Genomic DNA, 137,500 nt, shown 5'->3' on the forward strand with positions numbered 1-137,500 from the left:
TATATATTTATGTTGTGCATATATTGGAACATAAAAATAGATTAATCTTAATAACATAATACGCAACATATTAGAAAATAAATTAAAGAATAAAGGAAATAGTAATATTATATTTCACATTTTCATATATAATTGTAAATATAAATTTATATAATTATTAAATATAATTTAATATATAATTTATATTATATATTAATATTAATATTATATATTATATAATATTATATCTATATATATATATATATATATATATATATATATATATATATATATACATACATATATATATATATATATATATATATGATATTATATATATAATAACGTGCGCGCGTGCGTGCTAGCGTGCGTGCGTGTATGCGTGTGAGTGTGCGTGTGTGTGTGTGTGTGTGTGTGTAATTAGCAAGTTAATTCTTGTTCCATTTCAGGTTTTCCGTACATTACGATGTTGCATTATAGGTATATGCATAATAATGATTTAACGAATTTTTATAATTTCAATAATCTCAAAGCAATAAGTGACAAGAATAAGACAAAAAAGTAATATAACTCAACAATAAATACATACATGTTCACGAAAACACAATATTCAATACACTTTTTTACATTGCTAACTATGAACTGAAAAGATAGCTTTCCGTTATTAGATATTTGTATTTAAATTTAAATGATTATATGAATATATATGTATATATATTTGCATATTTTGCACAACGACACGAATGAATAAATTTATCATGTAAAAATTATATATTCATATAATCAATCTATTTTTCTTTGCACTATTTTTAACACTGATTGAGTTGACTTCTGCAAATGTCATCTCGGATGGTATGACTTTGTAGTTTTATTGCTTAAAAACAGTATATACACGGTTATGCCTGCAGAGGTAAAATAATCTCTATTTTTATTTTATGCATCACAGCACTATTTTAATTCTTGCAATATGTAAACATACTTACATATGTTACTTTTGTTATATGTACATTAATGCAATAAAGACTAAAGACTCTGCAATTAAAGATTAAAAATAAAATGAAAGGGCTTTAGGAACCGAGCGGTATAGGTGCGCAAAAAAAAGAAAACAAAAATTTCAAATTATGAAATTTTTATTATACAAACGTTTCGGTCTTTATTTAGACCTTAGAAAAATAGATTAGTTATATGAATATATTATTTTTACCTGATTTTATTCGTTTGTGTCGTGTGCAAAATATGCAAATATATATATATATATATATATATATATATATATATATATATATACATATATATATACATCTGTGCTTTATTTTGTTATAGCCCGAGACTATAACTAATTATACAAATAAATATTATATACCGCGATTAGGCGCATTGACCGCGCGTGCCGCTGACATAGCGAACCACGCGCGAAACCGGAGACGAAGCCGGAACACCGCGGCGAGCATTGCGAAAAAGTGCAAACCATGAAGTCCGACCTTTGGACCCGCTGCGCTTGCACTCAGCGCGAGTTGAGCAACCGACCAAAATTTAGAACGCTCGCTCCACAGTATAAAAAACCCACCCGCGCTCGGATGCGCGGGCAGTCAAAAGTAAGTTGGCAATCGCCATAACTGCAACGGGCAGTCGCAAAGTGAACGAGTGATAATCATAGATCGAGATCACTAACGCACGCGGACACTCGCCTATCGACCGCGCTGGACGCCGCCACGCTCCTCGAACTATCTCCTGGCCGAACGAGCTCGGCCTACTCGACCACCGCTAACCGTAAGAGAAGGAACCTCTGTACAACAACTACTGTGTATGGGTAAAAATATATATTCTCTAACTACTACAAAGAATCTACGATTATTGAAATCAACGAAACCTCCCTGCGCCTTAAATCCTGCTATCCTCCGCGGATCCCGAACTCAGTGTCGTCCCGCGGCACAACAATTTTGTGTAATACGTTGCGTATTATGTCATTAAGATTAATCTATTTTTATGTTCCAATATATGCACAACATAAATATATACACAAGAGGCTTTTATTGAACGTGTCGCAACTAAAGAAATAATGCAACACAACTTATAGCGCAGCGCCTATAGCACGAAGTTATCATCTTGTTTTCTCAAAATTGATTCGTGGAACCCACATATTATTATACATGGATGAATTTGACTTTTGATGCTCTTTAATTTTTGTTCTTAAAAAATTTTTTAAATTTTGCAAAATAAGGGGTGGGGGTGGGGTAAATTAAAAAATTTGACATTTTTGAAAAATACAATTATACTATTGTAAAGAGTACAAAATACTATAAAACTTTCGTATAAAACATTTTTTCATATCTCCTATAATTTCAAAGATATTTGCTAAAAACGAAAAATTCGTTATTTTTCGAGGCATTGTTTCAACCTCTAAACGTTGAGATACGCCGCTAAAAAAATATAGGTCTAATATTTTTTTATGTTCTACAACATATCCAAAGCTCATTAAAATCGGTGAGGGACACTTCCGACAGTTCCTTTGTTAGTGTCGCTGAGTTGGATATTCCAATACAATCTGGCGCTAAATCAATCATTACATTTCCTTTTAATTTCGGTCGCCTTGTTTTATTATCTGTACATATTATTATATTAATTTGTTCTTCTTTAGGAATAATGCCTATCCACTTGTTTCCCGTGTCAGATTGTATCCAATACGATTCTTTAATAATAGCATATTTACTTTCACATTCTTCACTTGAACGCTTAATAAGTATATTTAATAGACAATCGTTATCTTGTCTTATTGAATAATCTGGTTTATTTCTTTTTATTAATTTTATGTCTCTTAATTTTCTTCCTTTTTCTAACTCTAGTTCTGTTACGGAAGTAAAGTACATTTGCATTTCGTCTAACAATATAAATCTATTCTTGGTATCAATTATTGAGTGAAATTGCCATCCATGAACAGGTAAAGTTATTACTCGTTTTACGTTAAATTTTGCTTCTTCTAACAATGGAATTTTCATTTCTATTATTATTTTTTTTCCATTTAGGATTGCATTTATTTCGCAAATATCAATTAATGTTAAATAATTTTTTTCTTCTAGTTTTACCGAAAAATTCCTTACATGTTCGTGTGTTCTGAGTATTTCAAACAATCTTTCAGGTGTTAAAATATAAGGTTTAATAGTGCCATGTTTGGCATCGTAAGCAAGTTCTTCTATATGCTTTATTTTATCTTTTAATTCCATTATATCTAATTCTATGTCAAATATTAATTCGTTTATTTGAATATTTATTTCATTACTTCTACTTAAATCGCGTACTTTATTAAACTTATTGTTTATATCATTTATCTGTTCTTGGGATTTATTTAGGTTGGTTATACTGGAACCTATCGAGTTTAATATAATACTTGTTTGGTTTCTTATATAGTGTAATATTTCTTTTTGATCATTATACAATTTGTTTATTTCGTTATTATAGTACGTCGCATCTGATACATCTAGCGTACCAAACAGGATTTTGCTAACTTCTCCCATAAAATCGAATAGACCTCTTTTGCGAGGAGTTGCTGTCTAATCCCGTAAGATGGAAGGTATTTTTTAGTTTTCCCCGAACTTTATTAAAAGTATTAATTCGTTTTGAGATTCGTTGAAAGGAGGAACATATAAATTTTTCTCCATTTCTAGTGTTTTTTATGCATAGATTATTTAGTACGTATCTATACATTATATCGATCGCGTTTAAGTCGATTTCTATACGTGAAAAATCAAAGCCTATTATGAGTTTCCATTCTTCATGGTAGAGTCGAGCTTGACCTAATCCTTCTAGGACTATATTTTCATTATTATCAAGTCTTGTTACACGATATTTATTGTCGCCTTCTTGTTCAAATCCGTTAACGTATGCCGTGGTCGTCAAAATGAGTAGTATAATAATAATGAGTTTAATTTTCTTCATCATCGCTGCTTTCTGTAATAATTAGATCTTTATGTTTAAATACCTTTACGTTTGTCCGATGATGAGTCATTTGTCTTCCATTTTCATTTACTATCACTGAGTTATTTGGTAGAGTTTTAATGACCTCGTAATGTCGTCCTTTCCAACGAGGTTGTAAACCTGTGGCTATGTAATTTTTTGTTAGGACTTTCATTTTTGGAAGGATTGGTTCTAGGTTATCATAGGAAGTAGAGGGTTGGTTGTGTTCTAATTTTTCTCTTACTTCTTTTAATTTGTTTTCTTGTTCAAACTTTCTTCTCTCCTGCAAATGTTGTATTTCTTCTTCTTCTTCTTTATTTATTTCTTCTAAAATGGAGTTAGCTTCGTATTCCATTTGCAATTCAAAAGGTGTACCGGTCATTCCGTTTTGTATGCTAGCATTGCTTTTGATAGTAGTAGATCTCAAGGATTTTCAGGAGTGGAGTAATGTCTAAGATATTCTTTTAATATTGTGTGATTAACTTCTTTCGTTTTTTCCATTTGATTGAGGGTGATATATGGAGGTAAGGGTTTGTTTGTCTTCATTCTTCTACAAAATTCATTGAACTCTTGACTCATAAACTCCTTTGCATTGTCTGTTAGGATTTCTTTCGGTTTTCCAAATATTCTAAACCATGAACTCCAAAATGCTTTTATTATTGCAGCTGTTGATTTGTCAATTAATGCTTCGCAAATCATGTATTGAGTTAAATAATCTTGAATAACAAGGATGTATTGATTTCCTTGTTCTGTTTGCTGCAGAAGTCCTACAATGTCAAGCGACACCTTTTCACTAGGTTTTGTTGGGATATCCACTCTTTGCAGTTTATATGGTTGTTTTTCTGTGTTTTTATTTCTTTGACAAGATTCGCAGTTTTCGATGAATTTTTTGACGTCTTGATAAATTCCTTTCCAAGTGTAGTCCTTTTGTATTTTTAATACTGTTTTTTCTATGCCAAAGTGTCCCCCAAGCTCTAAACTATGTGCTTCCTGAATTATTCTTTCTTTATTTGATGGTTCTGGTCTTGAAAAATATATTGTTAGTTCCATTTCCGCTGCTATATCAGCAAATTCGATTTCATGTTTCTTTTCTGTAATTACATTTATAATTTTGTCGTCTCCTATCAAAGAATTTATAATTTTCTGTTTGTAATTTCTTGTCTCGCCCGGATCTAGAAATATTATATCTTTCTTTATCAGTTCTGGTGGTCTCCATAAATACATGATAGTAGGAGAACCTTTATTAGTTCCATGTTTAATTATTACTTGATTTTTTTTTGTTTTAGGAATGCTTGACGTGTTTGTTCATCTCTCGAGTTTTTCGAAGGTATTGATTCTACTTGTTCTTTTAGATAGGTAGTAAACTCATCTTGTATATCGTCTTCCGAAACATCTCCATAAAATTTCAAGTATTTATCTAATTCTCTGTGAAAGTCTTCAATAGTGTTTACATTCATTCTGGAAAGAGCATCAGCGTTAGTGTTGATTTTTCCGGGTTTGTAGATAATTTCATAGTCATACTCTAAAAGTTTTAGTCTCCATCACATCAGTCGAGAGTTCGGATCTTTTACATTCATTAGCCATATTAATGGTCGATGATCTGTCACGATTGTAAATTTTCGTCTATAAAGATATTAGTGAAAGTGTCGTGTCGCCCATACAAATGCTAGTAGTTCCTTTTCTGTTGTCGTCTACCGGGCTTCCGCCTTGTTTAATGTTCTGGATGCATATGCTAATGGTCGATTATTACCAATTCTTCCTTGAGAAAGCACGGCTCCTAGTGCAGAATTGCTGGCGTCTGTAGTGAGTATAAATGGCTCTTTCCAGTTAGGATTGTAATACAGGGTCTTCAATTAGCATTTGTTTAAGTTTTAAAAAAGCGTCGTCTTGTTCGTTTATCCATTTAAATGTTTGATAGCTTTCTTTAATAGCTTATTTATTAGTTTTGCCATTTCAATAAATTTTGGTATGAATTTTCTATAATAAGAGCAACGTCCTAAAAATTGTTTAATTTCTTTTTTGTTCTTTGGTTTAGGATAATTTTTAATTTTATTGACTTGTTCTGGATTCGGTTTTATACCTTCAGCAGATATTATGTGTCCGAGATAGGCTAATTCAAGTTTTAAATACTCGCATTTGTCAGGTTGAAGTTTTAGGCCGCATTGTCTTAAACGTTCAAATAGTATTTTTAAGTTTTTATTATGTTCTTCAATTGTATGTCCGTATACTATTATATCGTCGATGTAGACGAAACAGTTATTTCCGATCAAACCTTTTAATCCTTTATTCATCATCCTTTGAAAGGTAGGTGGCGCGTTTCTTAACCCGAATGGCATACGCGTATATTCGTATAGCCATCCTGAGCAGAAAACACAGTCTTTTTAATATCCTCTTGTCATCATACCGATCTGGTGAAACCCGGATGTTAAGTCAAATGCGCTAAAATAACGAGCGTTCCTGAGTTTATCAATTATTTCATCAATATTAGGTAGTGGGTAATTATCTTGAATGGTTTTATCATTTAGTTTCCGATAATCTATTACTAATCTCCACTTTCTTTTTCTTGAAGCATCTTGTTTTTTGGAACTATCCAGCGGTGAGTTATAAAGTCGCTATCACGAATTATTTCTTTAGCAAGCATCTCTTTTATTTGTCGTTTAATCTCTTCTTGATGAATCGGTGGATATCTGTACTGTTTGGTTTATATTGGTATTTCATCGGTTGTTTTTATTTCATGCTCAAGTACAGGGGATAAAGGAAGTAAATCGTTAGGAAGAGTGAATATGTCGTAATACGATAAAATTATATCTTCAATTTCTTTATGTGATTCATTTATGTGATTAAGCCTAATATTATTCTTTAATAATTTTAACCTCTGTAAATCAATCTCGCATTTGTTTAATGTAAAAACAAGTGATTCATCGTACGGTATTATTTCGGATATTTTATTTGTTAAATGATATGGAAGAATTGGATTGTTTTCTTGGTTAAGCCTAGTGATAGCCCCAATATCACTGCCAAATATAACTAATACAGATTTTTTATCTTTACTTAATTCATATTTTACTTTCTTTAATATATTGCCTAATTTAAAGCAATTATTTGTTAGTTCAAATTTATGCGCGTATAATAAATCTGTTCCTAAAATGCCATCGACATCTCGTATAAAATTGTCTTCTACTACTTGTATTTTATGTAGTTTATTTTGAAATGTTGTGTTTACTGAATAAAGGCTATTACATACAGTTTGATTTATGCCTACTATTTCTATTCCTTTATCTCGCGTTACATTTTTATTCTTAAGTTTACTTTCAGATATCATTGTTATTTCACTACCTGTATCTATCAGAAATTTTGCCTCGTCGAATGGATTAATTTTTAGTCGACAGGTCTCGTTCTGATCAATTTTCTTCCAGGAGGGGCTTCGGTAACGTTGTTGATCCTTCCCCTTTCTCTTGAATCACCGTAGTTGTTCCAGGTGGGTTGGCTGTTTTGTGGTCTCGGTGAAAATCCTTCTTCTCCTGATGATACTTCTTAGTGCGGCAGTCTTCCTCAACGTGTCCGTTCCGTTTACAGTAATTGCAGAACCTTACTTTTGGTTTTACATCTTGTTTATCCTTTTGAAGTCCTTATTATCATTCCTGTCAAACATTCTGGCTGCTTTGAAAGTGCTCTGTAAATCGGTCGTTCTTTGTCCAAGTAAGAATATTGATATATCCCTTTTGGCGTTACGTTTAAATCACAGATTCTTCAGTAGCTAGTATTTCTCTTGTTTCGATCATCGAGGGATCATTGTTAGTATTAATAGCAGTTATCACTTCATCATGAATTTTTGAAAATCGTTCTATAAATTCATCCACACTTTCGTTTGGCTTCTGTTTGCATAGGTTTCTTTTTGTAGCTAAAGCAGAGACATTTATTGTTTTACCATATAGAAATCGTACCTTTTCAATTAGTTCGTCCAACGAAGGAATAGTGTCCGCTCTGATGGCTGTTGCTGCTTTGCCTTTTAATTTTTGCGATAGTATAGCCAGCAGTAAATATTGATGCTGATGTTCAACTAGTATCGTTCGAACACGCATGATCATGTTAATAAATTGTTCCGCATTTTGTCTGTCAAACTCTGGTATCATGGAGATGCACTTTTCATATTTCTTAATTCGGTCAATTGATACTGTTTCTGTTAAATCTTCTTCTGGGAATCTTGGATACAGATTTTGAAGTGTATGATAAGCTGGTCTTCTTTCTATTCGCGCTTCAAGTTGTTCGATTTTCTCTCCTAATTTTATCATTTTATCCATCATAACATTCACTGCTGTTGTTATTTTATTAGGAGCGCTTGGTTGACGTATTGGTGATTGAGTTCGCGACATGTTATTGGGTGCTGTCACGTAGTTTTGTACCAAAATTGAGTTTAATAAAGATTCTGTTAGACTTACGTTGGTTCGAGTTTCTCTCCAATGCCACTGTGGATCCAAGTTGTCTGATTGGTCTTTCACCTGCGTCAGTTTTGCCTAAGCTTCACGGTTACGCGGATCCCAGACTAACTGTCATCAAAAACTGTGAACTGTGTATAGGGTGCTTTGGAATTCAGTTAAGATTTTGTAGAATGCACTGCACTTCACAATTCACTTTTCTTATGTGAGTTCAATACGAGACACAGTTTAGTATCCCGCATCGCTGCTACCAATTTATATTGTGGATATTAGAATAAGAATCTCTTTTAAAAATCATTTATTTTATCAGAATTATTCACTACAATAAAAATTATTTACTATGATAAAAATTACTAGTTACGATTAATGCTACTTGGCCTGTTGCCTGAGCGAGAATGAATGCTCGCCCTGCTTTGTCCGTTCATCGCAAGAATTGTCTTATCGCTTTTGCTTTGTCTGTCGATCGAAAGAATTTCCTTATCGCTATAGTGTGTCACTCGCTGTGAACCACCTTATGCCTATACGACATGCACGACAATAATACCAATTTAACTCGTAGATATAAACTTCAGTAGATAAAATAACAGTTATTAATATTTATCTACAATAGGTAAATAATTGATGAGTAAACCTAACAAGAAATTGGAGCATTTTATAATTGCGGTCATAGTATCTGACAATATTATTAAAATCCGGTAATCTAAAGTACTCTAAATTAGATGAGCTAATAATTGATTCTACATATTCTGCTTTGTTATTTGCTGCTCGAGGCCTCTGTATATTTCTTGATTTCTTGATTAAATTTTATCTACACGTGAAAGTATCGAAAGATGAGCTCGAGGGAAAGATAAATACATTATATTTTATTTATCTACAATATTATTTAGAACTTTCAAGAAAATTTCAAATTTATGTGTCATGCAGCATTTAAAACAGAATTTTAAAAAAATTTTAATTCTAAAGTAATTAAAAAAAGCGAGCAAAGTTCTGTTTTTATCAAAAAATCTGTAATATTTATTTCATGTCTCACAGCATCTTCTTTTTTCTAAAGTTCTGAATTTATTCTGTGCTTATTTTCGTTAATTACATAAACCTATAATATCAGATTTCACACTTAAAATACATTTATTTAGAAAAACATTTTGCGTTATAAATAGACATGCTAATTTTACGTTTAAATGTATAATAGCAAGCTCAAACGATTTCCAATATTGCAAAAATATATATGTTGCTAAATGTACATAATATTTAAATCCGCTTTCCTTTCTGCAAAAATAATGTTATAATTTTTGAAAATTACGTTTAATAAAAATAAAGAGACACGAGCACTATACAATTTTAACATGTTTCTGAAATGTTAAAAATTTTATATAATGAAAATATTAAAATTCAAAGATACGAAGATGTGAAGGAGATATAAGAAGAAAAATATCAAAAAGTAATAAAAAATTAATTAAAAGTAAAATATGTTGTGCCGCGGGACGGCACTGGGTTCGGGATCCGCGGAGGAGAGCAGGATTCAGGGCGCGGGGAGGCTGAGTTCCTTTCAATAACGTAGAATCCTTGTAATAGTTATCGAAATATAATATATTTACTCTAGTACAGCGTGTATCGCAGTTTTATTGCCTATGAAGGCGAGGTCGGTTTCCTTCCTGGCGTTGCGTCGTAGGCGGAGATGGGCCCTTCGCGTCGGTCGTCGTGAGGGTTGGCGGTTCGCACTTGGTCTCACTCGCGCACCTCGATTATTCTTTTGACTGCTCGTCGTTTTCTGACTGCCCGTTGCAGTTATGACTATTACTAGTTTACTTTCGCGACTGCCTGCTGCAGTTCTTGATTCACTTGACGACTGCCCGCTCGTCTGAGCGCGGGTGCGTTTTTTATATTGTTGCGTAACCGTCCTAAATTCGGGGGTTGCTTAACTCGCGCTGAATGCAAGCGCAGCGGGTCCAAAGGTCGGACTTCCTTGCTTGCACTCTTTCGCAAACCTCGCCGCGGTGTTCCGGCTTCGTCTCAGGTTTCGCGCGTGGCTCGCTAGGTCAGCGGTACGCGCAGTCAACGCTCCGATCGCGGTATGCGGATATCGTTTATTTTGCAATGCTTATTTCGTTAGTATTCCGCAATTGTTCTCCTTATTATATTTTATTAATTAATATATAATATTAATGTATATCTATAATATTGATTAGTCTCGGGCTATAACAAATATATTTAAAATATATTTAAATATATTAACATAGAATATACACATTCATTTATTTGATCACTTTATTGGAAATAATATTTTCAATATCTTGAAACATGCTAATAGAAGAATATTTGTATAATATGTATATTTTTTCTATTTCTAATCAAAAAAATTTTTTGATGTATATTTATTCAAACTATCGATTAAATATACATATTAATTAAATCTATTATAAATCTAATCAGTTCTGGAGTTATTAAAATTTAATAATCAAAAATATTTTGAACTAAATGCTGGTTGGGTATAAATTCTTCAGAATCATATTCTGCTTTTATATTCGTTGTTTGAGACTCACCTTTGTCTCTTAATTTTAATAAAATTTTATACGTACATGCAAAGTATGGAGAGATGAGATCATTGAAAGATAAATATTTTATATTTTATATTTTTATATTTTATCTACTCACGATGTTATTTAAAACTTTCAAAAAATACTGTTTATGTATCGTTGTAATAATTAACATAAAAACGAACGATCAACTTCTGTTTATAAACTTCTGTTTCAATAATGGTTATATTTCTCACAAAATCCGACTCTCTTTTAGAAATATTTTTTCTTTCTTTTCCTTTTTCTAGTAATTCTTTTTACTCTCTGTTACTAACTGTTACCAACTGTACATTGACAAAAAAATGGAGACATAATGCGTTTAAATTTTTCAAAATTGAATTATTCATCTTAATTATCGATAACTATAGTATAGTCTGTTATCATTTGCTCATAAGTTTCTTATTAACCAAGGCAGATTGAAGGCATGTAATTATCATTTTAATTATTTATTTTCTTATCATTTTTTCAGTACTTTATTTTTGAAATATCACCGTCCAATTGATCGCTCAAGGTAATAAAAGATGAGAGGAATATATTTGTGTGTTCCGAGACAAAAAATCGCGCAACATGTTTACATACAAAATGTATATTTTCTTGATAATATTGAATGTATAATACGTGAGGCGAAGCGTGGCACAGTAAATAGCGTATCGGTTTACTGTAACAAAGGTCCCGGGTTCGATCCCCGGTAAGAGCAGAAAAATTATATACGCTCACTCTCCTCTCGGAAGGACGCTGGCAACCCACCGAGAGTAATCTTGCTAGGAGAACTTCTCTACAAAAATTAGCCGTTCAGAACCGACGTTAAAAACTGTAGGTCCCATATACATGTACACACATATATACGTGTACTATCCGCGTACGCAATCATGTATGTGAACAAAGAGAAGTCACCATGCCTCTGTCAAGAGGCGACGGACTGAGGATAATATGCGTAATCATTTTTATCATTTTTGCAATTTATCAACTTTTTATACTCTTGCATGATATCCGTGCTAATTTTAAACGGCTATTTGTGATTAATTGGAATGAATTTTATATAAATCGGACGCGAAGGACAAAGAAGTAAATTGACCTTTAACTGCATATTTTTTTAAATAACCTACGGTTCCAAGTAAAAATTGTGCACCAAAGATGCTATTGTAGCCTTCAACTCCAACAGAGCGAATCATTGACCTATTATACAATTCAAAGTCCATTATTGACTATCTAAAATTGTCGACACGAACAGAAACGAAAATAACAATTCACCTATACAATTCCTCGGTCCTGCGCTGAACGGTATATAAGAATATGGATGATGATTCTGTATTCTCTCGAGCAAAAATCTGTCCGGATCGAATTCTTCTGGATTTGGCCAAAAATTGGGATCTCTGTGAACTCCGTAGATATGAAGATGTATGACTGTTCCAGCAGGTATGACATATGATTCTGAAAAGCGTATTATAAAATTACAGAATATTGAAATTTATCTAAATGAAGGTTTCTTTTAAGAAAATGTACATAATATTATATTTTTAAAAAGTTAAAGCATTTAAATTTATTTTACATTCGACAATATATACTTTGTGTATGTAACAATATACAACAAAAAATGGATTACATAATTTTATATAAATTTTGTATGAATCTGAATCATATAATAAAATTACAAAATATTGAAATTTACAAAAATACGAAATAAAAGAAATGAAAGATACAAAATATTGATATTCTTAAAATCAAGCAATTTAATTTATTTTACATTGTAATTAATTATTCGCTTGCAAACTTCTGATGTGCAACTAATTAATTCATAGAAAGGTACAAATATAAACAAAACTAAAGCAGCATGTTAGAATAAAGAGCGGCAAACCAATTATATTCAATATTCTTCTTTAAGGTCAACTGTGATTGGTTAATTCCTTGTGGCCCACGACTTACAACATCTTTTGTAGACGGCCCAACTCTCTGGTATCGCGTATTTATTAAAAATTTTTTAACTTTATTTTAGCAAGATTTTAATTCACTCTTTTTTTTTAATTTTTATAATCCATAACTTTTATTTCATGGTACTTTTTGATAAATATAATAATTATAGTATCGTTTAATATTTTTGATAAAATCTTTTCTGTTTGTTTTTTTTTAATTTTGTTCAAACAAAGCAAAACCGAGCGATATTTTGTAGTTTTTTTTCGTAGTTTATCGATCTTCCATATGCACCCGAACTGTTGACATTTAATTTCAAGGCATTTGGTATATAAAATATATATGTATTGCAACAAAAACTTGATATCAGTACTATAGATCTGCACTATAATTATCCATACAAAACTTTGAGTTAAAATTGTAATTTAAATAATACATTAAAATAATATTGAAAAAAAGTACCTGAATATTTTTGTGTTCAGCTAATAGTAATAAAGCAAACATCATATCGCTGTAGTATCGTAACCCTGTAATCATCATCATTAATTATTGTATTATTGTATTATGTATAACGTAATACAATTATACATGCTTAAATACACTAAACGAAAAAAAAGATTACTGATACGTACTTCAAACATAAAAGTATCGACTTCTTCTCTAATGTCCAAATCAGTTAATAAACCTTCTCGAGATGTCGTTATTAAACGGTCCAACATAGCCAGCCGCTTTTTTTAACTTTTTAGAAATAAAAACAACATATTAGCTCAATCTCATTTTTGCCTTCTTTAATTAAAATTATTCTTGTATAAAATTCAAACTCTATTAGAAATAATAATGATTTAATTTTAAGAATGACATATGTTATATCATTACGCGGTGGTTACGTATGTTTACTACAAATACTACAATAATTTAAATTACGCAAACAAACTTAAATTAGCAGCTGGTCTCTTACGTACTTCCAAATACTTCAACATCATCTATCTCTTTGTCACTTTCAAAGTTTTTTAAGTACCGACCATTGGTGCGTTCGTGATAAAGTTTTCTTTCCGCTATGATCTACAAATACAAATACAATATTAATTTTTAAAAATGATTTTTTGTACTTAATAACAGTATCATATTGTGCTATAGCATAATATTAACGGCATAATGTATTATTAATATTTTGAATTAATCATGTAATTTTACGGTACAAAGATTATGAGATTTATTGTAATATTACACAAAAAAAGAGAGTTTAAAGGATTAAAATAACATAATTTAGGACGTACTTTTTCCGTAAATCCATGCAATATTTTCAAGATTTTTTTTTTGCTTTCTCCCATGTGGCGATAACGAGAACAAATTGTTATAGACCCAAGGCCTAAACGTTCTAAAACATAATTCAATAAAACTATATAATTCTAAAAATAATATAATTTCGTAACAGCTTTATTTAAAGTCAGCGTAAATATTTAAAGTAAACTATAATTGATTATAGCGAATATAAATAAAATTTATCTATGTTACGAAAATATGTAGAATCTCCTAAAACATTAGCCATTTGTTTTAACTAAATTAGATTAAAATAGATTCTTTGATATAAATGTAATTTCCCTATACATTTTATTGCTCAATTTATTTTTCCTAACTATTTAATATTTTAATATTTTCAATATTTTTAACGTTTTTAAAGATTATAAACAATATTTTGATATTAAACATTTAGCACGTACAATATTTTGACTTTAATTGTTTATACTAATTGTAGCTTCACATGACTATTAAATAATTAATATATTTTTCAAATTATATTTATATAATTGTATACATTATCATAACATAAAGAAAAGATCATAGAAATCATACAATTATTTACTAAATTTAAATTACCTATAAATTATCAGTTCGCTAATGTTGTGAATCGCATTTTGATACTGTTGCTGGGCCTTGCCAAGGTTTTGCAGAGAGATGCCCATGGCAGTTTCTATGAATGCATTGATTATAAAAATGTTATACAATTAAAGATTTATTGTAATATTATATTTCATAGATAGCTTTGAGTATTAAAAATCAAATTCTATATATATCTATCTTCATTGCAACATTGATATTTTATATAGGATTAAACTATCTTCTTATCTAAAACTATGGTTATTATGGAGATTATTATGAAGAATAAAATCTCTAAATAAAACAAAGCAATAAGAATTTTACAGCCATCTTATCGCATATCGCATTTAATGTATACTCGCTAACAAATGATGATAAATCTTTTACAACTACTTCTCCAGCATCCTTCAACGACTTTGTGCAATGGCTCTCTTCGATCAAGATATCCATAAACTGATTTAATATATTGAAATGAAATGTAGGTGTTAATATCTTTCGCCGTGTTTGCCACTTAGTGCCTAAAACTGAAACAATATAACGTAAAATTATACGATAAAAAGTTTTAATAATATTATATAAAATTACATTTTCATTCTTACTTTAATGTTTAATTGATCAATTTTTAAATAATATATTAATTATCTTAAATTAATTTTTTTATCACAACATTCATTTTTATAATCCTTTAAACTGTTTTTTATAAAACTTTTACTTAAAGAATTGTTAAAACAAATATTAACGTAAATTTAATTATTAATTTGTAATTAAAGCTTTAAGGATTAAGAAATAAAATTAAAAGTATATTATGTGCGCACGTGTAATAATGTTTATAATTTAATTTAAAATTGTTAATTAAAATATCTGCTGTCGTTATTATTACTGCTATTTGCTTGAGAATACATGTATCACAGCGAAATTATCCATCATTATAATCTTTACTTGTAAATTTCTTTTAAATTTATTAGTTTTTATAACAAAGAAGTTGTTTATTTAATTGTATAAGATAATATTTAAGTCTAATTGTAACATTTTATTGGATTTTTTGTTAAGAGACAGATCGATAACAGACTGTAATATAGTAAAGAATATGTACGCTTTTATGTTAATTTCATTACGTTACCTGTGCTGGTAAGAAGACCCGTGCCCAACCAAGGAAGTAACGAATCATATATACGACTTTTCTCAATGTGCTTGGTGCTACTTAGTATCGTCTGAAATTATCGAAAACATCTTAAGAAAGAACATCAATTTATTGGACCACTTTATCTTAGGTACACAAATAATTTATTAATTATATCTCCAATTTTTATTTAATTTTGGTCGAGTCAATGTTTGCTTCTTTTCATTTTTTAAAAATATTTTTTTTTACAAGCAAAAATCTACTTATAAAGCGCAAGATCTTTAAATCTAGCTAAATCGTAATTTTATGTCTTCAAAAAAAATAACCCACAAAAAAATTAATTTTTTTTATTACCTCCAAATCATCTGGATGACGAATAGACACAACAGGTATGAATAAACCCCAGAGTTTAAAAATGGGATAATAGTTATCAGCCCAATTCAACAACAGTTTCATTAGTCCTTCTAAAAAATATGTTGTCAATATATAAAATTGTTGAGGAATTAATTTTGTCATTATTTTCATTGTTACTTCTACTCAGATATTAAAAACAGACTATAATGATAACTAGGAAAATGAATTGCAAATTGATATTGCAAAAAGAAATGCTAAGATGAATAATCTGTATGCAATAAATGTTAATAAGTACTTCAAAATAGAAGATTTGTGAATTTAACTTTTACTTGCGTATACACGAATTACAGACCGTTTGTAAGTTAGTGTAAATAAGTTAGAAATTTTATACTTGCCTGTTGAAATTTGGACTTGCAATACATTGCCAAGAATCGGAAGGCCCGGTGGTTCCGATACGAGATTAATAAGTCGTCCATTTTTTCCATGATGCACATAATAATTACACACCAATAAAATAAACATAAATAATAACATGGTGATAAACATTGCTTCCTGACGTGATATTCTCGACCAGTTAAGCTTTATCTTTTTAACTTCCTGTTTCTATGGTCCTTGGATTGCATGTGTGAAAAAATAAATGATATTTGTTTTACAACAAAATTGAGAGTGAGAGAGAGAGAGGGGGGGGGGAGAGAGAGAGAGTGAGAGGGGGGAGAGAGAGAGAGAAATATAATATCAGGTAATAGAGGACAGTATTTAAAAAGTCTGGCATTTTAAACATAAAGTTTAATATATTAAATATATTATATAATTTAATATATTTATTATAAATTAATATATATATATATATATATATATATAATATATATAATTATAAACTATATATATTATAAATTATATATTATATAATTTAATATATTAAACTTTATGTTTAAAATGCCATATATTTATATACATTTATACATATATATACATATATATATGTATATATATATATATATACATATATATATATATATATATTCAATATATATATTTCATATATATACATATGTGTTTCTTTTAAAGTTGAAGCAGAAAAGACGAAGAAAGCGAAATAGAAGGAGAAGGACATTTGAATAGTTATCTCGATGTGCGTTGTCGAGAAGCAATCAATTTGCGCTGTTAAATTGATTGTATATTTGACAGTTCTTGGTTAAGAAGACTCGTGAACGTATAGGTAAGTTAAATAAATGTACACTTATATTAATTTCTGAAGAATTTCCAAGAATCCCAACGAAAAGAATCCACTAGGATTATTATGAAATTTAATAATTTTTTCGAATAAAGCCGAGACAGGTTATAAATTAATTTGAAGGCGAAAATGATATGTCTTGTCAGCTATATTCGAAAAAATTATTAGATTTTATAATAATCCTGGTGAACACTTTTCGTTGGGACATTTTGTATATACATACATATATATATATATATATATATATATATATATATATAGAAGTAGAATCATTTTCCTTCTAATTAAATACTCATCAATTACAGTAAAGACAAGAGGGGGGAGTGAGATAAAAGGGTAGAAGAAAAGAAAGAAGAAGAAAATGCCGATACCTCAGTACTCATATCCTGGAATACAAGACAAAAATTATGATTTATTTGACGGAGTGGATCCGAAACATCCTGAGACGTACGGATACATGGTAGAGCTACGATGTGTTACAACATACGAAGGACTCTTTTATCAACACATGATAGAGTGTCTTAAAATCTGCCGAACTTGCTGCAGTAATCTTTCTGAGGAACAAAAACTCGAATATGCACTTGTACCACCGCATAATCTGGTTCACAAAAATTCAGCGGAAAATCAAAGGAGCTGTACTACCAGCGAAAAGCCCATAGTACAGATAAAACCTGCAATTGAATGCAGATGATGTATAGAAAAATTTTTAGAGACAGACAAAAAGTATCTGGACGAAGGATGGGAAGCTTCTGTCTACAACCAACAAATAGAGGGATGAATTTCTTTTTACCTCTTTCTCTTTCTTTCTCTCTCTTTGTGCAACAACTAGATGACAAATATATCCTACTTATTCAAGAAGGAAATGAGTTCTAAGTGAAAATAAAAGAAAATAAAAATATATACAGTACCGGCCAAAAATATATCACCTTTAGGATTTTTGAGCATAAATTTAATTTAATTTACTTACTTACAAAATTAATTTTTTATATTATTAAAATTAAGTTTTTATATTATTTTATGAAAAATATTTTATTTGGTAAGTTGTATTTACTATCAAAACATATGTTATGATATTATAAATATTCATGCACTTTGAATAAAATTATACTCAAAAATACTAATAAAGGTGATATATTTTTGGCCGGTATATATATATATATATATATATATATATATATATATATATATATATATAAGAATAAATAATTCTAATATTTTATACATATAAACTTGCATTAAGATAAAATAGATGATAGAATAATCTAGAGACTAAACACAACGTTCCCACCAAGATCACAAGCGAGGAAACATAAAAATTTTAAGAATAACCAGATCACCAAACAATAAGCGCAGCAATAAAAAGAGCAACTTATACCTTCATAAAAATCCGAAACCAACAGAAATATCCTATGACTATTAAAAAAAAAGGGAGGCCGACCTTCCTCGTCTCATCTTACTTGCTCGAACTTAGTCCATAATACAGTCATTGCGTAAAATAAAGTATACATATATATATAGATATAAATGATAATAATTGTGTTCTATGCATGTAATAACTTCAATAAAGCTTTTGTAAAAGGAGAACGAAAAAATGAAGGAAGAGGTTTTGGAGGTCGCCTTCTCTTTCCTCCTCCTAAAAAAAAAAATTTTTCTCTCACATATTAGAGCTGTTCTCGAAAAGAAAGAATCAATAAGTTTGCAAATGTTGTGCATCCCCAACATTTGTCTAAGGTGGGGGGGTGTTACGTCCTGTAGACTTCACGATTCTTTCTTTTCGAAAGGAATGCATAAACATTTAGAGATAGTGATTCTGAGAACACTCTACGGCGAAATATCAAACCGTGAGAACTGTCACTTTAGTCATACTCCACGAATCTTACGTTACGTGGACAATAAAATTTTAACAAACCTCCGTAAGGCGAGACCAACTAAATAAGATAACTAAAGAAATCTTAGAAATTTATTCGAGCATAAACACTAGAACGGCTCTCTAAACTCTAAAAGAATTTTAAATAAAACAGAGTCACCATAACTCGAAGCAGTTGTTTAGAACTCGCAATCGTAAATTTAAAACGGCGACGAAAACTTAAGAAGCATTTGATAAGAGATCTCGCCTGACGGACCACCTAAAGTGACAGCTGTTTATACAAAATTTCTAAATAGCGGTAAGCGACTCTGACGGTATCAACTCCTCATTGGCCAAATGGAAAAATCTCTTGAACCAATAGAGAAAAAGTTTTTGAGACTCGAAGTCGAAAGAAACACCCCCCTAAGCATATGAGGGCGTTAATTAAAATTCTAATTCGTCCAATTGTCCAATGGAGAGGAAGTATAAATTCTAGTATTTAATGCGAAGAATAATGTGCCGCGACATCACTATTGCGGTTCGATCTCTCGTGCACCGTACTAATATTTTTTCTTTTCTTCGACCTCGGCTTCGAGACGTGGAATTGATTATTCCATCTCCATTATTAATTCTTCGGGTGTTAACACTTTCGGGTATTAATACTTTCAATTCCGCGACGTGTGCTTCGGCTCATATTTAACACAGACTGTGAAGTGGTTGCGTGCGAATTAAAAATTCAAGACAATATCGAGTGTCAGACATTCTAAGTGATCGTGTTATCCAACGCACAGGATTAGACCGTTAACCAGGATTGCTGTCTAATTCGTACCGACGCCACGAAATCCGCTGTCGAGTTCCTTCCAAAAACAAAAACCATCGACGTACGCTATTGCGTACTTATTAGTAGTGAGTACCGAGCAAATAATTTTATCTGTTTGTTTCACCTCCCCCAGTTAAAATTTTGTTATTATAATTATAGTGAGACAATTCTTGATTTTTTATATTATCACTGTTTGATCGGTTTACTTCCCATTTTACCCTTGTCATTATAATTAGCTCTCCTTTTCTTGTTATTTATGTCTATTTCCCATCCTCTTTATTTTCACTTTCTATTTTTCTCTGCGGGCACCTGTGTATTTTGTAGAACCGGTATCTCGTATACTGGCACAAAATACAATTTGATAGAACCTGCAAATTCTTTCTATTTTTCTCTCTCTCTCTCTCTCTCTTTCTCTCTCTCTCTCTCTCTCTCTCTCTCTCTCTCTCTCTCTCTCTTTGCGGACACCTGTGTATTTTACAGAACCGGTATCTCGTATACTGGCACAAAATACAAGTAGGTAGAACCTGCAAATTCTTTCTATTTTCTCAATGGGCACCTGTGTATTTTGGTGGAAACGGTACCTCTCATATTGGCACTAAAATACGCGATTAAGCAAAATTCTCCGGAACTCCATTTTTCCTCTGGTCCTTTAAACGTTCATTATAATTTATTTATTACTTCCTTCCTTTTTATTTCATTCCCTTTTTATTTCTTCTCTCTCCTCTCTTCTTCCTATATTTATGTGTTTCAAATAATATAATTTCATGACAAAAAAAACTATATTAAGAATATTATAATTTTTGCTAATTAAAACTGTCTCATCAAACATTAAATTTAAGTTTTATTAACATTTTCGTGAGTTCTTAGTGAAGCCTGTTTACCCTAAACGCCTAAAGGCTAAATCAAAACGTCGCCGCAATCTTAAAAATCAACGTACCCGAAGAGTGTTGGCTTAGGCGACAGCAGGTCATACTTTTAAAGGCGATATCTAATCTTAATATAGAATTAGTAAATCAATTTTTCCGCGAACAATCATTACACACGCACGCAGAGTCCCATCCTCCCCTTTTCCTTCAAGAGAGCCGGAACCACCCCTCTCACCTGACCCTTCTCTTCGCACCCCCATAAATCCTCCTCCTCCTTCACATCCCCTAGTATCATTTTCTCTCGTACACCCCTCCCCTTCTCCTCTTGATTTACCGGGCCCTTCTGGAGAAACCCCCTCTACCTCTGAACCCCCTCCGCGTCCACCTTCCTCAGCCTCTACCATCATCTTGGGCGATTCACCCCCATCTTCCCCTCAAAATTTACCTGATTCTCAAGAAGAATCAGATAAAATTTGAGAGACCCTTCGTGAGGTTGCCGAGGTCGTCATCGACCTCGAGAAAGAAAACGCAAGTTCCACCGAAAGGGAACAACTCGATAATTCCGAACATCGAAAAGCTCCTCGTCCCCCTCCTTTAGATCTTCTCCAATATCTACTCAATAACTAACCTAACCTCCCAAAGATCCGACATCCCCTTCCAGACGACTCGTATACAATCGGACTTGGCCCCGTTGACTTAGAAACTCTTTACTTCGTCTTTATATCCAACCTTGGTGGATCCGTTGTCCGTGGTTCCTCCCTGGTTATATAGATATATATATATATATATATCTTGGCCGTTCCAATAGAGGCTCTCTGGAGGAAATGTCCCCCTTCCACGATTAGTTTTCAGAAATTGTAATTCCTTCCTTGCCCTTTCCTTTAAAATTTTAAGAATTATTGTATAAATATTAGTCAGGTAATAAGTACCTCTTAGCCCACCTCCAAATTATCTGACTGACGACCTTCCGAATTTATATAACACCCGTGAACTCCCACACACTCACAACACACACACACCCCACGCACGCACGCACGCACACTATCAGCCCACTAATAAGTTAGATTAACCGCCTAATTATAATGTTAATAATTTTTTAAATTTTATATATATATTTTCATTTTCTATTAATAAATGTATAAAATTAAAATTTTAATTAATTAAATTTATTAACCCTTACAAAAATATTTTCCTGACTCCCAGATCGCACAAGGTCCCGTCCCGCGTAACAGGGATTAAATTCCCTTACCGAAAAGGGATCACCGAACGAACGGCCTACTGACCCTCGAAATCTTTGACCGGCGCAGGCCTTGCACAATTTGTTCGAGTCGAAAGCGTTTAAGATTTTAATGCGTTTCGGCAAGGGAAATTTCCGTCCTTCCATTACCTCATCCTTTTTCCGAGTCTGGACGTAACACATCCTTATGCATATTTTTATTTGAAAAGATAAAAATTGTGGTACCATTTCAAATAGTAATTGTGGAACTATTAATTTAAAACAGTAATTGTTATTGTTTAAAATCTTTTTTAAAATGAAAATATTAACATCGATATTAACAATATACAAACGCAACAATTTTATTTTTTTTTTACTAATTTTTATTTTCATAGAAAAGTGTATATTGTCGAATGCTTCAGTAATTCGAAGATTTAGTATATAAAAATCAGTCCAGAACATGTATTGAGCAGTTTAGTATCTCACTTCGAATAACACTTAGAAAAATCCACGAACAATACTCGTTTGTGTTGTTATTTTTGAATATTCTTTTTTAATAGAAATAACATTTCTTATTCTTATTTAGATAACATATTTAAAATTTATTAAAATAAGAGGGATACACTTGTGTCACTTTCCTTGTCAAAAACCTTATCTCTCCTTTCTTTAACAAATTATAGACTTTTACTTAATAAACGTTTACGAGTTTGATACAATAAGTAGTACGAGAAGAATAAAATTTTGATTCCTATAAATTTTCTTCTTTTGTCTTAATCAACAGTCTTAATTTATTAACATTGTTCTGTGCATACTTAAACCAGAACAAAGTTTACTGGTTATATCGACAATCATTATCTTACAATCGCAATGAAATTATAGCATAATATCGTATAAGAGTACGAGGATCTTATCTAATGTTTATTAAACTAAGTTTGCATTTGCTCTTATATATGATTAATCTAATAAGTCAAGTTGGTGTCATTAAGAAAGACTGACATTGAAAACGATGCGATACCAAAACAAAATGTCAAGTGAACATAAAAATAATTGTTGTGCAAAAAGTATATTGATAAAATGTATATAATATTGTTTAAATCTGCTTTTTTGTGCAAAAATAATGTTATAACTTTTAAAATTATGTTTATTAAAAATAAAGAAATACACAAGCACTATAAAATTTTATATTTCTTATTTAACATTATTATCCCACATTGTTTTTAAAATATTAAAAATTTTACATAATGAGGATATAAAATTTATATACATTTATAAAGAACATATAAAAAAAAGATATCACAAAAGTAAGCTTATTTAAAGTAGTTGTAGATCACCTTATTGGAATATCTTGAATCTATTGAAATATGCTAATAAAAGAATAAATTTCTACAATATGTATAACTTTTATTATTTCTAATCAACGAAATTTGTTGATGTATTTATTTGAACTATTAAGAAAAAGTCGGTTGTTTCAACTTTTAGATAGATTTATTCGTCAGTCACTTATTAGGTAAATTTCATATCTACATGTTAAATTTTTTACCGAAAGGTAATTTTACTCATTATTTCAATCACCAAATAAAAATATCTCTAGATAACAATTTAATTCATAGAGATAAATTTTATCAATAAATAGAACCACAGATACTAATATTTATCTGCAATAAATAATTGACGGGTAAATCTATCAGAAGTTGGAATATTCTATATAATTGGTTAGTATCTGGCAATATTACTAAAATTTGGTAATTTAAAAAACTCTGAATTAGATAGGCTAATAGATTCTACATATTCTCCACATTCTCTTTTGTTATTTGTCGCTGGGGCTTTGTATGTTTCTTGATTTTGATTAAATTTTATACTTATGTATTTATACATGAAAATATCAAGAGATCAATGGTTTATCGAAAGATAAATAGCTTATATTTTATATATCCATGATATTATTTAGAATTCTCAAGAAAATACCAAGTTTATAATATATCGTTGTAACAAATAAAACAGAATTATAAAAAAGAATTAAAAAATTTTAAATTATTTAAAATTAATTAAAAAAGAACGAGCAAAGTTCGGTTTTTATCAGAAAATCTGTAATATTTATTTTATTTTTCACAAAAGTATCTGGTCCGTGTTTATTTTCGTTAATCGCATAAATGTGTAATATCAGGTTCTAGACTTAAAATACATTTATTTGGAAAAACATTTTGTTTAATAAATAGACATGCTAATTACGTTTAAACGTATAATAGCGAGTTCTTGTTTTTTTCCTACAATTTTTCAGTTCTCTCTCTTTGAAATATCATCATTCGCGATCAATCAAAGAATGAAGGTGAGGAGACACGAGACATAAAACACACTTGTGTGTCTTGAGATAAGAAATCACGCGACATGTTTACAATGTATATTTTATTTATAATGTTGAACATATACAAAACCAATAAAAAAGTCGTTGTGAACTCCGCATATATTAAGATGTAAATTAGTTCCGGCAGGTACTACGTGTCTCTGAAAAGCGTAATATAAAGTTTTCGAAATATTAAAATTTACAAAAATAAGAAATCTTTTAAAAAACAAAATGTAAATAATATTGTATTCTTAAAATGTTAAGGCAAATTAAAATTTTATATTTAACAATATATACTTTGTCTAGTATGACATCTTTAAAAAGAAAACATTATATTCATCGCTGTACCATCACGATCCTGTAATTGTCGTCATATATATATATATATATATATATACAATATATATATATATATATATATATATATATATATATATATATATATATATATATATAATAATAATAAATAATGATATATATAAATTTAAAAATTTTTTTGATACGTACCTCAAACATAAAAGTATCGATTTCCTTTCTGATGTCCAAATCAGTTAAAAATCCTTCTCGAGATGCCGCTATTAACAAAATAATATAAATTTTATTTTTGTAAGTCGCGCTTTAATTATACAATATAATACTGTTCCTGTTTAAAATTCAAACTTCATTAAAAATAATGATTTACTTTTAAGCCAGACAAGTTTTGCATTATTACGTGAAATAATGTGCATAATTACATTAGCATTAATATTACTAGAGTAATTTATAATATTAGATTGTGTAATCAAGCTTGAATTGAATAAATTTACTTAGAAACTTTGATCTCTTACATCCAAACACTTCAACATCATTTTTAAATAATTTTTTGTATTAAATAATCGTACATAGTACTACGTTATAGATATTAATAGCATAATATGTTATTAATATTTATAAATAATCACGCAATCTTACAATACAAAGATTACAAGAGTTATTGTAATTTTTATAAAAGAAAAAAGAGAATTTAAATTTACACATAATTTATAACATACTTTTTCCGTAAATTTATACAATATTTTTAAGATTTTTCCTTGCTTTCTTCTTGATACAATTTGAATAACAACTCGATGTAAAACCAAGGCCTGATCATTTTAAACCGTAATTCAATAAGTTATATATAATTCCAAAACTAATAATTTTGTAATGTAATATTGTTATATAGCTTTATTTAAAGCCATCATAAAATTTTATAATAGCTTTTATCATGTTTGTCATTCATTCAAATCAATTGCAGAGGATATAGATAAAATTTATAAATTCGTTTTATACGAATAAAATTTCTAAAATCTTGTAAAAACATTGTACTTTTGTTTTAGTTATAGATTCTTTGATCAAAGATAGTTTATCTACAAATTTTATTGTACACAATTAATTTTTTAATATTCTAATATTTTCAATATTTGCAACATTTCAGAAATTACAAATTTTTATTTTGAAATAAAACCTTTTCGCGGAGAACAATGCATTTTAATTGATAATTCACAGCTTAAACAAATTGTCTTACTAAAATATAAATAAATGAGTGTAAGGTATGGAGAGCTGTAGTTTTTACGTTAAAAATTAAAATTAAGAATATAAAAAGTACATAAAGTTTATTACAAATATAATATCATAAAAATATATTAAAGGTGTATTGAATTGAGACAAAGAAAATTATGAAATAATATAAGAAAGCAAACGTTATGACAAAAAATAAAACCGAATATAAAAAATAAACAAGTTATTCGCAAACATTAATAAACCATCCGACAAGGTCAAAACGCTTTAATCATCTCATTATAATCAGGCTAATTTTTATTAATATATCGGTAATCGTATCAAACATGTAATTCGCGAACCGTGCTGTGAGTAAGATAGAAAAAATTCACCTCGTACAAGCTTGCGGAGGACATTCTCAAAGTCAGGTGACTGTCGCCAACTTGTAGATTAGGAGATGTGTGAAACTGATGTTGTAGTTCACGATTGTCCTGGAAGTCGTCATATTTACATGAGTAAAAATATATGCAAATTATTAAACAAAACGCATCATCCATTTCAATGATCAAGTCAATAGTTCAATATAATTTATTTATATGTCAAACTTCTATAAAACTACTTTATTTTGAAATAAACAAAACTGAGATGCGATAAGAAGAGAGAAAAAATTAAGATTAAAATAATGGTGTGGTCAGTTTATCTAATTAAATTAATGAACAAATACATGATAGGTGTACTTTCATTGTTGTATAAAATTCACAGATATTATACAATTAAGATTAAATTAATTAAAACTCTCTTCCTTCCGTGACAGTGTTCTACTACACAGTTTAACGGTTATGATACGAATAGATATTTTTACTTATCGACTATTCTGAATCTTTCCATGTACAACCTTCAAACGCTTGGGAGATTGTTGATAATATTACAGTATATTTCAGGTGAACAATCAGTGTCAGTCTGTAAATTAAGACTATTTTTTTGTCGCTATATATACATTTCAGAAATTAGTCTTTTATTATAATGATGTTCATTATCTAATATCGTTACGTCATCTTACTAGAAATCATGATTATTATTGATTCTATGCTCCGTTATAACTGACTTATTAGATGTATTTCTATTAGTGACTTTCACTCATTTCGATTCCGACGGGCGGAACGATGGTACGTGCTTTGACTCTGAACTGTCACAGACTCTTAAAGTCGAGTACGCCGTACACAATAACACGCGTGCATATTTTCTCGTATACGTGTGTATAATACATACGCATTATGCTACGCGATAAAACTAAACGCGTTATAAAATACAAAACGATTCCGACCGATATTTAAAGCAGCAAATAAATCGCGGTTATAAGTACATACCAGTGATGTAACGAATGTGCGATTGTGGATATTCGCGAATGCGAATGTGGATGCAAATATTTGTTGCCGACATTCGCGAATGCGAATGCGAATGCAAATATTGACTTGCACGAACCTGTCAGTGACGGTTGGCCCTCGTGTAAGATTCGTGGGACGCGCGGGCGACACGGGGGGCGTGATTTTGTTTACCGGTGTCATTTCGCGTTTATTCTTATTTAGTTTATTTAGAGTGCTTGCGAGTGCACATGTTTTTAGTTTTTACGAGTAGTGTGTGTATGTGTAGTGTGTACTGTGTACTGTGTACTACTATGTACACTGTGTACTATTATTTATTTACATAATACGTATTACGTATACGTATAACCTAAAGTGCTAATAGGTAAGTTCTAAGTTCTTATAATTGTTTACCCGCTAACGAGCGTTCGTTTAATACTGGACACCCTGTGCCCTGTATATAAGTATTAAGTATATATTGTATGTTATAATAATATATATTTTATATTTATTTCAAAGTAATTTATTTCATGTATTTATTTATTTAACTTTCAGGATATATCATCGAAAATGAGCAAATGTAATTCGAGTCCAATTTGGACTTATTTTTTACTCTCTGATACTGATCACGCGAAATGTAAAATTTGCAACAAATTAATCTCGCGCAAAGGACGTACAACTAGCGCAATGCGAAACCATATAAAATCAATACACAAAGAAGAGTTTAGGAATCTAGAAAACATCGAAAATCAAAAACGAGAAGAACTTACTACTTTGTCTAATTTATCACCCCATCAGACGTCGGGAAAGAATGAACTTAAACAAAGTTTTATTGTCGAGTGCATAGAAAGGACCAAAAAATGGGATAACAAGAACTCGAAGTCTCTTCAAATTGATCAATTGGTCAGCGAAATGATCGCATTGGAAGATTTACCTTTCAATTTCGTCGAAAGTTTAGGATTTGGCAGATTGATACAGCATCTTTGTCTTCCGTATAACCTCAAGACACATCAATATTTTACATTTTTGTGTGATAAAATATATTCGAGAGTAGAAGAGAAAGTGAAAGAACTACTAACACAATTCGAGATATATAGTCGGATTATATCCGACCATATATAGATATATGGTCGGATTCTTCTTCTGGAGTGTCCTTATTAAGTTTGACCTGTCACGGAATTACACGCTATTATGAAAGAAAATTGATAATTTTAAAAGCAGAGATATTCAATGATGGTCGCCACACGGGCGAAAATATAGCCGCAAAAATTGAGAAAATGTTATCTTTCTGGGGTATACCTATGGAGAAAGTTCTTTGCATAATTAGAGATTCGGGTTCGAATATGAAAAAGAGTATGTCTTTATTACATGTAAAAGATATAGATTGCACAGCCCACCAAATACAACTTATAGTTAAAGATGGAATAAACGCACAAGAGATGATAGTCGACTTAATAAAAAAACGTAAAAAGATAGCGATGCATTTTCATCATTCAAATACCGCTCAGGATGAGTTAAAAGCATTGCATGAAAAACTTGACCAGCCAAAGCTCCATGTATTACAGGATTGTTCTACAAGATGGAATAGCACGTTCTATATGATACAGAGAATTTTGCAAACTAAAGATTCATTATGTCTTTATGCATCTTCTAACCATAAGATCCCTCAGCTTACATCTCATGATTGGGTTGTTCTAGAAAAACTGATTTATTTATTAAAACCATTCGAGGAGATAACAAGGGAGCTCAGTAGTGCTAATGTTTCGATTTCGTCTGTGATTCCACTAATATCCTCTTTGAAAAAAATAATTGACAGTCTAGATGAAACAGATCGAGAAATTGGCAAAAATATATGTGTTTTAAAACATGAATTAGTACGTAGATTTTCTCATTTGGAAAATGATGTTTTATTCACAACAGCAACTTTATTGGATCCGCGATATAAATCAAAATTTTTTGGAAATCACACTTACGTTAAAGAACATGTTATAAAAAATATTCTTGACATGTACAAAGAAAGAGAGTTTTACATGAATTCAGAAGCCTATCATTAAACGTAAGAAAGTAAGTAACGAAGAATCCCAACCATCTATAAGTACGGAAAATCTAAGAAAATGCACATCTTTAAAAGAGTCAATGGCTTTACTAATGTATTCAAGTTCAAGCGATAGCGAAGACGAACAAATTACCAACGAAAGCAATCATTCTGAAGAAGTTTTCCTAAAAAAATATATCGCGGATTACTTATCAGAAAAACGCATAGACAGTGATGTATGTAGATCCATTAGTGTGGTGGAAGACTAATAAAAAAAAATATGAAATTTTATCCGATATAGCAAGACAATTGTTATGTGTTCCACCCACTAGCGTCCCTAGTGAGCGATTTTTTAGTGAAGCTGATCTACTTTACACGCCCTACCGTAACAGATTGGATGAAGAAAAAGCGTCAAAACTTCTTTTTTTTAAATTTAATATGCCTTTACTTGAATTTAATTATTAATTTTTTTATTACAGTTTATTAGAATGTCAGTAAAAATCAATTCCAAAAATTAACCTATATAAACGTGCTTGTGATTTGAGTATCAGTATAAAAATTATTATTTTTGTGTGTTAATTTTATTATAAAGTTCTGCAAAATGATCAAAGACTTTATCTTTTAGTTATTCATCAAGAGCTAAATATTTAAACAGTTATTCATAAACAGTCAGTTTTCTTCTGACTTAAATATTAGTAGAAAAATATAAATATCTCATTTATTTCATTATTTTAATCAGAAAGTAGGAGAAATAAGAATATTTTGTTTTTGTTTATTTTATTAGTTTCATGAAATTGTTTAAAGACTTTGTTTATTTATTATTCAGAGATAAATATGCAATACTGTGAGTATAAAAAACAATATTGAATAATTTAAACTCAAGAAGACTGCTGAATTGTTTAGTTCCTATCTTAGCCAAATAAGATCTAGTCAATTTGTGTAGTTGTAAGTAAAATACTAATGTTTTTGGTTTTTGATCAACAAAATTATTAATACATTGTAAAATTTACAATGTAAATTTTTAAGGCTCTCCAACTTAATAAAGAAAAATTATTGTGTAGTTTTTTACATTTTATATATCTCTTCCTCTAATAAAACCAACTTTTACTAAAGTAATATTCGCAAAACATTCGTATATTTTTTGCGAATACGAATGCGAATGCGAATATTTTGAAATCAGCGAATATTCGCGAATGCAAATGCGAATGCAAATATTCGTTACATCACTAGTACATACATAGTATAAAGAAGCGCGTAAAATATATTAATCGACACACTCTCTCTCTTTTCGTCATGATATTACATACGCATTTTATTACACGATAAATCTTACGCATTAAAATATGTCTAAAGCGATTCCAAAATACGTAAATAAAATAACAATATGTCATTCGACCTTAGCGACGTATAACAGGTTATTGTTTACATTCCCGGTTTCGTTTCGTAATCGCGATCACGATCGGGTTTTTGTTCATATAATATCCTGATTTTGATCACGAAATTGTTGTCGAGAGTCGTATTTGATGTCAACTAAATGGGATTCTCTCAGAATTACTTTTCAGTGAGAAATGATTGATTGAAAAGAAGACATTGAATCGATGTCAACGTTTGTCGGCGTTTATTTGGCATTTTTTTAATCCTTATTGTTTATTGAGCAACATTTATACGTCTCAGTATCACGGCTGATGTATGTTCGTGTATAGAAAGATACATGTTCGCGCGATTGATATTGAATAACCTGGAATATTATTTAAGAATACTGACGACACTAATGAGTCAGGAAACTTTGTTCTTATTCAATTATATTCGTCTTACAACACTAGTAAAAATGCTTGCGTTACACTATACTATATGATCGTGACCGTTCTGGCGAGGTCATAGCACAGACAAAGAAAGAGAACGCACTACAACGCCACGTTTAGGCATCTTTCGGTCGATAAAACAGTAATTTCTAATGATTACTATACGATCAAATAAAATAAAACAAAAAATGTTAATAAACTCAAACATAACCGGTTGTTGGGAGCACAATCTGCTTCAACAAGTGTGGGTCCCGATTAATCAGAGCTCGATTATTCCGAAATTTGGGAATTTACCGTCAAAATATCGTACGTTTTTACTTTTGTACGGTTTAAAATATTGCGCGATTTTACTTTTGTGCGGTTTAAACAAATTAAAAAAAGTATGTCACTCGTATAAAACATTAGATCTTGACGATCCTAACAATCTGAGAGGAGGAGAAGGCCTAGGAGAGGCTTATTTGTGTATTAATTATTGTAAATCGCATATACGTATCAATTCAGTTTATTATTTGAATAATTTTAACAAAAGAAATTTAAAGAAAAACTGTTACATACCTAAGTCCTATAACAGTTTTTATTTAAAAAAAGATTTTTTTTTAGAATTTATAAAAGTATTCATATTTATATTTGTTTATTACTGTTCGCATCGAATATAAAATTTGGTGAGAATAATAATAATAATTTCTTGAATATTAAACGCTGTTGAAATTTGAATTTCATATTTGTATGATATAGACAACTTTAATGTCGCATATTCTAATTTCGTTGAATATGTCAACATAGCTGTTTATGATTTTCTTCAAAACGGAGCAAAAACGAGCAAGTTGTTTAAGAACTTATTTTCTTAATTTATCGATCTTTCCTTCTGCTACCAAAGTTTTGACATTTAATTTCGAGACACACTGTACATTAGTTTCTACATATATACCGAGAAAAAAAAATGTTTTCAAAATGAATATACAAAATTTATTTTCATTTTATCAAGAGTTATTGATTTTAATAAAAATATATTTGTATGCATGTACATAAAAATCAGAATAATAAACAATATACTTTAAATATTATCAACACAGGATCGTTTAAGCGTTGAAATCGATACTGTGATGCAAGAGAACGGAGGGAAACTAACGATGAAGGCGTTGCAAAATTTATCATATTTAGAGATGTTTAAAGGAAACACCACATTTGTATCCCAGCGTGTTTTTCATAGTACGAAACCCTACGGAGGATGTAAATTTACGTAATTAACTGTCGTTTTGTATGAGTTGCCCTCCGCTACTGCGCATCAGCGTCGATGAGTGACGAAAAGCTTTTATTTTAAAGCAACGAATTTGTAGATATTTGTAGATGGAAATGTAGATTGTAGATAAATCCCTTGCTTTAAATCCGTTACTTATCATTTAATGCAACTTTAATGTATCTTAAAAATGGAAAGAAAATGCGTTTTAATTTAAGGCATATAATTATCAATTTAATTATTTATTTTCCTATAATGTTTCCACTGCTCTATCTTTGAAATATCATCGTCCGAGTGATCGCTCGAAAAAGAAGAGGAGATGCGAAAAATATATTTGTATGTTCCGGGACAAAAAATCACATAACATGTTTACATATGCAATGTATATTTTCTTGATAATATTGAACGTATAATATGCGTAATAATTTTCATTTTTGCAATTCATCAAGTTCTTATACTTACATAATATCCGTATCAATTATACGGCTATTTGCGTTCAATTGGAATGAATTTCATATAAACTGTACGAGAAGGACAAAGTAGTAAATCCGTCTTTAATTGCATATTTTTCATATCATCTACGGGTTCCAAGTAAAAATTGTGCAACAGAGATGCTATTATAGCCTTCAACTCCAGCAGAGCGAATTTTTGACCTATCATACAATTTAAAGTCTATTATCGACACTATCAAAAATTGTCGAGACGAGCAGAAACGAAAATAACAGTTCACCTATGCAATTCCTCGGTCCTGCGCTGAACGGTATATAAGAATATGGATGACGATTCTGTATCTTCTCTGGCAAAAATCTATCCGGATCGAATACTTCTGGATTTGGCCAAAAATTAGGGTCTCTATGAACTGCCATGATATTAAGAAATAAAGTTGTTCCAGTAGGTACTACATATGACTCTGAAAATCGTATTATAAAATTATGAATTATTTTTACAAAAATAAAAATTTTTTTGATAAATAAAATGTACATAATATTGTACACAATGTTCTTAAAAAAATGTTAAAGCATTTAAACTGATTTTACATTCATTAATATATATTGTACATTGTATAATATGTAACATGTAAAATATGCAATAAAAAAAGGATTACGATATTTTATATGAATTTTATATGAATCTAAAATATAATATAAAATTACAAAATATATTAATTTACAAAAGTACGAGTATTTTAAAGAAATAAAATGTACATAATATTGTATTTTTTTAAATGTTAAAGCAATTGAACTTATTTTACTCGATTAGATGTACTTTATGAAATATGACATGTTCAATATATACAAAAAGATAGTTAATTACGTAATTTAACATCCTCCGTAGGGTTTCGTACTATGAAAAACACGCTGGGATACAAACGTAGTGTTTCCTTTAAACATCTCTCTAAATATGATAAATTTTGCAACGCCTTCATCGTAAGTTTCTCTCTGTTCTCTTGCATCACAGTATCGATTTCAACCCTTACACGCTCCTGTGTTGATAATATTTAAATTGTACTGTTTAATATTCTGATTTTTATGTTTATGAATATAAATACATTTTTAATAGAGGACACGAAAAAGATGATGGATGGAGAAGATGAGTGAAATGTGAAATTAGAGGAGTTTGTGAGATTTTGAGAGGATAGGGAAAGTTGAGGGGAGAGGAAGGGTAGGCGAGAAAGTGATGGGTCAGTGTTGTCTGGGAAAGTGGAGTGGAGAAGAAGAGTCTAGAAGAGTGATATAAGGCCGAGAAATGTGGAGTGAGAAGATGAGAGTGATGACGTGGAAAATCGGTGAGATGAAGAAAAGAGAGACAGAGTGGAGCAAGGAGGAAAGGGATGGACACTGGAAGATGGAAAGCTGACAGTGAGGGTGCCAGGAAAGATGAGATAGAAGAGGAGAGAAAAAGAAAATGGGAAGATGGACAAGAAGGATAAGTTGCGGAAAAGAGGGTAAGAAGGTGAAAGGAGAGGAAGACGGAGACCGGTCGGTATAGAAAGAGCGGTGTGACGGAGCGTTGAGGAGTGCGGAGTACTGATACAGCAGATGGCGGTAGGCGGTGGTCTAAACGGTGCAGCGTAAATAAGACAGTAGATAGATCGATGTTGGAAGGAGGTTGGTCGATATATCCATCAGATAGTAGTGGACAGATAAGATAAGGTGCAAGTGGAAAGAGGTTATGAGAGGAAGTTTGGCATATAAGGAAAAGGAAAGGCAAAAGTGTAAGAAAAGAGAAAAGAAAGAGGAAATGGAAAGGAGGAAGAAGGAGCTAGGAGAGATGGAGGAGCTAAGAGGGATAAGGAGGGAGATGGGAAAAATGTATGAGAAGTTGTTGGTGGTGGTGAGGAAGATTTGCGGAGAGCTGAAGAGTAGGAAGGCGAGTAAGGAGGGAAAGGCGGAGTGCGAGAGGAGTGAAAGGGCGTTGGAAGAGGAAGAGGAGAAAGAAACAGTGGAGTGGCGAGAAGAAGAGAGAAGAGGTAGGAAGGAGAAGGAGAGAGGGGTAGAAGAGAGTGTTGAAGCAGGTGATAGAGGAGAGAAAGGAGGCGAGGGAATGGAAAAGGAGAGGAAGAGGGAGGAGGAAGAAGAAAAAAGAGAGGAAGGGAAGGAAGGAGGGGGAGGCTTAAAGAGGAGACTGGACCGGGCAAGAGGAAGTGCAAGAGGAAGAGAAAGACGAGGGGGGAACAACGAAGAGGAGGGAGAGATAAGAAGTGGGGCGGAAGACGATGGGATAGAGAAGGAGAGGGGAGAGAGACAAGAGGAGGAGAGAAGAAAAGAAAGAGGATAGAAAGGAAGAAGCATGGTGAAGAATGACAGAAGAGGATGAAGAGGACGAATGGCTGGAAAAAAAGGAAAAGGAGGAGAGAGAGAAGTAGAAAAAGGGGAAGAGTGTTTGAAAGAGGTTGGAGGAAAGAGCGAAGAGGATAAGAAAGAAGAGGAAAAGAAGAGAGAGAGAGGGAAGAGAGGAAGAGGAGAAAAGAAAGAAGAGAGAGAGAGGAATGTGATATGGAGAGAAATAGAGGGTGCGGATCAGGAGGAAAGGAGGGGTATTGTGGAAGGCATTGTAAAGAGGAAAGTAGGTAGGGCGTTAAGGATGAAGTGGACAGAAGAGGAAAGAAGAAGGGAGGACGGAACAAGGATGATATTAACGGAGATGATGAAGAAGGAAGACGTGCTAGAGAAGAAAGGAGAGATTAGAGGGAACTGGGGAGTGGGAGTGGACGAGGACCTGACGCTGGAGGTGAGGAAGACGAGATGGAGGATCAAGGAGGCAGCGAGAAGAGAGAGTAAGAGGCAGGAGAGTGGTGGCGACGTGTAGGGAACTGAGAGTGGATGGGAGGAGGTGGATATGGGTAGAAGAGGAAAGGAGATGGGAGATAGAGGATGGAGAAGAGTGAGAGGAGAAAGGAAAAGGAGAGAAGGAGAGGAGAGGAAAGGAGGCGGAAAGGAAGGAAGAAAGGATAAGGGGCAAGAGATGAAAGGATGGAGGGAGCAGAAGGAAAGAAGGGAGAAAGAGGGGAGAAGAGAGAAGAAGAGGATGATTGAGAGGAAGAGAGAAAGGATAAAGGTCCAGAGGTGAAGGGAGAGGAGAGAGAGAGAGAGAGGAGAGAAAGATAGAAGGAAAGAGGGAGAAGAGAGGAAAGAAGAGAAAAGAAGAAGATGGTTGAGAGGAAGGGAGAAGGGATAAAGGGCCAGAGGAGAAGAACAGGAGAGAGCAGAAGGAGAGTCAGAGGAAAGAAGAATGACGGAAGGAAAAGGGAAGAGAGAAGTAAAAGGGGGGAGGAGAGGAGGGATGGAGAAATGAGAGGAGGAGGGTGGGCTGTAAGGGAGGGAGTGGGGAACAGTCTGTAAGGTGACACAGTGGCCAGGTTCGCGGGGGAAAGGGAAGGAGGGTATGCAGTAGGAGGGGGAGAGGAGCGAAGGGGATATATGAGAAAAGGACAAGGGGTGTAATGTTGATTACTGTTAAGTGTATATAGGAAAATATGTATGGAACGGAGAGTATGAAGGAGATTGTAAGGGGTTTGGTGATCCCCAGAAAACACATGTAAGAGTTGGTAACCCCAAGGGGATCCAAATAAACACATCTATCTATCTATCTATGTATCTATCTACATTTTTAATAATATTAATAATTCCTAATAAAATCAAAATAAATTTCTTATGTTTTGCTGCAAAAATATAAAAATAAACAAACTAAAATAAGCAAATTTCAATAACTCTGCGTTATCACATATTTATTTACAATCCTCTAATTTTACTTTAAAATGCTTTTAATTCACTCTTTTTTAAATTTCATGCTCCATAATTATCATTGTACTTTTAATTTATAACAATTATAGTATTGCTTTAAATTTTTGGCGAAAACATTTTTGTTAGTTTTTTTCAATTTTCTTTAAAGCGAAACAAAGAAAAATCGAGCGATTCTGTGAAAAAGTTTTTTTCTTAATTTATCGATCTTTTATATGTTCCCGAAGTTTTGACATTTAATTTCAGGAATCCGATATGAAAAAATACATTGCAACAAAAACTTACTATTTGTACTATTAGTGCGCTATGATAGTACAATGATATTTCATTTTGGGTTACCAGCATCAAACTTGGTACATGTATTAAAAAATATGTAGGAAGTAAAAATTCGACGAGGTACAAGCAGTGTCTAATATATTTTTGCCGCTATCTTTAAAAATGACGACAAAAAAAGTTTTTTCTAAAAAACTCAAAAACAGTAAAAAATATCAAAAATATTGTTTATATAAAAAAATACCTGGATATCTTTGTGTTCAGCTAATAATAATAAAGTAAACATTATAGCCCTCGTTACAGTATCGTGACCCTGTAATCATCATTACTTATTATTGTATTATTGTATTATGTATATCGTAATACAATTAAACAAGCTTAAACATACTAAATTAAAAAGAAAAGATTACTGATATGTACTTCAAACATAAAAGTATCGACTTCCTCTCTAATGTCCAAATCAGTTAATAAACCTTCTCGAGATGCCGCTATTAAAAGATCCAACATGGCCAGCCGCTTTTTTTTAACTTTTTAGAAATAAAAACAGCATATTAACTCAATCTCATTTTTGCATCCTTTAATTAACATTGTTCTTGTTTAAATTTAAACTCTATTAGAAATAATAATAATTTAATTTTACATTAGATATATGTTTCATGCTATGTTAACGCTATATCATTACGCGTGATTATGTATGCTTAGTACAAATACTACAATAATAATTTTAGATTATTGCGGAAGCAAACTTAAATTAGAAGATGATATCTTACATACTTTCAAACACTTCGACATCATTTATCTCCTTGTCACTTTCAAGGTTTTTCAAGTACCGACCATTGGTGCGTTCGTGATAAAGTTTTCTTTCCTCAATGATCTATAAATACAAGTACAATATTAAATTTTAAAAAATGACTTTCGTATTTAACAACAATAGCACATTATACTGTATCATAAATATTAATAATAATGTATTATTAATATTTTTGATTAATCATGTAATCTTGCGGTACGAAGATTATGAGATTTATTGTAATATTATACAAAAAAGAGAATTTTATGAATCAAAATAACATAATTGAAAAACGTACTTTTTCCGTAAATCCATGCAGTATTTTCAAGAGCTTTTTTTGCTTTCTTCCTTGTGGCGACAATGAGAATAACAAATCATTATGATACCAAGGCTTCAGTACTCTATATAATACGACAAATTCAATCAAATTATATAATTTTAATAATAACATAACTTTGTAACAAATAATGTTATTAATAAAATAAAAATCTTACTTTATTTAAAATCATTATATAATCTTGGAGAAATCTTTATGTAATTATTAAGTAATTATAGATGATAGAAAACACAGATAAAATTTAAAATCTAAAATCTTATAAAGAAGATATACATAAATTTTCTGAAAAGATTGTTATTTTTTTAAGTATAGATTTTTTTGTTTAATTTTTGATCATTTATCTATTGATTTTATTACATATATCATTCTTCTTATTCTTTTTACTTTAAGTATTTGTTTAATAAATAGCAATATTTATTTTGAAATGAAATGTTCAGCAGAGCGCGTACAAAATATTTTAATTGATATTGCAAATATTTTAATTGCCGGCTTAAACAACACGGCGGCGACGTCTTACATTAATTGTTTACCTTTATATGACTATTAAACAATTAATCTATTTTTCAAAATGTATAGATATATTATAATCATAAATATAAATGTACACATATATTATAATCATAAAAGATTAAGATATATTACACAATTATTTATTATATTTATAAATTACTATAAATTCATAAATGTATCCATAAATTACCTATAAACTAGCAGTTCACCTATATCGTGTACTGCATTTCGATACTGTTGCTGGAACTCGCCGAATTTTTGCAAAGAGATGCCCATAGAAGTTTCTACAAGTGCGTTTATTATATAAGATCGCAAATAGGTTGAAGATTAATAAAGCTAAAAATTTCATGTATAAAAAACTTGAATATTATCTTCTTTCATTGCAGTATCGGTGCTTGTGTAAGAATAAATTATCTTCTTATCTCAAGTTATGATAATTTTGAATAAAATTCTAATACATACACAAAACAATAGAAATTTTACAGAAGCCTCACCGCATATCGCGTTTAGCGCATGTTCACTAATAAATGGTATTAAATCTTTTACAACCGTCCCTCCGACATCCTTCAAAGATTTTGTCATGCAATCGCTCTCCTTAATCAAGATATGAACAAACTGATTCAATATATTGAAATGAAATGTAGGTGTTAATATCTTTCGGCGTCTTTGCCACTTAGCGCCTAAAACAAAAACAATATAACGTAAAATTATGAAATAAAAAATTATAAGTGAAATTATATCTCGTAAAATTCTTTTATAATTCTTTACATTTTTTCTTATAAAACTTTTATGATAAAAAAAATTATAAGTATTAACGTGAATTTAATTATTATTTTTGTAATTAAAATTTCATGGATTGGCAGATAAACTATTATTTATTAAAATGTTTATTACGCGCGATGGCTTTTGATTATATTGAGAATCTTCTTTCATTAAAATATCTATTGCTGCTATTTATTTGAAAATATATAAATCATTGCGAAATTATCTTTTAGTATGATCTCACGTGCAAAAATTTCTTTCATTAATTTTAACAACAAAAAGGTTGTATAAGTTTATTGTTTAATTGTAAAATAATAATCTAGTAATATCTATTGTAATCTATTGTATCTATATATATCTATTGTAATATTTTATTTGTATTTCTGTGATGGAGACAGATCAATAAAAGATTATAATAATAAAATATGTACGCTTATATGGTTATGTCATTACGTTACCTGTGCTTGTGAGAAGACCTGTTCCCAACCAAGGATGTAACAAATCATATCCACGACTTTTTTCGATGTGCTTCATATTGCTTAGTATCGTCTGAAATCATCGAAAATATGATAAGAGAGAAATATCAGTTTATTATATTATTCAATCTTAGATACCTAAATAATTTATTAATCGTACATCAAATTTTCGTTTAATCTCGATCAAATATCGATCTTCTGCTCTTTCATCTTTTAGGAAACTTTTTGTATGAACAAAAATCTTCTTGTGAAACATAAAATTTCTAAATCTAATTAATTTATAATATAAGAATTGAATTTCTTTTTTACCTCTAGATCATCTGGATGACGGATACCCACAACAGGTATGAAGACACCCCAAATTTTACCAATGGGATAATAGTCATTGGATAATTTAATAAACAATTTCATTTGTTCTTCTGAAAAATACATTATAAATACAAAATTAGTGAGGAATTAATTTTAATTTCGTTTGAGGAATTATTTTCATTGTTACTTTACTTTTACTCAATACGTTGAAAGCAGACTAATGATAATTAAGAAAATAGATTGCAAATGGTTATTGCAAAGAAAAGTGCTAAGATATACATTTCAAGAGAGTTTATGAATTTAACTTTTACTTTCATGCATGAGTGACGTGCAGGAGTGTTTCTATTAATGTAGATAGATTAAAAATTTTCTACTTGCCTCGTGAAATAATGGCTTGCAATACATTGCCAAGAATCGGAAGGCCCGGTGGTCCTGGTATAAGATTAATAAGTCGTCCGTCTTTTCCATGATGCACATAATAATTATACACCAATAAAATAAACATAAATAATAATAATATAGTGATAAACATCGTTTCTTGAAGTAATATTATTCTTGACCGTTTATTTTAGCTTTATCTTTTTTTACAATTTTTTAATCACACCTGTAATAAAGTAATATTTGTTTCACAGCAAAACTGTCACAATTACATTGATATTCGAAATATGCTAACAATAAGAGAGAAAGGAGAAAGAAGAAGAGAAAGAGACAGAGAAAGAGAAAAAGAAAGTGAAAGAGAGTGACAAAGAAAGAGAGAATAATCATTGAATTAATCCTACATATTTTATATAGTTAATAATTTTGAAGATTAATAATGTATAAATAGTGTGATGAATTATTTATTATAATAAACAAGATATTCGCGTAAATAAAAAAAAAATTTTATCGGCTATTGTTTATAATTATGTTTTTATTTACAAGATATAATTTTTTAAGATTCTATTGCAAAATCTGATTAGTGATTAATGGTATCAAAATTAGATCAAGTATTATTTTTATCTACTTATCTAAAAAATGTATCAGTTATTTTAGCATTATTATTAATTTTATTTACTCTATAACTGTAAAGAAATGCTTTTAAACGATCACATAATAATGTCTGTTCAGTTCTTCAAATTTGTGTGTGCGTATCTATTTTAAATCTATTTTTACTGCTAAGCAAAGATAAAGAATTGATGCGTAATAAACAGAGCTATTTAATTAAGCATTCACACACTTTCTCATAAACAAGGAATTGATTTGAAAATTTTATGTGATTTTTATCAAATTTATTACCACGTTACACACACAAACACATTGTGTTTTCATATAATATACAAAATATATAATTATCATGATTGTTTAACAGTGTTTTTTCCTTTGTTTATCTAATTGTTAAAAATATGCGCAAAAATAATATAATATACGATTATAACAATTAAACAAAGTTAACAACTTGTTATTCAAAGAATTATGTATAAAAGTCATGCACTTATACTAATTATATTATTAACCATAATTCAAATGTTGAAATAAAATGTTATAAAGTTTTACTTTACATAAATAAGTACTACTTAATTACCTGATAGATTATCTGTAGCAACGTTCAATTGAAACATCACTCAAATGTTTAAAATGTTTTAAATGAAATTACAAATCTTTTCAAAAGGATACATGTGCTAGTACAACAAATCTTCACGAACTGACAATGCACATCTGAGACCTATACTTATAATATCTCTAGTTCAAGAGCGTGTTAATAATAATCACAGTCTCATACTTGAGAGGCAAGTTGAATAATTCCATTTTGATTAATGACCAAACAACACATTTGATAAATGTTTATTGACACTCGCCTTTTTTTCATTTTTATATATGTTATAGAGAGTACATTCCTAATCGTTTGAATTTTGTGTCGTTTGTTTGTTTTAAAAATATATAATTTTGAAATAATATTTTTAGAAAAAGAAATTTAGTCTCAATGATCTTAACATTGACATATGTTTTCAAAATTTTTCATAAAGTAAATGTGTGGACAGGGGAGAGACTTCGCCTGCATCTCGCTCTATACCTTCCATCACAAAAATAATTCAATTCTTTAATATAATATATTTCTATTTTTAATATTAAAATCACCGCCCACATGTTTACTAAAATATTGATAAAACATCACTGTTTATAATATCAGTTTATATCTAAGGAACAGCATTAAAATTATGAAACCTTAATTTGTTATATCTTCCAAACTAATGTTTTTCCTTACTTTATTTTTGCTGATAATTACTTTCGAAGAACAATTTCTTATACAAATCGCGAGGCATAATCTTTTATACAGAGTTGTCACAATTATGACACTTCAAAATCGTAAATATCAAGAACCAAAGAGTGTTACAAAATTCAACATTGTATTACTCAGGAATATATTCTCTATAATATATGTAAAAATAACAATAATTTGAACTGTGTAGATCAAGCATTTATTTTAATGCATATTTTTATTTGAGAAGGTAAAATTTGTGGAACCATTTCAAAATATAATCTGAAATTTAAACTATTGATTTAAAATGATTTTGTTATTGTTTAAAATCTTTTTTAAATTAAAAATATTGACATCGATATTAACAATACACAAGCATAACAAATTGATTTTTTTTTAACCAATTTTTATTTTCATAGAAAAGTATATATTGTCGATCTCTTCAGTAAATCAAAGATTTAATATATAAAAGTCCAACACGTGCATTGGACAATTTAGTATCTCACCACGAATTATCTGTAGAAAAATTTACAAACAATACTCATTTGTGCTTGTTTTTCTTGAAAATTCTATTTTAATATAGAAGTAACATTTCTTATTTTTATTTAGATAACATATTTATAGTTTATTAAAATAAGAGAGAAACACTTGTGTCACTTTCTTTGCCAGAAACTTTATCTCTCCTTTTTTAAACAAATTCTAGACTTTTACTTAATAAGCGTATACGACTTTGATACAACAAGTAATACGGGAAGAATAAAATTTTGACTCTAATAAATTGTTTTCTTTTATCTAATCAACAGACTTAATTTATTAACATTGCTCTGAGCATATTTAAACCAGAACAAAGTTCACTGGTTAGTATCGACAATCATTATCTTACATTTGCAATGAAATGATAGCAAACTATCATATAGGAATACAAGGCTTAGTTAATGTTTGTTAAACTAAGCTTGCATTTGCATTTATAATTTGATAAGTCAAGTTCGTATTATTAAAGAAAACTGACGTTGAAAACGATGCGGTAATAAATCAAAATGTCAAGTCAGCGTCAAAAAAATTGTTGTGCAAAAGTGTAGTGCTAAAATGTATATAATATTGTTTAAATCTGCTTTTCTTTCTGCAAAAATAATGTTATAACTTTTGAAAATTACGTTCAATAGAAATAAAATCACACAGGCACTATATAATTTAAACATGTTTCTGAAATATTAAAAATGTTATATAATGAAAATATAAAAATTCGAAGATACGAAGATGTCAAGGAGATAGAAAGAAGAAAAATATCAAAAAGTAATAAAAAATTAATTAAAAGTAAAATATATTGAACATAGAATATACACATTTATTTATTTAATCACTTTATTGGATATAATATTTTCAATATCTTGAAACATGCTAATAGAAGAATAAATTTGTATAATATATACTTTTATAATATGTATACTTTTTCTATTTCTAATCGGAAAAATTTTTTGATGTATATTTATTCGAACTATCGATTAAATATACATATTAATTCAATCTATTGTAAATCTAATCAGTTCTGACGTTATTAAAATTTAATAATCAAAAATATTCTGAACTAAATGCTGGCTGCATATAAATTCTTCAGAATAATATTCTGGTTTTATATTCGTTGCTTAAGACTCACCTTTGTATCTTAATTTTAATTAAATCTTATATGTACATGCAAAAGTATGGAGAGATGAGATCATTGAAAGATAAATATTTTATATTTTATATTTTATCTACTTACGAGATTATTCAAAACTCTCAAAAAATACTGTTTATACATTGTTATAATAATTAACATAAAAAAGAACGATCAAATTCTGTTTTCAATCTGTGATTGTTGTATTTCTCACAAAATCCGATTCTCTTTTAGAAATATCTTTTCTTTGTTTTCCTTTTCCTAGTAATTCTTTTTACTCTCGACTGTTGCCAATCGTAAGTTGGTAAAAAAATGGAGACAATATGCGTTTTAATTATTCAAAAATTGAATTGATATTCATCTTAACTCTTGCTAACTATAGTACAGTTTATCTTTTGCTCATAAGTTTCTTATTAACCAAGGCAGATTTAAGGCATATAATTATCATTTTCATTATTTATTTTCTTATGATGTTCCCAGTGCTCCATCTTTAAAAAAATTATTGTTCGATTGATCACACGAGAAATAAAGGAGAGGAGATGCGAGAAATACATTTGTGTGTTCCGCGACAAGAAATCACGTAACATTTTTATATATACAATATATATTTTCTTGATAATTTTGAACGTATAATATGCGTAATAATTTTTTTTCATTTTTGCAATTCATTAACTTCTTATACTTACATGATATCCGTGTTAATTTTAAACGGCTATTTGTGATTAATTGAGATGAATTTCATATAAACCGGACACGAAGGACAAAGAAGTAAATCGGACTTTAATTGCATATTTTTTAAATAATCCATTGGTTCCAAGTAAAAATTGTGCACCAAAGATGCTATTGTAGCCTTCAACTCCAGCAGAGCGAGTTTTTGACCTATTATACAATTCAAAGTTTATCGACACTTTCAAAAATTATCGACAAGAGCACAAACGAAAATAATAATTTACCTATGTAATTTCTCGGTCCGCTGGACGGTATATAGGAATATGGATGACGATTCTGTATTCTCTCAGGCAAAAATCTATCCGGATCGAATACTTCTGGATTTGGCCAAAAATTGAGATCTCTGTGAACTCCGTAGATATGGAAGATGTACGATCGTTCCAGCAGGTATGACATATGATTCTGAAAAGCGTATTTTAAAATTACAAAATATTAAAATTTACAAAAATAAAAATTTCTTTTAAAAAGATGTACATAATATTGTACATATTTTTAAAATGTTAAAGCATTTAAGTTTTACATTTGATAATATATACTTCGTGTAATGTGATTTGTAACAATATGCAACAAAAATGGATTACATAATTTTATATGAATTTTGTATGAATCTGAATCACATAATAATATTACAAAATATTAAAATTTACAAAAATACGAAATTAAAAAAAAATAAAAAATACAAAATATTGGTATTCTTAAAATCTTAAAATAATTTAATTTATTTTACGTTTGATAATTTATACTTCATGTAATGTTACATGTCCAGAAATATATAGAGCAAAAAAGTAGTGCATTACGTAATTTTCCATCTTCGGCAGCTTTTCGGAATATTAAAAACACGCTGGGATACAAACGTAGCGCTTCCTTTAAACATCTCTCTAAATATGATAATTTTTGCAATGTTTTCATCGTTAGTTTCCATCCGTTCTCTTGCTTCACGGTATCGACTTTAACCCTTAGACTTTCCTGTGTTATTAATGATGTTTAAAGTGTATTGTTTAACATTCTGGTTTACATGTACATACATACATACATATAAATTCTTAATAAAATCAAAATAAATTTTTTATATTTATTTTAAAATAATTTTTTTTCGATATATATGTAGAAACTAATGTAAAGAGTGCCTCAAAATTAAATGTCAAAACTTTAGGATCGTGAAAGATAAATTAAGAAAAGAAGTCTTTTAATGATTTGTTCGTTTTTGCTTCGTTTTGAAAAAATTCGCAAAATCCCATGTTGGGATGTTTAACGAAATTAGAATATCTGGCGTATTGTGCAAGATGGTAATTAATTATTCGCTTGTAGACTTCTGATAAACAACTGTAATTAATTCATAACAAAAAGGCAATAATATAAACATTAACTAAATATAAATTAAAGTAAGCAGGTTACAATAAAAGGCGGTCTAAGCAATGATATTCAATATTCTTCTTTAAGGTCAATTGTGATTGGTTAATTCTTTGTGGCCCACAACTTACAACACTTATTGTAAATGGCTCTTAACTCTGCGGTATCGCGTATTTATTCACAATTCTCTAACTTTATTTTAAAAGGATTTTAATTCACTCTTTTTTTTAATTTTAATGTTTCATAACTTTTACTTTATAATACTTTTTGATAAATATAATAATTGTAGTATTGTTTTATATTTTGGATAAAATATTTTTTGTTTGTTTTTCTTTTAATTTTGTTCAAAACAAAGCAAAACCAAGCGATATTTTGTAAGGGAGTTTTTTCTTAGTTTATCGATTAGCTATATGCTCTTGAAGTTTTGATATTTAATTTCAAGACATTCGGTATGTAGCAAATATACATTACAACAAAAACTTGATATCAGTACTACAGATCTGTACTATAATTATCCTTACGAAACTTTGAGTTAAAATTGTAATTTAAATAATACATTGCAATAATATTGAAAAAATGTACCTGAATATCTTTGTTCAGTTAATAGTAATAAAGCAAACATCATATTCCTCGCTGTAATATCGTAACCCTGTAATCATCATCATTAATTATTGTATTATTGTATTATGTATAACGTAATACAATTATACATGCTTAAAATACACTAAACGTAGAAAAAAGATTACTGATACGTACTTCAAATATAAAAGTATCAATTTCCTCTCTAATGTCCAAATCAGTTAATAAACCTTCGAGATGCCGCTATTAAAAGGTCCAACATGGCCAGCCGCTTTTTTTTAACTTTTTAGAAACAAAAACAGTATATTAGCTCAATCTCATTATTGCATTCTTTAATTAACATTGTTCTTGTATAAAGATCAACCTCTATTAGAAATAATAATGATTTAATTTATGACAGACATATCCTATATCTCATTACGTATATTTTGTACAAATACTACAACAATAATTTTAGATTGTGCAAACAAGCTTAAATTAGAAGCTGATCTCTTACATACTTCCAAACACTTCGACATCATCTATTTCTTTGTCACTTTCAAGGTTTTTCAAGTACCGACCATTAGTGTGTTCGTGATAAAGTTTTCTTTCTGCAATTATCTACACATACAAGTACGATATTAATTTTTAAAAATGATTTTTTATACTTATTGACATTAGCATATTGTGCTATAGCATAATATTAACAGCATAATGTGTTATAGTAGTGTTATAGTGGGGATTCTAAGCCATGGGGCTCCGAGGGGGGTGCGGGGGCGGAGGTATCTGGGAGGCGCGAGGGGTCTGGTGTTACATAAAGGGGGGGTGAAGGGTCCTACATACGTTCAAAAGTAGATGTTTATCTTTGTGGTCGATTTTATAGCCGAGGGCATTTTAGAAGTCATAAAACTGTTTTTTTCTAATTTTATGATTATTTTATGGTCATTATATCATTAAGATTTTAAGCGCCGACGTTCGGCAGCTTTGCAACCTCGCGGAAAATCTCCCATAAAACTGGAGCAAAACATCTTCCATAAATTTTAAGGAAAGAACTGCAACTGCAAGGTGTTTATCTTTGTGGTTGATTTATAGCCGGGGGACATTTTAAAAGCCATAAAACTGTTTTTTTTCTAATTTTTATAATCATTTTATGACCATTAGGATATTATGGAAAAAGAGATTTTAATCGCTGGCGTTCGGCAGCTTTGCACCCTCGCGGAAAATCTCCCATAAAATTGGAGCGAAACATCTTCCATAATTTTTAAGGAAAGAACTGCAACTGCAAGGTGTTTATCTTTGTGGTTGATTTATAGCCGGGGGACATTTTAGAAGCCATAAAACTGTTTTTTTTTCTTTTTTTCTAATTTTTATGATCATTTTATGACCATTAGGATATTATGAAAAAAGAGATTTTAATCGTCGGCGTTCGGCAGCGATGCACCCTCGCGAAAAATCTTCCATAATTTTTAAGGAAAGAATGCAACGCATCAGCGCTAACATTCAGCTGCTCGAATTTGAAAATTTGTCTCCGCGTTAAAACGTATTCAACAGTCGTCGAGTATCCTTCGATTTAGTGCTAAAATGAATATAAAAGCTGAAGATGTGATTGTCATCGAAGACAATGAATACAATGAAGATGTGGTTATCATCGACGACAGCGATGAAGAAGTGGAAATAGTGATTGACTCTGATTATGAGAGTGACCCGGAAGACTATTTAAATGAGCAAGTAGTGCCGTTAGTGCGTGAAGACTTACGAAATATAACCGAACGGCAGGAAATGTGTAATATCATATTTTATTATGTAGTGAAAAAGTACGACGACGACGAGGAAAATAGTGGAAAATTTTGTTCTGGGTGTTTTATTGAAGTTCAAGATTCATATACACAAGGTAAAATTGTGTATAAACATAAAACTGGACAATATATTCATCACAGTTGGAACTCGTGCAATAACTGTGGACATTCACTGTGCCAAATAATAGCATGTAGTGTGTGCCGTTTTTGTGCGCAGCAATAAACTTTTTGTAGACATTTGCTAGGACTAAATGCTGTGAAAAATGGTGACCGAAAAACTATTGAATGCGGTGGTGTAGTTTCAACGAAATCACGAACTTGGCATAAAAAATTCCTCAACCGTGATCTCCAAACTACAAACTTATATATGGACTAATGAAAACAATAGACCAAGGGGAAAGCCTTGCGAGAATTGCTGTTTACCAGGCAGAAATCGGTAAGCATGTCCTGAGCAGTTGCAAGAAATCCATCGGGAAATCCGTCAACATACCGATAACATGTTGTATCTAAGTAGATAATATAAGAGAGATCTAATCCAGGGATATGAGGGGGGTGAGGTAAGCGGGGGGGACGAGGCGAGGTACCTCGCCCTCCCCGCACTGACGGGGGTGGGAGTCCCCCTCAATCGCGGGGGGAAGGGGCAAATGTCCCCCCTAGACTGAGGGGGAAGGGGGAGGTACCAAATGCCCCACCCCCCAGATTAAGGGGGGGAGGGTGGTACCAAACATCCCCTGATTGAGAGGGGGAGGGGGAGGGGGAGGGGCATACATATGGTTCCGCACGTGGAGGGAGTGTCCTCTCCGACTGACTGCGGAGGTCTGACGGTGAGAGAGAGGAATGTCAACTGTTATAGATAAAATAATCACCCCACTCTGTTTATTCATAATGTATATTTGCAATAATAGACGTTCGCAAGGCGGTAGAGGGAGACGGTGCGATAACGTTCGCAACGTGGTAGAGGGAGACGGTGCGATAGACGTCCGCAACGTGGTAGAGGGAGACGGTGCGATAGACGTTCGCAACGCGGCAGAGGGAGACGGTGCGATAGCGTTCGCAACGCGGTAGAGGGAGACGGTGCGATAGCGTTCGCAACGCATTAGAGTTCTTCTTAGAGCGTATAGGAAAAAACTAACCACGCGCCACGCGCATTTATCTCAAATATATACACGAGATCCCATATCTCATCTCTCTCTAAATAGAGTATCTCTTTTTAAATAGACTATGCATATGATCCTATGAGAGGTAAACGTCTTTGTTTGACTGAGACTAAGAGAGCGCGAGGAGGAGGAGGAGGAGGCGTAGAATAAAATAGTGTGAAGAGAAACATTAATGTTAATAATAATTTTTTATTTTTTATTTGTTACAAGTATCATAAAGTATATCATTTATAGCACACGCCAACAATTCGCAATCTACGAGTGATCCGCTATCGAACGCGTCACTCTCGCGAATCGCTTTCACAGCATCATTTACATCAGTAATATTGTTTCGTTGCAAGACGTTACAAAATTGTTTAAATTTTTCATTCACGAAATGTGTATTTTAACACAACCATGAATGCATATGATCGATGCAATCTTCAAAATCGAATAAATGTAATAATGTTTGAGGTTGCATATACAAAGACTTATTAGATAATGTTAATTTAATAATTCTCGATCCGTTTAATGCGATCATTTGGATAGATAGATCACAGATCCATAATGGTTGACTTTCAGTCGATTGTACATGTCGTTCAATGTCTGCACGTTTCTGCATCAATGAATGCCAGAGTACGATAGGCAATACTAATCGATTACCTCGGTTGTCACCAAGTATCAATTCGACATACGACATAGCTCCAACGCTTATTCCAATCTCCAAATATTTGTAAGATGTCGGGGTTAAGATATACCTTCTTCCAAGTATGCAAACCGCACGACGAGATGAAACGCTATATAAAATATTAAAATATATTAAAAAATAATATTTAGAAAATAATTTTTAGGAAATAATATTTAGAAAATAATTGAAACTTACATGTTCTTTAATTGAATTTCACCGTTCTCAATCGGAATGTAAAAATTCATCTTGCTGGTTTCTTTTGTGGAGCACATTTTTTTTTAGCACAACCTTATGCACGGACAACTGATGCGATACTAAACTATTGAAAGTACTGCGATCAATTTGTAATATCGCAAAACGTCATGAGGAGGGGAGTATTTGTGACGTAATTTTGCAAGCGCCAATGTAAGGCTGCTAGAAATTATTAAAAATCGCGTCTCCACGTGCTTTCTCGAGCGCCGTGTGTGGCCGCCGTATGATTGAAATCTAATCAAATGTATACGACGATTGAAATATTCGGTTACAAATGTATACGCCAAAGCGTGAGATAAAATTTTTGGCTAAATGATAACATAAACAGACCGTCGACGGTACGGATGTTTGCGCTAAAGAATAACGCGCCGACAGTACGAATGTTTGCGCTAAAGAATAACGTGTCGCATAGTGGGTGGGCATTATCATGTATATTTAATTTGATTATAAATAATAAATATAATCCTATGCGTAGAGGATGTCATATTATATTACATTACCACGAAATATGCGTGAGATAAAGAGACGTGATAATATAGAAATGACGGATGTTTATACGAAAGAATAATGTTTTCGCAACGTGAAAAGAATATAACGATTAGATATAAATCAGAACAGAGAGTCACATCTCGCCATTATTGTCGAAGCTTGCACGAGTGTACCTTATATGTAAAAAAATGGAGCAGGTTTTAACGCATCAATCCACCTTGATAAATTCGGTGGAGGAGTACTTTGCATGGGAGGTGCGATGCGATGATTATATCAAGTCGTTGGAAGAGCAGAGTCGAATTAAACGACCGCGAATATCGATCGGATATCGACAATTGTTGATCGCAAAGATCGCGCGACTCGAAGGACTGAAAAATGCGTTGCGCAAACGTTTCGTACACGCAGGTGCCGGACACAGCGCGCATCAAGCTGCACTATTTTGGCGAGAAATTGATACAGCGTTCGAGAACCGTATATCGACTGGTGCGATAATCAATAGCAATTATATCGAACCTCGCCAGTTTCTCGAAGACGCGAGTGATATCGTGCTTGAACATGTGCGAGACGCTATCGAAACACACTGCAGTGTGAAAGTGAATACTATGTTTAACGGTAAGTTTGTGACGGGTGAAAAGCACGACGATAAAAGTGTAAGTACAAAAAACTGTGAACTATTTCGTACATCTGATTTACGCGAATGGTACGAGCAACGTGTTATCGAGCCCACTTTAGCATCTCTCGAAGAATTTCAAGAACGTGATAGTGGGTGGGCATTATCGCGTATACTTAATTTGACTGTAAATATAAATAAATATAATCCTATGCGTGCGGGATGTCATATTATATTACCGCGAAAGATAATGATGAAGCGAGCGGTAGTTAACGTGCGATCCAAAGACAATGCATGTTTCGCATGGGCAGTGACTGCTGCTATGTATCCCGCTGAAAGAAGGGTTGAACGAGAATTATCGTACCCGCGTTACACGGATGTGCTAAATCTTCGAGACATTGAGTTTCCAGTGACTCTTAATCAAATTAAAAAGTTTGAAATTAACAACAATATTTCAATCAATGTGTACACCATCGAAAACGAAAATATTGTTCCTATTCGTATTTCGGAGCAAAAGAGGGACAAGCACGCCAATTTGCTATACATTCAAGATGCGCAAGATATCGGACATTTCGCGTGGATCAAGAATTTATCGCGACTCGTGAGTTCGCAACTCAATAAACACAATGGACAAAAATATATCTGCGATCGGTATGTATATGTAATATTATTGATTTTTTTTTCAAAATAAATATATAATTATTATTTCTATTTTTTTATAAATGTTAAAATATATATACATATATAATTATTATTTCTTTTTTATAGATGTCTACATTATTTTTATTCGAATGAGAAACTACAGTCACATACTGTAGACTGCGGGAAGATGAATGACTGCGCTATTCGATTACCGAGCGATAAAGATAAGTGGCTCGCTTTTAACAACTATAACAGGAAGGAGCAGGTTCCTTTCGTCGTGTATGCCGACCTGGAATGTGTTTTGAGAAAGACGGACAAAGAAGAAGAAGCAGAAAAAAATGTATACCAGCATCATCAAGTGTTTAGTATCGCTTATTATGTACATTGCTCGTACGATAATTCGTTGTCCGCGTATCATTCTCGTCGCGAAGCCAATTGCGTCGCATGGTTTGCTGAAGAATTAAAAAATTTAGCAACGAGCGTGAAAACAATTTTATCTACAAATCTTCCCATGATAAATTTGACGCGTGAAGAATTGGAAAAGTTTAACAGCGCTACTCAATGTCACATATGTGAGAAACCATTCGTGGAAGACGATACGCGCGTACACGATCATTGCCACCTCACTGGGCGGTACAGAGGTCCCGCGCATTCAAATTGCAATCTAAATTATAAGGAATCCTTTTATATTCCAATTATTTTCCACAATTTATCCGGTTACGATTCACATTTTATAATCGAGGAAATAGCTACAGCATTCGAAGGAAGAATCGATCTACTTCCGATAACTAAAGAAAAATACGTTTCATTTACGAAAGATGTTAAACTTACGGAAGACAATTCGCGAAATCACATTAAATTACGTTTCATCGATTCTTTTAAATTTCTCACAACAAGTCTCAACAAATTAGCATCTTTTCTCAGTAAAGATAAATTAAAAATTTTACAATCTGAATATCAAAATTTGCGGGTAGAAGACTTTGATCTGTTAACGCGAAAAGGTGTCTTTCCGTACGAATATATCGATTGTGTAGATAAATTGCACGATACATGTTTACCTCCGCGCGAATTATTTTACAGTTCCTTGACCGATGACACAGTATCCGAGAGCGATTACGCGCACGCCGAGACTGTTTGGAACCGATTCTCCATTAGAACGCTAGGCGAATATAGCGATCTATATTTAAAAATCGATGTCTTGTTATTAGGCGATGTTTTTGAAAATTTTCGTGACAATTGTATCAAGAGTTACGGGCTCGACCCTGCGCATTATTATACTCTGCCCGGATACACGTGGGATGCCATGTTGAAGCATACAAATATTAAGTTTGAATTGCTCACTGACATCGATATGGTAATGTTTATAGAACGAGGTATACGCGGTGGTTTGAGTCAATGTTCCAACAGATACGCGCATGCTAATAACAAGTACATGCAGTCATACGACCCATTGAAACCGTCATCGTATCTAATGTATTTCGATATAAATAATTTATACGGATGGGCAATGTGTCAACCTTTGCCTTACGCTAGTTTTCAATGGGTCGACAATATATGCAATTTTGATCTATCATCGATCGCGGCCGATTCGCCTACAGGCTATATCCTCGAAGTCGATCTCGAGTACCCGCAACATCTTCACGACGCGCATACTGACTTACCGTTTTGTCCGACGCGTGACAAACCACCCGACAAGAGAGAGAACAAGTTGCTCGCGACCTTATACGATAAGAAACGATACGTAATACATTACCGCAATCTGCAGCAATGTACGCGACACGGTCTTCGCGTTACAAAAATTCATCGCATATTACAATTCGCGCAATCTCCATGGTTACGTACATATATTGAATTAAACACACAATTTAGAACAATGGCGAAAAATGATTTTGAAAAGAATTTATACAAATTAATGAATAATGCAGTTTTCGGCAAAACGATGGAAAATGTGCGCAATCGCGTAGATGTAAAACTTATAACAAAATGGGACGATAGGTACGGCGCAGAGGCAATGATCGCGAAACCAAATTTTCATAGCAGGAGCGTTTTTTCGGAAAATTTAATCGCTGTGGAATTGCGTAGACTCGAGGTGAAGTTTTACAAACCAATCTATGTAGGTATGTGTATACTTGATGTATCCAAGATGTGTTTGTACGAATTTCATCACGATTACATGATTCCAACGTATAAAGAAAAATGTAAAGTCATGTACACCGACACGGATAGTCTCATATATCACATTGAGTGCGAAGACGTGTACGAGAATATGAAGCGCGACATCGGCAAGTTCGACACGAGCGACTATGCGATAGACAATGCGTACGGTATACCGCTCGTGAATAAAAAGGTACCGGATCTGATGAAGGATGAAAACAACGGTATGATAATGACAGAATTTGTTGGGCTTAGAGCAAAAATGTATGCGCTAAAAATAGATGGTAAAAAGGATACGAAAAAGGTAAAAGGTGTCAAGAATAGCGTCGTCGCGAAAACGATAACATTTGACGATTACATGCAGTGTTTGAACGAAGGAATTGAAATGACGCGACAGCAATCGAGTATAAGATCAAAAATGCATAAAGTATATACCATGCGGCAGAAAAAAATTGCTCTAAGTCCACACGATGATAAACGGTATAATACCTAAAAGTATCGATACGCTACCATGGGGGCATTACAGAATACCGTTGTAAAAAAGAAAAAAAGTGTATATATTTGAATATTATATATATTTATATATGTAAACTTTATATAATATTTGTTATATTTTTACAATACATTATTTTTATGTATCCAAGAATTCCGTGAACTATCGAATCCCAACCATTTCACAAAAACTTCATCCCCTCTCTTCTTCAATATCTTTTCCACAAGATATATATCGGGATTAGCAACGCGTTGCAGTTCGTATTCGTAAAATCCACCGGCAACGGGATTTCCGCGCGAATCTTTTAATATATATGTCACGGGATTAGTTTTCTGTATCTTAACAATTTCGAACACTTCGGTAGTCCAATTTGGTGTGTAGCCTTTTTCGAATAAAGTCTTGAATTTACTCACGCGCACCGAATCGCCTATTTTAAATTTCGCCGGCGCCGCAATCTTTACGTTGCTGTACACCGTATGTAAAAGTTTCTCCGCGACGGCTGGAGTAACATCGACAGGTCTCATACCGATAGTGCGATGTTTTTGCGTGTTGTACTCTTCAACGAGTCTCGATAGTTCGTCGATCCACTTGTAGTTTCCATTGAGCGTAAACATTTTCCACATTTTATTCTTCAAAGTACGATTGAAGCGTTCCACGATCGAGGCTTTCATGACGGAATATGTCGAATAATGATTAATATCGTGTTTCTTCATGAGGTTTTGTACATTTGCATTGTAAAATTCTTTTCCTTGATCGGTTTGAAAATTTTTCGGGCATCTCGCATCGTCTCGAATTATCTCTGCAATCGCATCGGCCGTCTCGTTTCCACCTTTACTCTTGAGCGGTACGACCCACGCATACTTGCTCAACACATCGATAACAGTGAGTATGTAATTGTATCCCTTGTTGACTCGAGCATACGGACGCATCTCGACGATGTCGGCTTGCCACAGATCATCGTATCCCCGCACTATGACGTGTCTTCGGGGAAAATTTTTTCTCGCTGGCGCGTGCAGCTCGTTTACCAACTGCCGTCTCTCCAAACTATGTTGATTCTTTGCTTTGCCAGTTTTTCTCGATGGTTGTTTGTTGTTTGCTTTTTTATCACTCATTTTTCGTTTATCGTCCTTTAAGAGCCGTTCTTTAAGTTCCGTTTTTTCTATGTTTTTTTTTTTATTTTTTCACGTTTTCTGATCCGTTCTTAATCCGTTCTTGCGTTGTTCACCGCCGTCCTTCACCCATTCGAAAATCGTTCTTGATCCGTTCGCAGCCTTTTTCACAGTCGTTTTTGACTCGTTCGTAGCCGCTTTTGACCCGTTCGTAGCGTCGTTCACAGACGTCTTTCGAACGATCGTAGGAGTTCTTGAGTTGTTTGTAACCTTGAGTGTAGCCGTGAAGAACGTGTTCGTAGCCTCGTTCACAGCCCTGTTTGAGATGTTGATAGCCTCGTTCGAGGCTGTTGTTGTTGTTGTTGTTGTTGTTGTTGCTGCTGCTGCTGCTGTTGCTGCTAGGTCGTTCACTACCACTGCCACTCATTGTAGTTAGATAGCAGTTCGGTAATTCTTCGTAGCGGTTCGATAATTGTTCGCAGCCGTTCGATAATCCTTCGTAGCTGTTCGATAGCCGTTCGATAGCCGCTCCTAACCCGTTCACTGATGCTCATTCGGGTTGATAGCCGTCTCTGAGTTAGCGTTAGCCGCGCGTTGAAGATTGTTTAGCGCAATCTGTAATGCTCGCACGTCCTTCTCAAGCGAAGTAAGCTTCTCGTCTGATTGTTTCTGTCGATTCATTAATCTTTTAACGCAAGACTGCACGTACAATTTGTTGACGGCATCGGTGTCAGCCTCAGGTTGCGCTACACGACGAATCTTACGCGACCTCGCATCGAAGTCTGTAACGACGCGACACAGAGCGTTTTCGTGCACATAACTTTTTACCAATCTATCCCAAGAGCCGTTTGTACCGGTTGCATCATTTCTTGAATCGAATAAGCCAAATTTGTTGATAGGCATTTTTTTCCGACGCTTCGTAAAGTGTCACGCGACGCTGATCGACTGATTAGTTTTGTCGATACATCATTCAATTTATAATAAGACCACTTTCGCGAAGTTCTTCGATAATCGACATGATTTCATTGTCGTGAGCATTGTTACCGGCTCGACGCGAAGCATCCAGTAATCGCAGACGATCTACCAACTCGTTTGGATCGTTCCAATGCACGTAGTCGATCTTATTGTCGTTTAGAGTCATAGCGCGCGGTAGTATACCCTTTCCAGCTTTTCTGCTAGACAATAACGGCGCAATTACATTTTTATACTTATATCCTTTAGTCCCTAATACTGGATTATGTGCTTTGTTCCCACGTTTATGCGCATTCGTCGCTAATAATATACTTTTATATTTAAGCAAATCATCTTCGGTATATATTTCATCGTCGGGGATTTTTTTGAAAATTAATTCATAGAGACCAGGCGTTCCCGTATATTTTACTTCATTGATAATTATATTATCATTTTTGTCTACGTCAAAATGTTTATCACCGAGCATTATTCCATCGTTAGAAAACTTAATGCCGTACACATAATCCATAGCTTTATCTTTATCTTGATTCATAACAGTTAATATATATTTTTGTCCGAGTGGACCTAAATGCTCTCGAAATATGTTTACACCTGCGGACGTTTGCAATTCACGTTGTACCGTCGTAACCAACGAATCGGGTGTGGTTTCAAAAATTTCGTCGACGGGTGGTTGCTCGTACGATAATTGACGCGGTTGCGCAATTTCTATCTGAGTAGATGTGTCCGGTATCGTTCGTCTTTGATTAGGTGTAGAAGTTATCGGCAAATCATTTAATGAGACGTTTAATCGTTTTTGCTTTGAGCTCAAATCATTATATGAGATTCTTGGTCGTTTTTTAACTTTAATAATTTTCTTTTCCACATGGTCTTTTTCGAGTATATCGAACGGCTCGATTTTTGATACGTCGGATTCTACATCGATGGTATTTTGAACAAGCTGTTTTAGAGGCTCGCTAATCGGTTTAAACTGTTTCTCCAACGCTACATCTTCCTCAATTTTACCAGTTTTTAACGCGCGATATTTTTTGCGAATTGACTCGCTCGTCTGTACAATTTTTCGCGCAATCTTTTCACGATCACTCATGTTTTTTTATGTAGACGTTGCTCTGTCAATGTTTCGATAGCAACTGATCATTTTACGGTACCGCAAATTCATTAAAACCTCTTCTGTAACGTCCATTGTTCATTGAACTGTCTTTGTCAATTACTAGAAATCCATACTTGTGCTGCCAACATTTTTGGCATAACGCGCAAAAATCATCGTACGACATATCAGTATTTACATGATCGTTGTACACATGTCGCAAGTTTGTACCGTCTTGTTTAAATAAAATCAACAGATTAGCATTGTCGCGTATAAGATGCTTGGGTATCTTGGCATACGTTTGACAGAGATAGAAACAATCGACGCTTGAGTGTCGACCCATTGAGAAGTACTCTCTTATCGGATCTTGCTTGTCGCATGCCACGTCATCGAAGATAAAAACCGAATTCAGAAGCGCCTCTCTCGATGAAATGACATCGCTGTTATTAGAGAACGTAAAGTAACCAATTTCATCTATCGATGATAGTAAATTTTCCAAATATTGATATTTTGGTTGTTGAAGCGATTTTGAATATATGTATAAATTTTCAAAGCGTATGCCGTTTGGACTTTCTATCAAGCTTATCAACAAGTTAGTTTTACCGCAATTCGAAGGGCCGCAAATGAGACCGCGTATTGTATTCGGTAACATTTTTCCATGTTTGTGTATTTCTTTTTCAGGCATTAGTCTATTGTCAAAATTTGTTACTTTAATTACCGTTGGTTGTAGCACGAATCGCATGACTTGTCTAATCAGACTTAACGATACTTTATGAGGAGGAAGAGGGTGAGGAGAGCCTATTTATAGATGCGCATCAAATCGAAACCGCTCAGTGTCAAACATGTTTCTTTCACTGTCGGATGACTGTGATATTCTCAACCTTACCTCAGAACAGTTGCAATATATACCGAAGATTATTTTATTGAAACAGTTTGGTCGTTACGTGGAACGTCTGTGGGACAAACTTCCGGAATATATAAAGGCTGATTCGGAGGTTCAGACCTATCGTCGCTGTTTCGAACATTACAATCGACCGTGGCAACGAACGCACATTGACGGTCCAGCGCCGATGATAAAAGATTGTTACGAATGTCAGCGAAAACCGTAAGAGGCTGTGGTCTGTTGAATCGCGCGATAAACGCACTCCCTATCGAATTACATATTCCTGGATATCAGTTTTGCGGACCGGGAACTCGTTTACAAGAACGATTGGTTAGAGGCGATCGAGGCATCAACCCATTGGACGTCGCGTGTCGCGAACACGATTTAGCTTACTCGCGAAGCAACAACCTCGGCGAACGACACGTAGCGGATAGTATACTAGCTGCGAGGGCGCGGGAACGTATTACCGCGAAAGATTCGAATTTTGGCGAAAGAGCAGCCGCCACGGCCGTTTGGACGGTCATGAAAGCAAAGACGAAAATGGGTATGGGGATGAAAAAGTCGTCGACGAAGAAAAAGATTACGAAAAAACGAATACTTCCGGTAGCGAAACGCGGAGGCGTATTACCGATTCTACCAGTGTTGGGTGCTCTCGGATCTCTGATTGGTGGAGCGGCTGGTGTAGCGAAGATGGTAAACGACGGAAAATCTACGCAACGTCAGTTTCAAGAGATGCTACGTCACAATCGCGCCATGGAAGGTCGCGGATTGTATCTCGCGCCATACAAATACGGACGAGGAATCTCAATGAGAAAGAAGAAGAAAAAAAAAACGTCAAAGAGACACTAAAAATGCCAAAGGGTGCAACTACCAACGTACAACTGCTGCAACTAGCAAAACGTATGCGCATTCCGTATTTTAGAGGCGTTTTTATGCGTGACTCATTACCGATCGGTGGTATATATCGAAACGAGAGCGGTATCATAAATTTGGATAACGCTAAAGGCTCGGGTACTCACTGGGTAGCGTATGCAAAGAGAGGGAATCGCGCTATATATTTTGACAGTTTTGGCAATCTTCGCCCGCCGAATGAATTGATACGATATTTAAATGTGTCAAAAATAGATTATAATCATACATCCTATCAAACTTATAATCAAAGCATCTGCGGACAATTGTGCTTGCAGTTTCTCCGAACGGTCGATGCACGCGAATTTAAATTTTAACACATACACATTATATGTATGAAAACACATTTTGAATAAAAATTATATATTAAACATATATATCGCTATGTATCTTCTTTATAAAATCCTATCCTTCTTCCTGTATATTATATAATAATAATAATAATAATAATAATATGTTACATTGATATATTTTTTAATCGAAATGTATAGTTTATTGGAAATGTGTCAAGAATACTTTTAATATCTTAATAAGTTACGTTTATATTTCTTTTACTGCAACCTTTTCCTTTGCTCTCTCTCTCTCTCTCCTTTCCTTACACATCATACTCTCCTTGTGCTACGTCTATAGCGCTGCCCTTTTCCCACCATTATGCTCTCCTTGTCCTACGTCTATAGCGCCTTCCTTCTTACACCACGTCGTACTCTCCTTGTCATACGCTCTATTGTGCTTGCAGTTTTTCCGAGCGGTCGATGCACGCGAATTTAAAGACATACATTCCGCTATTTAATTTAGTATTCGTTAAACAGTTTGGTCAACATGTCTATGACATTCACGCTGACTGGGAAGAGCAGCGTTCTCGCGGCAAATTACTCGCCCACCGTAGATTTAAGCGATGGTGAATACGAACTCGGTCTAGTGGATTTTGAGAGTTATCACACGATATCGAACGTGAATTCCTCGAATAATAAATTTTACTTTGGCAAAGACGATGCTGAAATTACGATTCCCAAGGGATCGTACGAGCTGCAAGCGATACATGAATTTTTAAAAAAAACAATTTCACGAAAACGTTCGCAACACGCAGTTCGTGATGGTGATAAAAAACAAACTGACGACGATGACTTCGAGGCTGGAGAATGGCCGATAGTGCTCCGCGCTAATTACAATACGATGCGGAGCGAGATTAAATGCGCCTACAGAATAAATTTTAGCAAGCCTAACAACATTGGATCGCTGCTAGGATTCTCGAACCGTATACTGCAGCCGCGAAAATGGTACGAGTCGGACGTGCCGATTAACATTATCAACGTGAACATTATCCGCGTCGAATGTAATGTCACCGCGGGTGCGTACAACAACGGTAAACTCGTTCATACGATACATGAATTTTCACCGAGGGTACCTCCAGGATATAAGATATCGGAAACACCGGCGCACATCATTTACCTACCGATCATCGTACGGAGCATTACGGATTTAACGTTACGCGTTGTCGATCAGGAAGGACGATTACTCGATTTTCGAGGAGAAGAGATCACCATTAGAGTGCATGTACGACAGCGACAAAATTAGCGTGTGATGCTCGTGCTGAACGGATCGAAAGACGTGAGAGACAACACAATTTTTACGACGCCCGTGACGACAACAACAACAACAACAACATCGAGATTTGCTAATACGCAATCATCTTGCGCTAAGAAAAAGAAATTGAACGCATCAAACGTTGCGTTTTTACAATCTTTGGGATTCGCGGTGCGAAACATTTGAACGATGACTGACATTCTCAACATCGCGGACGAACCGATCTTTGACGATCGCATCGTCAAGATTGAGACTCACGCATACAACCCATTCGCCAACACAACGTTCGGACACAGTGACGAGATAAGAATACCCATACAACAACAGGATCTGTATACATTACCGTACGAGAGTTTCTTATACATCGAGGGAGAATTGAAGATAAAAAATCCAACTGACGGATCTAATGTGGTACTGCAAAATAATTGCGTAGCATTCATGTTTGACGAGATTCGATACGAACTCAATGGCGTGGAGATTGATCGCAACAGAAACGTGGGAATAACGAGTATGCTCAAAAACTATGTAACAATATCATCCGATAAAAGCGTGATTATGAGAAATGCTGGCTGGAGTGATCCAACTACTGTAAATGGACATTTTAATTTTTGCGTACCGCTCTACATGTTATTGGGATTTTGCGAGGATTACAGACGCATAGTAATTAACGCTCGTCACGAGTTGATCTTAATACGATCGCGCAATGACAACAATTGTCTGGTTGGAGCTTCGGTGGTGGAGCCTGTGATCAACATATTCAAGATACAATGGCGAATGCCACATGTGCTGTTGAGTGAAATTAAGAAGTTGTCTATGCTGCGCGCTCTGGAAAGCGGACGCTACCTCAGCATGGGTTTTCGCTCGTGGGATCTGTACGAGTTTCCGCTGTTGCAGCGTACAACCAAGCATTCGTGGGCCATTAAGACCGCGACTCAGCTGGAGAAACCACGATACGTTATCTTTGCTCTGCAGACAGGTCGGAAGAATGTTATGCTCGAGGATATGAGTAAATTCGACGACTGCAAATTAACAAACGTGAAACTTTATCTGAACTCGGAATGTTATCCGTACGACGATATGAATCTGGATTTCGATAAAAACAGATGGTCGATTCTATACGACACGTACGCGCGTTTCTGCAAAAACTATTACGGATACGAGTACCTCGAACCGAGCCTCACCGTCTCACTGTTTCTACTTTACGGTCCGTTTGTAATCATCGATTGTTCTCGACAAAACGAATCGGTGAAAAATGCTACCGTAGACGTAAGAATAGAATTTGATTGTAAAGAAAATGTGCCGGCAAACACTACCGCTTATTGTCTCATTTTGCATGATCGCGTTGTCGAATACAATCCTCTAACGAACGTAGTACGTAAAATTACATGAATCAACACTAGCAGGAACGCTCGTCTTATCAGCCAGCCAACCAACCAACGTTCAATTCTTCTGTAAACGAAATTGGAGAATCACATACCGGATCATATAACATAAAAACTTGCGATACTCGATGATTAACGTCAGTCGTTCGTCGTCGTAGTTCTCGCTAATATCTCTTCATTATGGTTGTGCCAACGTTTGTGGATCTTCAAGGATTTATCGTTGGAGGAAAGTTTATCGTGAAAGAAATTGCGATTTTGACGAAGGGATCTGTACTCTCTCATTATATTTTTACGAGTCTTACACCATTTCGTTTGCTCACGAGGTCTGAGAGATCTCAGGTTGCATGGTTGGTTGGAAAACATCATAATCTGCAATGGGAAGATGGAAACGTTCCATACTACATGGCTAAACGTTTAATCACTGAGGCTGTGACGTTGAAAGATACATCTTCTCGAGTGTATGTCAAAGGACATGAAAAACGAGAATGGTTGGCAAATTTACTGGAAGACGATGCGAGAATCGGTCTTATTATCGAGACATTGGATAACGACTATGACGACGTTCCTGCTTTAGATAAATTAGATGCTACTCTGCGTTGCGATAGACATGTACGAAATTGCGCTTTACAAAATGTATTTAAAATATTCAATTGGTGGTCGAATCATCATCATGAAGGTTCAATCAACCCATATTTACATTAAAAAACTATAGTTCAAGTATTATTTTCTATATTCTGTAATTAAATTTTTTTAATTTTAAATAAATTTGGAATTTTTATACATTTATATATTTCTTTTACTTGTCACCTTCTTTCCTTACCATCATGCTCTCTCCTTTCCTTACACATCATACTCTCCTTGTCCTACGTCTATAGCGCTGTCCTTTTCTCACCATGCGCGCTCTCCTTCCTCTCTATTCTTTCTCTCACCATGCACGCTATTCTTTTCTCTCGCACCCATATCTCCTTTTCCTACCATCGTGCTCTCCTTGTCATACACATACACCACATCGTACTATAGAACGCCTGATTATATTTATTATTTACATTTATAGTCAAATATACATGATAATGCCCACCCACTGTGCGGCACGTTATTCTTTAGCGCAAACATCCGTACCGTCAACGGTCTGTTTATGTTATCATTTAGCCAAAAATTTTATCTCACGCTTTGGCGTAATAACATTTAACATTATAAAAAAAAAACTTAACATGCTAAAATTATCTTTTTTCTCGCGTACGCGTTAGACTCCGTCTTATCGCGCCTCCGCTATCCTCCTTCCTCTCTATTCTTTCTCTCGCTATCCTTCTTCATCTCTATTCTTTTCTCTCGCACTCATATCTCCTTTTCCTACCATCATGCTCTCCTTTTCTTACCATCATACCCTCCTTTTCCTATCATCATGCACTCCCTTGTCATACACATACAGCGCTTTCCTTCTCACACCACGTCATACTCTCCTTGTCCTACGCTATATAGAACGCCTATCGCACCGTATCCCTCTAACGCGTTGCGAACGCTATCGCACCGTCTCCCTCTACCGCGTTGCGAACGCTATCGCACCGTCTCCCTCTACCGCGTTGCGAACGTCTATCGCACCGTCTCCCTCTACCACGTTGCGGACGTCTATCGCACCGTCTCCCTCTACCACGTTGCGAACGTCTATCGCACCGTCTCCCTCTACCACGTTGCGGACGTCTATCGCACCGTCTCCCTCTACCGCGTTGCGGACGTCCTCTACCGCGTTGCGAACGTCTATCGCACCGTCTCCCTCTACCACGTTGCGGACGTCTATCGCACCGTCTCCCTCTACCACGTTGCGAACGTCTATCGCACCGTCTCCCTCTACCACGTTGCGGACGTCTATCGCACCGTCTCCCTCTACCACGTTGCGAACGCTATCGCACCGTCTCCCTCTACCACGTTGCGAACGCTATCGCACCGTCTCCCTCTACCGCCTTGCGAACGCTATCGCACCGTCTCCCTCTACCGCCTTGCGAACGTCTATTATTGCAAATATACATTATGAATAAACAGAGTAGGGTGATTATTTTATCTATAACAGTTGACATTCCTCTCTCTCACCGTCAGACCTCCGCAGTCAGTCGGAGAGGACACTCCCTCCACGTGCGGAACCATATGTATGCCCCTCCCCCTCCCCCTCCCCCTCTCAATCAGGGGATGTTTGGTACCACCCTCCCCCCTTAATCTGGGGGGTGGGGCATTTGGTACCTCCCCCTTCCCCCTCAGTCTAGGGGGGACATTTGCCCCTTCCCCCGCGATTGAGGGGGACTCCCCCCCGTCAGTGCGGGGGGGGCGAGGTACCTCGCCTCGTCCCCCCCGCTTACCTCACCCCCCTCATATCCCTGGATTAGATCTCTCTTATATTATCTACTTATCTACAACATGTCATCGATAATGATCCAGATTCTGATACTGATTCTGATCAGTAATTGTAAGTAATTCTGATGTGTAAGTATTCTTTTTCAAATTATGAAAATATTAATAAATTTTTTTTTCTGTTATGCAGGAACCCTACCTGGACGCCACCACCACCGCCCGGTTATCCCCTCCAGCGCCTCGCAGTAGCAATCGCCGTCATGCCGTACCGCTCGACCATCGTCATGCAATCTTTTTTATATCTTTTTTTTATTTTTAAATTCACACACACACACACACACAGATTTTTATAAATAAACACACACACACTTTTTAAATAAAAAAATTATGTTAAACACATATAATTGCTTGCTTGCGCTTCCTTCATCTATCCCATCCTTCTTCCTTCATATACTAGATATAATTAGATATAATAACTTAATATTTAATATAAAAAAAAATTATAAAAAGAAAGAAAGAAAAAAATTATAAGAAGAAAAAAAGAAAAAAAAATTATAAAAAGAAAAAAATTATAAAAAGAAAAAAAGAAAAAAAAAGAAAAAAAGAAAAAAAAATTCTCTGTTTGCGTTCTCGCTCTCCTTCGCCTCGCGCTATCTCTTTCTTTCCTAGCGTTTACTCTCTCACTCTCCTTCGCCTCGCGCTATCTCTTTCTTTCCTAGCGCTTACTCTCTCGCGGTCCCTAGTTTCGCATTCTCCCTTCCCAGCATGACGTCATCCCCCGCAACGAGCTACGTATGAGAACTGGGACTGTTTACGGGTGGGAGGAAGCACGGATGGGAAATGCGTGCGAATAAATTATATCATGATTTAAATTTAAAAAAAAACTTTATTCTTCTCTTTTATATTTTTTTTTTATTATTACATATTGTGACTAAAAACTAAAGCTGCCAGTTCGCAATCGACGAGTTGATGTTTATTGAAGGCGTCGCTGGCGCGTATTACATTTGATACTTCTTTATTATCCGTTATAGTGGACGCGATATTGGAGAATTGTGTAAACTTAGTATCGACTGTCTCGGTGATTCTAACCAATCGATCAAAGGTTACATCGATGCATTGATCGAGATTAAACATACAGTGTAACGTCGGTTCAATCATCATCATGCGTACGTTTAAAGATTCGAGACTTATAAGTTTAGTATCGTTAATCGTATGAACTCGCACTGTTAGCGGTCCAACGCTTATAAAATTATAGGTATCTTTAGAGTCCTTTCGCAGTAAATCGTGAATATTGCGACGTTGCTCGTAGAGTCCCTTCCACGTTTCGAGAGATAATACCAGTTCCTTTCCTTGATGATCTCCTATGACAATTTCCACGTAACTCGGTGTACCCACGTTGATACCAATTTCAAGGAATTTGAATTCCGTGGTTGTCAATGCGTATCGTCTACTTAGTATACGAATCGCACGACGCTTCAACGAAATGCTGTAGAAAAATAAAATAAAAAAAATTAGTTTAAAAACAATTTGTGAAAAAATAGAAAGAAGTTAAACAAAAACTTACTTGTCACATTTGTTCTCAAACAATGGAGTTTTATAACGATTCGGTACGTAATTATTCACGCTTCTGCTGGGGCCGCCACTGCTTCTTTCGACGTAGTACATATTTCCAGATTTCAAAAGTGGAACACTTTCACGAACGGTTAACGCAACACTGACCGTATGAAGAATCAAATATACGTGACATCCCGTTTTTCAAAGTAGTGGGAGATTAGTGGTAAATGTGGTGGGAGATTCTAAAATACTTTAGTGCTCTGAAATTTTTAGAAGGGAGAGAGAGACGATACTCGGATAAAAAGAATTCTTAAATGACTCGTGAGGGAGGGAGGGAATGAGGAGGGGGAATAAGAAATAAAACATATTAGTGTTTAAATATTTTATTTTTCCAAATCTTGCAATTCTTTCTGGCGTTGCGACCACCAGTTAAATATTTTGAATACATTTTGTAATGCGCAATTCTTAACATGTTTTTCACATCGTATAGTATTTTTAACATCTAGATTATTTAGAGATTCGATATCGTCGTAATCAGCATCCAAGGTCTCAATGATTAAATTTTCTCTCGCATCGTCGCCGAGCATATTAGCAAGCCATTCTCGTTTCTGGCATCCTTTAACGTATACGATACACTGCATTTTATCATCTTCTTCTTCAACTACAGCTGTTGTAATCAATCGTTTCGCCATGCTGTACGCAACGATTCCATCCTCCCATTGTAGTCCATGATGATTCGCCATCAACCATGAAGCTTGACACTTTTCGGATTTTGTAAGGAGATGCCATGGTATAGGACTCCGAAAAATGTAGTGTGCGAGAACAGTTCCTCTTCTCAGCACCGCCACCTCCTTTGCGATGAATTTATTCGAAACGACAAATCCTTGCAGATCGACAAACGTTGGTACAGACATGATGAGATCTCTTTTCGTCAGTTAAGAAGAATGACAACCATCTCGTAACACTCGGATTTATATCCAGCTTTCCCTCTCTCTAAATTATTGTTGCAAACACTTAGGTAATTTTGCGCACAACGTTGGTCAACGGGTTGTACTGGATTACGCGATCGTGTATGATGAGACAGTACGCAGTCGTATTATTAGCCACATTCTCCTTACACTCAAATTCCAATCGCACATCCACGATTGCACTCTTGACCGATTCGTTTTGTCGAGAACAATCGATGATCACAAACGGACCGTACTGTAGAAACAGTGAGACAGTGAGACTCGGTTCGAGGTACTCGTATCCGTAATAGTTTTTGCAGAAACGCGCGTACGTATCGTACAGAATCGACCATCTGTTTTTATCGAAATCCAGATTCATGTCATCGTACGGATAACATTCCGAGTTCAGATAGAGTTTCACGTTTGTTAATTTACAGTCGTCGAATTTACTCGCATCTTCGGACATAACATTCTTCCGGCCTGTCTGCAGAGCAAAGATAACGTATCGTGGTTTCTCCAGCTGAGTCGCGGTCTTAATGGCCCACGAATGTTTGGTTGTACGCTGCAACAGCGGAAACTCGTACAGATCCCACGAGCGAAAACCCATGCTGAGGTAGCGTCCACTTTCCAGAGCGCGCAGCATAGACAGTTTTTTAATTTCACTCAACAACACATGTGGCATTCGCCATTGTATCTTGAATATGTTGATCACAGGATCCAGCTCCAAGCTCCAAGCAGACAATTGTTGTCATTGCGCGATCGTATTAAGATCAATTCGTGACGAGCGTTAATTACTATGCGTCTGTAATCCTCGCAAAATCCCAATAACATGTAGAGCGGTACGCAAAAATTAAAGTGTCCATCCACAATAGTTGGCTCACTCCAGCCAGCATTTCTCATAATCACGCTTCTATCGGATGATATTGTTACATAGTTTTTGAGCATACTTGTTATTCCCACGTTTCTATTTCGATCAATCTCCACACCATCGAGTTCATATCGAATCTCGTCAAACATGAATGCAACGCAATTATTTTGCAGTACTACATTGAATCCTCCAGCTGGCTTCTTTATCTTTAATTCTCCCTCGATGTATAAGAAACTCTCGTACGGCAATGTATACAGATCCTGTTGTTGTATGGGTATTCTTATCTCATCACTGTGTCCGAACGTTGTGTTGGCGAATGGGTTATAGGAGTGAGTCTCAATCTTGACGATGCGATCGTCAAAGATTGGCTCATCCGCGATGTCGAGAATGTCAGTCATCGTTTAAATGTTTCGCACCACGAATCCCAAAGATTGTAAAAACGCAACGTTTGATGCGTTCAATTTCTTTTTCTTAGTGCCGGATGATTGGATATTAGCAAATGTCGATGTTGTTGTCGCTGACGTCGTAAAGATTGTATTGTCTCTCACGTCTTTCGATCCGTTCAACACGAGCATCACACGCTAATTTTACCGCCGCCGCCGTACATGCAATCTAATGGTGATCTCTTCTCCTCGAAAATCGAGTAATCGTCCTTCCTGGTCGACAACGCGTAACGTTAAATCCGTAATGCACCGCACGATGATCGGTAGGTAAATGATGTTCGCCAGTGTTTCCGATATCTTATATCCTGGTGGTACCCTCGGTGAAAATTCGTGTATCGTATGAACGAGTTTGCCGTTGTTGTACGCACCCGCGGTCACATTACATTCGACGCGGATAATGTTCATGTTGATAATGTTAATCGGCACGTCCGACTCGTACCATTTTCGCGGCTGCAGTATACGGTTCGAGAATCCTAGCAGCGATCCAATATTGTTAGGCTTGCTAAAATTTAATCTGTAGGCGCATTTGATCTCGCTCCTCATCGTATTGTAATTAGCGCGGAGCACTATAGGCCATTCTCCAGGCTCAAAGTTATCGTCGTCGTCAGTGTGTTTTTTATCACCATCACGAACTGTGTGTTGCGAACGTTTTCGTAAAATTGTATGTTTCAAAAATTCATTTATCGCTTGCAGCTCGTACGATCCCTCGGGAATCGTAATTTCCGCATCGTCTTTGCCAAAGTAAAATTTATTATTCGAGGAATTCACGTTCGATATCGTGTGATAACTTTCAAAATCCGCTAGACCAAGCTCGTATTCACCGTCGCTTAAATCTACGTTGGGAAAGTAGTTTGCCGCGAGAACGCTGCTCTTTCCAGTCAGCGTGAATGTCATAGACATGTTGGCCAAACTGTTTAACGAATACTAAGTTAAATAGCACAATGTATGTCTTTAAATTCGCGTGCATCGACCGTTCGGAGAAACTGCAAGCACAATTGTCCACAGATGCTTTGATTATAAGTTTGATAGGATGTGTGATTATATTCTATTTTTGTCACATTTAAATATCGCACCAATTCATTCGGCGGTCGAAGATTGCCAAAACTATCAAAATATATAGCACAATTCCCCCTCTTTGCATACGCTACCCAGTGAGTACCCGAGCCTTTAGCGTTATCCAAATTTATGATCCCGCTCTCGTTTCGATATATACCACCGATCGGTAATGAGTTACGCATAAAAACACCTCTAAAATATGGAATGTGCATACGTTTGCTAGTTGCAGCAATTGTACGTTGGTAGTTACGCCCTCTGGCATTTTTAGCGTCTCTTTAATGTTTTTTTTTTTTCTTCTTTTTCATTGAGACTCCTCGTCCGTATTTGTATGGTGCGAGATACAATCCGCGACCTTCCATGGCACGATTGTGACGTAGCATTTCTTGAAACTGATGTTGTGTAGCTTTTCCATCGTTCACCATCTTTGCTACACCAGCCGCTCCACCAATCAGAGATCCGAGAGCGCCCAACAATGGTAGAATCGGTAATACACCCCCGCGTTTCGCTACCGGAAGTATTCGTTTTTTCACCATCTTTTTCTTCGTTTTCGTCTTTAGACCCATACCGAACTTCGTTTTGGTTTTCATCGCTGTCCAGACAGCTGTGGCTGCGGCTCTCTCACCGAGAGACGAATCTTTCGCAGTGATGCGAGTTTGCGCCTTTTTGGCGAGTATCCTATCCGTCGCGTGTCTTTTGGCAAGATCGTTACTCCGAAAGTACGCTATATCGTGTTCACGACACGCTGCGTCCAATGGGTTGATACCTCGATCACCTCTAGCCAATCGTTCTTCTAGCCGCGTGCCCGGACCGCAAAACTGGTATCCAGGAATATGTAATTCGATAGGAAGCGCGTTTATTGCACGATTTAATAGACCTCTGCTTATTTGCGTTGACATTCACGACAATCTTTTATCATTGGCGCTGGACCGGTCAATGTGCGTTTGTTGCCACGGTTGATTGTAATGTTCGAAACAGCGACGATAGGTCTGAACCTCCGAATCCGCCTTTATGTATTCCGGAAGTTTGTCCCACACGTAGTGGACGTGATTGCCACACATTCGCAATAAAACTGCTTTAGATACAAACTGTAGCTGTTCGGCACTCAAATCGAGAATATCGTAAGGACTTGATAGCAGGACAAACATTTTTTCGTTACTGAACACTTTGTAGTTCCACGCAGCTATAAATAGACAGGCGTGCGATCCGAATCGGAAGTGGGAAAATGAAATTCGTGCGACAACCTTTCGCGATACGCGTGACAAATTACGACGTCAGATTACGCTCGATGGGTGACAATGCGGAGATGCGTAGACACGGTACGATGCTGCCGAATACTATACGCGCAATCGTTTGCGGCCCCTCGAATTGCGGTAAAACTAACGTGTTAATTAGTTTGATAGAAAGCCCGCACGGCGTCCGCTTTGAAAATGTGTACGTGTATTCAAAGTCACTGCAACAGCCAAAATATCAATATTTGGAGAATTTGTTAACGTCGATCGATGAAATCGGCTATTTTACATTCTCCAATAACAGTGACGTCATTCCACCGAGCGAAGCACGTCCAAACTCGATTTTCGTTTTCGATGACGTGGCGTGCGACAAACAAAATACGATAAGAGAATATTTCTCAATGGGACGCCACTCGAACGTCGACTGCTTCTATCTCTGCCAGACATACGCGAGAATACCGAAACATCTTTTACGCGACAATGCGAACCTGCTAATCTTGTTTAAACAGGATGGCACCAACTTGAAACACGTGTACAACGATCACGTGAATACCGACATGTCATACGAGGATTTCAGTGAGTTATGTCGTACTTGTTGGCAGCAAAAGTATGGATTTCTCGTGATAGACAAGGATAGCTTGCTTACAAACGGGCGATACAGAAACGGATTTAACGTGTTTGCGATACCACAAAATGATTAGTCGTTGCCTACATTCTGTCGTGAAGGGTGAAACGCGAGCGTTCAACACTCTCTATCGATATGGCTGGGAGCGACAATATTCGCGAGCGTGAAAAGATGGCGAAGGAGATTGCGAAAACGAGCGAATCGATCCGCAAGAAACATCGCGCTTTGAAGACCGGTAACATCGATGACGATATCGCGGTCAAGACCCATTTTAAACCTATTATCGAGCCGCTGCAAAAGATTGTCGACAACTCGTTCGCGGTGAAAAATAAGTCGGAGAGTAGCGCAAAGATTAAAATCAAGCGATACAAGGAGGATGAGAAGGAAGAGGCTAAAGATGAGGAGGTAGAGAAAGAGGAAGAGGAAGATGCGACACCGAAAAAAAGAAAACGATCGGACGTTTTACTGTATGAACCGTCGATAGCCTCTACGCCGTTAACCGCACCAACAAGCGTAAACGAAGATGTTTTCGAAACCTCGGGCAACATGCTCGAATCATCGTTTTTTCGAAACAAGTTACAAACGCCGGAAGTTCAAGAAACGTTGCGGGAGTACTTTGGGCAAAAGTACATAGGCGCTTTGTTTAGTGGCGAAAAAAATCACGAGATTGATCATGTGTATGGAGTCTATTTTGACAGAAAGAATGAACTGCGACTCGGCAACAAACAATTCAACATCAACAAAGATGACTCTATTATCATAGACGACATGCGGTACATTGGAACGCCAGGATTGTACGAGCTGATCTTCAAGAGAATTCCCGATGACAAACTTTACACGAGGGGGGACGATTTGGAAAAATACAAGAGCATATTATTGGTGACGAACGCGCATAGACGCGATTATGATGCGCAGGGCCATTTGAAGGGTAACAGGGGGTACAAGTACAAACATATAATTGCACCGTTGATGTCGCTCGAATCGAAAAATACAAAATCTGGAGGGGAGATATCTATGCCTCGCGCTATGACGCTAACCAACAATATGATTGATTACGTGCACTGGGACGATCCCAACGAACTAGTAGATCGGCTACGATTGCTCAACGCTTCGCGCCAAGCTGGTCACAACGCTCACGACAACGAGATCCAGTCGATCATCGAGGAACTTCGTGAAGCAGGAATTATTATAAATTAAATGGTGTCTCGACAAAACTAATCAGTCGATCAGCGTTGCGTGACACTTTACAAAGCATCAGAAAAAATGCCTATCAACAAATTTGGATTATTCGATCCAAGAAATGATGCAACCGGCACAAACGGTTCTTGGGATAGATTGGTAAAAAGTTATGTGCACGAAAACGCTTTGTGTCGCGTCGTTACAGACTTCGATGCAAGGTCACGTAAGATTCGCCGTGTAGCGCAACCAGAGGCTGACACCGATGCCGTCAACAAACTGTACGTGGAGTCCTGCGTTAAAAGATTAATGAATCAACAGAAAGAATCAGACGAGAAGCTGATTTCGCTTGAGAAGGACGTGCGAGCAATACAGATTGTGCTAAACGAACTTCAACGCCCGGCTAACGCTAACTCAGAAACAGCTATCAAACCTAAATGAGCATCAGTGAACGGGTTAGGAGCGGCTATCAAACGATTATCGAACAGCTACGAAGGATTATAGAACGGCTGCGAACAATTATCGAACAACTACGAAGAATTATCGAACTGCTATCTAAACTACAATGAGTGGCAGTGGCAGTGGCAGTGAACGACCTAGCAGCAGCTGCAACAGCTTCGAACGAGGCTATCAGCATCTCAAGCAGGGCTGCGAACGAAAACGCTTTGTGTCGCGTCGTTACAGACTTCGATGCAAGGTCACGTAAGATTCGCCGTGTAGCGCAACCAGAGGCTGACACCGATGCCGTCAACAAACTGTACGTGGAGTCCTGCGTTAAAAGATTAATGAATCAACAGAAAGAATCAGACGAGAAGCTGATTTCGCTTGAGAAGGACGTGCGAGCAATACAGATTGTGCTAAACGAACTTCAACGCCCGGCTAACGCTAACTCAGAAACAGCTATCAAACCTAAATGAGCATCAGTGAACGGGTTAGGAGCGGCTATCAAACGATTATCGAACAGCTACGAAGGATTATAGAACGGCTGCGAACAATTATCGAACAACTACGAAGAATTATCGAACTGCTATCTAAACTACAATGAGTGGCAGTGGCAGTGGCAGTGAACGACCTAGCAGCAGCTGCAACAGCTTCGAACGAGGCTATCAGCATCTCAAGCAGGGCTGCGAACGAGGCTACGAACACGTTCTTAACGGCTACACTCAAGGTTACAAACAACTCAAGAACTCCTACGATCGGTCAAAAGACGTCTGTGAACGAGGCTACGAACGGGTCAGAAGCGGCTACGAACGAGTCAAAAACGACTGTGAAAAAGGCTGCGAACGGGTCAAGAACGATTTTCGAATGGGTGAAGGACGGCGATGAACAGGTCAAGAACAGGCCAAGAACAGGCCAAGAACAGGTCAAGAACAGGTCAAGAACAGGTCAAGAACAGGTCAAAACAGGTCAGAACAGGTCAAGAACCGGTCAGAACAGGCCAAGAACAGGTCAAGAACAGGCCAAGAACAGGTCAGAACAGGTCAAGAACAGGTCAAGAACAGGTCAAAACAGGTCAAGAACGGCTATTAAAGGCGATAAACGAAAATGAGTGAAAAAAATGTTAACAACAAACGGACATCGAGAAAAACTGACAAAGCAAAGAATCAACATAGTTTGGAGAGACGACAGTTGGTGAACGAACTGCATGCGCCAGCGAGAAAAAATTTTCCCCGAAGACACGTCATAGTGCGGGGATACGATGATCTGTGGCAAGCCGACATCGTCGAGATGCGTCCGTATTCTCGTTTCAACAAAGGTTACCACTACATACTCACCGTCATCGATGTGTTGAGCAAGTATGCATGGGCTGCACCACTCAAGAGTAAAGGTGGAAGGGAGACGGCTGATGCAATCGCCAAAATAATTCGAGATAGCAAGAGATGCCCGAAAAACATACAAACTGATAACGGGAAGGAATTTTACAATACCGATGTGCAACGGCTTATACGGAAACATAACATTAATCACTATTCCACATATTCGGTATTGAAGGCGTCTGTCGTCGAGCGATTCAATCGCACGCTGAAGAACGACATGTGGAAGATGTTTACGCTGAACGGAACTTACAAGTGGATTGACGCGCTATCCCGACTCGTTGCAGAATATAACGCGCGAAAACATCGCACTATCAATATGAGACCTATCGATGTTAGGTACTCCCACGATCGCTGATAGACTTTTAAATACTGTATACAACAGTATAAAAATTGCTGCTCCTGCAAAGTTTAAAGTAGGTGACCTGGTACGCGTTAGCAAATACAAAAAACTTTTCGAAAAGGGTTACACGCCAAATTGGACAACCGAGGTGTTTAAGATTGTTAAAGTGCAACATACTAATCCCGTAACATATCTACTCGAGGATTATCGCAAAAAATCTATCGCTGGAGCATTTTACGAGCACGAGTTGCATCGCGCGAATTATCCAGATGTGTATCTCGTGGAGAAAGTACTGCGCAGGAGGGGTGACGAGGTTTACGTGAAATGGTTGGGATTTGATAGCTCGCACAATTCTTGGGTACATAAGGATCATGTAATTTAATTTTATAAGAAATACAATGTATTCAATATAAAAAATATATGAAATATTTGAAATATACAAAATCTTTATTAATAGATCCTTTCCAATAGTCATTACAATATATAAAAAAAAAATATGAAATATACATACAAGAAAAAAAAATCACACACACACACACACACACACACAATATATTTTATAAAGATATCTTATAATGTCCCCACGGTAACGTATCAATAGTTGTAGGTACGATATACCGCTTGTCGTCGTACGGACTTAGAGCAATTTTTGTTTCGCGAATGATGTATACCTTGTGTAATTTTGATCTTATACACGATTGACTACGCGTTATTTCAATCTCTTCGTTCAAACACCGCGTGTAATCGTCAAACGTTATCGTTCTCGCAACAACGTTACTCTTGACGCCTTTTACCTTTTTCGTATCCTTCTTACCATCCACGCGCAACGCATACATTTTTGCTCTAAGCCCGACAAATTCAGTCATTATGGTACCGTTGTTTTCATCCTTCATTAGACCCGGTACCTTTTTATTCACGAGCGGTATACCGTACGCATTGTCTATCGCATAGTCGCTCGTATCAAATCTGCTGATGTCGCGTTTCATATTCTCGTACACATCGTCGCACTCAATGTGATATATAAGACTATCCGTATCAGTGTAAATGACTTTGCATCTCTCCCGATACATTGGTACCATATAATCGTGGTGAAATTCGTACAAACATGTCTTGGATATATCGAGAATACACATACCTACGTAAATTGGTTTGTAGAATTTCACCTCAAGTTTACGTAATTCTACAGCGATTAGATTTTCCGAAAAAATGCTTCTGCTATGAAAATTTGGTTTTGCAATCAATGTCTCTGCGCCGTACCTTCCGTCCCATTTTGTTAAAAGTTTAACATCTACGCGATTGCGCACATTTTCCATCGTTTTGCCAAACACTGCATTATTCATTAGTTTGTACAAATTTTTTTCAAAATCATTTTTTGCCAGTGTTCTAAATTTTGTGTTGAGTTCTATATAAGTACGGAGCCACGGAGATTGAGTGAATTGTAATATACGATGAATTTTTGTAACACGAAGACCGTGACGTGAACATTGCTGCAGGTTGCGGTAGTGTATCACGTAACGCTTCTTATCGTATACGGTTGCGAGAAGCTTGCCCTCGCGCTTGCCGGGTGGTGTGTCGTGTGTCGGACAAAACGGTAGGTCAGTGTGCGAATCGTGAAGATGCTGCGGATACTCGAGATCGACTTCGAGGATGTAGCCTGTAGACGAATCGAGCGCGATCGATGATACATCAAAATTGGAAACATTATCGACCCACTGAAAATCGGCGTAGGGCAATGGTTGACACATTGCCCATCCGTATAAATTATTAACATCGAAATACATCAAGTACGTTGATGGTTTTGATAAGTCATACGACTGCATGTACTTGTTATTAGCACGCGCGTACCTGTTGGAACATTGACTCAGACCACCGCGTATACCTCGTTCGATAAACATAACCATGTCAATGTCTGTGAGTAATTCAAATATAATTTTCGTATACTTTAACATGGCGTCCCACGTGTAACCGGGAAGAGTATAGTAATACGCGGGGTCGAGTCCATAACTCTTGATACAACTCTCTCGGAAATTTTCAAAAATGTCTGCTAATAACAAAACATCGATTTTTAAATACAGATCGCTATATTCGCCTAGCGTTCGAATGGAGAATCGCTTCCACACAATCTCAGCGTGCGCGTAATCGTTCTCAGATACTGTGTTACCTGTCAAGGAACTGTAAAATGATTCTCGTGATGGTAAACACGCATCTTGCAATTTATCTACGCAGTCAATGTACTCGTACGAGAAGACACCTTTTCTTGTTAATAAATTGAAATCTTCGGCGGATAAATTTTTATATTCCGATTGTAAAATTTTGAGTTTATCCTTGCTCAGAAAAGACGCCAATTTGTCGAGACTTGTTGTGAGAAATTTATATGAATCTATGAAACGTAATTTAATGTGATTTCCCGGTTTGTTTTTCGTACCTTTAACATGTTTTGTAAATGAAATATATTTTTCTTTTGTTATCGGAAGTAAATCGATTCCCCCTTCGAACGCTGTGGCTATTTCCTCGATTATAAAGTGAGAATCATAACCAGATAAATTGTGAAATACTATTGGAATGCAAAAAGATTCTTTGTAATTTAGATTGCAATTTGAATGCGCGGGACCTCTGTACCGCCCGGTCAAATGACAATGATCGCGTACGCGCGTATCATCTTCTACGAATGGTTTCTCACATATATGACACTGAGTCGCACTTCGAAATTCTTTCCATTCATTTTGCGTTAAATTTACCATGGGGACATTGGTTGTTAAAATATTTTCTACATGTTGCGCCAAATTTTTAAGTTCGTCGGTGAACCATGCAACGCAATTGGCTTCGCGACGAGAATAATACGCGGATAACGAATTATCGTACGAGCAATGTACATAATAAGCCATACTAAATACTTGGTGATGTTGATAAAAATTTTCTTCTTCTTTTTTCACCAAAACGCACTCCAGGTCGGCGTACACGACGAAAGGTAGTCGCTCCTTCCTGTTGTAGTTGATGAATGCGAGCCACTTATCCTTATCGCTCGGTAATCGGATAGCGCAGTCGTTCATCTTTTCACAGTCTACTGTATGTGATTGCAATTTCTCGACCGAGTGAAAATAGTGCATGCATCTGTAAAATAAAAGTTAAAATTTTTATATCCTTGTTTTAAATATTTTTAGACAGTTTTATTAAATATACGTTTCGATCGCAGATATATTTTTTAGTCTTGTGTTTGCTGAGTTGCATACTAACAAGTCTAGATAAATTCTTGATCCATGCAAAATGTCCGATATCTTGCGCATCTTGCACGTAGAGCAAGTTGATGTGCTTGTCTCTCTTTTGCTCCGTAAGGTGAATAGGGACAATGTTTTCGTTTTCAAAACTGTACACGTTGATTGAAATGTCATTATAAATTTCAAATTTTTTAATTTGATTAAGAGTGACTGGAAACTCAATATCTTGGAAATTTAGTACTGTTGTATAATGCGGGTACGATGATTGTAGGTGTGCGCATCTTTCAGCTGGATACAGAGCAGCCACTACCGCCCACGCAAAACATGCATTGTCTTTAGATTGCACGTTAACCACTGCTCGTTTCATTATTATCTTTCGCGATAATTGCACGTAACATCCGGCGCGCATAGGATTATATTTATTTATATTTACAGTCAAATTTAGTATACGCGATAATGCCCATCCGCTATCGCGTTCCTGAAATTCTTCGAGCGATGCAAGGATTGGCTCGACGACTCGCCGCTCATACCACTCACGTAAATCGGATGTATGTAAGAGTTCACAGTTTCTCGTATTGATTGATTTATTGGCATGCTTATCGCCCGCCACAAACTCGCCGTTAAACACTGTATTCACTTTCACACTGTTATGTTTTTGCATAACGTCTCGCACGTGCTCGAGCACAATGTCACTCGCATCTTCCAAAAATTGACGAGGTTCGATGTGATTATAATTTATAACCGCACCAGTCAAGATGCGGCTCTCAAACGCCGTATCAATCTCTCGCCATATGAATCTCTCCGAGTTATTTTCACTACTATAATCACCACCACTGGGTATAAACTGTCTCTGCAATCGAGTTTTTGCACCCTCGAGTCGCGCAATTCTTGTCACCAAAGATTGTCTATTTCCGATTGAGAGTCGCGGACGCTTGACACGGCTGCGTTCTTCAAGCTCTTCGATAAACTCCTCGCAATGCTGCAGCCATCCAAAATATTCACCCAATGTGGTGACTTGTTGGGAACGCTCCAACAAGTCGCGTTCTTTCTGCTGCACGTTTTCCATTTTTTTCTCTCTCTATTTTTGTGTGCAAACATAACACATATTACGCGACATTATTATATGTAATAAAATTTGACAGCTACTGCACCATCGCATATCCACCTCATCGAGCGATGTAACTTTATGTCTCCGTATTTCGTATATTAATCTGATGTCATCTCGAAAGGTGTCCATACACGAAGCACAGAGAGCTAGAGCACCACCCGTTGAATAATAAAAGTGTATGGCGCAAATCTTACGTTGATTTTGCGCACGGAGTTGTTCATTTTCTACTACGTTGTCGTCAAAATCGGTATTACTGCAATCACTAATATAATTACTATCGTCCGACAACGCATGCTCTTCGTCTGACGACTCGTCTATTATCGCTTCGAAATTAATATTTTCCATTTATTCACTATTCACTGTCACTAACAATTCTAATGCCCGACAGTAACCACTCAAATTTTTTTTTTTCCACAGCTTCCTCTATGCCCTTTCAAATCGTACTATGGTTTGACGGGGCTCTCATTCTTCTTATATTTCGCCTAATGCTGTCTTAACACATCCTACCGAACGTCAACGCTTTTGCATCTATAAAAACGTTCCGACATGTTCGTCGCAGCGTTGGCCAAAAATTTCTATTGCTTTCCCACGACTTTTATGGCTTCTAAAATGTCCCCCGGCTATAAATCAACCACAAAGATAAACACCTTGCAGTTGCAGTTCTTTCCTTAAAAATTTCGGAAGATGTTTTGCTCCAGTTTTATGGGAGATTTTCCGCGAGGGTGCAAAGCTGCCGAACGCCGGCGCTTAAAATCTCTTTTTTCCATAATATTCTAATGGTCATAAAATGAACATAAAAATTAGAAAAAAAAAGAAAAAAAACACTTTTATGGTTTCTAAAATGTCCCCCGGCTATAAATCAACCACAAAGATAAACACCTTGCAGTTGCAGTTCTTTCCCTAAAAATTTCGGAACATGTTTTGCTCCAGTTTTATGGGAGATTTTCCGCGAGGGTACAAAGCTGCCGAACGCCGGCGCTTAAAATCTCTTTTTTCCATAATATTCTAATGGTCATAAAATGAACATAAAAATTAGAAAAAAAAGAAAAAAACACTTTTATGGTTTCTAAAATGTCCCCCGGCTATAAATCAATTACAAAGATAAACACCTTGCAGTTGCAGTTCTTTCCCTAAAAATTATGGAACATGTTTCGCTCCAGTTTCATGGGAGATTTTCCGCGAGGGTACAAAGCTGCCGAACGCCGGCGCTTAAAATCTCTTTTTTCCATAATATTCTAATGGTCATAAAATGAATATAAAACTAGAAAAAAAGGTTTTACGACTTCTAAAATACCCCCGGCTATAAATCAACCGCAAAGATAAACAGATCTACTTTCGAACGTGTGTAGGACTCTCCCCCCCCACCCCACCCCCACCCCCCTTTCCCTAATATCAGACCCCTCGCGCCTCCCAGATACCCCCGCCCCCGCACCCCCCTCAACGCCCCATGGCTTAGAATCCCCACTATAACACTACTTTGCAAAAATGAAAAAAAATTATTATGCATATTGTACGTTCAACATTATCAAGAAAATATATATTGTATATATAAAAATGTTACGTGATTTCTTGTCCCGGAACACGCACAAATGTATTTCTCACATCTCCTTTCCTTTATTTCTCGTGTAATCAATCGGACGATGATATTTCAAAGATGGAGCACTGGGAACATCATAAGAAAATAAATAATTAAAATGATAATTATATGTCTTGGTTAATAAAAAACTTATGAGCAAAAAATAACAAACTATACTATAGTTAGCAAGAGTTAAGGTGGATATCAATTCAATTTTTGAATAATTAAAACGCATATTGTCTCTATTTTTTACCAACCTACGATTGGCAACAGTCGAGAGTAAAAGGAATTACTAAGAAAAGGGAAACGAGGAAAAGATATTTCTAAAAGAGAGTCGGATTTTGTGAAAAATACAACCATTACAGATTGAAAACAGAAGTTGTTCGTTCTTTTTTATATTAATTATTACAACAATACATAAACAGTAATTTTTGAGAGTTTTGAATAATCTCGTAAATAGCTAAAAAATAAAAATGGAAAATATAAAATATAAAATATTTATCTTTCGGTGTTCTCATCTTTCCATATTTTCGCATATACATATAAAACCTAATTAAAATTAAAGGACAAAGGCGAGTATCAAGCAACAAATAACAATCCAGAATATGATCCCGTAAAAAAAAAATTAATATGTATTTAATATAATTCAATATAAACTTTATTTAAACTTAATAAGACACTAATAAGATTTTAATAAGAATTCAATTATTTATTAAAACTTTATAAAGGTTTAATGAGATAATATAAAGATCTATATTAAGTTTTATATAATGCTTTATTAAATGTCTTCATATGACTTGGACAAAATAGTATCCATATTAAATTATATAAGATCCTTTATTAAATGTTTATATAAAATCCTTAAAATTTAACCATATTTAATCTTAATATAGAGTGCTTATAAATTCTTTATATGTTTTAATAAGGCACTCTTAAGCTAACATTTCATGAGCAGTAACATTTTTGCTGCTGTTCTTTACTGCTCATGAAATGTTAGCTTTAGTTGTATAAATAAAGTTTAGTTCTATTCAAAAAAGTATAAAGTATTAAATAAATCATAAGCATTATACATACACTAGACGTCTGGTAATAATCGCTTTAATAATTAAGGACAGATTTTCTGATCAATTTGGAAACAATTTTTGTTTTTAATGAAAATGTGTCGTGGTAGATAACCATTTTTTTCAAAACTTCTAATTTTTTTCAGTACATAACTTTATAACTTAAATTCAAATTTTATTAAAATAACTCTACCTAAAATTAACTAAAGAATGTATAATATTATATGTTACTCTTTCAAATCTACAAATTTTTGTTTACGAGAAACCCTTTTTTTCAATCGTTTTTGTAACTCGAAAATTATTGATATATCAACATTATATTTTCACTAGAGAAAAATCGTTTCTAAATCAGTCAAAGAATCTGCTCTAGGTTGGGGCGATTATTACCGGATATCCTGTATACATATATATATATTAATTAAATTTATACAATTTATATTGTACAAGTCAATTAATTATTTAAAATTAAAAACGTGTTTTTCCTTTATTATTTTCGTTTCTCTTTGCGCGATCGAAAATTACAAATAATAATCTATTAAAGTTTTTATAATTATGTGAAAATATTAGGATTATTATATATTTGGGATTTGTGTGTGTGTGTGTGTGTAAAGTATTTAGTGATTATTTTATCTTAAAATAATCACTAAATACTTTACACACACATACACACGCACGCACGCACGCACGCACGCACGCACGCACGCACGCACGCACGACAAGCACACGCACATATATATGTATATATATATATGTATATATATATATATATATATATATATATATATATATATATTATACACATGTATATAAAATATATATGAATAAGCAGGTCAAATTAATAGTTGTTGTCATTGTCTTATAATAAAAAAAGCACATTCTTACGTCTCACACAAATTAAAAAATAGAAAATTGATATTTAACAATACTATCCAGCAGTAATATTAATTTTTTGTAAGGTATTTTATGTAAGATATAGCATCATATATAATATAAAGCAACTTTATTAATAAGTAATTATAAATATATATTATAAATTCTTTTCGATAAAATTTGGATTGTGGAACACAAAATCTCCAACTGTTATAACTTTAAATAATACACATCGAAAGGGTATACACTTCAACTCATTTTGAGGACATAACTGGAATTATGTGACTAATCTTAACACGTAGCTTCATGAAAGAAAATAGCAGTATGAATTATTTTGAAAACATTAATTACTGCATAAATATTATCGTTATTATCACTGTTTTTTACAAAGAATTTTATTTCGCCGTAACCTGAAAATTGTTCTAGCTCATCTTGAAAATATACAGTGAAATTGTTTCGTTTTTTTCTCTGCGATACAGCAATGAGGTAAATATTTCGCTTTTTTGAAAGTTTCGAACTCTAGAAAATACAACATACAATTTCACAAAATTACAAGCATAAAGAAAATCTTGATCTGAAACATTATTTAAACTACATTTATTCAACGGCTGGAAATTACAATGAGTGCTTTGAATTCTAACAGTATTAAAGTCATGAACTTTACGTCGCAAAATTTCAACTCCATGAGCAATTCTAAGATTATTGATTAACTCCTTCCCTTTATTTTTTTTTCCATGAATAAGTTGACAAAGGATTCCATTATATTTTTCAAAAATGAAAGCTGAAATAGCCCACAAAGGTCCCCATCTCTTCACGTACAATGGAAGATGAAGAATCTCATGTACGTTATAAACATAATCTTTAGATCGATATAAAGTTTCAATGTTTTTTACAAACATTCTGAGCATTGTTTCCGCCATTTCAATATCAGATAATTTAATGTCTTCCTGAAGGAGTAAATAAATAGATATTACGAAAAGGATCCAATGTTGCAAATAAGCATCGGATAAAAACTTAGAAAGAGTTTGAAGAGAATAATACAAGAGAAATGTTCTAAATTCACTGGCTTTCCAAAATTTCATTTCTAAAACTCCTTGTGGTAATCTGCCTATAATGCTTGGTCGAATATTGATGAGAAACTGATTAACTTCATTCACGTAATTTCCAATATACCATTCGCCTTCATTAACGTTAAACTAGAGATTCATAAAACGGCGTACAACGCCCAAACAAACAAGATGCATATATTCTCCAAATACACATTTTGAAAGGTCAAGGGAATTAAAGATAAAATGGCTGGATCTTTGACACTTTTGACTTCTTTTTTTTTAACTGTCTTTTTAGCTTGTTTTAACATTCGCTCAATAGTCCGAAGGCAAACTGACTTTTTTTTTAATAAAAAAACACTTTTTCTCTTAACAGTTTGTCCTTGAGCAACTAATGTTAATTCATGACGAGTCAAAGGATATTTTTTTATTTTTTGTTCACAAGTGTTACAACTATATAAACTAGTATGGCTCGTAATGTTTTGTAGTTGGACTCTGACTGGAGCATCAGTACATACAGCTGGAGCTATAACTGAAGTTATCTGAATATCAGAATTATTTGGATGCGTCCACTTCACACCACCTTTATTATAAATACTAACCAAAGAATCAACAAATGGTCTCAAAAATATATTCATTGGAGGATGATCAGTATCACACCACATTCCACTAAGTATTATAAAGGAAGATCTTAATTTAGGTGAAATTTCACATATAGTATACAGTAATGGATACAAATTAGTCTTTGAGCTGCGACTTAAAGAAATTCCGTCTGTATTTAGCATCAAAGTTATCTCGCAATGACAATTACTTTGCACTTTTATATACTCAGAACCATCACAAATGTCTCCTATAATATCTTTAACATTTTCCTTTCTTCTTAAAACTTCATGAAGTCTACAGTTTTCAAAATAATGTTTAATTTGATCCTCAATAGAAAAATCATAAAATGTTTTTTGCTCTGAAGAATTACATACAATGCATAAAACTTGATCATCGCAAGGTGATAAAGCAAAGCATTTTGAACAATAGTAATACTTAGTTTCTTTGTATAATGGGGTCAAATCTCTTACATACTTTAAAATATGATAAACAGATTTAGGGCAGTTATTTGATTTCGGTAAATATTTTATAAAGGTTGAAACTTGATCATGAAGACTTTTCTTTGTTTACCTATTATTTAAGTGGTCATCTAATAAATCAAGAATAGCCTCATCAACAGTATACTGAAAGCCATCATATAACTTAATTTCCTCCTTATTAATATCATTTTCTTCTAGAATATTTTCAGTATTATCGTCATGATTTGATTCTGAATTGAAATCACCGACATTAAACCAACTCTCATCATGAAATAAACATTCATCAATAATTATACTTTCAACTTCACTTTCAAAAACACTGTTTTAGATAGTGAAGTTGATAGTATAGATAAACTAATTATTGATTTATCAAATCAAGAACGAAAAGAAGATGAGGCATCCGAAATGCTGCCATCTAGTGAAAAGAATTATTTCACGAATTCAAACAGCAGTGTTTTTGATACTGATAGTAGTAGCAGTGTTTTTGATACTATCAGTATCAAAAACACTGCTGTTTGAATTCGTGAAATAATTCTTTTCACTAGATGGCAGCATTTCGGATGCCTCATCTTCTTTTCGTTCTTGATTTGATAAATCAATAATTGGTTTATCTATATTAGCTTCAGTGCTACTGGATTGCTCCTCATTAGGAGTTTGTTTAAACCATTCTCTACGTTTCCAGTTATAGAGAGTAGATTTAGATGGCTAGAAACAAAAATAAGATAATACTTTTTTAGTTCAAACTAAATTGTCATACATCATTGCTGTTGAAATACAATACATATGACACTTTTAATTCTTTAGTTTTTTATTTTAAGTTATAAAAATATTTCTTTTCTATTTCTTATAATGATTTAGTTATATAATTATTTTTTTGATTCTTGACATCTTGGATCAAATTTTAGTATTTAAAAAAGACATAAATGTGAAGTAGATATGATACATTCAATTATTATTTGATAGCAATTACTATTCACAGCTATTTTAAATTAATTTTTAAATTATTTTTAAATTATTTTTATCAATTTACCTGCTTATTTCCTTCATTTCCACGATTAAATACTTGCCATGTTCTTGATTTTTTTAGAAGACATTGAGAAAAATTAGGGGAAGATGGATTTGATGATGACATTGAAGAAGATGATGGAGTCTGTAAAAACGGTGATGATGGTGGCGAAGTATCCATGTTTTTAATATTGCCGATGATAAATTGCTGTGTAGAAAGATAATAGAAAAAGCTAAACAAAATATAAAGGTTATAGAAGCAAAACAAAAATTGTTATTTATAATATAAAATTTTAAAAATGCATTACATTATTAAAAAGAATAGAGTGTTTAGTTGTACTAAATATTCTTTTTTTCAGTGTTAAATTCATTATATTTACGGAACATTCAGTACTGTCGAAACACGCACACAATCCAAAAACCGCATGCATGAGTTGCGCAAATAAGCTGTACGCAGCTCATGTCACTACGCAAATTTGATGTTTCTAGACCCTTCCACGGAGCAAGAGGAATGTAGAGAATAGCTATGGCATCAAGCGGCGGCGGTCAATCATCCTTGATTTATCGATCTAATTATCGACCGCCAGATAACATGTTGAGTTGATAATACACGATTTTTTCTTATAAAAATAATAAATAAATATATATCCTTATTTGAAAGTTTGTAATTATATTAAATTTAAAGAAATGTTAGTATATTTACTTAAAATATTACATTTTATTTTATGTATTTGTTACATGTTATCTGGCGGTCGATAATTAGATCGATAAATCAAGGGCGGTTAGCTGCCACCGCTTGATGGCGCCATAGCTATTCTCTACAGTCCCCTTGCCCCGCGGAAGGGGTCTTGGAACAAATCGAATTCGCGTAGTTACGCTATTTTCCAATTGTGTGCATGCAGGCCAAGACCTCGCTCTGGCGTCACAGTCAACGCGACGCTTGACCAACAGAAAAACTACTGCTACTGATTAACGATTTTTGAGGACCGTCTTGTATATTTTTTCATAAGATTTACGTAATAACTGACAATATTGTTAATTTTGTACCAATATTGTAATTACCATGGCTTTAAAAGAAAATTTAAGTGTAAGTGATAAACCGTTTTTTGTGATATATGAAAAGAAGGACGGATCTTTCTCTGTCGTGCACCACACTGATGTCATTTATGACGATCATGTTAAAATTGGTGATGTTGTTACATTTTTCTAGTGTAGGAAGAAACATGAAGGGATTATTCGCTACATAGGCGGTACGTATATTTTATGTTAATTACCATCTTACCAGAACAAAATGCGTTGCATGTAACTTTCTTGTTACGTAGTCATTTTTGTATTTTCTTATTCTACAACTTTTTTGTGTTTTAATATCGGTCTCTTAAATTATGTGCCTTTTTAAGTATTTAATTATATATAAAGATAGAAATTTATTATATTATAAAGATTAGGTTGCTTGTTTTTTAAAGATATATGTGCCATAGAATTTATGTTAAGGCGCATGTATAAGTACTTCGTCAAAAAGTTTCACTTTACTATTACTTTAATTATAGACTTACTTATATATTATTGTTTTCAAAACTGTTCTTTTGACCGTTTACTGAAATGCGTGGACATTATAATAATATTATTCTCCTTGAACATGTACGGTGTGCAACATGATTTGTTCCGTGACTCCTCCCGCGGGGCAAGAAGAATGTAAAGAGATGTCAATAATATTTACTTAAAATACTAAGGCCAAACGGCCGGTTAAATATGTATATATTGACCCGTGAGAAAAGTCACAGAACAAATCATTGTTGCGCAGTCTATGTCCCAAATGATATACATCTCAGATAAGACAACGCACAATATTTAATATTTGATAATAATATTGATTATGGTAAATATTTATGATTATTTTCTGATATATAAATATTTTATAAAAAACTGTATTCAGCATATTATTAAAATATATTAAAATTTTATATAATATTTATAATAAAGCAAAAAAATTAATATTTTTGTAATAATATTTGTAAATATTTTTTAAATATTTGTTGGAGATATATTTATATCTTTATGATTTTGTGTTTGATATCTAAGATAATTATAAAAATGTTTATACAATGGTTTAGTAAATATTTATAGAATGTTCAAATAATTATTATAATTTTGTATATATCTTGTAAATCTTGTGTCTAAGATACGAGTGTCAATTTTTGTATTACATTGTATGTTAAGTCACTTCATAATATTAAATTGCAGTAAATTTCAATATAAAACTTATCTGTATATATTATAAGTCTCTATATATAAATTATAAATTTAAATCTATTATTATGTATATTTTAAAACTTATACAATTATTTTACTTTAGATACTTATGAGGATTGTGTGGAAAAATCACTAAAGTTTAACTCTGAAGAAAAGAAAAAAGAGAAAAAAAGAAGATTGTTTCTCAAGCATTAAATGAACCACGACAATCAAAAATAAAATGCAGAGAAAAGTTTCTTCAAATTAACAAAAGGAAAAGCTCAAAATCAACGCAAGAATTTAAATCTAAGAAAATGAAAGTAAGTCTGCTTCATTTTCAACTTCTATATCCATTTTGTTTAAATTTTTTTATACGAATATGTTATTTATATAAATATCTTTTCGTTTCTACATTAGGATATGAAAGAATCTGCCCGCACAGCGGCTAATAATGCTGTAGAAAAAGAACTATTAAATATGATAAAAAAAAACTTGATCTCAACCGATTTATCCAAGAAAGAAGAAAGAGACATAAGTAATATTTTTGATAATGAGAATGATCCAACAAAGGTTGATCAAGGAGAACGTACTATTCAACTGAGTTCTTCTCCTTCTGACATAAAGACTTCTGAAAGCTCTGTAAGTTTATTTTTTTAATTTCCAATAAAAAAAGTGAGAATTTTTTAAAATGCTGGTTTTGCTGACTTTTCAATATTTAACATGTTTTATTTTGTCTATTATATATCATACTTATTTTAGGACACAGAAGATGACAGTAATAAAGAAAATAATGACAATGCTGTCACTGACGAATCAAGTAGTAATGAATATATTAAAAAGGAAAATTAGAATAAAATTTCAGAATCTAAAAAACTTCGCAAGGTATGTAAATTAAAAACATAAAATTTATTTTCTTTAATTTTTATTCATTAAAATTTTAAAATAATATTTATGTTTTGCAGTTGGCTGCTCAATTAGCCGTTAAATTTGATATTCAAACTCTAGAAAAATTAGTTTCCCTTGAGCCAAAAGCTGCTCTCATGCAACACAGCTCTAGATCTGGGAACGAAATAATTGCTCGGACTGAGAGTGATAATGAGTCTAAGATATCGAGATCTGAATTTCAAAGGAAACACCTAGAATCGGCTCAAATATCTGGAGCTAAAATTGAGATTAAAATGTCTCAATCTTTTGAGTCAGAACCTATTGATAAATCTCAACTAAAACTTTCTAATAATAATACAAATACTAATACGCAGATTCTTAACTCTGATTGTATAAAAAATATGTTTCCTAAAATAAAAATTTCTGGCTTGAATAATATGTTCAGCGAAGATATGTTTCTTGTCAAAGATCTTGCATTGGTAAGTACAGTTTCATATTGCGTAACGTACTGTTTTATATTTTTCATGACAATGCTCAAATAGACAGACGTGTTGAACATAGCATGCTTAACATTTTATGTATAATTTATGATATATAATTTGAACAGCATAAATAATACAAATAATTTAAAATTAATAATTTATAATTTAATAATAATTTAAGTGTAGGAATAATGTTATTAAGTTACATATACACAAAATGCTGGCATGCTGCTGTTGCACAAAATATTAGTGAAAAGAGTAATGTCTTTGATGAAAGCTTCTTTTACTTGCCCATCTGAGCCAACAAATAAAAATGATTTCAACTTGATACAGGAAAAAAAAATTACATTATGTATTTTATATATATCAAAAATTATGAAAAACACATTAAATATATTTTTTGGTGTACGCGGTCTCTCATACTTGTGCCAATGCCGCGAGCATTAATTTTTTCGCTTTTCTAATTTGTTTTTCGACAGTAACAGAGCTTTGTAATATTAAAAATTATATATAAAAATTAATACTTTTTTATAAAAAAAAAGAATTTTCTTTTTGCATGCATTTTTAATATTAATATATTACTTTTTATTCACATTTCCAACAATCCCAACCATTTAGCTTTGATACAAAAAACAAATCACGAAGAAAACATCGCTGGCTAAGCATGATGTGTAAATATTATTTAATACTTGTTAATAATGTAAATTTTTCTTATATATATATATATGTATATATTATTTATAGATTGCAAAAGAGAAAAAAAAATTCCAAAGTTTAACACGCGATGCAAAGCTGACAGAGCAAAGTTGAATGGTTGAGATTGCTGGGAATGTAAAAAAGTAATATATTAATATTACAATAAAATACATGCAAAAAAAATTTTCTTTATGAAAGTATTAATTTTTATATGTAATTTTTAGTATTACAAGGCTTTATTACTATCAAAAGATTATTACTATCAACTTGCAAAAGCGAAAAAATCAGTACTCGCGGCATCGGCACAAGTACGAGAGACTACATACGCCAGAAGGTATATTTAATGTGTTTTTCATCATTTCTGATATATAAATTGGTTATATAAAATATACAATATAATCTTTTTTTTTCTTAAAAGGATTTTGGGATCCAGAATTTCCTGATGAGACATTATCAAGCACATAATATCGATAAAATAATAATTTATAATAATAATGTGGGCTTATCGTATTTACTCGGACCTCGCTTGGTCCTATCGCTCGCAGAGGAAGGTGTGTGTGCGGTAGTAGGCGAATATTTCGAGCTAACATCCGTTTATTCTATTTACAAATATTTACAGTTTTTTTGTGTTGGCCCTTACGGGCCGGATAGGCCTGCGGCGAACCTCTTATGAGATTCGCTCGCGCCAGGTTATTCGTGGCTTCGCCTTAGTATGTTTCGTGGGTCCCCAGCGAGGTGTGTGGTTGTTATTGTTGTCCACTTGCCTCGCTGTTTCCGTCTGGGCCGTCGTCTGGGTGCCTTTGGTGGCGAATGTTACCTCCTAGTCGTCGGAGTACTGGATGCCGGTAGTTCTTGTCGGCTCCTCGTGTTGGGTCCCTCTTTCAGCGGTGGCTGGTCCGGCTTGGGCTCCTCGGCTGACCGTGCTACTGCTCGTTTGTGTAGCTTTGTCCGTACCTCTTGGTCTTTTTGGCGACGGAGGTAGCGGCGACAGGAGCTGAGGATATCCTCCTTGGTATGACGGGGACGTGTAGCGGCGGAGTCGGATGTCTCACTGGTGTAGCAGAGCCCTGGGTGGTTGGGTCCTGGTGTTGCGTGGCAGTTCGATCTTTATCAGCCTCCACGGTAACAGAGATAAGCGCACTCTCCTCGGTGGCTGCGGCTTTTGCTCGTCCGGCGATTCCGGCTGTCTCCTTGGTGGCGGGGCGTAAGGAGCGGACGTGGAATCCTGCTCGGTCGGTCCTTCAGCGCATGGCTGTTTCACAAAAGATAGAGCGTCCTCGGTACGTGTATAGTCTCGTGGCTCGCGGAGCTCTGCCTGCCGGTGCTCGGTGTACGGCTTTTATACCCCCATGCGCGGATTTCGCGAGGATCGGACTTCGTGCTTGCGCCGCGTAGCGGCGCGCTTCAGAGTTGTATCGTGTGCGCGCGTGGGCCGTGTACTTCTGGTTGCGCTGTTACAGGTGTGGTGACTATGTCGCCACAGGACCCCCTTGGTTGTGGTGAAATCCCTTCTTATGTTTTTCACTTGGTTTCGTATCTGATAGGTTGTCTGGAAGTTCTTCCAGCTCGGGTTTGTGTTTCCTTTGTTGGTGGTCTCTTTGTTTCTTCCTGCAGCTGGTATTAGCCTTACTATTGGTTTTAGCCTGTCCACGGAGATGTTGACGGTTTTGCCGTTGATTTTTAGTTTGTATGCCTTTTCGCTCCTGTTTAGGACTGGGTATGGTGCGTCGTATGGTTGCTGGAGGACGCGTGTTGGTGCATCGTGTCGAACGAACACTTGAGGTGTGGTCTTGAGGTCCTTGAACGCGAATGTAGCTCGTTCTCCGTGTCTTTTTACTTGTGGTCCCAGCTGGTGCGTTGCTCTCCTTAGCTTGTCCACATAGTCGTTGTCTCCGCTGTTTTCTGCTGGTTGTTCCTGCAGGAACTGACCTGGGAGTCGGATGGTTTCTCCGTAGAGTAGTTCTGCTGGGGTAGCTTGCAGGTCTTCCTTCCATGCTGCTCTTATGCCGAGCAGCACTATTGGTAACACCTCTGTCCATGCTTCCGTTTGGTGGCACTTGATGGCTGTTTTGAGTTACCTATGGAACCGTTCGACCATTCCGTTTGCCTGTGGGTGGTACGCTGTGGTGCGGATGTGGCTTGTCCCCGTGAGTTGTGTCAATCGTCTGAAGAGATCTGCCTCGAATTGCCTCCCTTGGTCGGTTGTAATTTTTGTTGGTGTGCCGTATCTCGCTATCCAATCCGTGAAGATATGTTTTGCGACTGTCTCGGCCGTGATGTTTTCGATGGGTATTGCTTCTGGCCACCGTGAGAATCGGTCGACGATTTTTAGGCAGTATCGGAATCCTTGTGATGAAGGCAACGGTCCTACTAAGTCTGTGTGTATGTGCTGGAATCTTTTGGTTGGCTCGATGAAGTTTCCTATCGCGGATCTGTTGTGTCTCGTTATCTTTGATTTCTGGCATTGGGTACATGCCCGTGCCCATCGTACGCATTCCTATTGTGCGTGTGGCCATACGTATCTCTCTGTTACCAATCTTGCGGTTGCCTTTGTGCCTGGGTGAGCTAGGTTATGTAATACTGTAAAGATTTGCTGTCGTAGTTGCTTCGGTACGTATGGTCGTGTTATGGGTGTGTTGCAGTCGTAGTACAGCGTTGTGGGGCTTCCTGGTACTTATATCTTTGTTAGTTTTAATCCTCGCCCTGCCGTCAGGATTTCCTGTAGTTCTGGGTCTAAGCTTGCGCTAAGGCCTCATAACTGACAGTTCTTTCTATTGCTTGTGTTCGTGAGAGTGTGTCTGCGATGATGTTGTCTTTCCCTGCGACGTGTGATGTCCGTCGAAAATTGGCCGATGAATTCTAGCTGCCTTGCTTGCCTTGGTGAGCTGCGCGACGTGTTTTGGTTAAAGGCATAGATTAACGGTTTGTGGTCCGTGTATATCGTGAATGTCCGGCCCTCTAGCATATGTCTGTAATGGCGGATGGCCACGTATATCGCTAGGAATTCTCGGTCATACGGGCTGTACTGTTTTTGTGCGTTGTTTAGTTTTTTGCTCAGAAATGCTAGTGGTTGCCATTGTTTGCCTTGTCTTTCGTGTATCACCGCTCCGATTGCTGTATCTGATGCATCTGTCGTCAGCGTGAGTTCTGCTGTTGATTCTGGCTGTGCCAGTAGTGTTGCTCTTGACAGGCTTGCTTTGCAGCTATGGAAGGCTTGTTCCATTTCGCTGGTCCATGCTATCAGTGTGCTTCCTTTCTTTTTTGGGCCTTTTAGCGCTTCGTTCAGAACTGCTTGTTCCTTCGCTGCTCCCGGGATGAACAGTCTGTAGAAGTTAATGGTTCCAAGGAATTGGCGTAACTGTTTGATATTGTTCGATCTCGGGAAGTTTCTTATTGCCTCTATCCTTTCGGGTAAAGGTGTGGTGCCGTTTTTGTTTACGAGGTACCCAGGAATCGTACCTTGCTGTTTCCGAATGTGCCTTTTGCTAGGTTTATGTTAATTCCGTACTTTTCGAGGCGCTTGAATATTTCTCGCAGATGTTCTTGTTCTGTTTGAGATGCTACTAGTATATCGTCTATATCTGCGTAGCAATATTCTAACCCGTGAAGTACTTCGTTTATAAACCTTTGAAATGTTTGTGCTGCATTCCTTAGTCCGAATGGCATGTATAAGAATTCGAATAGTCCAAATGGTGTGGTTATGGCTGTTTTTGGTATATCCGCTGCATGTACCGGTATTTGATTGTATGCGTATCAGGTCGATTGTTGAGAATACTTGTTTCCCTAATAGCGTGTGCGTGAAATCTTCGATGTGAGGTATTAGGTAGCGGTCTGGTACTGTCCTGGCGTTTAGCTTCCGGTAGTCTCTGCATGGTCTCCAATCTCTTCCTTTTTTTGGTACCATATGCAGCGGTGCTGACCATGGGCTTTTGGACGGACGTATTATTCCTTCCTGGAGTAGTAGGTCGAATTCTATCTTGGCTGCTTTGTATTTTTCTGGGGCCAGTCTGCGCGGTCGTGTAGTCTCTGGCTGTCCTGTCGTCGTTGTGATGAAGTGTTCCGTACTGTGCTTGGTGGTTTGCCTGTTTCCTTCCGGCTGTGTTATGTCAGGAAACTCTGTCAGTACCTGGTGGTATTTTGTCTCTTCTACCACTGTTTTAATTGAGTTTATTCGCGACTGACTTGCTGTTCCTAGGATGTGCAATCCCGTTTTCTCATCTACCAGCCTTTGCTTGTGGATATCTGGTAGTAGGTGGTAATGAGCCAGGAAGTCTGCTCCCATTATTGGTTGGACGGTGTCGGCTATGGATGAACCGCCACGGGAATGCTCTGCATAAACCCAGATCTGGTTGTAAGGTGATTGTTCCATATGTCCATATTCTGATGCCGTTTGCCGCGTATAACTCTAGTGGTTGTACGGGTCTTTTTACTTTTACCCTGTTGTATGAATAGACGCTGACGTCTGAACTGGTGTCTACCAGGAACTTGGTCTTTGTCTTTTTGTCCGTTATGTACAGACGGTGCAGCTTGGGGCTTTTGTCATTCGCCGCCATTAATGACTGCCCTGTTCGTTTTTTTCGTCTTGATATGTACACGGCTTTGTGCATTTCCGTGCTTCTGCGCCGAATCGTCGGTGGTAATAGCACGTCCCGCTTTCTCTTTTTATTGATCTGGGTCTTGAACGGCTTCTTGAGCACTCCCTTTTTGTCTTCTTCATCAACCTGGCTACTTGGGCTGTTAATGCCGTTACCTGCTTTGTTAGCGCTTCCATTTGTTCTGCCCACGGAACTTGTGCGGTGTTGGTGGTTTGTGCCATGGTTGCTAGGGCCACTGCTCTGTTGTTGTTGATCTCGTGTATTTTATCCGCCTGCTCTGCTACACTGTTGAGGTCGTCATCTGTTCTCGTTGCTAGAATTGCTTGTGTTTGTTGCGGCAAGCGTCCTAGCCATAGCGTTCGTAGGAGTTCGCCTGATACTGTGCTGCCTGCGAGCGTTTGTAGGTGTCGGAAGAATTGTGACGGTCTCCGATCTCCTAACTCTTCGTGTTCTAACAGCTGTTTGATCGTTGCTCCTGTGAATCTGTTAGGCGTTGTATCAGGACGTTCTTGATGGCCTCGTAGCGGTTTTTTGTTGGTGGCTGCGTGATCACGTCTTTGATCTCTCGAGCATGTCTTGGTTCTAATCTTGAGATCACGTACTTTACGTGGTCGTCTATTATTCCGCAGAATGTGAATTATTCCTCTATTTGTGCGAACCAGAGTTCTGGTTCTTCCGGCCAGAATGCGGGAATCCTTACTGTTATACCACTAAGGCTGCCTTCCTCTTCGAGGTTAATGGTCGTGTCTTGTTTCGGCATTTTATTCCTTCATCGGGGTCACCAGTTGTGGGCTTATCGTATTTATTTGGACCTCGCTTGGTCCTATCGCTCGCAGAGGAAGGTGTGTGTGCGGTAGTAGGCGAATATTTCGAGCTAACATCCGTTTATTCTATTTACAAATATTTACAGTTTTTTTGTGTTGGCCCTTACGGGCCGGATAGGCCTGCGGCGAACCTCTTATGAGATTCGCTCGCGCCAGGTTATTCGTGGCTTCGCCTTAGTATGTTTCGTGGGTCCCCAGCGAGGTGTGTGGTTGTTATTGTTGTCCACTTGCCTTGCTGTTTCCGTCTGGGCCGTCGTCTGGGTGCCTTTGGTGGCGAATGTTACCTCCTAGTCGTCGGAGTACTGGGTGCCGGTAGTTCTTGTCGGCTCCTCGTGTTGGATCCCTCTTTCAGCGGTGGCTGGTCCGGTTTGGGCTCCTCGGCTGACCGTGCTACTGCTCGTTTGCGTAGCTTTGTCCGCACCCCTTGGTCTTTCTGGCGACAGGAGCCGAGGATATCCCCCTTGGTATGACTTGGACGTGTAGCGGCGAACTCGGACGTCCCACTGGTGTAGCATGGCCCTGGATGGTCGGGTCCTGGTGTTGCGTGGCAGTTCGATCCTTATCAGCCTCCACGGCAACAGGGAGAAGCCCACTCTCCTCGGTGGCTGCGGCTTTTGCTCGTCCGGCGATTCCGGCTGTCTCCTTGGTGGCCCTGGTGAACGGGGCGTAAGGAGCGGACGTGGAATCCTGCTCGGTCGGTTCTTCAGCGCGTGGCTGTTTCACAAAAGATAGAGCGTCCTCGGCACGTGTATAGTCTCGTGGCTCGCGGAGCTCTGCCTGCCGGTGCTCGGTGCACGGCTTTTATACCCCCGTGCGTGGATTTTGCGAGGATCGGGCTCCGTGCTTGCGCCGCGTAGCAGCGCACTTCGGAGTTGCGCGCGTGGGCCGCGTACGTCTGGTTGCGCTGTTACAGGTGTGGTGACTATGTCACCACAAATAATAATAATAAAATATAATTTATAATAATAACAATATATTAATAAAATTTTGAAAAAATAACACGTACATTTTATAATGTACACTATAATTCATATATTCTTAAATTTGTTACGTATTTATATTTTAATAAATATATACCTATATAAGTATTTTGATATGCAATATCATTTTAAGGTCCCTCTGCTGATGAGTATACTCGCCACCTCACGGTATTGTAAACTATAATTAAATGGATATATTATATTAAGATTTCTGTGGATATACTTTACATGACCATGTTGAATCTATTGACTGTGAAGCAATAGAAATGCTTTTGTGTATATATATATATACATATATATATATATGTAAATATATTATTAGATTTTTAACCTTTTAATGCTATGATTCAACGATATAACCACAGCTCCGCAACTTTAATATAAAATATATATATATATATATATATATATATATATATATACAAAAGCATTTCTATTGCTTCACAGTCAATAGATTCAACATGGTCACATATATATATAAATATATATATATATGCATTTATTATGATTTACAATGCCGGCGGCGAATACTCATCAGCAGAGGAATCTTAATATCTATTTATTATAATTTTAGTCAATATATATTCACTTCTTATTGATATAACCGGATTAATTGCGTTCTATTTCTGGCATAATAAACAGCATATTGTCGCAACATCAAAAGATATTTTTCACTTGCTAATAATATATGTTGATTATATGAGGGCGCATCTTTCAGTATTTATGCAAGCATTTTGAATTTAAAAATTTGTTATTATACAAGTAATATGTTGACATTTGTCTATATGGGAATATGCATATATAAACTTTTACTGTGTAACTGCTGTTTATTTTATTATTGCGAAATACTCAAGTGTAATATTTTTACTTTTAGGAAATTGCTTTGAATGATGCCAAATCAATATATTGTTTACAAGAAAAATATATTCAAGCAGAAAATGCTACGTCTGCTACAATGGCTGGCCGCAGACTGTTAGATGGAGTTTTTACTTCTGAAGCCCTATCTATATGCTCCTTATCAGGATTGCCCCCTAGGGGTAAAGGAAAATTAGCATACGCAAACAAATCCTCGATTAAACCATACCTCTGTCCCAAAGCAGTGACCGCTATCATAGGTAAGTTAAAAGTTTTTGAATAGACTAACATATTTTTCTTGATTTAAAGGGATACATATCACAGATTAGTTCAAATATATATATATATATATATATATATATATATATATATATATATATATATATATATATATATGTAATGTTATATTTTTTTTAATATATATATCTCGAATTACTTTTACTTTCAGATAAAGTTTTGCAATTCCAGAGCATAAAACACTGGCATCTAAAGAAAGATTCCATTCAAATAAGACAGGCAATGGCTGTACGAATCAATGAAGTAGCCAGTCAATATGTTAAAGAAAATTCACAAATTAATTGATCGAATTCTTTTTTTGTATTATTTTTTATAAACTTTATCATTTTAAATAAAAAATGGTAGGAATTTTTATTTGTCTAGCAGACCGTAATAAACTTTGTCTAGTTTTATAATGAAATAATTTTAGTTATCAAAGTATTTGTATCTATTTTATGTTTTTGATAAAGTCATCTTTCTTTCACGATTTTTTCATATAATTATTTTAATGTCATATATGTATGATTAGTATAATTAGTGATACTAACATATTCTTTATGTCTTATATATACATACTTTATTCATTATGAACAATATTTTATAAAGTAAGACAGCGTTTATAATATTTTATTTTAAATATATTATATGTTTAATATATTAAAAATAAAATATTAAATTTTATTTTATTTTATTTTTGTAACTGTTCCAGTCACACAAACTGTATATGATTAAATAATTTTGTCTTATTAATATTTTATATAATTACTCTTGCCCTTACAATATATATATATATATATATATATATATATATATATATATAACTATATATACATATATATATAAATATATACATATATACAGGGTGTCCCATAATTCGCGAACCACTCGTTACGTGCAGGTAGAGTAAGTTAAACTGAATAAAAAAATTATCTACCATTTTGCAATTTTCGCAATAGTTAATGAGATATTAATTATAAAAGATCAGCCAATCGGCGCCCGGCAGGAGCGCGCGGCACAAAGAAGCCTCCCATTGTTACTTGATACTAGGCGCGCCGACGAAACAGTGGGAGGAACACTCTGCATTGACAACCTAAAGAGTCACACACATAGTCACACACACATATCGGCGCGCCTAGTATCAAGTAACAATGGGGAGGCTTCTTTGTGCCGCGCGCTTCTGCCGGGCGCCGATTGGTTGATCTCTTATAATTAATATCTCATTAACTATTGCGAAAATTGCAAAATGGTACATAACTTTTTTACTCAGTTTAACCTACTCTACCTTCACCTGATGGATGGTTCGCGAATTATGGGACACCCTGTATATATAACAGAGCAAAACTTTTCTTTTCTAAGTAGATTATATTAATAATTTATTAAATTTAATAAGATTATATTATATTTTATTAAGTCCAATTTATACAATTTAATTTAATTTTAATAAAATTTTAATAAAAAGTTTAATATTTAATATAATCTTAATAAAGAGTTTATTATTCAATATGGTTTTAATAAAATGTCTTAAATAATGAAGACTAAATACTGGGACTCTGTTCTATATACGATTACCGATAGCTAACCAGCTCGAATCAATAAACATCACTGCGCATATTTTTTGACATATGTTAAAAAATATACGCAGTGATGCTTATTGAGCTGATAGCTATCGGTAATCATATATAGAACAGAGTCCCAGTATTTAGTCTTCATTATTTAAGACATTTTATTAAAACCATATTGAATAATAAACTCTTTATTAAGATTATATTAAATATTAAACTTTTTATTAAAATTTTATTAAAATTAAATTAAATTGTATAAATTGAACTTAATAAAATATAATATAATCTTATTAAATTTAATAAATTATTAATATAATCTACTTAGAAAAGAAAAGTTTTGCTCTGTTCTTATATAGCATGTATAAAGTATTTATAAGGATTCTTTATTAAATCCTTATAAATAATTTATAAAATTTTTATTAAGCTCTATATTTGGAACATATTAATTTTTTTTTCACGGGAACCTAGTGTAATCCAAACTGCAACAAGCAGAGTAGAGTCAAGTGCGAATCGCTAATACCGACGAAGTTCGAGAGTGAAGGACCAATCCTCGCCGACGCCGTAGACAACGACAGGAAGGAACCGCCATCGCTATCATAGGCAATAACAACGCCTTGCACCACTGTACTTGGGTGAAAATATAATATATTTTTTAACAATTACATAAATTTGAAATATTAAACAAAAATGCCTCCCTGCGTCCTGGCTTCTGTCCTCCTTCGCGGATCCCGAACCCAGTGCCGTACCGCGGCACAACATTCTAATTAATCACAAATAGCCGTTTAAAATTAGCACGGATATCATGTAAGAGTATAAAAAGTTGATAAATTGCAAGAATGATGGAAAATGATTACGCATATTATAGGTTCAATATTATCGAGAAAATATACATTGTGTATGTAAACATATTGCGCGATTTTTTGTCTCGGAACACACAAATGTATTCCTCTCATCTTTTATTACCTTGAGCGATCAATTGGACGGTGATATTTCAAAAATAGTACTGAAAAAATGATAAGAAAATAAATAATTAAAATGATAAATATATGCCTTCAATCTGCCTTGGTTAATAAGAAGCTTATGAGCAACTGATAACAGACTATACTATAGTTATCGAGAATTAAGATAAATAATTTAATTTTAAAAAATTTAAACGCATAATGTCTCCATTTTTTTTGCCAATGAGAACGATCGCTATTTTAAATCAATAGTTTAAATTTTGAATTATATTTTTCAATGGTTCTACGATCATTTTTACCTTCTCAAATAAAAATATGTATCAAAATGTATGGTAAATGTTTTTCCATATAGAAAATCAAATTAAAACAATACTATAATATATAAATTTTTGCAACATACTTTAGCACAACAATTTTTTTGACGTTGACTCGACACTTTGTTTTATTATTACATAGTTGCCAACGTCAGTCTTTTATTGACATAAACTCGACTTATTATGATATATTATTATTATAACATAGGTTAATGATATATAAATGTAGACGCAAAACTTATGTTTAACAAATATTTAATTTACACAGGTCGGATGGTTTTTATTTTTACATATACATTTCTAAGTAATACACCATCCGAATTGACGCTCTCGTTTGATTTCTAAGATTTACGATTTTGAATTGTCATAATTTCGACAAAACTGCATAAAAATTTACTCATGATTTTATCGCCACTTGAATATGTTGTAAGAGAAATTGTTTTTCGGGAATAATTCTCGGAATAAAATGGGTAAAGACATTGGTTTAGAAGACATATCAAATTAAAGTTTCATAATTTTAATGCTTTTCCTTAGATATAAACTGATATTACGGACAATGAAGTTTTATCAATATTTTAGTACATGTGCGGTGATTTGAATATTAAAAACAGAAATAGGTTGGAAAATTAAGTTATTCCTTTTGTATTGGAGAGTGCAAGGAGGAGATGTAGGCAGAATCTCTCCCATGCCTATACATATGTATATTTACTTTATGATAAAAATTTTGAAAAATATGTCAATGTTAAAATCATTCAGATAAAATTTCTTTTTCTAAAAATATTATTTTTATAATATTTCAAAAACGCGTATTTTAAGAACCAAAAGAGAACGTCACGAAATTCAAACGATCCCAAAAAAATGAATTTATTATAATTATATATAATTATATCTGAAATTTGGCGCGATTTGACCATATATAATATGTCCATATATAATTAAATCTGAAATTTGACGCGATATAATTTGATTATATACAATAATATCCGAAATTTGGCATGATATGATCTTATAAAAATAAACTATAATTATATAAATAAAGATATAATTATATAATTTGTGACAAAGTCACCAGGGGCCGAACAGCCGCCCCTGCAAAATAATCGGCGCCACCAAACGATACAACGTTGGGGCTCCCGGTCTCCCCACTCGACCGCCTCCCTACTCTGCTCGGAACCAAGAGTGGGAGGCCGGCCAACAGGTATATAAGCCGGCTCGGCCAGAGAGCCGGCACCTAATCCTGTCCTGATCCTTCCTCGAGAGAGTTCTCTCGAGGCTCCAGACACTAGCGACTACCCTTGCCACGATCCTCCGGACAACGAGCGTCTCGTTGAACCGACCGGGCGTCCCCGGCCTCCGGCACCTTGTCCGACCATCCTCCGGACAACGAGCGTTTTCGTTGAACCGACCGGGCGTCCCCGGCCTCCGGCACTTTGTCCTACCATTCTCCGGACAACGAGCGTTCTCATTGAACCGACCGGGCGTCCCCGGCCTCCGGCCCTGAGCACGAGACAGAAACCGTCCGTTTCCGGACGACAACACGCAAACCGCCCGTCTCCGGGCGAATAACATTGACATCCGTCCGTTTCCGGACGACACACACGGATCCGCTCATCTTTGGGCAACCAGAGAGAGAGAGAGAGAGAGAGAGAGAGAGAGAGAGAGAGAGAGAGAGAGAGAGAGAGCCGTCCGCCGCCGACCGCACCGTTAAGTCGTCCATCAGCGCCAGGACGCCGCCGACCGAATCGTTACGTCGTCCGCCACTCGGATGCCTCCGAACGAACCGCCGATTCGTCCACCACCAGGACGCACGCCCCCGACCAGACCGCCGAGCGGTCCGAATCCGCGGACACCACCACCGAGCCAACATCGGCAGGGCCAACACCAACGACTTACCTGTACATACCGCTCTTGTATATATTTCCCCCCGTCACTGTAGATATCCACGCTTATATGAATAAACTCGTCTAAAACCGATAAAAGAAAGAGAGTCTATCATCCGCCGTGCCTGTCCTCCTCCCGAATCTTGGAGCCGGCGAGCATTATCCGAGACGTCGGGAAAGGCGAAACGTTACAAATTATATAAAGATATAATTACATTCAGCTAGATCTGTTTTCATATATAATCATTTTAAAATTTAACGAAATATGATTAAATAGAGATATGGTCATATCAGATCATATTGCACCATTTTTCGGATATTATATATACATATATATATATATATATGATCATATAAAATTACACATATGGTCAGATCTTTTCATATGTAATTAAGTATGTTTACATTTGACCATGTTAAATTTTTTCTCGGGATTTATTATTTAAAAATATATCTTTTGTAACATATATAAAAATGAAAACAATCTGAATGTAAGTAAACATTTACCAAATGTGTTGGTTTTAATCAAATACGATTCAACTTACCTCTCAAGATATGAGATCACTATTATTATTATTATAATACACTGATTATTATAAATATTTATACGTTCTTGAGATATTATAAGTATAAGCCTCAGATGTGCATTGTCAGTTCGCGGAGATTTGTTCTACTAACACATGTATCTGCTTGAAAAGATTTGCAATTTATTTAATACATTTTAAACATTTGAGTGCGGTGTCTAAATTGAACGTCGCTTCAGAGAATTTATCAGGTAATTCAGTAATATTTATTTATGTAAAATAGAATTTTATAACATTTTATTGCAATATTTGAACTATGGTTAATAATGTAATTCGTGTAAGTGCATGATTTTTATACATAACTTTTTTTCTAATAACACAAAGTTATTGTATAAATAACAAAGTTGTTAACTTTGTTTGATTATTATAATCATATTGTTATAATCTTACTAAATGTGTTATATTTTTTTGCGCAAATGTTTAACAGTTAGATAAACAAAGGAAAAAATACTATGAAACAATCGTCATAATTATATAATTTGTATATGTATTAAGTATGTGGAAACACAATGGCTCATATTCTGAGCGTACATTTAGTGGCACATTTATAAATCACTTTTAGAGGCGCTGATAAATGTTCTGGTAATACGACTAAAATCCGTCATATTCTCACTGCACGTTTATAGCGCCTTTAGCTTAGAGGTACATTTTGACTATCATGTCATACATCATGCGAATTGCTCGTTTATGGCGGCACTGTAATTGGTCGTCGCGCGGTCAATTACGCGCCATAAGATATATTTACAACTTCATTATAAATTTAAAAAGCATCTATTCTATTTTGAAACACTCGCGACTCACATTGACGTACTGCATTTATTTCCCGAACTTCAATCGCATGATCAATATCTTCCAAAATACATTCATGATTATGTACTTTCGTACTTTTGTATATATTTTTGTATTTATTTTGTACTTTTGTGTGTACTTTTCTAGTTTAGTACTATTGTATTAACTTTTTGCAATTTATATACTTCGCTTTACACACTGATGCACTGTTAAGATAAAGAAAATTTTTAAAGTGCCTAAATATCATAATTATTGTTGTGTAAAATCTCTATTAATTGTAAGAAACTCGATATATATTCATTTTATTAACAAAATCAATCATATAACGTTGATAAAATCAATTAAACCTATCAATCGTACCGTAACTGTTACGCACAGAGCGCTTTTATCTTGCTAAAATGTGCCTCCGACCACATTTAGCGGCGCATCTACCGATATGGCATAAATGTGCTATAAATGTGGCTCAGAATAGAATTTTCACCATAAAATTGCGCTTTTAGGCTAAACATGGCGGTCCGCCTCTAAATGCGCTGTTAAATGTGCGCTTAGAATACCGCCACATTTAGCGCATCATCTAAGGCACATTTAGAGGCACATTTAGCGATAAATGTGAGCTCAGAATACGGGCCAATATGTTTATGTGATAATAAATTTGATAAACGTGATAAAAATCACATAAAATTTTCAAATTAATTTCTTGTTTATGAAAGTGTGCGAATGCTTAATTAATAGCTCCGTTTATTATAAAACAATTCTATCTTTGCTTAGCAATAAAAATATATTTTTAGATTTAAATATATACGCAGAAAAATTTGCACAGAACTAAATTTTAAATTAAATTTTAGGAGGACATTATGATTACGTAAAAAGCATTTCTTTTTACACATTTATGAAGTAAATAAAATTATAACAATGTTAAAATAACTGTAATATTTTATAGATAATAAGATAAATATACTACTCGGTTTAATTTTGATACTATTTATGAAACACTGATCAGAATTTGCAATCTTATTTTAGAATCTTAAGAAATTAAATATCATAAATAAAAACGTAATTATAAACAATAAACGATAAAATTTTTTTTGTTTGACTTACGCGAATAATATTTTTTTTATTATAATAAATAAAATTATCACATTATTTATAACTCTTCAAAGTTATTAATTATAATACATAAAATATATAGGATTAAGATATATAAATGTATAGATTTAAAAATATATAGATTTCAATGATATTATCTCTGTCTTCATTACTCTCTTTTACACACAAACACGCACGCACTCTCTCCCTCCCCCTCTCTTCCCTCTCTCTCTCCCCTCTCTCCCCCCCCTCTCTCTCTCTCTCTCCCCCCCCCCTCTCTCTCTCTCTCTCTCTCTCTTTCTCTCTCTCAGACAATGCAATTATGACAGTTTTGTTGTAAAACAAATGATATTTATTTTTTCACACGTGCAATCCAAGGACTATAGAAACAGGAAATTAAAAAAATAAAGCTTAACTAGTCGAGAATATCACATCAGGAAACAATGTTTATCACCATATTGTTATTATTTATGTTTATTTTACTGGTGTGTAATTATTATGTGCATCATGGAAGAAATGGACGACTTATTAATCTCATACCGGGACCACCAGGCCTTCCGATTCTCAATGTATTGCAAGTCCAAATTTCAACAGGCAAGTATAAAATTTCTAATTTATTTACACTAATTGACAAACGATCCGTCATTCGTGCACACGCAAGTAAAAGTTAAATTCACAAATCTTCAACTTTGAAATACTAATTAACATTTATTGCATACAGATTATTTATCTTAGCACTTCTTTTTGCAATATCAATTTGCAATCCATTTTCCTAGTTATTATTATAGACAGTTTTCAATATCTGAGTAAAAGTAACAATGAAAATAATGAAAAATTAATTCCTCAACAATTTTATATATTGACAACATATTTTTTGGAAGAGCTAATAAAACTGATGTTTAATTGGGCTGATAATTATTATCCCATTGCGAAAGGCTGGGGTTTCTTCGTACCTGCTGTGTCTATCCGTCATCCAGATGATCTGGAGGTAATACAAATATTAAATTTCTTGTGGATTATTTTTTTTGAAGACATAAAATTACGATTTAGCTAGATTTAAAGATCTTGCGCTTTATAAGTAGATTTTTGCTTTTTTGTAAAAAAAAATATTTTTAAAAAATGAAAAGAAGCAAACATTGACTCGACCAAAATTAAATAAAAATTGGAGATATAATTAATAAATTATTTGTGTATCTAAGATAAAGTGGTCCAATAAACTGATGTTCTTTCTTAAGATGTTTTCGATAATTTCAGACGATACTAAGTAGCACCAAGCACATTGAGAAAAGTCGTATATATGATTCGTTACTTCCTTGGTTGGGCACGGGTCTTCTTACCAGCACAGGTAACGTAATGAAATTAACATATAAGCGTACGTATTCTTTACTATATCACAGTCTGTTATCGATCTGTCTCCATCACCGAAAATCTAATAAAATGTTACAATTAGACTTAAATATTATCTTATACAATTAAATAATAAACTTATACAACTTCTTTGTTATAAAAACTAATAAATTTAAAAGAAATTTAAAAGAAAAAGATTATAATAATAGATAATTGTTATGATGTGGATAATTTTGTTGTGACAAACTAACAATTAAATTTACGTTAATATTTGTTTCAACAATTCTTTTAGTGAAAGTTTTATAAAAAAAGTTTAAAGGATAATAAAAATAAATGTTGCGATAAAAAAATTAATTTAAGATAACTAATACATTATTTAAAAATTGATCAATTAAACATTAAAGTAAGAATGAAAATGTAATTTAATATAATATTATTAAAACTTTTTATCGTATAATTTTACGTTATATTGTTTCTGTTTTAGGCACTAAGTGGCAAACACGGCGAAAGTTATTAACACCTACATTTCACTTCAATATTTTAAATCGGTTTGTAGATATCTTGATCAAAGAGAGCAATTGCATGACAAAATCGTTGAAGGACGCTGGAGGAATAGTTGTAAAAGATTTATCATCATTTGTTAGCGAGCATACATTAAATGCGATATGCGGTAAGATGGCTGTAAAATTCTTATTGTTTTGTTTTATTTATAAAGATTTTATTCTTCATAATAATCTTCACAATAATAACCATAGCTTACAGATAAGAAGATAGTTTATTCCTATATAAAATATCAATGCTGCAATGTAGATAGATACATATAGAATTGAGAAATTGAACGAACTTACCGTGAAGTTCGATTACAATTATGCTGTCTCGTCCGGATGGATATAATATGTAGTGGCCCCGGCCGCGCTATCCTCAACAGGCTTATTTAATCATGCTGAAATCGAAAAAACTGCGCCTCTCCGCTCAACGCCACGGCTCTGTGCGTCATATTTTTAAAGCCGTAAATCTGATATAAGGAAAATGGGTGGGAGGGATTCTCCATCTGGATGAGACAGCATAATTGTAATCGAACTTCACGGTAAGTTCGTTCAATTTCTCAATTATCTCAAGTCTTGTCCGGATGGATATAATATGTAGATATTTAAAGCTCAGATTTGTGATATACAGTAAGTGTATTATGTTCTATAGGAATATATACACCAACACACCAGAAACAAAAGGTTACATGTATTAATGAATAAAGGAATAAATCTATTCAAGAGCAAGGTGCTTGAAGAATGGCGGTTTGGAACGAAGCATTGTTAATAATCGGTCGATTATAAAATCGAGCAAATATATCGAAAGATTTGGTCTAACCTGCTGTCCTACGAATCTTGTCTAATACCCTTAGTGGCTGCTAGGGAAGTAGACGCGTGGCGAGTAGAATGCGCGGAGAAAATAAAGACATCAATTTTTGCTGCTTCTAATTCTGCTTTGACCCAACGGCCCAATGTTTGGGAAGAAACTGGGTCAAAAGGAGTACGAAGTGAGATGAAGAAAGCGTCGCAGTCCTTTCGCTGATGGTTTTGTGTACGCATCAGGAAATGTTTTATTAATGAAAAGATGCAGGGCGGGGGGTTGTCTGGGAAGGGTTGGAAGGAGAGAAGGCATTGAGACCTTCCGATTCCAGAGGTCTTTAGTCTAACCGGAATTTTGATAATTACAGATTCTGCTACGATCACGTTAGAAAGCCGAATAGCTGCTAGCGTCTGCATTCTCTGAGCCGTTGTAAGAGCAAGGAGAGTGACTAGCTTTTTAGTCACGAGTTCAAGCGAAAGGGTCTCATGAGGGTATTGAATAGCTAAATGGGCAATGACTGGAAAGGTATCCCAGACAAATTCGTAACGCAAACGTTGAGGCTTAAGAACCGAGACACCACGACAAAATCGCTTCATCAAAGAATGGAAGCCTACCTCATCCGAAGAAATAAGCGAAATTGCTGATCGATAAGAATTAAGAGTAGTATATGATCCTACCGATGAGAGAGCTTGAGCTAAGAATTCCAGTACGCGCGAGACTGGTGGGGAGAAACAGTCAGTGCGATTCTGTACGCAGAAGTTCCACTATAACCTGACAGGTTTGGAGTATTGAGCGATTGTGGCGTTCGACAAAGAGGCCAAGGTTGTATTCATTGCCGAAGGTGATGTTCCCTTGTTTAAGAAGGCCTGGCGGTTAACTTCGCGGCTACCAGGGAAATTTTGTTCCAGGCCAGATGAACCTCCCTAAAAAGTGAAAACAACATTTTATTTTTTTAACATTTTAATGTTTGGTTTAAAGACAATTGGACTGCCAATAATCATACGATTGAAGAAAGGAAACCATGGCTGGGCAGGCCACCAAGGGACAATTACCACCCCTTCTACCTTGTCTGTAATAATCTTACGTAATACTCTCAGAATTAATATGAACGGCGGAAAAGCATAGAACCGTAGGTTACGCCAGTCTAAAGAGAAAGCATCGACCGCGTAGGCTAGTGGGTCCGAAAACCAAGAAACGAAGCATGGACATTTCGAGTTGATAGCCGAAGCAAACAGGTCAATATCAAAGTGACCAAAATGAGATTCGATCCTACGAAAGTAACTTCTTTCTATGGTCCATTCAGTTTCTTCAGAAACGACGCGAGACTCAGCGTCAGCCTCAAAGTTTTGAGCAAATGAAATATAGGCAGCATAAATAAAGATGTTTCGATCTGCGCACCAATCCCAAATTCTTCGCGCCAAATCCGATAAATGAGGGAATCTAATGGAACCCATACGATTAATATAAGATAAGGCGGTAGCGTTATCAACCCTCAAAAGGATCTCACAATCTTTTAGATTCGCTGCAAAACACCTCAAGGCATGGAAAAGTTCCAGTTAGAAGTTCCAGGTAATTGATATGATTCTGCTTGTCCTCCGCTGACTAGAAGCCATGTGTTCGGATGTTGTCGGAGACGGCACCCCAACCTGTCAAAGAAGCATCAGTAAAAATTTCTAGCGTGAAAAGACCTGACCTAATGTAATTTCGTTGGGATGGGTTCGTAAATATAGATTTCCACCATAAAAGACCCTTTCTAATGGAATCTGGAAGCTCCATACTAGCTTCAAAATTTTCTTCCGCTGCCCCTAGAGCTAAAAACTTCTCTCTCTCTCTAAAGATTTAGTGTGCAAAAGTCCATACTGCACAGCTGGACAAACAGATATCAGCGAACCGATGTAGCTCGCAAGAAAATGAATGCTGCACTTACGTAGTGATAACAGTGAGTCTGTTCTCTCAAGAAGAATTCTTCTCTTTTCGGCTGGAATTGATATTGCAAATTCTTCCAAATCGAAGATGAGGCCCAGAAATCGACAGGACTTGGATGGCACAAGAATGCTTTTGCTTTTATTGATGAGAAATCTTAAGGAGTGGAGAAGGTTGACCGTCGCTCTGACATTCCTCTGACAATCTTGAAAAGAGGGTGCAATAAGTAAAAAATCGTCCAAATAAGCAACCGAGAGGAAACTTCTCTTTCTAAGACATGAGAGAACCGGTTGGAGAATTTTGGTGAAGATGTAAGAAGCTGATGCGAGCCCAAACGGAAGAACATTAAATTGGTAAATTTGGTTTTGAAACCGAAAACGGAGATACTTCCTATGTTCATAATATATCGGAACAAGAAGATAAGCGTTCTCCAAATCGACAGACGCCAGGAAATCTTCCGGAGAAAACAAACGAACCACCGTTTTCCAATTCTCCATCTTGAAGTGAGGAACTAGGATGTAATTTTTAAGGCGCTTCAAATTGAGAATAAATCTCCAACCCCCCGAAGATTTACGGATAACAAAAAAAATGAGGACAAAAATTGATCCCTACAACTTGTCACTCGTTCAATTGCGCCTATATTTACGAGTCTGGAAATTTCTTAAACACAAACCTGCTCCTCCCTGTGCGATAAGCGGGGAGAAGGTTCTATTTCCTGAGGAGGTGGATATTGTACAAAGGGAAGCCTGTAACCAATGATGGCCTGTAAGATCTTTGAATCTGACGTAATGCGCCTCCATTCGGCGGAGAACAAGGATAGTCTGCTTGCGATCTTTACCTCGCTGATTACCTCCTCCTCGAGTGGGATCTCGAGCGATGCGACGCTCTGCGGCTGCTGCTCGATGTCCCTGCTCGCCTCGATATTGGTGGCCTGAAGGACCGAGCATGGGCCCGGTCGTTTCCCGATCTGGATGGGCCCGGCTGTGTCGCCAATTTTGTCGGCTGCTGAATCTTCTTCGAAATTGTTGATGCAGCCTTAACAATATCTCGGGAGGATTTCAACATCGCTGAGGCCTTCTTCATCTTCTCACCGAAGGAAGTGCCGTCTGGTGAAATGCCATCCGCAGTCTTTTTGGCTGTCAAATTGAGCGCCAGGGTGATTTGAGCCCTTCTCAAAGTAGAAAGGCGGTAAAAAAGATCCGCTAAAATTTTAGCGCCGTCGCTTATTTTGGCAACAGCCAAACGAGCTTCCTGGTTCAACGAGGGTTGCACAACTGGGCCAAGGAGCTCAGAGAATGCTTCGCCTAAAGCACTTAAGGCGATGCCCAGTTGGTTCTAGTTGCGTGCAAGATATTCGTCTCTTTTGATGATAGAGCTGCTTTTTAAACTTGCTATGCATTCCGGGTTTAATTGAGGGGCTCGAAGAAAGGATGTCGCTTCTGATAAAGCGTATTTTTTGGTTAACGCCTCCCTTTCGTCGTTAGAAAGGCTCTTGTCGACCAAATCCTGCCATCTCTTGGTAACTAGATCGTTCCAGGAAGGAAGTTCCCTTTCCTGAAGATCCGAACCGAACAACTCTTGGGACAAGAGATTTACAACCTCATTCGAAGCAGTTTTTGACGCTGAGCAGTCTTCGATCTCAAATTCGCCCGGCGGGGACTGGATGTCCCTATTGTCAACAGGAGGGATACTTACTGCGACTGTAAACGAAACAGAATTGAGAGTAAGATTGCGTTCAGCAAAATTGATTGTGTCGGTCATGCCGCCTGTATTTCTCGAATACAGATCCTGCAATCACATACACACCAGAAAATAGGCCTGTTCGGTCGTCGATCTCGGAAGGTGATCGTACTCGACCTCCAAAGACAGGTCCTCTGACTCTGTCCGGATACGTGATCCTCGATCCCCCGGATGCATCATCGACAGGACAATAGGCAAAGAGGAAGGGCCTATACGTGGCCTAACCTCACTCGTTAGTATCTCGAAGATCTCTGAAACTTTCTTCTCGAGCTCTGCGAGACGATCTCTGGAGTGCGATCTTTTCCTTTTCTTTAATTTCGACATTATGATGAAACCTAAAGACACTGAAATATGATAATTAGACACACTAATAAAACAAGCTGTTGAGGAATCGCTCGAACAGGAAACAATGACCCACAGCGCCGTGCCGTGCACCGTGGCGTCGAGCGGGGACGCGCGGTTTTTTCGATTTCAGCATGATTAAATAAGCCTGTTGAGGACAGCGCGGCCGGGGCCACTACATATTATATCCATCCGGACGAGATTTGGCATAATTTGATTTTTTTATACTCAAAGCTATCTATGAAATATAATATTACAATAAATCTTTGATTGTATAATATTTTTATTTTATATAATCAATGCATTCATAGAAACTGCCATGGGCATCTCTCTGCAAAACCTTGACGAGGCCCAGCAACAGTATTGAAATGCGATTAACAACATTAGCGAACTGATAATTTATAGGTAATTTATGTTTAGTAAATAATTATATGATTTCTATGATCTTTTCTTTATGTTATGATAATGTATACGATTATATAAATATAATTTGAAAAATAGATGAATTATTTAATAGTCATGTGAAGCTACAATTAGTGTCAAAATATTGTACGTGCTAAATGTTTAATGTCAAAATATTGTTTGTAATCTTTAAAATGTTAAAAATATTGAAAATATTAAAATATTAAGTAGTTAGGAAAAATAAATTAATAAAGTAAAGCAATAAAATTTATAAAGAAATTACACTTACATCAAAGAATCTATTTTAATCTAATTTAGCTAGAACAAATGGCTAATGTTTTAAGAGATTCTACATATTTTCGTAACATAGATAAATTTTATTTATATTCGCTATAATCAATTATAGTTTACTTTAAATATTTACGCTGATTTTAAATAAAGCTGTTACAAAATTATATTATTTTTAGAATTATATAGTTTTATTGAATTACGTTTTAGAACTTTTAGGCCTTAGTTCCATTACAATTTGTTATTCTCGTTATCGCCACAAAGAAGAAAACAAAAAAAATTTTTTTTAATATTGCATGGATTTACGGAAAAAATATGTTCTAAATTATGTTATTTTAATCCTTTAAACTCTCTTTTTTTGTGTAATATTACAATAAATCTCATAACCTTTGTACCGTAAAATTACATGATTAATTCAAAATATTAATAATACATTATGCCGTTAATATTATGCTATAGCACAATATGATACTGTTATTAAGTACAAAGAATCATTTTTTAAAATTAATATCGTATTTGTATTTGTAGATCATAACGGAAAGAAAACTTTATCACGAATGCACCAATGGTCGGTACTTAAAAAACCTTGAAAGTGACAAAGAGATAGATGATGTTGAAGTGTTTGGAAGTACGTAAGAGACCAGCTGCTAATTTAAGTTTGTTTACGTAATTTAAAATTATTGTACTATTTGTAGTAGACATACGTAATCACGCGTAATGATATAGCATATGTCTGTCTTAAAATTAAATCATTATTATTTCTAATAGAGTTTGAATTTTATACAAGAACAATGTTAATTAAAGAATGCAAAAATGAGATTGAGCTAATATGTTGTTTTTATTTCTAAAAAGTTAAAAAAAAGCGGCTGGCTATGTTGGACCTTTTAATAGCGGCATCTCGAGAAGGTTTATTAACTGATTTGGACATCAAAGAAGAAGTCGATACTTTTATGTTTGAAGTACGTATCAGTAATCTTTTTTTTCGTTTAATGTATTTAAGCATGTATAATTGTATTACGTTATACATAATACAATAATACAATAATTAATGATGATGATTACAGGGTTACGATACTACAGCGAGGACTATGATATTTGCTTTATTAGTATTAGCTGAACACAAAGATATTCAGGTACTTTTTTCAATATTATTGCAATGTATTATTTAAATTACAATTTTTATTCAAAGTATTGTACGGATAATTATAATGCAGATCTATAGGACAGATATCAAATTTTTGTTGCAATATATATATTCTATATACCAAATGCCTTGAAATTAAATGTCAACAGTTCGAGTGCATATAGGAGATCGATAAACTACAAAAAAAACTTCTACAGAATATCGCTCAGTTTTGCTTCGTTTTGGAAAAAACTAAAAAAAAAAGATTTCACCAAAAATATAAAACAATACTACAATTATTATGTTTATCAAAAAATACCATAAAATAAAAGTAATAAAATATTAAGATTAAAAAAGAGAGTAAATTAAAATCTTTCTAAAATAAAATTAGAGGATTATAAATATATACGCGATACCGCAGAGTCTTCTACGTAAACCACAAGAAATTAACCAATCACAGTTGACCTTAGAGAATATTGACCTTAGGGAATATTGAATATCACTGATTAGACTGCCCTTTATTGTAATCTGCTTACTTTAATTTATATTTAGTTTATGTTTATAATTTTGCTTTTCTATTATGAATTAATTACAGTTGTTTATCAAAAGTCTACAAGCGAATAATTAATTACCATCTGCCACAATATGCCAGATATTCTAATTTCGTTAAACATTCCAACATGGGTTTTTGCGCATTTCTTCAAAACGAAGCAAAAACGAGCAAATCATTAAAAGACTTCTTTCTTTTCTTAATTTATCTTTCACGGTCCTAAAGTTTTGACATTTAATTTTGAGGCACTCTTTATATTAGTTTCTACATATACATATATCGAAAAAAAAGTATTTTTTAAATAAATATAAAAAATTTATTTTTATTTTAAGAAAAATGGATTTCATTAAGAATTTATATGTACGTACATGAAAACCAGAATATTAAACAATACACTTTAAATGTCATCGGTGATACAGGAACGTGTAAGGGTTGAAGTCAATACCGTGATGCAAGAGAACGGAGGGAAACTAACGATGAAAGCGTTGCAAAATTTATTATACTTAGAGAGATGTTTAAAAAAAGTTCTACGTTTGTATCCCAGCGTGTTTTTCATATTTCGAAAAGCTGCCGAAGATGTAAAATTACGTAATGCATTACTTTTTTGCTCTATATATTTCTGGACATATAACATACCATGAAGTATAAATTATCAAACGTAAAATACATTAAAATGCTTTAACATTTTAAGAATACCAATATTATGTACCTTTTATTTTTTTCTAATTTCGTATTTTTGTAAATTTCAATATTTTGTAATTTTATTATATGATTCAGATTCATACAAATTTCATATAAAATTATGTAATCCACTTTTTGTTGTATATTGTTACATACACGAAGTAAATATTATCCAATGTAAAATAATTTTAAATGCTTCAACATTTTAAAAATATAATATTATGTACATTTTTTTAAAAAAGATTTTCATTTAAGGAAATTTCAATATTTTGTAATTTTATAATACGCTTTTCAGAATCATATGTCATACCTGTTGGAACGATCATGCATCTTCATATCTACGGAGTTCACAGAGATCCCAATTTTTGGCTAAATCCAGAAGTATTTGATCCGGATAGATTTTTGCCAGAAAGGATACAGAATCGTCATCCATATTCCTATATACCGTTCAGCGCAGGACCGAGGAATTGTATAGGTGAACTATTATTTTTGTTTCTGTTTGTGTCGACAATTTTTGATAGCGTCAATAATAGACTTTAAATTGTATGATAGGTCAAAAATTCGCTCTGCTGGAGTTGAAGGCTATAATAGCATCTTTGGTGCACAATTTTTACTTGGAACCCGTAGATTATTTAAAAACTATGCAGTTAAAGGCCGATATATTACTTTGTCCTTCTCGTCCGTTTTATATGAAATTCATTTTAATTAATTACAAATAGCCGTTTAAAATTGACACGGATATCATGTAAGTATGTATAAGAAGATGAATTGCAAAAATAATGGAAAATCATTACGCATACGTTCAACATTATCAAGAAAATATATATTGCATATGTAAAAATGTTACGTGATTTCTTCTCCAGGAACACACAAATGTATTCCTCGCATCTCCTTTTCTTTATTTCTCGTGCGATCAATCGAACAGTGATATTTCAAAGATAGAGTACTGGGAACATCATAGGAAAATAATAATTAAATTGATAATTACATGCCTTAAATTAAAACGTATATTCTTTCCATTTTTTTGCCAACCTACGGTTAACAACAGTCAAGAGTAAAAAGAATTATTAAAAAGAAAAACTATTAAAAAGAAAAGAAGGAAAATTTTTCTGAATGAGAGTCGGATTTTGTGAGAAATACAACAATCACAGATTGAAAACAGAATTTGATCGTTCTTTTTTATGTTAATTATTACAACAATGCATAAACAGTATTTTTTTGAGTTTTGAATAATCTCATAAGTAGATAAAATATAAAAATAAAAAATATTCAAGATTAGATAAAATATAAAATATTTATCTTTCAGTGTTCTCATCTTTCCATATTTTCGCCTGTACATATATAAAATTTAATTAAAATTAAAGGACAAAGGTGAGTATCAAGCAACAAATAACAATCCAGAATATGATTCTGCTCCGAATAATAATTTATACGCAGCTAGCATTTAGTTCAGGATATTTTTGATTATTAAATTTTAATTATAAGTTAGAGATTAAAGTCGCTAGTATTTAATTATAAACAACGGGTTAATTAAAACGACCTGACTAGCTAAAATTATTCAATTTATTCACACGACGTTTCAACCATATGGTTGTAATCCTTTTCAAATGTAACTATAAAGAAAATATATAACGGATACTTTTAATAATTTCTACCCTCGTTTAAAATGTACGTTTGAGATTGAACAAAATAAGTCCATTAGCTTTTTAAATACTACTGTTTTACGCGTGGACAATAGACTCATAACTAATTGGTACAGAAAACCCACTTGGTCGGGAAGATATATCAACTTTTACTCGAATCACCCCATGAAATATAAAATTAATACGATTTATAGTCTTGTTGATCATTTTGTTGATCTTTACTGCTCTCTGATACTAGATTCCACAATGAGAATTTAGGTATCGTTTATGAAACGCTGCGTAATAATTGTTTCCCTGACAAACTTATTGGACGACACATTAAAAAGGAGGATTAATTTTTTAAAAAATCGCGACAATTTAGAATTTGACCCTCGGGAAAAAGAATTACAAAAAAACAGCCTTTTTATTTCAATTCCTTATGTTAATGAGTTCAGCTTTTGTTTGCGTCGTATTATGTGTGACGCTGGTTTGAACGTCGTTATGACTATAACTAATAAACTTAATACATTGATTAAGCGTGGTAAAGACAGATTACATACTGACAATAGAACTGATGTTGTTTATAAATTACAGTGTAAGGATTGCGATGCGCTCTACATAAGCCAAACAAAACGACATGTACGCACATGTATTAAAGAACATCTTAACAATATAAAATTACATCCTACCAATCAATCAGTCGTTAGCAAGCACAGAGTTGAATTTGGGCTAGATTTTGAGTGGGACAAGCCGGTTATTTTACATGATGAAAAATTTATTAAGAAAAGAGAAATAGCTGAAATGTTTTTCATCAAGAAATTTAACTCCACGATTAACCTACAAAGAGATACCGAAAATTTAAATAATATTTATGACAAAATTATAAAGGTCGTTTGAACTATTTTTCTTTCTAAACATTGACAGTTTCGTTTAAAAACTCATGCTGACATGACGTGTCTCGTTGTTTGTGTTTATCTCAAATTTAATAACCGTTGATTTTAACTAAGTGACATATTTAATTGTTCCACAATTAAGTTCTACTTTTAAACATGTCTCATTGGATTCTTTCTTCTCTTTCTTAATTTACGTGTGAGTAGACTAGTTTTTTAACGACATAATATTGTATTGTTTGCGTTTAATTCGGTATAAATTGTATCCATATAATTTTTTGATCCGTTATATATTTTCTTTATAGTTACACTTGAAAAGGACCACAACCATATGGTCGAAACGTCGTGTGAATAAATTGAATAATTTTGGCTAGTCAGGTCGTTTTAATTAACCCGTTGTTTATATTAAATTTTAATAACGTTAGAACTGATTAGATTTACAATAGATTTAATTGATATGTATATTTAATCGATAGCTCGTATATAAATATATAAAAAAATGTTGCCGATTGGAAATAGAAAAAGTATACATGTTGTACAAATTTATTCTTTTATTAGCATGTTTCAAGATATTGAAAATGTTATATCCAATGAAGTGAGTTAACAAATGAATTTGTATATTCTATGTTAAATATATTTTATTAATTAAGAACGATAAATAACAAACGGCCTTAGAGAGCAAAACTGTGTACTGATAAACGAGTTAGCAAACCATATAATTAATCGACAAAGTAAAATGTATTATAATTAATATCAAAAACTTTAACTTTATCATACATATGTCGTGAAATCACCAATAATAAATCTATAATATCACAATTATATATTGCACTATCGCATCATTACCTAACCTTATATTAAACGATAAATGTTTAGAAAGATTAAAATAACAATTAAATATAATTCGAGTGCGTACGTTTCGAGCTCATTTTCGAGTCTTCTTCAGCGTTATAGTAAAAATACAAATTTACAATTTTGTCGATTAATTATATGGTTTGTTAATTATCACCTAACTCGTTTATCAGTACACAGTTTTGCTTTCTAAGGCCGTTTGTTATTTATCGTTCTTAATTTATATTTAAGAGAGCACTGATTTCATTTATTTATGTAATTTATACGCAGGCCGAAACATGTGGTGTAACAATTGGTCGTTTTTCGCTTACATTAATCATAGATTCAACTATAGAACTGTAAAATTACTCAAGTCGTGGATCAGTCTTCGACGACTCATCATATTACAAAAAATCAAGATAAAATTCTTTAAGAATTGCATAACTCACAATGTGTTCCCACCACACATCGAAGGGTTATTTGCGAAATTTAAATTGAATTTGAATAACAGCAGAGCATTAAACAGTGATTTCAATCGGGCAAAATAAACATTTTTTAAAAGATTATTAAACATCGAATTCAGAGATTCATACTCAATTCTAAGAAGATCCTTCGAAAGGGTTTATCACATTTCAATGGACATATATGGAGCCTTACCATTAATCATTTGTAATAATTTCTTCAACAAACAGAGTCGACCGCTATTTTCATATTTAAAAAAAGAAACAAAGAGGTTCGATAGTAAGTTCAGGTTTATGTTGACAAAACAACGAACAAAAGACATTATTAATCCTATACATTATTATTGTCACTATAACCACAATGTCATCAATGTTTGTCACAAAACACAAACCGGGTATAGATTTTCTTTGTATAATAAGATCCATAACAATACTCTGACAAATAAACCCATGAAAGTACATATTGAATCCGCTAATTATAAAAACACACAACCTACTTTAAATAATATTAAAGATAAGTGGTTTATTAATCTCTCAGGAACACCTATACCCCATGATATTCAATGTTTTCTACAGCTAGGAGGAAATTTTAGCCTTCCTTTCACCAAAAAAACACCATTAACTATTGATTTTATAAAAAATGTAGAGAATAGCATAAATAAACTCCCTACAGAGGAGAGAGTGCACATGAGGGGTTCTTCTAGAGACATCATAAAATCCTTCCCACACTTATCCAAAAAATGTTTCGGATGATTGGTTAATTAATTTACATTCCGATACAATACAATTCCTAAAAAACAATAAAAATATAATTCTCATCAGAGTGGATAAAGGTAATGTGACAGTAGCACTTGATAAAAATGATTATATCGAAAAAGTAGAAAATTTACTTACAGATGAAACGACATATACAATAGTCAAGAAAGATCCGACAAAAAAATTAATTTCCGATCTTAGGGACCTATTAGTCAGATGGAAGAACCTCGGATACATCTCCACTGCTATACAAATCCTTATTCACAGATGGCACATTACCATGTGCTTATGGTTTACCAAAAATCCATAAACCAAACACACCATACAGATTAATAGTTTCTTCCATAAACAGCCCATTACACTCTTTAGCCATTTTTTTACACAAGCTCATGGTTAATAATTTTCCGAAGCCTCTCAGTTATATGAAGAATAGTTATGACATTGTTAACAAATTGAATAACACCCGCATAGAAGAGGACATGAAATTTATTTCGTTGGACGTGATCTCACTTTTCACTAACATTCCATTAAATTTAGCGCTGGACAGCATTTCAAACAGATGGCAGTTTTTAAGCAATAACTGCGATTTTTCTGAAGCAGAGTTTTTAAATGGGATCAGGATGATTTTAAACTATACGTTTTTTACATTTAATAACGTTATATATAGACAAACATTTGGAACTCCCATGGACTCACCATTATCACCCATTATAGCGGACATAGTTATGCAAGACTTAGAGATGAAAGCTTTGAATACTTTACATTTTAATCCTCCGTTTTATTTTAGATTCGTAGATGACATAATCATGGTTGTTCCCTCAGACTCTGTTGAATATACACTTGATACTTTTAATTCACAACATGTCAGATTACAGTTCACTATTGAAGTAGAGAAGGATCATAAAATCAATTTCCTTGACTTAACATTCATGACGGAAAATAATAATTTAATATTTGACTGGTATCAAAAACCCACCTTCTCAGGGAGATACCTAAACTATTTCTCACATCATCCACTACACTAAAAACGAGGCACAATCATGGGTTTAGTAGACAGAGTAATTTTTCTCTCGAATTCTAGATATCACATAAAAAATTTTGACCTGATCATCAGAATTCTGTTAGATAATAATTACCCATTAAAACTGATTTTCAATGTCATCCGACAAAGATTAAAATCTATTATAAATAAAAAAACCCTCACTAGTGACACACAGAATGCAGTGAAACCGGTTTATTTCACGATTCCTTACATACAAGGATTAACTGAGAAATTTAATAGGATAACTAAAATTCGAGAGTGAAAATCGCACAGTTTAGTCTTAACAAAATAAATAGATTAATTAGAGCTCACAAAGACATCATACCTACTGAATCAAAAACTAACGTCGTTTATAAAATAAACTGTCTACATTGTGACGCCTCATACGTTGGTCAAACTTCCCGCAAGTTAAAAACTAGAATCAATGAACATAAAAGACATACATCATAATACTAATACAAACTCAGTAATTACTAATCATAGGCGGGAGTTTAATCATGAATTTGACTGGGATGATGTTAAAATACTCGATGAGACTCCATTTTATAACAAGAGGCTTATCTCTGAGATGCTGTTCATCAAAAGACAAAGGAACGGTCTAAATTTACAAATTGACACGGAAAATTTACCGAGTGTCTATCATGATAGTGTTGATGCTCTTCCAAAAATCTAGTGGTGGGAACACATTATATATATACGTAACTTGTTATTGTTCTGACATTATCCGAGTGAACTCCACAGTACACGAGTCAACAATTTAATACCAACCGTCACTATATATTGTTAACGAGTGAGCACCTATCAGTTACTGATTAGTGATTATTATGGCAAAAGTTACTTTAGTAAAAACATCACTTATTTACAGATTTCAACGATCATTGCTATTCACATACAATATTATAAGGTCAGTGATTTTTGTAATGTTGACTCTGTTGTCTGCCAAAAAATTTTTTAAAAAACACATCGGAGACGGTCTTAACAACTAAGTTGACAACTTCATTACACTTACATTTATAAATTATTACTAATAATTCTCGTTCTATTAAAATTGTAAATTTGTATTTTTACTATAGCGCTGAAAAAGACTCGAAAATGAGCTCGAAACGTACGCACTCGAATTATATTTAATTGTTAATTTAATCTCTCTAAACATTTATCGTTTAATATAAGGTTAGGTAATGATGCGATAGTGCGATATATAATTGTGATATTATAGATTTATTATTGGTGATTTCACGACATATGTATGATAAAGTTGAAGTTTTTGATATTAATTATAAGACATTTTACTTTGTCGATTAATTATATGGTTTGTTAATTATCACCTAACTCGTTTAGCAGTACACAGTTTTGCTTTCTAAGGCCGTTTGTTATTTATCGTTCTTAATTTATATTTAAGAAAGCACTGATTTCATTTATTTATGAAATATATTTTACTCTTAATTAAATTTTTATTATTTATTTATATTTCTCTTCTTTATATCTCTTTAACATCTTCAAATTTTTACATTCATTATATAAAATTTTTAATATTTCAAAAACATGTTATAATTATAAATAAGTAAGTAAGAAAGAGGCAATAGGAGCGAGGAAATGTAAATCAAAATTATAAGTTTTTTATATAGGTGATGTGTCGCAGGTATATTGACATTAAGTACATTAGTAACATTCTATACAAAGACGGAAATTATAATAAAAATCTGAACGTTTCGATTCATGTTTTGAATCCTCTTCAGCATAATATATAAAACAAATAGGTAAATTATAAATAGATAAAAACGAAATTAATGAGAAAGCATCGCATAATAAAGGCGTAAGCAATGTGTGAACTAAAAATCGTGATCGTATTCGCATGATTAAATGGATCAATGCCTTAGAACCGCTGTACATATTTGTCGCATGTTAGTTGTATAAATTACATATATATAAAACGATCCAACTTGTTCGGCTCTTTTATTGTACGGCTTGCATAATAATCTCGTGAGGCAATTCTCCGAGGTTTCCAGACCGAAGGAGGTATGCAGTTAGAATGAGGGGTTAAGTCTGTATTAATAAAATTCCATATTTGCATTCAGTAACTGATAAAATAAAGAATGCTCTAAAAGATGTAGATATCAAATTAGCCTACTACAGTATAAACAAAAATAACAAATTTATTAAGACACACAAAGATCCTATCCCTATTCCCATGAAAACAAACGTGGTATATAAAATTAATTGTCTAAATTGCGACGCTTCATATGTTGGTCAAACGGGCAGAAAGCTGAATACTAGGATAAAAGAACATAAGACCAACATAATGAAGCCCAATAACAACAAATCAGTGATCACTGACCACCGCACATATAATCATGACTTTGAGTGGGACAATGCACAAATATTAGACAATGAGCCCTATTACACAAAAAGACTGATATCTGAAATGTTATACATCAAACGACAAATAAACAGCATAAATCTACAAACAGATATAGAAGTTTGCCAGCTATTTACGATGATATAATAAACAAACTGCCTAAGATCTAATGTCACCTATCTAACTCTTTCCATTTTAAATGTATTTTTCGCCCTTGAGCTCATTACCATCTGTACCATCGGCATAACCACACGTTAAATATCAGTTGCGCGACATATATACCATAGATTCAACAACACACAAACGGAATGCATATCCTGTAAGCTTCTTCTGAGTCGCCACCATTATACACAAACTAGCGGTAAATAACTTTATTACAAACAGGTATTTATTATACTCATTTTATTAATACAGACTTAACCCCTCATTCTAACTGCATACCTCCTTCGGTCTGGAAACTTCGGAGAATTGCCTCACGGGATTATTATGCAAGCCGTACAATAAAAGAGCCGAACAAGTTTGATCGTTTTATATATATGTAATTTATACAACTAACATGCGACAAATATGTACAGCAGTTCTAAGGCATTGATCCATTTAATCATGCGAATACGATCACGATTTTTAGTTCACACATTGTTTACGCCTTTATTATGCGATGCTTTCTCATTAATTTCGTTTTTATCTATTTATAATTTACCTATTTGTTTTATATATTATGCTGAAAAGGATTCAAAACATGAATCGAAACGTTCAGATTTTTATTATAATTTCCGTCTTTGTATAGAATGTTACTAATGTACTTAATGTCAATATACCTGCGACACATCACCTATATAAAAAACTTATAATTTTGATTCACATCTCTTCGCTCCTATTGCCTCTTTCTTACTTACTTATTTATATATATATATATTTTTTTTTAAGTTATTTATGTAGATATCATATATTTTTACATTTATGAAATATTAAATTGTAAATACAGGTGGTTGAAATGGATAAAGGCATCTAAAAGACTGGACTTGGAATTAAAAGGACCAAATTATGCTTACTGCAATTGTACGATATGTCATTTTCATTTTGAAGAAAAATGGCTAATAAGAAAAACAATAATGCGTTTACATCCAGATGCTATACCCACAATATTTTTTGGTCCAGCTTTTGATAGAGAGTGAGTTTTTACTTTATATTATTTTCCTAAATCAATTTTTAATAATAATAATACTTTGTTTATTATAATGATAGTAGAATATAGAGTATTATAATACCATATATTTTTTATAGAAATACAGATCTAAATGAAAGAAGGTCAATAGAAGAAATATAAATTATAACAGAATAAGAAGGAAGCAGAAGGTTACAATAATTAGATAATATTTTTTCTATTAAAATCAAATCAAATTAAAATAATATAATACAATATAATAATATAATTGTATGATATTTTACAATGATGTACAATGTATGGAGACTCTGCCAATTAATGGCAATTATGTAAACAATAATCTGGATGCTAATGTGCATGCCAATAATAATATGGATGCTGTGATGCCAAAGCTGAACAGTAAGTTTATTTATTATAAAGTATTATCTTTGTAATATTAATTTTATTTTTATATAAACTTTGATAATGAATAGTTATAAAAATGTCATTAATATTACATATACATGTGTGTGTGTATGTGTGTATTACATTATTTGTATAATTACATTTTTAATATTATCTAATATTTAATATTTTATTTTGTTGTTTTTTTATTTATATAATAAAATTTAATTTTATAATTATTAATTGTAATAAATAATAGTACTATGAATTTTATGCAATCATTCATTTTGTAATTTATTATATAATTTTAAAACTCTTTTTATTTTGGAAAGTAGAATTTTTTCACAGTTTTGTTTTTTCAATAGCAAATAAATTTGGATATTTTACAGAAGCACATGTAGAAGCACGCAAAAAATGAAAAATTCTTCAGATAAGAGTCCTCACAAAAAAAAACCTACTCAGGCAAGTTCTGAAATTAAAACAACAAAACAACAGGTTGCGACAAATTGTCAGACGACTTCGATTAAAACAAGAAAAGAAGAAGAAGACTGCAGAAAAAGAAGAAGTTAATGATGTCGAAAATATGCGAGAATTAAGTGGTAAGTTATCTTCAGGAAATTTTTTAAAACTATTGTCTGCACAAATCGATGCTTTGACTAAAAAAAAACGTGGAAGAAAATATGATTCCGATTTCAAACAATTTGCGTTATCATTATTTTTGTCAGGTCCGCGTAATTATAGAGAGTTAATAAAACATTTTACTTTACCTTCCGTACGTTCTCTGCAATTATTTACACAATCGTGGAAAAATGCTTTAGTATTAATGGCACGTAGCATTGCAGGAAATTGGAAATTTCCCGTTTGTTTTTGTTTGATAGAAACAGCATGTCAAAGCAACGTTTTAAAACAAATTATATTTGATGTTATTGTTAAGTTGCGAAATTCGAATGCTATCGTGCATACATTGGTGTCAGATATGGGGTCTAATTTTATGCAGCTATCTCGTGAGTTAGGTATTTCGACAGAAAATACAACTTTTTTAGTTAATGAGGAGAAAGTATTATATATTTTTGATACTCCTCATTTAATGAAAGCACTTCGTAACAATTTATTAAAATATAACTTTCTATTTGATATTAATAAAATTGTTTCGTGGAAATATATAATTGATTTTTATAACAAAGATTCCAAGCAATGGATAAAAATGGCTCCTAAATTATCCAAATTTCACCTTGAACCGAATTCTTTTCAACGAATGAAAGTAAAATATGCTGTTCAAGTATTTAGCAATCGAGTAGCTGCGGGAATGTGCACGCAAATGTCGTATGGTTTTCTTTCAAGTGAAGCAGTTGGCACAATAGATTTTATAGAAAAAATGGACAAATTATTTGATACATTAAATTCGTCTTCATTAAATAACCCAAAAGAATATGGGAAAGTTTTTACTGATAGTGAAAAACAAATTAAATTTTTAAAACAAATGTTACATCTTTTTAAAGATATTAAAGTAATTGATGCCAACGGTTCACATATTAATGTAAGAATTAAATGTTTTGAGTGCTGGCAGATAACAATTAAAAGTATAATGCAATTGTGGGATACATTAAAATCTTTTAATTTTTCTTATCTTCGAACCCGAAGAATTAATCAAGATTGTGTCGAAAACTTCTTTGGTTCTATTAGGCAACAAGGTGGTAATTCTTTTTGAATCCGACACCAATTCAGTTTATACGTACTTTCAAGAAATTACTTAGTATTAAATTTTTACAACATTCAGAAAGTCAAAATTGTGCTCAAGATAGTGATCAAATGTTGAATATTATGAAAAAACCATGTTTAAATCCAAATACAAATGTTAGTCCAGCTTTGCCACGTAAAATTTTAGATATCCCAAGCCATGATTATTATTCTATGGATCTGCCAGAACAAAATGCATTTACATATGTGTGCGGATTTTTAATTAAAAAATGTTTACAAATTCATTCATGTAATGCATGTATAACTTATGTAAATGAAAGTAAGGCTGTCTTAGACGATACAACTTTATATTGTTCTTTTCGGGCTTATTTCAGTGATGAAAATAATTTGTATGGAAATTTACATATACCGAATAACAATTTTTGTTCTTATATACATCAGTTGGAAGAATTATTTGTAAAAAATTTTGAAAATAATTATTTTAAAAAAAATATTGGCAACTACCTTTTCCAGTTAGCACAAACTGCAGCTTTCGAACCACCATTCTCAGATTTTCCTACAATTTTTTTGATAAAATTATTTTTACGCATGCGTATTTATTTTACGCCATCACAACATAATAAATTATGCAAAAGTATTAGTAGGAAAAATAGGAAACTTTTAAATGTTTCACATTTATAAACTTTTTTATGATATTAAATTATGTTTGTATCTGTATACAGTCTTATTTTCATAATTTATTTTTATATTGATTTTTATATTGCTTATTGCATGTAATTTTAATGTTAAGTTTGTTAATTAACAATGTGTGAATTCTGCGTATATCTTTTCTAATTCTAATTATATAATATTTATTAATATTATATTTATTAACTGCACATTGCATGTATGATTAAATGTATATATTAGATATTAAATTCGGTATATTTTTTTACATTACATTAATATAACATTTATTAACTACATCACATGTTTTATATTCGTATTTTCAGTTTTATAACTTTTTTAATGTGTTCATTTTCTCTATTAATCTGTTTTCTTTTGCGTTCACTCTATTTATTATGTGTTATTTGCATGTGTGTGTATATTATATTTTATTGTATGTTAAGTAATGCATGTTTGAATCTTTTGTTAATTACATGAGTGTGTATTATATTTTATGTTTATATGCGTTACATTATATAAAATGATGTTCTATAACTAATGTTTATTTATTTCATATATTATATTTTTTATTATCTTTTTTATACTTATAATATTATGTTATTCATCTAGGATAAACGTTGTTTGGAAGAGATATAGTTACCATACAAGCGAGTCAAAAATTTAAGAAGACAAACTTAATTCTATATTATTAATATCATTAATGTTTGATCATTATGTTATGTTTATTATATTATACATATTATAATGTAAGTTAATGTAATTTAATGTATTATGTAAATTAATGTAAGTTATTAATGTAAGTTATAATTTAAATTAATGTAAGTTATTAATGTAAGTTATAATGTAAGTTAATGTAAGTTAACGTTTTCTTTAATGTATAATTGTAGGACGATATGTTCTTTTCCTCTTTTTTTTCTTATCTCTCTGATTCATACTGAGGTGGATCGAGTAGCTGAGGTATGGGTCAGGTGATAGATTTGAAAGTTCATAATTTGTAATATATATATGTATGTATGTACATACATACATATATATACTTACATACATACCTACATAAACAGTCCCTCCCGTATGGGTAACGAAGAGACATCGGAAGGCATTTTCCGGTGCAAGGAGGGAGAGGAACATGTCTGCTCTCTCTTCTCCAAGGGGAGGTTTTAGTGTGGTATTATATGGGACACCTTCCCAGATCGAGTCCCACAGTACCCCTGGGTCGGCCCACACTTTTAATTCTTTATTTCATTTTTCATAGTTATTTTGTATGTGATACAATTGTAATTGTTCATATTTTATATGCTTATATATATATATATATATATATATATATATATATATATATATATATATATATATATGTATATATATATGTATATATACATATATATATATATATATATTATGTCAGTTGATTGGTACACATATATATATCACTTAATAAAGTACGAAACATTATTGCGTATAATCTTATTTTTCATTTTGGTAATATTTATTGAAGTACTATACACATATGTATTTTATTAAAATATTTTTTTATTGAAATTAGTAAAACATTAAATTTTATGTGAAATAAAATATGCATTTTAATTCTATATATACGTATATATTACTTCATAATATATGCTAAAGTGGAAAAAAATCACGCAGCTAATAATATCTAATAAAACATATTAATAAATCTATTATATGTTTTGTACTTTTGAGATCCACAATTATGGATTTAGCACGGACACGAACCACAATTTGTGGATCTAGCACGGACTCGAACCAATCGGTCGTTTTACCGTGGCACTGGAAAGTGGATCCAGCCGCGTAGTTCCGAAAACTCAATTGTGGATCCAGTTAGCGCCACTGTACGGCTGGGAAAAAGCGTTCCCTAAAAAACGGAGGTATGACCCCTCTCATTTTTCTCTCTGGTACAGTTAGCCGAATCACTTTGATTTTTTTATAATTAAAATTAACTAGTCGTTTGGTGATGATTGGTCAACGATTTTTAATAATATACTTATTTGTGATGTAAGTTTAATTTTTTGTCATTAACATTATCTTTAAATTTAATTTTTAGTTATATAAATCAATAATAAAATTTGTACTTGCAGGCTGATACAAGAAATATTCAAAATCAACAAAATCAAACATCATCATCAGAGTCAGCTTCGATGATAGTTTCAAACAATAAATATCAATTTGATGATAACAGAACTAGCTCAAATCTTTCTATGAAAATATCCAATTCTTCTGAAGGAACCTCTAAAGAATGTTTCACAGAAGTAGAAAAACAATTATCTATTGCAGATGTATCAGAATCATCTACAATATATAATCAAAATGATTATGAGAATTTGAAACTAAGACTTCAACAAACAGAATTAAAAGCACAAGAAGCACAGCACAAAAGCTACAGCAAGCAAACGTAATTATTAACAAAACTAAAAGATCAAGAAGAATATTAAAAAACCATGTAAGAAGATTGATAGACGAAAAGAAAAAAATTGCACGAGACAATTTAAACTCAACACTACAAGTAAATTTTAAAAAAATCTTCAACAATGATCAAATTCAAGTTCTTCTTGATAAAAATACACTTGGCTTTAAATGGTCGAACAACACAATTTTGAAAGCATTAAAATTAAGATTTTTGTGTGGCAGCAATGGATACAATGAATTATTAAATCACCATTTACCTTTACCATCAGAGCGTACTTTGCGAAGAAAAAAAGAAGGCATTAACTTTGAACCAGGAATATTACAGGACGTTTTTGATATTTTAAATAAACAAATATCTTTGTTTAAAGATAATCGAGAAAAGAATGCCGTAATTGCTATTGATGAAATGAGCATACCCAGGTAGCACTGTTCGTTTTATAAACGTTTTCTAAACGTATCTAATACGAAAAGATACGTTTAGAAAACGTTTATTAAACGAACATGTGCTACTTGAGTAGTATCTGGAGAACAACTTGATCCTTCCACCCTTTCATATATTGGCAATAGTAGTATGCCTGACAGTTCAGGTATATCTTTTCTAAAGTCGGTGTCAGACTAGAGAATGAGATTGAGATTAAATTGGAATTTTAACAATCAATTTAATCTCAATCTTAATTTTTAGTCTGATATCAGTTTAAGGACCATTCTACATGTCACAAATGTCTCATCACAAATTGCAACAGAAAAGAACTATTACCCTGGTAGCACAGGTTCGTTTTATAAACGTTTTCTAAACGTATCCAATATTTTTTAACCGTCAAACACCAATAAGAAACGTTTCAACAGAAACATTTTTAAAACCATAGTTTAAGAAACGTATTTTTTACGTTTCTATAAGGCCTGATTGCATCAACATTATTTTGGCTTTAAACGAGACTTAAATATATATATATATATATATATATATATATATATATATATCTGTTTTTATTAATTTAGAAAGAAAAATAAAGATAGATACATGTTTAAGTCGCACTTAAATCCAAAATAATGTTGGTACAATATCGGGCCTAAATAGAATAAAAATTAATGTTTTAATTCAAAATTATATATATATATATATATATATATATATATATATGTGTGTGTGTATATATATACATATAATTTTGAATTAAAAAAATTAATGTATTTTTAATTTTAGATATTCATATTCATAGTCCGATTTTATATTGAAGACCGTCTTAATAATAATGTGTTGTAATTCAATCACAGAATCGTAATAACATATCTTAAGATATTATACTTAAAACGATCTTGAAATAAAAATAATGGACTATGAATATCGGAATGAATAGCGGGGTGATTCTCTCTCTCTCTTTCTCTCTCTCTCTTTCTCTCTTTCTCTTCCTCTTTCCATTGTCTTACTAACAAAAAGTATTAAGGTTATATTCCATTTATTTGGAATGATCGCAGAGTTATTGCATATATTTGCTGTTCAAACAAGAAAACTTTTATTGTGAATATTATACAAACGACTTGTGAATATTGCAAAAGTGAAACTAGTAGTGAAAGGATAGAAAAATACTAGTAATGTGTACTATAAAGTTAATCAATTCTCGTGCATAGATCATAACAAAGGTTAGGTTGATCAAAACGCCGGTCCGGCGAAAATATTGATATAAAGAATATCTCTTTTTTACGACGAATAAGGTAAGTTGTATATTGGTTTAATAATTTTATAGTTTACTGTTCTGTATATATGTATATATATGTATATTTATAACACAATATTAATACTAAAAAAAGATATGAGATTAGACGTCAAATATCACATCTACAAATAATATTTTACAATTAATAAGAAGATATCAATTTGTGTGAAATCATAATCTGATTAATCTAACATTTTTTATTGTATCAGTATATATTAAGAATCAAATTATATTGTGTTTTTCATTTCTTAATTAAATAGTTGTCATTTTTTCAGGAAAATATATATGTAAATATATCTTTGTCGCACATATAATACTTACATAAAATACTTGTTAAAAAACAAAAGAACAGAAAAAATATTCTTGTTTAAATATGGATAAAGAAAAAGAAGTTAAATTTCTTGGCAAAAAACAAACTAAAAGGAATATACAAAAACAAGTACATGAGTTATTAAATGAACTCAATTGGAATGAAACAAAATCGACAACACATTCAGTCATTGACTCACACTTAGAACTAAACTTAAATATAGATGAAGATTTAGGTTTTAGTTTAAATTTTAGAAATAATGAGACAAAATCATCAATGTCACATTCAATCATTGATTCGCATTTAGAACTAGGTTCAGATCAAGATTTAGATTTTGAAATATTTCCAGAATTATATATCACTGAAAAACATGATTTTTCAGAAAACGAAACATTATCTGATGATTTTCTGAATAAATTGAGAAACTGGGCCCTAACACATAATATTACATTATCAGCATTAGATGAATTATTGTCATTACTAAGACAATTTCATTATGATATATCTGTACCATTATCTGGAAGGTCTTTGTTATACACTCCAAAAACTACAAATTCAATTGATTTGCAAAGTGGAAAATTTACTTATTTTGGTATGCGTAAGCAGTTATATCTCCTATTAAAGGAAGAATCATGCTCAAAAATTATTGATTTAGATTTTAATATTGATGGGTTACCCTTGTTTAAAAGTAACAACATAGTTGTCTGGCCAATTCTTTGTAGATCATTAAGTTTAACTTCATTAAATAAACCATTTATTGTAGGTTTATTTACTGGCAAAGGAAAGCCAGAACCTCTTGATTGTTATTTACAAGATCTAATACACGAGCTTAATGATGATATATTAAAGAATAGTATTGAAATAGATCATAAATTATTTCAAATTAGAATCAGGTCTCTGATATGTGATGCTCCTGCACGAGCTTTTCTAAAATGTTGTGTAGGTCATAATTCTAGGCATGGGTGTGAAAAATGCGATATTGAAGGGAAATACATTAATAAAATGATTTTTCCATGTAAAAGTGGACAACTTAGAACAAAAGAAACTTTTACTAAACAAGTACAAGAGGAACATCATAAAGGAAGGTCTCCATTATTGAATTTAAACTTAGATTTAGTGAATCAATTTCCATTAGATCCCATGCATTTGGTATATTTAGGTATAATGAAAAAGTTGTTAATATTATGGGTATCAAAGGGAAAACCTTCATTTAAATTATCTGGAAAAGCTATTAATAATTTATCAGATAGATTAATTTTGTTGTCTTCTTATATAGTACATGAATTTCCTAGAAAATGTAGAGCTATATCGGACTTAAATCGTTGGAAAGCAAATGAGTTTAGATTATTCTTGTTATACGTGGGTCCAGTTTCTTTAATAAATATTTTGCCTAAACAACTTTACAATCATTTTTTAATGTTTCATGTTGGTATTACAATTCTGTGTAACGATAATCATATTTTTGAACATATTGACTTTGCAAAAGAAGTTTTGTATAATTTTGTAAAGTATTTTGAAAAATCCTATGGGAAAGAAGAAGTGACATATAATCTTCACAGTTTAATTCATTTAGTAACAGATGTAAGGAATCTTGGTAATTTAAACACAATTAATTGTTTTCCCTTTGAAAATTATTTGGGAAAATTAAAAAAACTTGTAAGATCATCTGCAAATCCTCATGCACAACTTTGTAGACGTATATCTGAATTATTTAATTATTCAAAGACTGAATTACCAATAACTAAATTAGAACCTAAGCAAAAACATTTTGAAGGACCTACACTTAGAGATAAAACTGACTTGATTTTACAATACAAGAAATTGAAAACACCGACATGCGTTTTGACGATTTTTTCACCTGACAATTGTGTTTCAATACAAGGAGATATTATTGTTCAGATTGTAAATATTCTGTGTTTGAAAGATTAATTTTATTCTATAATTTGTCGTCGATTCTTGAAAGTTTCTGAATTTTATGATTATCCATGTTCGTCCAAATTATTGAATATTTTTAAGGTGTCTCACATATCACCTGATATAGAAGAATTCCCTTTTATATCAGTAAAATATAAAAACATATTATTACCCGCATATGAAAAAGGAACTTACATTGTGTTTCCTCTTCTTCATGAATTGTAGTTAATGTATTCCTTTTATTTTATTGTATATAATTTTATATACGTATATTATTTATAGGTTTATGTGAGTATATATTATTTTATTTTGTAAAATTTAAAGTTAATTTTAAATGTCTGCAATATTAATTTTATATTGAAGAAAAAATTGTTGATGAAATGCAATAAGCACTTTCTGCTTATTCTGTTTAATGTTTTGTTTATTTCAGATTATAAAATGTATTCATTAATAGAATTTGCGATGAATTATGGACAAAAACCTGAAGTTGAAGTAGTCCCTAATATTTGGTTAGAAAAAGAGGAAGAAATATGGTATTGTTTGTAGCCTCAAAAAATTTCCACAAAACAAATCCGTAAGGCTATCGAAAAATGCTCTTTACCGGAAAAAAACTGGAAAAAATATAAATGTAGAATCTTGCATACATATGGTAAATTTTTGGTTTATGTTTTATAAAAGTTGTTTTGTTTTATAAAAAAGTAAAAATATTTATACACTTGCTTTATTTACAGTTATTTCCAAGATTTAACATATATTAGAAACTTAATTTATTATTTATTAGAGTATTTCTTATCTTTATAGTTTTCTTTTTTCACAATATATACCACATATCATTTTATTTATGTTTATAGTATAATTTTGTTATATACTGTCAGAGATTATTATATATTTAGCAATTACATATATATATATATATTGTTGCATCCGCGGAACGATTTTGAACGTTCCGTTCGTGCGCGACAACCGTTCCTCGTTCACATATCGTCAATCAATATATTTCTTCAAAAACGGATGTCACAACAATATACATATATTTATCTCAAATCTTTCTTAAAATATTTATAAATATAATTTTTATTTCAAATTAAGATAAATAATTTTTATTTGTTTTGTATTATAAACGCTTTCAATTTTTGAATTAATGATATTTAATTTTAAACTTTTTTAAAAATCTATAGTTGATTTTATTATTAGTTTCTTAATTTATTTTATTATTATTTTATAGTTTATTTTACTATTATTTTAGCTTCTTACAATGATGCGAGGAAAAGATTAATAGATGCTGAATTCACGTCTACTCTAGAAACTGATGTAGAATTGCATGAAGACCAACGGCCAAAAAGAAGATTAAAAAGACCTCGAATTTATTCAGATTCTTCAGAATCTGATAACAATGAAGAGGTATTATGCAATAAAATCCCATCTCTTCCTGCATTAAAAATAACATCAAAAAATAGTAATTTATCAAGATCTATGATCACTTCCTGCCAACCATCAACATCAACAGCTGACAGTTTTTCAAAACGTATATCTAATGGAATTAGTTTTTCAACGTCTTCAGTAAGAGCAATTAGTCCTCCGCAGAAAACATTGAGAACTACATTGACCAGTTCAGATGAAAGAGCAATTAGTCCGCAAAATACATTCAGAACTACATTGACCAGTTCAGAATTTCACAAATCAGGTAAAATGTTAATAAACTTTTCTGTAGAGTAATAGTCTTGTGTACAAGACTATTACTCTAACATATTAATAATTTTTATAAGAAACGTATAACTTAATAATAATTTTGCTTTTGAAATATACTGCACAGAATATTCTGAATAATCTGCACTATCTATATAAAAATTACTTTTTAGAATAATTGTGCTTTAATTAATTATTATTTTGAACATTTGACTTATTATTTATTATGTTGCTTTCTATATATTGTTTAGTTCAGCATTTACTATTTACTATTTAACTTTTCTATATTCTATTACTTTTGTGTTTAAATCTTATATAGTTAAGAGTTACTCTTGTGGAATAAAAAACTAATTCAAGATTACACTTTTTCGTAATTATTTTGATGATGATGTACATCAACATCAATATAATTAGATATATATATATATATTTTTTAAAAGAAAAAATTTCTCTAACATAGCATGTTATTTTTAGATTTTTCTTACGTTGTTCTAACAAAATTAGTGAACTTAGAAACTTCTATGAACTTGCTTCTTCCAATGGTCAAACAACTTACAGCACATTTTCGACCATCGAGAATACCCCATGTGGAGGATGTTCCTGAAATACCAGTTGACACTGATGAAAGTTTGGAAAATATTGAAAGATTTTTAAAAACAAAACAAAATTTTGAATATTTACATGGTAAATATAACTCATTAAATCTCTTTTTATATTTTTGCATTCTGTTTATTTTCCTTTCTTTTTTTTAATCCATATTTTTTTTATTATATTAATGTGTTATTATTCTTTTAAAGGTACAGATTTTAGCTATATCAGGTGGTACAACGATTGCACAGATAACAAGAAGAACATTGGAAAAAATAATAACAAATAATTACGCTAAAAACTTTAATTGGGCAGGAAGAGTACCTAAAAAAGCCTTCAAAGTTTTAAAAGCGAAAGATTTAATCATAGGTTTGTCTTTTGTCTTTGAAGCCAGCATTGATAACATTTAGCAAATATGTTTAATTATTACACACACACACACACACACACGCACACACACGCGCACGCACGCACGCACGCACGCACGCACACACACACACACACACACACACACACACACACACACACACACACGCGCGCGCGCGCGCACGCACGCACGCACGCACGCACGCACGCATGCACATAAATATATGTACATATATATACATATGTATGTGTGTGTGTGTGTGTGTGTGTGTGTATGTGTGTGTGATATTGTACAGTTATTATAAAACTATTATGTTTAATAATTATATATAAAATAATAATGTATAATAATTTATAAATTTTTTACAGCTACTGTCAGAAACATTGAACCAAACGCTGCAGTCAACAAAATTGAAAATTGTATCAAAGATTGGTTGAAGCTATCCTCTATGCGTATTACTTTAGCCGAAATTAAAGCAAGAAGAACTTTCCAACAAGAATAAAAATTTTAAGTTAAGATTTATTAGATTTTAAGATAACACAGTTCTGTGATTGAAACATAAGTACAAGAAAATAATTATATTCTTGGAATAATTAAAAAAAGTTAATTTTTTTTAAATTTTAATTTTGTTGTAATTTTTTTTATTTTTTAAGTTAAAATTAGGTTAACATTTATTAAATTTTAAAATAATTTTAAGATAAAATTGTTCTATGTTGAGATTTAAACATAATAAGTATACAAGACAAAAAAGTTATATTCCTGGAAAAATGTGTCAATTTTTTTTCATTTTATGTATGTGTTAATTTTTTTTTCATTCTTTGGTATAATTATTATATGTTTAAATGTTTTTTTTTTAAATAAGAACTTTATTTTAAAATACTTTATTATGATTTGTACTTTATATATTTTTGATTATAATCTTATTATAATATACAGGCAATATAAACTACTATATATGAACATATTGTATACATATATTTATTTTATAAAAGAAAAAAACAGTTTTTATGCGTGAAAAAGATTTGTTTTCTTATAAAATAATAATAAAATAATGCGTTCATACCCATACACACACACACACACACATATATATATATATATATACACATTATTTATATATATATATATATATATATTTTAATAAAATTGAACTAAATTTAATATATATATATATATAATAAATATGATTGTTTATTCACAGATTCAATAAAATAATGCATATATATATATATATATATATATATATATATATATATATATATATGCATTATTTTATTGAATCCGTGAATAAACAAATTTTTTACAAATAAAGGAAAGAAAACGGTATTTTGACCGTTTCTTAAACGTTTTTTTTTGTTAGAAAATAACGTTTCCCTTAACGTTTCTTAAGTGGACATTTATACCAATTAAAAACGTTTTCGAAAGCCGGTTTTAAAACGTTTCGCAGAAACATTTGTGAAACGTTTTTAAAACGAACCTGTGCTACCTGGGTAGTTAAAAAGTATTTCCACTTGCACTTGGTAGTTGCGTTTACTAAAAAATAGTTAACAACTTTTTTTTAATTAAAGCAACTTTCAAATAAAATTTCAAATTTGTTGTATTTGTAATAAAAGAAAACATTTTTTTCTTTCACAGGACAAGTTCAAAA

At 33.4% G+C, this 137,500-nt stretch overlaps 9 protein-coding genes, 2 long non-coding RNA genes and 4 pseudogenes across 14 annotated transcripts; 6 read left to right on the plus strand and 9 right to left on the minus strand.

Moving 5' to 3' along the window:
• Window positions 1–13,365: 13,365 nt before the first annotated feature.
• LOC140673517 (cytochrome P450 4C1-like) lies at window positions 13,366–16,301 on the minus strand. Its single transcript, XM_072906493.1, has 4 exons — window positions 16,200–16,301; window positions 15,846–15,936; window positions 15,050–15,243; window positions 13,366–13,575 (listed from the first exon to the last, which is right to left on the minus strand). Exons 1-4 carry the CDS (start codon window positions 16,299–16,301, stop codon window positions 13,402–13,404), a joined length of 561 nt encoding a protein of 186 aa, XP_072762594.1. The 3' UTR covers window positions 13,366–13,401.
• Window positions 13,807–14,197, minus strand: LOC140673020 (uncharacterized). The gene is made up of 2 exons (XR_012047985.1): window positions 14,125–14,197; window positions 13,807–13,909 (listed from the first exon to the last, which is right to left on the minus strand). It is a non-coding gene; the product is annotated as an uncharacterized lncRNA (long non-coding RNA).
• A 1,493-nt stretch (window positions 16,302–17,794) lies between the features above and the next one.
• LOC140673518 (zinc finger BED domain-containing protein 4-like) lies at window positions 17,795–29,452 on the plus strand. Its single transcript, XM_072906494.1, has 3 exons — window positions 17,795–18,091; window positions 27,954–28,494; window positions 28,548–29,452. The coding sequence occupies exons 1-3, from the start codon at window positions 17,795–17,797 to the stop codon at window positions 29,450–29,452; spliced, it is 1,743 nt and encodes a 580-aa protein (XP_072762595.1).
• Window positions 29,453–32,822: 3,370 nt separating this feature from the next.
• LOC140673017 (cytochrome P450 4C1-like) lies at window positions 32,823–41,847 on the minus strand. The gene is made up of 13 exons (XM_072905582.1): window positions 41,732–41,847; window positions 40,549–40,774; window positions 40,171–40,280; window positions 39,844–39,934; window positions 39,118–39,303; window positions 38,814–38,907; window positions 38,075–38,177; window positions 37,761–37,860; window positions 37,407–37,513; window positions 37,231–37,299; window positions 33,787–33,955; window positions 33,203–33,382; window positions 32,823–33,125 (listed from the first exon to the last, which is right to left on the minus strand). The coding sequence occupies exons 2-13, from the start codon at window positions 40,700–40,702 to the stop codon at window positions 32,959–32,961; spliced, it is 1,530 nt and encodes a 509-aa protein (XP_072761683.1). The 5' UTR covers window positions 40,703–40,774; window positions 41,732–41,847; the 3' UTR covers window positions 32,823–32,958.
• Window positions 41,848–44,482: 2,635 nt separating this feature from the next.
• On the minus strand, window positions 44,483–45,661 carry LOC140673557 (cytochrome P450 4C1-like). Its single transcript, XM_072906555.1, has 4 exons — window positions 45,587–45,661; window positions 45,014–45,191; window positions 44,747–44,939; window positions 44,483–44,548 (listed from the first exon to the last, which is right to left on the minus strand). The coding sequence occupies exons 1-3, from the start codon at window positions 45,596–45,598 to the stop codon at window positions 44,773–44,775; spliced, it is 357 nt and encodes a 118-aa protein (XP_072762656.1). The 5' UTR covers window positions 45,599–45,661; the 3' UTR covers window positions 44,483–44,548; window positions 44,747–44,772.
• Window positions 45,662–57,026: 11,365 nt separating this feature from the next.
• Window positions 57,027–58,522, minus strand: LOC140673423 (uncharacterized). Its single transcript, XM_072906405.1, has one exon. It carries the CDS (start codon window positions 58,120–58,122, stop codon window positions 57,037–57,039), a length of 1,086 nt encoding a protein of 361 aa, XP_072762506.1. The 5' UTR covers window positions 58,123–58,522; the 3' UTR covers window positions 57,027–57,036.
• Window positions 58,523–66,138: 7,616 nt separating this feature from the next.
• On the minus strand, window positions 66,139–66,756 carry LOC140673519 (uncharacterized; the record flags this gene model as incomplete). Its single annotated transcript, XM_072906495.1, has 1 exon — window positions 66,139–66,756. A coding segment is annotated over one exon (618 nt), but the record flags the coding sequence as incomplete, so codon positions are not given.
• An 8,329-nt stretch (window positions 66,757–75,085) lies between these two features.
• LOC140673520 (uncharacterized) lies at window positions 75,086–79,686 on the minus strand. Its single transcript, XM_072906496.1, has 2 exons — window positions 78,556–79,686; window positions 75,086–75,140 (listed from the first exon to the last, which is right to left on the minus strand). The coding sequence occupies exons 1-2, from the start codon at window positions 79,554–79,556 to the stop codon at window positions 75,086–75,088; spliced, it is 1,056 nt and encodes a 351-aa protein (XP_072762597.1). The 5' UTR covers window positions 79,557–79,686.
• A 7,695-nt stretch (window positions 79,687–87,381) lies between these two features.
• LOC140673588 (uncharacterized) lies at window positions 87,382–88,974 on the plus strand. Its single transcript, XR_012048074.1, has 3 exons — window positions 87,382–87,488; window positions 88,592–88,787; window positions 88,885–88,974. It is a non-coding gene; the product is annotated as an uncharacterized lncRNA (long non-coding RNA).
• Window positions 88,975–89,507: 533 nt separating this feature from the next.
• On the plus strand, window positions 89,508–100,222 carry LOC140673521 (uncharacterized). Its single transcript, XM_072906497.1, has 4 exons — window positions 89,508–89,831; window positions 97,804–98,044; window positions 98,233–98,339; window positions 100,091–100,222. The coding sequence occupies exons 1-4, from the start codon at window positions 89,508–89,510 to the stop codon at window positions 100,220–100,222; spliced, it is 804 nt and encodes a 267-aa protein (XP_072762598.1).
• LOC140673451 (uncharacterized) lies at window positions 95,083–95,885 on the minus strand (annotated as a pseudogene).
• Window positions 100,223–105,618: 5,396 nt separating the features above from the next.
• Window positions 105,619–115,696, plus strand: LOC140673119 (cytochrome P450 4C1-like; annotated as a pseudogene).
• On the minus strand, window positions 108,725–111,915 carry LOC140673452 (uncharacterized; annotated as a pseudogene).
• Window positions 115,697–127,807: 12,111 nt separating the features above from the next.
• LOC140673522 (uncharacterized) overlaps window positions 127,808–137,500 on the plus strand; it is a 10,021-nt pseudogene continuing 328 nt past the window's right edge.
• Window positions 130,432–135,581, plus strand: LOC140673295 (uncharacterized). 4 transcript variants are annotated; one of them, XM_072906180.1, is made up of 5 exons: window positions 130,432–130,985; window positions 131,263–133,499; window positions 133,642–133,860; window positions 134,458–134,895; window positions 135,372–135,581. In XM_072906180.1, exon 2 carries the CDS (start codon window positions 131,361–131,363, stop codon window positions 133,224–133,226), a length of 1,866 nt encoding a protein of 621 aa, XP_072762281.1. In that variant the 5' UTR covers window positions 130,432–130,985; window positions 131,263–131,360; the 3' UTR covers window positions 133,227–133,499; window positions 133,642–133,860; window positions 134,458–134,895; window positions 135,372–135,581. The 4 variants fall into 4 exon arrangements, 3 of the variants coding, with proteins under 3 accessions (XP_072762281.1, XP_072762283.1, XP_072762282.1); XM_072906182.1 differs by having other exon boundaries at window positions 134,515–134,895; XM_072906181.1 differs by having other exon boundaries at window positions 135,456–135,580.

Source organism: Anoplolepis gracilipes, chromosome 14, assembly GCF_047496725.1.
Source record: "Anoplolepis gracilipes chromosome 14, ASM4749672v1, whole genome shotgun sequence".
NCBI lineage: Eukaryota > Metazoa > Arthropoda > Insecta > Hymenoptera > Formicidae > Anoplolepis > Anoplolepis gracilipes.

Excerpts from the sequence above, each read along its gene's own strand:
- LOC140673520 (XM_072906496.1), bottom strand. The coding sequence starts at position 79,556 with ATGGAAAACGTGCAGCAGAAAGAACGCGACTTGTTGGAGCGTTCCCAA. Across the intron at positions 75,141-78,555 it reads TTGCTCTACGTGCAAGATGC|CGTGCGATTGAATCGCTCGA; the intron begins GCAAGATATCGG and ends GTCGTTCTTCAG.
- LOC140673295 (XM_072906180.1), top strand. The coding sequence starts at position 131,361 with ATGGATAAAGAAAAAGAAGTTAAATTTCTTGGCAAAAAACAAACTAAA.
- LOC140673521 (XM_072906497.1), top strand. The coding sequence starts at position 89,508 with ATGCAACACAGCTCTAGATCTGGGAACGAAATAATTGCTCGGACTGAG. Across the intron at positions 98,045-98,232 it reads AGCAGTGACCGCTATCATAG|ATAAAGTTTTGCAATTCCAG; the intron begins GTAAGTTAAAAG and ends TTTTACTTTCAG. Across the intron at positions 98,340-100,090 it reads ATGAAGTAGCCAGTCAATAT|TGTAATCCAAACTGCAACAA; the intron begins GTTAAAGAAAAT and ends ACGGGAACCTAG.
- LOC140673518 (XM_072906494.1), top strand. The coding sequence starts at position 17,795 with ATGCCGATACCTCAGTACTCATATCCTGGAATACAAGACAAAAATTAT. Across the intron at positions 18,092-27,953 it reads CTACCAGCGAAAAGCCCATA|GATATATCATCGAAAATGAG; the intron begins GTACAGATAAAA and ends TTTAACTTTCAG. Across the intron at positions 28,495-28,547 it reads AACACAATTCGAGATATATA|TGTCCTTATTAAGTTTGACC; the intron begins GTCGGATTATAT and ends CTTCTTCTGGAG.
- LOC140673017 (XM_072905582.1), bottom strand. The coding sequence starts at position 40,702 with ATGTTTATCACTATATTATTATTATTTATGTTTATTTTATTGGTGTAT. Across the intron at positions 39,935-40,170 it reads GTCATCCAGATGATCTAGAG|ACGATACTAAGCAATATGAA; the intron begins GTAAAAAAGAAA and ends CGATGATTTCAG. Across the intron at positions 38,908-39,117 it reads TGCGCTAAACGCGATATGCG|AAACTTCTATGGGCATCTCT; the intron begins GTGAGGCTTCTG and ends ACGCACTTGTAG.
- LOC140673517 (XM_072906493.1), bottom strand. The coding sequence starts at position 16,301 with ATGAAACTGTTGTTGAATTGGGCTGATAACTATTATCCCATTTTTAAA. Across the intron at positions 15,937-16,199 it reads GTCATCCAGATGATTTGGAG|ACGATACTAAGTAGCACCAA; the intron begins GTAATAAAAAAA and ends CGATAATTTCAG. Across the intron at positions 15,244-15,845 it reads GGGTCTTCTTACCAGCACAG|GCACTAAGTGGCAAACACGG; the intron begins GTAACGTAATGA and ends TTTCAGTTTTAG.
- LOC140673423 (XM_072906405.1), bottom strand. The coding sequence starts at position 58,122 with ATGAGTGATCGTGAAAAGATTGCGCGAAAAATTGTACAGACGAGCGAG.
- LOC140673557 (XM_072906555.1), bottom strand. Across the intron at positions 44,940-45,013 it reads CGGACCGAGAAATTACATAG|GTCAAAAACTCGCTCTGCTG; the intron begins GTAAATTATTAT and ends ATTGTATAATAG.